The sequence below is a fragment of the Myxocyprinus asiaticus genome, chromosome 3 (assembly GCF_019703515.2).
Source record: "Myxocyprinus asiaticus isolate MX2 ecotype Aquarium Trade chromosome 3, UBuf_Myxa_2, whole genome shotgun sequence".
Taxonomy (NCBI): Eukaryota; Metazoa; Chordata; class Actinopteri; order Cypriniformes; family Catostomidae; genus Myxocyprinus; species Myxocyprinus asiaticus.
The window spans coordinates 58512531-58629091 of NC_059346.1; the positions used below are offsets into that span (position 1 = coordinate 58512531).

General features: G+C 38.6%; 5 protein-coding genes across 5 annotated transcripts in view; 2 read left to right on the forward strand and 3 right to left on the reverse strand.

Annotated features, from left to right (window-relative positions):
* Window positions 1-3540, forward strand: part of LOC127426759 (S-adenosylmethionine synthase-like) — a 12477-nt gene extending 8937 nt beyond the window's left edge. Inside the window, exons 8-9 of the mRNA XM_051673777.1 lie at window positions 706-839; window positions 2596-3540. Coding sequence (XP_051529737.1) covers window positions 706-839; window positions 2596-2698 — 237 coding nt within the window. The 3' untranslated portion in view covers window positions 2699-3540. The remainder of the gene's footprint in view (window positions 1-705; window positions 840-2595) is intronic.
* Window positions 3541-11062: 7522 nt separating this feature from the next.
* Window positions 11063-20534, reverse strand: LOC127421588 (UPF0561 protein C2orf68 homolog). The gene is made up of 4 exons (XM_051664728.1): window positions 20290-20534; window positions 19445-19560; window positions 18421-18566; window positions 11063-13519 (listed from the first exon to the last, which is right to left on the reverse strand). The coding sequence occupies exons 1-4, from the start codon at window positions 20397-20399 to the stop codon at window positions 13397-13399; spliced, it is 495 nt and encodes a 164-aa protein (XP_051520688.1). The 5' UTR covers window positions 20400-20534; the 3' UTR covers window positions 11063-13396.
* Window positions 20535-20677: 143 nt separating this feature from the next.
* Window positions 20678-49614, forward strand: LOC127421572 (U4/U6.U5 tri-snRNP-associated protein 2-like). The gene is made up of 13 exons (XM_051664705.1): window positions 20678-20876; window positions 23142-23223; window positions 23310-23404; window positions 23838-23974; window positions 24206-24358; window positions 27203-27428; window positions 29288-29362; window positions 29508-29575; window positions 45877-46065; window positions 46527-46669; window positions 46859-46994; window positions 47095-47181; window positions 49275-49614. Exons 1-13 carry the CDS (start codon window positions 20825-20827, stop codon window positions 49326-49328), a joined length of 1497 nt encoding a protein of 498 aa, XP_051520665.1. The 5' UTR covers window positions 20678-20824; the 3' UTR covers window positions 49329-49614.
* Window positions 49615-49672: 58 nt separating this feature from the next.
* Window positions 49673-63458, reverse strand: LOC127421580 (prosaposin-like). Its single transcript, XM_051664716.1, has 10 exons — window positions 63236-63458; window positions 62873-62937; window positions 62029-62103; window positions 58343-58459; window positions 57846-57986; window positions 56317-56397; window positions 55972-56155; window positions 53533-53675; window positions 50538-50615; window positions 49673-50377 (listed from the first exon to the last, which is right to left on the reverse strand). The coding sequence occupies exons 1-10, from the start codon at window positions 63294-63296 to the stop codon at window positions 50348-50350; spliced, it is 975 nt and encodes a 324-aa protein (XP_051520676.1). The 5' UTR covers window positions 63297-63458; the 3' UTR covers window positions 49673-50347.
* A 19412-nt stretch (window positions 63459-82870) lies between these two features.
* On the reverse strand, window positions 82871-107313 carry LOC127419081 (ankyrin-1-like). The gene is made up of 5 exons (XM_051660177.1): window positions 106860-107313; window positions 102357-102440; window positions 95413-95556; window positions 92958-93055; window positions 82871-85703 (listed from the first exon to the last, which is right to left on the reverse strand). The coding sequence occupies exons 1-4, from the start codon at window positions 107076-107078 to the stop codon at window positions 92981-92983; spliced, it is 522 nt and encodes a 173-aa protein (XP_051516137.1). The 5' UTR covers window positions 107079-107313; the 3' UTR covers window positions 82871-85703; window positions 92958-92980.
* Window positions 107314-116561: the final 9248 nt, after the last annotated feature.

Below are 116561 nucleotides of genomic sequence, written 5' to 3' on the forward strand. Positions count from 1 at the left end.
GACTTTAAAATGACGTTGAATAGTGCAGAAGTGTGCGGTTTGGGACGCACCGAAAATTATAATGTCTATACATGCCTTTCAGTTGTTAAAGCAAACAGATGTACATATGAACATAATTCATGTTTTAAATGTATTCTACATAAAAAAAAAATATTATTTAGAAATATGTGTAACTCAAGTAATTCTCTTTAATTTGAAAGTCAGTAAGTTTAATGTGATTACAATAATTACAAATGTAATGCATTGCACTACTTTTTTCTTGTTTTTCAAAAAAGTAAGTAGATTAACTAATTTCTTTGTAATCAGATTACACCCAACAATGCTACCGGAGGAATTGGCACAAAATATAAACGGAAATGGAAGTTTTATTTGGTCACATAACTTGTTACAGCAAAGTCACATGACTTATTTTGACGCACATTTAGGAATTTATTCAGTAAACGTGTTTCCATCGTAGTTTATGCGCATGACAAGCAAGCGTATACATTTTGTATACGCATTTTGGAGACTTTATTTGCACCTTGTTATGCCTTGATATCGCAAAATTTGCACAAATATATGTGGATGGATACCAAGCTATTGTTATGCATAGTTATTCATTATTTATATTTAGTTATAATATAAATAAAATGATTTTTAATAACGTTATAAATTAGTGAGGTGTGGTATGCATGACATACGCTGTTTGCCTTCATCGTGGTACAGGTTTCATATGCCATTGGAGTGGCCCATCCTCTTTCCATTTCCATCTTCCACTATGGCACATCCCAAAAGAGTGAGCAGGAACTGCTTAAGATTGTCAAGAAGAATTTTGATCTTCGTCCAGGAGTCATTGTGAGGTAACATCTACTCTCTCCTCACTCTTTTTGTAGTGCTGCTATTGTGATTGAAGCATTTCTTATTTCTTCCAGCTTTATCTTCCAACTTTTCACATAGTGAATTGAGCCATTCCTGCTTCTTCTGCTTTTGTCTGCGCTTCCCTATTATTTTGGGGGTTTTGCATCGCTCTGATTCTTTCAGACAGAAGATAATAGCACAAGCAAACTCATTTAAGATTGTAAATTTAAGCTACTAGATACTCTGCTTTGAGAGTAATGTCTCAGAGTCCCATACGCTATTATAAACACCTAACCATGGCATCCCTGTGGTCAAGCAACTTCTAGTGATCGGTTCTGTCTAAACCCGAGTCAGATGCTTACCTAGGTGGGCATTTTTAGGCATCGAAGGCATGCAAACGCAACGAAAAACCTGTTCCAAACAGTAGGCAGCCTTATAAATTATGCTTCCTTATAAGAAACAGAGGCAGTTTTTGGCCAGAATTCAAGGCACCATTGCATGTTTTCATGATGGTGACGTTTTTTTCCAAAACGGTCGATGGATGTCAATTTTTAAATAAAACTATATTTTATTCAGTACTGAAAAGAATCAGTCGAAAATAGCTCAAAATAAATAGTTTCACTCGATAATTGTCAGTATCATTAAGTTTTTACCTTATTAGAGTATCGAGTCCAAACAGTAGTGGAGTTTTCAACATGCACAGTTCATGACATGTAGATTTGATCATCAGCACCATATGCACGGACTGTCCGCATGCAGCCCAGTATTTCTAGACACATGGGTAGTCCACTGACGCTAAGGCCTGGCGTTAACTGTACTATAGTGAATCACAAAGCAGCGTAATGCGCATCCATCAAATGCGTTGCACGGGCTGCCGGTCAAAAGGTACACTTCTAGAGTGCTTGGGCACGCGGAAAAACAAAGTATACCCTAGCCTTTAGTCTTTTTTTCTTTTGGAATGGAACGGAATGGAATTGGAATGCCCAATTCCCAATACGCTCTAAGTCCTCATGGTGGTGTAGTGACTCAATCCGGGTGTCGGAGGACGAATCTCAGTTGCCTCCGCATCTGATGCAGACCATCAATCCGTGCATCTTATCACGTGGCTTGTTGAGCGCATTGCCGCGGAGATATAGCACGTGTGCAGGCTTCACGCTATTCTACGTGGCATCCATGCACAACTCACCACACGCCCCACTGAGAGCGAGAACCACATTATAGCAACCCCAAGGAGGTTACCCCATGTGACTCTACCCTCCCTAGCAAGGGGGCTAATTTTGGTTGCTTAGGAGACCTGGCAGGACTCACTCGTGACTCCAGGGGTGGTAGTCGGCGTATTTACTCGCTGAACTACCTAGGCCCCCTAGCCTTTAGTCTTAACGGAGATGCTGCTTATGCTAAGGTTCCATTTCGGTTGCTGCCTTGGAAGATAGCTGCCTGTGTAGAAAATAGGCTACATATAAGTGAGGCAGCTCACTGGTGTTCAGAACAGGGCCATCATGTTTGCTTTGAGCGTTTCACTATTGGGGTACAACAAATTCACAAAGTAGCTAGCTAGTGTTTGCTATTAGACTTGCTTTCTATTTCACGCTGCAGTTTCCTTCTTCAGGGTGAGTGTCACGGTAAGTCACTGCAAGTCACTGCTTTATCTTCTCTGGCTGCTTTGTGTAACCGCATGCTTGAAGTATCGTTTACATGCTTTAATGAATGCAGTCTTTTATTTTGGTGAGTCCGTAACCCATAGCCACTGTGTTTTAGGGAGCTGGAGCTGAAGAAGCCCATATATCAGAAGACCGCGTCTTACGGCCACTTTGGCCGCGACTCTTTCCCCTGGGAATTGCCCAAAAAGCTGCACTACTAAACCGTATTTCAAGCTTTTCCTCTCTAGGCCTGTTAGCGTATACTACAGAGATGCCTACATGGCTGACGGGGAGAAGTATTATTCTGGTAAATGAGTCCTGCTGGTTTAGGTGCCAATCCTATTTAAGTAGTCACCCTCACATTATTCATTATCCTGCCATATTTCATCATCCATTTACACACTCTATTTTCAAATTTCAATGATTTTTGTTTTTCAAAGGTAATTATGGTTCATTAGCATTAGGGCAAAGCAAATGTAATACTTGGATTAATATTTTTTTTTTTCAAATGTAGAAATTGTGAACTGGTTGACCAGTATTAACTAAGGCACCTAGTTTTACACAGTTATATCCAGCACTTCAACACTATTGTAGCATTCCCTATCACTTTTTGTACTTTTAAACAATGTGCATTATTTATTTGTGCTGTCAAATATGCATATGTGTCAATCTGTAATTGGTAGGTCAACTGTTGGGAAGAACAGTTACTCTGTATGTTGCTGTATAATTTATTGACAAGTTACTTTTCTTCTCTAGTATACTGTGGTTCCAAAGTGTCATACAGAAAAACTTTGGGGACCAGCCACAAGGAAGTAACTGATTGTCGCAGTGCCTGGGTATGCAGTGCCATCTATTGTGGCCAATAATATTGCATTCATAGATGCTTATTGTCTTTTTTTTCTTTCACTGTCTTTGTCTCTTTCCTCTTCCTCCCTTGAACAGAGAGAATGCAAATTTTGGCTGGTGTTGTACAGAGAAACTAGCCTTGTTTACATGCGCTCTCTCGTTCTCTCTACCTTGATTTTTCTTTAATTTATTTTTAACAATAAAATGTTTTCCAGTATGTCTTTGGATGTCATTGTGTCTTTTTTTCTCATATTAGTACGTAATGATCTTTTATTTGCCTTCAGGAATTACATTTGAAGGCCGTATAATCAAACATTATTTTCTAAAATAATAGATTCAAACAAATAGTCACAAGAGTAATGTTATAACAGTATTGAGACTCAAATGTGTATTATATACAATGGAGTGAGATAACAATTGAACAGGTTTGGGAACTCCTTGTGGTTCAAATGTTTTCTGAATTAATTGTATTTATTTATTTTTGCATTATGTGCTCTGAATGCTCTATAACTGGGTCTGAAAATTCCTCTTCATGAACATTTATCACTGCAAATGGTAATTATGATCAATACAAAATCTACAATAATACTATTGATTATAAAAATTATTACATATTATTGACTCATATTTGACATTAAAATGAAGTGCATTCCAGTGCGATGGTCAACTTTTATATTTTCTTACTTTCAATAGGTAATTTTCAGTGCATAATTTGTTGGGGTTCGACTTGCACATAGTTAGCCAAAAGCAAGGGTGCCGTTAGAATTTGTGGGCCCCCTGACAACTTTGTATTGTAGTCTGGGCCCTCTATCTTATCGCAGTCTGTAACAACATTCCTTTTTCAAAAACATTATTAATAAATTTAAACATAATCAGACTTGCATATTCATTAAGATGCACACAAATTCTTGTTCGTACAGTTTATTAAAACTAAAAATAAGAGGGCTATATGTAATAAATTAACCTAAATATATATTTCAGTTTGTTATTTTAATTAAAGGGATAGTTCACCCAAAAATGAAATGTATTCATTTTATATTTATTCTCATCATTTACTCACCCTCATGCCATCCCAGATGTGTTTGACTTTCTTTCTTCTCCAGAACACAGATGAAGATTTTATAAGAATATCCCAGCTTTGTAAGTCCTTACAATGCAAGTGAATGGTGGCCAGAACTTTGAAGGCTCTAAAAGCATAGGAAGGCAGCATAAAAGTAATCCATAAGACTCCAGTGGTTAAATCTATATCTTCAGAAGTGATATGAGGGATGTGGGTGAGAAACAGATCAAAATTTAAGTTCTTTTTTACTCAAAATCTCCATTTTCACTTTTATATCTGAAAGCAACATGTGGTGCCTTTCACATTTGAAAGTGAAAGTGGAGATTTAGAGGAAAAAAAGGACTCATTTTGATCTGTTTCTCACCCACTCCAATCAAAATGCTTCTGAAGATATGGATTTAGCCACTGGAGACATATGGATTACTTTTATGCCGCCTTCATATGCTTTTAGGGCCTTCAAAGTTTTGGCCACCATTCACTTGCATTTTATGGACCTACAGAGCTGAAATATTCTTCTTAAATTTCATTTGTTTTCAGAAGAAGAAAGAAAGTCATACACATCTGGGATGGCATGAGGGTGAGTAAATGATGAATTTAAATTTTTGGGTGAACTATCCCTTTAAGGTATTTTAAGGTACTAAAAGCAGACATGTTAAATAGATTTTTTGACTCTGGTCTACAGAAAATAGCTTTAAAAAATAAAATAAAATAAAAAACATTAGAAACATTCACTGGAGACAAAAAGTGTATTAAACTCTCCATGTACTGCATGTACTTTTTGCATTAAGACACCTGACCTATAGTTTGTGCTGTCTATGCACACTGTTGAGTTTTATCTGTAGGCTATGACATCATCATCTGTTAGCAGTCCAGCTAAACTGAATTGTTTATACATGTCCACATTTCTGGAGATGATATGTATGATATAGACAATTTTTTCCCCAAACGCACTTAATTCATTTATCTAATTTTCTCAGATTTTAATAGATTTTAATATATTTATATTATCCAATTGTTTAATATAAGGGTTAATAATATTAACTGAATTATACACTATTGCTAGATGATTTAATATTTTCTTTTAACTCAATGTGAATCAAATAGTTGACACATACATGCAGCACTGAAACCTCAGATTCATATCTCGCTCTTTAGTACTACAGTTTACAGTTTCACTGTTCCAGTGTGCCACCATAAAGAGCATGCATACTCAAGTTACGTCTACTTTGCTTAATTTGCAAACTCAAATATCAATCACTGGACATACTCCACTGCCAAAAGAACACACCCCCGGTGTGTATCAATTGCATATATTTTTGTCTTGCATCAAATGAATGACTTGTACAGTAGTAAAATCTGCTGACTGAGGTGTGGTGCTATATTTCCCATGTTATCACTTTTACAACATGTACACCGGCGGCCAAAAGTTTGGAATAATGTATAGATTTTGCTGTTTTGGAAGGAAATTGGAACTTTAATTCACCAAAGTGGCATTCAACTGATCACAAAGTATAGTCAGGACATTAATAATGTGAAAAATTTCTATTACAATTAGAAAAAAGTCATTTTTGATCAAATTTAGACAGGCCACATTTCCAGCAGCCATCACTCCAACACCTCATCCTTGAGTAATCATGCTAAATTGCTAATTTGGTACTAGAAAATCACTTGCCATTATATCAAATACTGTTGAAAGCTATTTGGTTCGTTAAATGAAGCTTAACATTGTCTTTGTGTTTGTTTTTGAGTTGCCACAGTATGCAATAGACTGGAATGTCTTAAGGTCAATATTAGGTCAAAAATGGCAACAAAAAAAAAACAAAAACAAAAAAACCGCGTCCTCTAGAAACTCATCAGTCAATCATTGTTTTGAGGAATGAAGGCTATTCATTGCTTGAAATTGCCAAAAAACTGAAGATTTCATACAAAGCTGTACACTACAGTCTTCAAAGACAAAGGACAACTGGCTCAAACAAGGACAGAAAGAGATGTGGAAGGACAGATGTACAACTAAACAAGAGGATAAGTACATCAGAGTCTCTACTTTGAGAAATAGACGCCTCACATGTCCTCAGCTGACAGCTTCATTAAATTCTACCCGCTCAACACCAGTTTCATGTACAACAGTAAAGAGAAGACTCAGGGGTACAGGCCTTATGGGAAGAATTGCAAAGAAAAAGACACTTTTGAAACAGAAAAACAAAAAGAAAATTTGGACAGCAGATAATTGGAAAAGAGTGTTATGGATCTTAACCCCATTGAGCTTTTGTGGGATCAGCTAGACTGTAAGGTGCGTGAGAAGTGCCCGACAAGACAGCCACATCTATAGCAAGTGCTACAGGAAGCGTGGGCTGAAATGTCACCTGAGTATCTGGACAAACTGACAGCTAGAATGCCAAGGATCTGCAAAGCTGTCATTGCTGCACGTGGAGGATTTTTTGATGAGAAATCTTTGAAGTAGTTTAAGAAATTCTGAACATTTTTTTTCAAATTGTAATAGTAATTTTTCACGTTATTAATGTCCTGACTATACATTGTGATCAGTTGAATCACTTTGGTGAATAAAAGCACAAATTTCTTTCCATTAGAGCAAAATCTGTATATTATTCCAAACTTTTGGCCGCCAGTGTTAGTGTCAACAAAATTAAAGGTAAGATCATAAACTGCAACACGAAATTTTCATCACCACTTCCAATTTTGCCACTTTCAGTTTTTTAAGTTATATAATTTCCCTGCGTTATCGCTTGTTCCAGTGACAACCTGTAGAACTTTGCGAATGGAAAAAACCTGCTGACCTCCATAATAACTCCATTTGGATGGTTCACACACTGGCCATTATTGCATCATTCACACAGTTATCAGAGTGTCTGAAGCCACATGACAGAGGAACTGGATAAGAGCTTACAGAACCAATCATTCACAGCATTATAACTTTTTATTACTTAAGTTCTCTGATGACAATTCTAAAAATACACAACCTTTTACAATCAACAAGCAACTGCCTCTGATTTCCTGTGACCATAAAATGCAACTTGCATATATTGCAGAAACCTTGCTCGCAAATTTCCCATTACTTTTCTGAGCCAGTTTTGCAATTATTTTTAACCAACTAGTCCCAAAGTCAATTTAGTGGATGTATAAAGTATCTCCTAGTTCTGTGATTCTCAACCAGGGGGCCAGGACACAATTTCAAGGGAGACAAAACCTCCTTTTGGAGACATTTTGGGATATGCTCATTTGGACAAATGACCCATACATAACTTACAAATTTTATTTGTTTTTAATTCTAATAATGCAAAAATCTTTCTGTTAGGGTTAGGTTTAGGGTTTGGGCTAGGGTTAGTTTATAGTAATATTTAGCTTTATATAAAACAATAGAAATCTATGGTATTTCCTCATTTAGATAGTTGATCAAACGTGTGTGTGTGTGTGTGACTGAGAAGTATCCCAAAAGATAATAAATCAAAGTTAATAAAATCAATTAAAATCAATATGCTAAACCCTCTCCTGATTTTGTTCCTTTCACATGTTTGACTCACTAGTTCTGTGAAAGGATTAGTATGGGAATATAATGTGTTCTGCAAACTGCCGTAAGACAAGACTAGACTAGACAAGACAAGCTGATTAGCTGTTTCCAAATACAAATGACCTTCTTAGCGCCTCAGACTCAACAAATTTAAAATAAACGTAATTAAAATGCCAAACTGTCCTGGTTCAAACAAGGACAGTATAGTTGCTGATGGCTGACTGTTACACCATGAACTTTTTTCTTTCTTCCATTTGACAGGAGAGTAGAAAGACAAGAAGGTAGGTGGGGGATACGGAATTTCAGAAAATAAATAAATAAATCAACAAACATTATTGGTTCAACAGAATGGCCAATAAAAAGAACAGACTTTGGTTCAGACATTTACTGTTAAAGGATTCCATCTTGTAAGATGCTTCACGCTGTTTGGCTCCATTTTGAATAGGTTAAAAATAGGGGTAAAATGGGGTAAAATAGCGGAGTTACTTTTTGCACTAGGTGTAGTGTGTAAAGACGGTCTTGAAGAGTTTTTATCAAATGGACATCCCGGGTTTGATTCTCCCTTTAATATTTCCTTTAATACTACTTATAATAATAAATAAAAATGAATATAAGGTAATTTTTTGGACATGGTGGGGAGTTTATTAATCATGCTTTTACTATAGTAAGACTTTAGTAACCATGCTTTTTGGCCATAATTTTAATGCAGTTATCCATGGTGTTACTACAGTAATATGGTGTTAGTTAATATAGTAACCATTTTTAATTTTGTGGAGGGGGTGTTTACCATCTAATGTTGCTGGAAATGCCCCATATGTTGAGTGTATAATGACATGTTTATGGGTTATTCATACTGCAAAATTACATGCATTATTAAAAACTTACAGCAGTTAGCAATTCTGAATGTGCAACAGCCCTGTTTAGAAATTTTCTGAAAAACTATGAAAACCAAAGTAGAAAACTGTAAGGCATCCAAGTAATGCATCAATGCAAAAGGAATTTTCAGGAATGTTCACTATGTAGACTCAACAGCTTATGGGCTTCCACATGCTTTTTGGTTTCCGCCTCGACCATAACATGGAGCGATGGGGTGTATGAGTAATACAGTGAGATAGACAAGTTCATATAAGAGCATTGAAGCATAGGTCAGGATGCCATCATAGCACTGCATGACATGGATACTATTAGTTGCATGAAGTGTGCAGGACAGAGAAGTAGACACACAGTGATGAAAAACTGTGGGAAAAAACAACAATTTTACACTCACTATTGAGTTCTCCAGACTCATGATTACTGTCCTAGTTGTCTCTTTTTTTAAGAAATTAATATATATATATATTAACTATTTATATTTGCCTACAAAACTAGTTTCAAGCATTTAAGCATAAGCCTTTGGCGTAATAAAAAGTGTAACTTGAGTAACATAAATTCAGTCAAATTTGTCCAAACCTTTGACTGGTAGTGTACAGGAGATAAGTCATTCATTTAAAAATCATGCTCCCTTACACTTAAATAAAGGACTATTTTATAGTACTATTATTTACAAAAACAAAAAAAAAAAAAAAAAAAATTCAAAACTACATGACATAGTCTTTTATGCCTGCAGAATATGCCACTTAAATAGAGCGTGAACCCACCACATCACATACAGTATTTGTATCACGTTACAAATAAACCCGTCAAAATTCTAACATAGACACACGTGCAAGGGTGTGTGCATATTTAGCCTCCCAGTTCTATTTGGTGTCTGAGCATCCAATCAGGATGCGGTTAGATGGGTAAGGTCTGTGGGTGGAGCTTGGATTCATGGGAACATGAACATTTGTCTTCTCTCACACTGGGGCTCACGAGGGGGCGAGCACACTCGCTAGATAGAGGGGGGATTTTGAATCCAATGGCATACCCTCATTGCATTGAAGGACCTCTTTAGCCTGGGGAAATGGCCCCTGCAATGGAGCACTGTTATGTAATCTGCACTGAAGACATTCAAATGAAGTGCCTCTGCGTCATCATACCATTAGAAGCACAGTATACACACTGGTGTGACTGTAAACAGCTTACACTTGCTAATTATTATCAGTGTTGGGTGTAATCTAATGACAAAGTAACTTGTTACTGTAATGCAGTTACTTGTTAGTAAAGTGTAGTGTAATACATTACATTTTAAATTCTTTTAATCAGATTACAGATTACACTTTCAATCAAATGAATTACTTTTATGTACATTACTTAGGTTAAACACATTTTAAAAATAATATTGTGTAGAATACTATGAAAAATGTTAGAAAGTAACTTAAAAGTAATTAGTAATGTGATTACTTTGCAGTGAATTTATTAGTAGTTATCTGATCACAATTTTAGAGTAGTATTTAGGCAAGTGGTTGTCTCTTCATCAGACCGGGAGGGGAGTGTCAGAAGTTTCTGAGGGGGGCACAAGGAAAATCTAAGGGGCAATGCCCCCCAAGCCCCCTCACACTCCAGGCCATACTGTTGTTCGTTTTTTTACTGATTTTAAATAAAAAAATTGGTATTATTTGATTGCTTTAAACAAACATTGCAATTCTGCTATGCTGGGTGTCTGTGGGTTAACTAACTTGCTGGTAAATCACTTTACAGATCTAAAAGTTAATGTCAAAACCTGAGAAATATCATGGCTATTTTTCTCAGATGTTCCATTCTTAAAGTGTTAGTTCACAATTCTCTCATAATTTGCTCACCATCATGCCATCCCAGATGTGTTTGACTTTCTCTCTTCTGCAAAACACAAATGAAGATTTTTAGAAGAATATTTCAGCTCAGTTGGTCCATACAATGCAAGTGAATGGTGGCCGGAACTTTGAAGCTCCAAAAATTACATAAAGTCAGCATAAACATAATCCATCATACTCCAATGGTTTAATCAATGTCTTCTGAAGCAATCCAATTGGTTTTTGTTGAGAACAGACCAAAATGTAACTCCTTTTTCACTGTACATCTTGACAGAAGTCTCCTTGCCGATCATTATTTCAGGCTCGATTAAACTTCAAACACTAGGTGTTGTAATCGAGCTTGAAATAATGATCATGGCTAGAGACTGCAATGGCAAGATGTACAGTGAAAAATGAGTTACATTTTGGTCTGTCCTCACCCAAAACCAACTGGATTGATTTAGAAGACATGGATTAAACCACTGGAGTCATACTTTTATGCTGACTTTCTCTCTTTTTTTGAGCTTCAAAGGCTTGATCACAATTTACTTTTCAGTCTGCTGAGTAACATCAGAACTAGTGATGCCCGATTCACGAATAAATAATTCTATTAAGTCGGTTCTTTTCAGTGAATTGGCCAAACAGGTTAGCAAAAAGGTCTGAATCGATTGGCTATTTAGTCCTTTTATTTCTGACTGCTATTTCGCTGAATAATTTGCAGCAGCTTCTCACTCGTTAAAACAGCATCAGGATATTACAGAAAATGGAAAACAAACTAATCGTTGGATGAAGTGGATATTTACCTACAATCAACAAAAGACTGCTTTTTTGAGAGGTAACTTCCATTGGTGCTGTGTCTTGTTAATAAGGGGCTGTTCACACCAAACGTGTTATTGTGTCCACCCATGCTATTTCTCAGTTGTTTTTCTATGTAAACATGCTAAACGGAGGTCTTTGACCATTGCATTATGTATCGCTGTGTTTTTGGCGTCTCATTTAGGAGCACCATAATTTTTTTTTTAAGTTCTTTTGCCAAGTTAAAAAGATGTCTCGAGACACCCGTGTTATACTCTTTTCCCTGATAGCACACGTACAACACCCAGATGGCTATTTGATGTGTGTGTTTACATCTGGAAGACGACTATTTTACATTGTTTGCTCTTCTGCAATACATCTATAAGATGTATGTCAATAAGTATGTCTCGGATGTCAATGAGACATTTAGCAAATGTCTTTGAGATGTTTATGATTTAGAATGATTGTAAATCTGAACTTTTTAAGATGTTTAGCAGATGTTAGATGCTTTCCAGATGAAAAGATGTAAAACAGACATCTCGGAGACGTACGTGTGCTATCTGGAAACAGATTGTTGTGCTCTATTGCTCCTCCTCTGCCATCTCCTGTTTGCTGACTAGTGTTTGAAAATCATTAAGTTGTTATTGTATACCAGTTTTCTGTCACAACATTTTGCTTGATTATTTGTTTTACTTGTTTTATGTTTTGGAGGGCTTGTGCTATTGCTTCATACAGATGAACAATTGGATTGGATTCACTGATGGCTATCAGACATCAAAAGAGTTGCGTTGATCAGTTGAGAAATTACGATCATTTAGCTGAAGTCCATTTAACATCTGTATATTGAATTAGCACTGTTAAGGCTTCTGGAATGTGTAATAGTTTAGTGACCTAGGAAATAAACACAGTCCGAACTGGTCACATCTCTGAGCAGAGTCGATTCTCCTGAGGAGACAATATGATTCCGAATGCCTCAGAATTGAAGAATCACTTTTTTTTTTTGGAATCGACTCCCAGCCCTAGTGGTTAGGGAAAAGTAGCCAACAAGTGCCAACAAGTGAAAGATGTACTTGATTCTACACGTGTACTCCTTCAACACTCTTTAAAAAAAATTCCCCATACTTCCATTTGTGCCATTTCATAGTTTTGACGAATGAAACAGAAGCTTCTAAAAAACTAAATAATTTATGGACATGATGGTGTAAATGTAGCACATACTGTCTGTATGAGAGAATGAACAATTCATACTGTAATCTGAACCAAAACAAAATATTGATTTACAGCACTGTAGTACAAATTCAAAACTCTAAATGTCTAATAAAAAAGATGAAAAAAACAAACAAAAAGACCATACAGTTTGAACAATGAGTTCTCACTTTGGAAGAGCAACATCAGCACCAACAGAGAACAACAAAAATTATTCACGAGCCTTGAAATATAAACACATTATTACCATTTCTTCGGTCATGAAAATATTTGCGATCACAGAAGAAAAAAGAAATCCAAATGAATGGGTAAAAAGATCAGAGCAATGAGGTCCTGATTAGCGTCTGAACTTCAACCATTTCCAGTAGCATCTAGACACATTTAGTCCAGTACTAACCATCACCTCAGATGTAAAAAGGACAATGCTGTAAAGTTGGCGTCTCTGCGTACAATGCTCTATGCACCAGAGACACACTTTTAACGTTTGTCTAAAGTGAAAAGTGACAAATGTATCTCTATTTCCAGGTCCTCGTTTCTCATTTTTCAATGTTTTCCATATTTATTGCTTAACAGTTTCTCTACTTTTTTCTCGAGTTTAGAGTCCGCTCTCTTTTATGAAATACAACTGCATGTTAGGCTACATGGCATGTCAAGACATCTTCAAATGCTGCACGCTTGGTGCTGTCATACAGAAGTGTATTTGCAGTTCAGTCTCAATTCTGGCTCAACAGTGTCTCAGTGCCTTTTAGGGTCTTGCCCTTTAATCTCCACTCTCATTCAAAACAGCACCCTCTGTATCTCAGCATTTGTCACACCGCTTGCCCATTTCATATCCCACACGTGCCAACAGCGCCGCCCTCATGGCTGAGTCCAGGACATTCTTCTCTGCCACTCGTTCCACAATATCTTCTGGCTTATCCTCCTGGTTGGAATGAAAATAAAAAGAATATTTTTTATTTTTTTGGGGATTTTTTCCCCCTTTTTCACCCAATTTGGAATGCCCAATTCCCAGTGCGCCTTTAAGTCCTCGTGGTCGCGTAGTGATTCACCTCAATCCGGGTGGTGGAGGATGAATCCCAGTTGCCTCCGCGTCTGAGACCATCAACCCGCGCATCTTATCACGTGGCTTGTTGAGCGCGTTGCCACGGAGATATAGCGCGTGTGGAGGCTTCACGCCATCCACCGTGGCATCCGTGCTCAACTCACCACGCCCCACCGAGAATGAACCACATTATAGCAACCACGAGGAGGTTACCCCATGTGACTCTACCCTCCCTAGCAACCGGGCCAATTTGGTTGCATAGGAGACATGGTTGGAATCACTCAGCACGCCCTAGGATTCAAACTAGCGAACTCCAGGGGTGATAGCCAGAGTCTTTTACCACTGAGCTACCCAGGCCCCATAAAAATAATATATATATATTTTTTACTATGTTTCTACTAGGGCTGGGTAAAAATAGCATTATGAACGAACCTGATAGCAATTTTTTAAATCCCAAGATCGATCTATTACTCTATGCGCAACCCTCTACAATTCAAATAAATCACTCACAGCGTGCTATGCAACTAGATATGCCCGTGATTAGCCACTGGTAATAGCGCCAGTAAAGATAATAGCATCTTTTACCTATCAAACGCACTGTAAAAATAACCCGTTATTCTTATCCCGTGCGAACTGGCATGTTGGTAAAAAGCCAGTGAATCTGCACTGTCCAGCCTGTGAACCCTTTATCTCATTGTTTCTAAAGTTCACCAAGTGTCTGAAGTGGATGTTGGTCACTGAGAAGACACCAACTGGCTGTTGCGTTTGAACTGATGCATGAGAAACAAACAAACATGACTTCTTTTGATTAGGAAAATTAGAAAAGGACACAAGTACTAATTTTGTGATTTGAACAGAGTAAATGAGAAAAATGGGGTTGAGCCCCATGTTTCACAACTTATTTATTTGGAGGGACAGATCAAATTAAATAATGTGAAAAGATTGTCTATATTTTTAATTCAAGAGTGTACTGTAGGATTACTGGCTTGCTAATGTAACCAGTTCTGTTGTATTTTGCCAGATATTCAAGTCATTTTATTCTAATAATCCCAGATACAGCATATGCACATGTTCAATACTTACTTCATAATTAGTCAGCACAGCTAAATAGCATACATTTTCTGATGGGTCAGTTATGCGTGACAGCAGTGTGAAAATGCAGTCGACACTCTCATCTCTGTGATTTATCCAGACATCGCTTATCCGATGTCTGGATAAATCACAGACGTCTGTGGTAGCCTAATAAAATTATTTTACTTTACAGACGTATGTCCGGGAAACTAATCTGTGTTTTGAACTCTGCGCTCTCAACTCATTGTAGTCTGTTGTTGGAATCGGCCCCTGTCACCATCAGCTCTCGAATCACACCGAGTTTAAACGCTGCCTCATTTCTGATAATCCACTCTGTTTACAATCTTGGACATAATACAGTCGACAACACCAGATATTTGTCAGTGTACAAGCACACGCATATTAAAGGTGCACTCAGTAACTTTTTGTTAGTGTTATCTTGTACTTACAGTGACACCTAGTGGTGTGGATGCAGCATCATTCAAAGTCAAAATTTTTCAGTTACAGATGCCATTGTAGAAATTCACTATTTCACAATCAGCCATAATTAATTTAATCCAAGAGTGAAAGTGTTCAATAACAAGAAGGTTACTGAAATTAAGTGAGTAGTATTCAGCTGGTCATGTGATTCTAAAATGGCAGCCCCCATGAGGGCACCCCTGCCCCATGCAGAATAAAACAGCTTTTATAAGGTCACTGATATGCCTAGAGTCCTCATCTCATGTGAGTGCTCATGATTTTATACATATGTTTCAAAATTACAATTGATTTCATTAGGAGTAAAACTTTTTTAATGGTGAAAAAATTACTGAGTGCTCCTTTAATGTGGCCACGAGAGAAATGTAGCGTATTCTGGTGGGAGCGGAAAGTGAGCGCCTCGTAAGTGGCTGGAGCAGGGCTGAGCGCAGTCTTGTAAAACGTGCTCCTCGCTCCAGTGAAATTCTGATCAATCCGCTCCCGCTCCGCTCACATGCTCTGTTCACCATGGGTTCCCTCTGGATTTTCCTATGGGTTTTTATAATGGGGTTTTTGAGCTTATGAGAAAATAAGATCTATGATAAACATTACTTGACGATACATGGACGGTTTTTTCTACAGCAAAAAATTACACACATTCGTACCTCAAACATGTATTTTGAAGCCGCAGTGTGTGTTTTTATTTTAAATTATGTAATTCAATATGGCTTCAAAATGAACATGGCAAATGCCGAATTCTCTTCTGGGTTTTTGGAGTACAAGCTGAACAGCTCTATTGGCAAATGGAAAAATAAAATCCAAAGTAAATGAAAAAGAAAAGCCATTGGCAAATGGATGAAGAAAAGCAATTGCCAAATGGCCTTTTCAAACACTATTTAAAAGTTGCATTTAAAAATGACTTATTAATATGCTATTTTATTGTTACATTTAATTGCATTTTAAACATGAAATAAATACCTGATTTATAAATGCACAATTTTATGTTAAATATCATTTTTATTTTCAAATTAATTGATTGATCATTTATTTCTTCATTCTTTTTTAATTGCCACTCCACAGCTTCCATAAGATCCTTTCACTGCGTGTTTTTTTAATCCACTTTCTGCTCTTTACAGTCAGTTGTTGGTCAAAAACAACAACAACAAAATATTTAATTCTAATCACATACAGCACGAATGCGGTAAAGAAGTCAATCAACTGCCGCTATTCTTAAAGAGACAGTACCTTTTTAGCAGGTGTTCTACAAATCAATGTACATACTTGTAAATATTACAACTTATGCATGTAAACAATAAACATGTAACAAAATATACATATGAAATTTCAAGACATCCAATTTGAATACATGAATTTGTACATTAAAAAAAAAAACTCAAATGTGAACCTATACTGTATCTTACAAACGAGTACTGATGTACTGCACAGAAGTTTTCGTACATTTTTTCATTTATAATGTGATGCTCTGTTGTGCAGAAATTTATTTGACAAAAATAAGACCAATGTTGTGTTTTAGATTATTCTGTGAGGTTATTTACTAAAGCACTTCATTTAAAAATAATTATTTTGTTGAAAACTAATTGTTAATACATTCACTTGTTTTATTTTCATTTGATTAAGTTTGGATTAATTTGATTAGACATAATTTTAAAGGTGAATTAAACTTTAAAACAAGGAATTACGATTTTTTGTGTGTGTGTGTGTGTGTGTGTGTGGAAAAACTTGGAATTTGGGGGAAAACAAATTGTAGAATTTGTACTTACATTTAAAGTACCTGCATTTAATAACATCTGTAGTTACACTGATAACCTTATCCCTAAACCTAACCCTACCCCAACCCTTACTCAAAACCCTAACCCTAATCCTAAACCTACCCATAAAGCAGCAGCAAATGTGAATCTTGTAAGAATTCTGCAGAACAACATGTAGATACACAATAAATATATTGTTATTATATATGTTATTACATAGTAGTTACAAACACCTAATATAAAGAGGGACAAGACATTTAGTTGTGCTTAACATCCCAAGAAACCTCCGAAAAACACCTACATTAAACACGTGAAAAACTCCAGCAACTTTTCTCGCTTCTAGCTCCCGCGTTCTGTCCAGAAACGATCCTCCCTATGCTCTATTTCCTTCAAAAGACAATTTCCATCCAATGTGAGAGCTTCAGAGTCCTGAAAGTTGATAACGGTCATTCAGAACTCACTGTTTTTATCAGAAATTATATTAGGAAGGACCCTACAGCATGGATTGCGCTCCCTACGAAGTGCTCTGCAAAGGCATCTTCAGCACAGGTGAGAACACAGCCACGTGTGCTGAACAGATGTAGGGGAAGAGTTGTTGCTGTTCTAGAAAGTATTTGATTGGACTAATTTTTCAGGCTCTATGTGACGTTATGATTTTGCCTGGAAGACTGTAGATTTTTAAATATCTTCTGAAAAACAATTGTCAATGTTAAAAAGTACACTAGCATATAAATGAACTTAAAGCTAATAGATATGGACTAAAACCAGCAAAACTTTAATGTTGATTTCATGATGTCTTTAATTACATGGGAAGTCATGCCAAGTGCAGATTTGACATAATAAAGGATAAGATTTGTTTCGGTCAAGAAAGACTCGGTGCGTTCCATTTGGAAGTGATTATCCCTATGGCCTATTTCCTTACATGAATTAACCAAGAGTTTTGAAGGGTTGAAAAGTGTGGGGCTCAAAAATAACAGCAATTTGGAACTCAATTTGTACAATTATATTTATATGAATTTGTCTTTGAAACAACCCTGCATCTTGGCTACCATGATTGTTCCCCCTTCGAAGTGCCCTCTGGAGGCATCATTTAAGCATGCAGTGTCAGTGTTTTAAATGAATCGGTTGACTGAATGAATCACTGAATCACTCTTAACACATTCACTTGACGCCATCTGTTGGTGTCGATACAGAAATCCGATATATGGCCCAAATATAACATGCATATAAAAAAGATTTGCATATTGCCATTTAGCAGAATTCTGTATGTCCTAATGATCTTCTCACTCTTTTTACATGATACAGTAAGAGTTACAGATACAGTTTTGTGCTTCCCACAGTTTTGTGAGCAAACGCAACAGATTCTCGGGGGTACACAAATGTTTTGCATGAGCCGCAAAAAACATAAAAAAAATTTCCCATCCCTACAAATTTTTTTCCCACCACAATTTTCCCATAGGAGCTCCTTCATTCCTAAATACAAACCTTGTGAACAATGAATGATGTTATATGCCCGTTGTCAGCTTGATAGTCGAGCCAGAATAACTCTGTTCCAGGGTTCTCCTGATCTGTGCCGGAGCTGCTCTCATTCCAGTCTTCTATTTCTGCATTCACACCAGGCTCAGATCCATCTGAAAGCAAGCAAGTGCCCATATATGAGCACAGCAGCACATCAAACAAACTCCTACAAACAAACTCCAATAAATCCTGAACATGTTGAAAGTACTTTATTCATTTGTTTATTTTTAATTGATTAAAAAGCCCATTTTCCTTCTTGCTTCATAATATCCACTGTAACTATCAGCATTATTATTGCTTATTTATTTGGCTATTTATTATTTAGCTTCCTGTTTCTTGTTTACATGTTATTTTTTAATATAGGTTTAATTTCTGTTTTAAATTTACTTCCGTGAAGTTGACATGGATGTTCTAAAGATGCACCAAGTATTTTTTTTGTTTAACCCTTGAACGGTCTCAACGATCAAGTCCCACTGTTGATCTCACCGGGTCAAATTGACCCGGCTCTTAAATCACAGCTCAACAGTCACAATTTGCACATTTTCTACCCAATGACTTTTTTTTATCTTTAAATATAATGCAGGAAATACTATTTTAGAAGAGCATTAAGTGTACAGAGATCCTTATATTTATAGCTGTTACTGTGATAAAGTGAGTTGTATTCAGCTGGTCATGTGATCTCAACATGGCAGCACCCACAAGGCGACCTGCTCCATGTAATATAAAACAACTTTTATTAAGTTACGGACTGGAGTCTTTGTCTCATGTGAGTGTACAATATTTGAAACATCTGTCTAAATTAATATTAATTTCTTTGTGTAAACTTTTTAATGGGGTGGGGATTACAAAGTGCACCTTTAAATACTCTAGACTAGCATTAGTACATTAGGGGGGGTCAGCAATAGCATATCCAATAAACTGACACCAGCTCCATTTGACCTCTCTATATAGTAAAATATTGAATTAAGCTCTTTCTACCTATGTAACTTACTCCGCTGGCGTGGGTGGTACACCTGACGGTCAGGTCTTCTCGGGCGGCGAGGGGTGGTCGTCTGTCTACGCCTCTGCTTTTCCTTGGCCTGTTTTACCTCTTTGTCATAATCGTCCCTTTAGAAAGTTTAAACAAATAAAATCACAAAGTAACTATTGAATAATCAACAACAATATGTTTTGGGTATATGAATAGAAAACACGGTCCCAACAGCGTAGGGGTGGGGGGGGGGGTTGTACTTGCTTGTTTTGATTATTGGGTTACCTCACCCACCATCCCCTCTGGAATCTACGCCCTTGCACAGTCCAGTGGACCAGCAGCCCTATCAGGCATGCTTAAGGATTCCTTTAGGAATTTTCTATCATAATTTGGAAGCAATTCTACAGGATTCCAACATAGCACAAAACAACTAGTTATTTTAAAACACACAGATTGCAATAGGATTTTACCAATAAAATAAAATTACTCTGTAGGTGTAGCACCTCAAAAGAAATTCTAACCTCCTATACAGTAGCTCCCCCTGTGATATCCTTTAACTGTCCAGCAAGATATTATAATTATATAAGTAGACTTCTGATACAGATTACACGATATGACTCTAAGAATCAAAGAATAATGAAAAATATCCCGTGGGACTTTCAGACTGTCTCGTTAAGATTCTTTAGGAACTGATTTAAATCATGAAAGAATTCACTCATTCCTTTTTTGACTGTGTATAGTAATTGTTTCAACATAAATTAGGGCGCTATTTCACACAAAACGTAACGTACTAAGTAACTACGCGTTGTAGTGCACGCGACAGAGTCTGCACGAGACTGAAAACTGAGCAGGTGAAAGTGCGAGACCTGGCGATCTGATTCCTCCTGATGTGGTGCAGAAACCCGTGACTCATGTCCAAACGACCGCCAGGCTTATATTTCACACCCTCTCCCTCTGCATCACGCAAAACCTCCATGGTTCCACTCTGTAGGCGAAAGAATGATCAAAATAAATTCATTTTAGCGCGTGGACATAAACATTCTCTCGTCACTGGTGCCCATGAAAAGCCGGACGCCCAAAACGCTGATCATACGAAACCACTCCCAGAGTTTGTTTTCGCAAGCTAGAAAAACGCCCTTCGTGAATTTTAACATCTTTAACATTCTTCTTGTGTTGTTAGGGGGGATTCGTCATATTGCCGACACTCGGTATGAAAATTCGGAGACAGTGAAATGTAAAACATCAATTGTTTGTTTGTGCATTCAGCTCTGTACTGGTTCCCGGGCTATTTTACGCTTGGCCACCATTGGTTTTGAACCGGAAGTGAAGGCGTATGAGAATTGCAGCATTCATTCAATGCGCTGAATTCAGTTTAAGTTATTAAAACACCAAGCAGCTAAAATGATCGTAGGAGTGAAACGAGAGAGGGATATCGATGAAGACGAAGAGGAAGGTAAGTTTGAAGCGTTTATGAGTTACTTAGCAGTGATCCAGAGAAACACGATGCAAAGCTTCAGACATCTGTGTGTGTTTACTGAAGTACATTTAAAGGTGCACTCAGTAATTCTTTCCTCATCAAAAAAGTTGTACTCCTTAAGAAATCATTTGTACTTTTGAAACATAGGTATAAATTCATGAGCACCCACATAAGATGAAGAATCCAGTTAAATCAGTAACCGTATAAAAGCTGTTTAAATCTACATGGAAGAGGGTCCACTTATGGGGGCTGCCATGTTGTGATCACATGACCAATTGAAGACTACTCGCTTAATCACAGTAACTGCCTTGTTATTGAACACTTATGAATTGCATTACTTATGGCTCACTCTCTGTGAATAGTGAATTTCTACAATGGCACCTGCAACTGAAAACGAGCCATGCTGCATCCACGCCCCTACGTGTCATTGTAAGTCCAAGACGATATACATCAAAAATGACTGAATGCACTTTTAAAGCATCTATAGCTAAGGCTTTTAACCAAACACAAAACTACTACGCTTCATAAAGAGACAGTAACACCAGAAGTATTCCAATACAAAGCTCCTAAATTGACAATAAACAAAGTGTAGAGGGGGCCTGGGTAGCTCAGCGAGTATTGACGCTGACTACCACCCCTGGAGTTGTGAGTTTGGATCCAGGGTGTGCTGAGTGACTCCAGCCAGGTCTCATAAGCAACCAAATTGGCCCAGTTGCTAGGCAGGGTAGAGTCACATGGGGTAACCTCCTCGTGGTCGCTATAATGTGGTTTGCTCTCAGTGGGGCGCGTGGTGAGTTGTGCCTGGATGCCGCGGAGAATAGGATGAAGCCTTCACACGCGCTATGTCTCTGTGGTAACATGCTCAACAAGCCACGTGATAAAATGCGTGGATTTACGGTCTCAGACGTGGAGGCAATTGAGATTCGTCCTCTGCCACCCGGATTGAGGCGAGCCACTACGCCATTATGAGGACCTAGAGCGCATTGGGAAAGTGAATGTTTATAGTGTCGACATGTTTGTGTGACATCATGCCCCTGCATCTCGGCGAAATCGGAGTTGAGAATTTCTCACGAATTTCTGACTTCAAGATGTATTCCATTGCACTTTTCCTAGTAGAAAGTTGTAAAATCCGACTATCCGAGTTGAATGGAACGCAGCATTACTTCTCAAAACTTGATCCGACACTGAATGCTCAAGCAGCCTAATTTACACTTAGAAAACTCCTGATGTTGCTATAACAATACAAAAAGCACTTACCATTTTACTTGAAGTGAAAATCAGTCCTCCTTTCCTATTTAATAAATTAAGCAATCACACAGTCATGCAGAACATCTTGTGTTTTTAAATCCATAAGGATCTCTTTCTCAGTGGCGATAGCGGCAGTAATGACAGTCGACTCGTCAGCAAGATCTGGTGCTTTTCACTTTTCAATTACGTACATCACTTAAAGCGTGATTGTGTCACTCAAGGCCAGCTAGAAGGCCTCGACCGGGACATATCCTAAAGATCACACCCACCAAGAACAAATAAATAAATCTGATTGGCTGATTATGCTGACAATCTGACTTTAGTTGCCTATTCATTGTGACATATATGATATGTCTGTAACCACATACATGGATATAATAAAAAAATGATGCGTGGAAAAGAAATGGTCAGCATTCTGAGTGAGTTTGATTCGTACATTGATAGATCGTTCATCTCTTCCCTGCAGAATGTGCATTTTTTGGAACAAGAAAACTGATTTCTTGTCAAATTAGATTGAAATCATAGTTTTACTATGATTAGGCCTAATCTGTGATAATATTTTCAAAAGATATGGCCAGACATGCAGTCCACCAATAACGTTAGAGCGACAGCAGTTGGAACACCCAATGGCGACTTCATGCCGCATAGACTAGCGACATCAAGCGATAAAGTCGCTGCATGTGTGTACGGGGCTTTTCTTGTTTGCCTGTGTATTTGCTGTCTCAAATGGTATATAGTCCTGTGTAGCATATTATAAACTCACGTAGAAGATGACAGAAAGGTGTAATGCAGAGGCACGCATTTTCTTTAATGTCATATATTGTTTGAAGTTGCCAAATCCAAAGACATCACGTAATGAATCGGAGGTCTATTGTAGAACTGAATGAATATATATGCTAAGTTTAATTAAATATTTTAAAGCGCACGTTTTCTTGTCCTGTTTTGTGCATGATAACGTTTTGATAATGTCCTCGTGTATTTGCTTCATTTCAGAGGTGCTGGTGAAAATTGGCCGTTCTCAGGGTTTTGAAGATCTAAGAAGCCGCCATTGTCCATACCTGGACACAATCAACAGGTTAATTATTATTATTGAGACTGTCTTTCTTATTGTAACTTTAGATTGTTCTTGTGCTGTAAAAATTGCACTTCTCATTTCTTTAGGAGTGTTTTGGATTTCGACTTTGAGAAGCTGTGTTCAATCTCTCTCTCCCACATTAACGTCTACGCCTGTCTGATCTGTGGGAAATATTTCCAAGGCAAGTTTGGCAGAACCAGTTTGTTTAACCTTGTTTGTGATGCAAGATTTAAGATAAGACAAATTATGTTGTCAAGAATGCAATTGAATCAAATGACTCGCATCCATTTCGGACTATATCAAAGGTTTTGTTTACACTTCACTCAATTCTGGTTTGTTTTTCAGTTCTGATCTGGTATGTTCGCACTGTCATACTGCAAGTGATGTAACCCAGACAGTGTAGTCAATATCTCTACATCGGTTGCCATGGTAATGACTTAAGTGTCAGTAGATCGCCAAGAGAATTTCTACCACAACAAATGATCGGATATTATTAAACAAAAACAGATGTGGTTTAATGTTTAAAGGTTCGGATGTGTAAAAATCGTGACGTGAAATTTTAAGCATGCTACTTATGTAATGTTTTAATTTGTTTGTTTTTGTCTGTTTTTCAGGTCGAGGTCAGAAATCTCATGCGTACATCCACAGTGTTCAGTTCACACACCATGTTTTCCTGAATCTTCACACACTCAAGTTCTACTGCTTGCCAGACAATTATGAGATCATTGACTCCTCATTGGAGGACATTACGGTGAGCTCAGAGATCCTCTGATATGAGTGTTCTTTAATCAGTTCATAGGTCATATGTCAGTAATCAGTAAACTGTTATTGTTAATGTTCTTGAAGTGTAACTTCTTACCCAAATAATTTTGTCTGTTATTAAAGTGAAAAGTGCAATGACTTTTCTTCTTAGCAAAGAATGTTAGTATTTTTCCGGGTTTATGCATCTCTGACTTTTTCCTCATGCCTTTCTTTGTTTTAGTATGTGCTGAAACCCACTTTCACCAAACAGCACATCTCTGGATTGGATAAGCAGGGAAAATTGTACAGAGCCTACGATGGCACAACATATCTGCCTGGAATTGTGGGTCTCAATAATATCAAGGCCAATGACTATGCTAATGTGGTACTGCAGGTAAGATGTACAGTCATTGTTATAATTTGAATTTCTTTAAAATGTGCAACTAGTTAGACACCTTATCTAAACTGAATAGAAAGGCAAAATTGATAAAATGATCCTCTTGCTTTGGCTAAAATAAATAAAGGACAAAAACTTTCAACCCATATATATATATATATATATATATATATATATATATATATATATATATATATATATATATATATATAATACAGTTGAATTCAGAAGTTTACATACACCTTAGCCAAATACATTTAAACTCGTTTTTCACAAGTCCTGACATTTAATAGTAGAAAACATTGGCTGTCTTAGGTCAGTTAGGATCACTACTTTATTTTAAGAATGTGAAATGTCAGAATAATAGTAGACAGAGAATGAATTATTTTAGCTTTTATTTCTTTCATCACATCCCCAGTGGGTCAAAAGTTTACATACACTTTGTCAGTATTTGGTAGCATTGCCTTTAAATGGTTTAGCTTGGGTCATACCTTTTGGGTAGCCTTCCACAAGCTTCTCATAATAAGTTGCTGGAATTTTGGCCCATTCCTCCAGACAGAACTGGTGTAACTGAGTCAGGTTTGTAGGCCTCCTTGCTCGCATGCGATTTTTCAGTTCTACCCACAAATTTTCTATTTGATTGATGTCAGGGCGTTGTGTTGGCCACTCCAATACCTTGACTTTGTTGGACTTAAGCTATTTTGCCACAATGTTGAAGGTATTCTTGGGGTCATTGTGCATTTGGAAGATCATTTGCAATTGAGCTTTAACTTCCTGGTTGATGTATTGAGATGTTGCTTCAATATATCCACATAATTTTCCTTCCTCATGATGCCATCTGTTTTTTGAAGTGCACCAGTCCCTCCTGCAGCAAAGCTTTCCCACAACATGATGCTGCCACCCCCATGCTTCACGGTTGGGATGGTGTTATTCGGCCTCACCCTTTTTCCTCCAAACATAACGATGGTCATTATGGCCAAACAGTTTAATTTTTGTTTCATCTGACAAGAGGACATTTCTCCAAAAAGTAAGATTTTTGTCCCCTTGTGCACTTGCAAACTGTGGTCTGGCTTTTTTATGGCGGTTTTGGAGCAGTGGCTTCTTCCTTGCTGAGCAGCCTTTCAGGTTATGTCGATATAGGACTTGTTTTACTGTTGATATAGATACTTGTCTACCTGTTTCTTCCAGCATCTTCACAAGGTCCTTTGCTGTTGTTCTGGGATTGATTTGCACTTTTCGCACCAAACTATGTTCATCTCTAGGAGACAGAATGCGTCTCCTTCCTGAGCGGTATGATGGCTGCGTGGTCCCATGGTGTTTATACTTGCGTACTATTATTAGTACAGATGAACGTGATACCTTAAGGCATTTGGAAATTGCTCCCAAAGATGAACCAGACTTGTGGAGGTCCACAATTTGTTTTCTGAGGTCTTGGCTGATTTCTTTTGATTTTCCCATGATGTCAAGCAAAGAGGCACTGAGTTTGAAGGTAGGCCTTAAAATACATCCACAGGTACACCTCCAATTCAGTACACCTCCTATCAGAAGCTAATTGGCTAATTGTCTAAAGGCTTGACATCATTTTCTGGAATTTTCTAAGCTGCTTAAAGGCACAGTTAACTTAGTGTATGTAAACTTCTGACCCACTGAAATTGTGATATAGGCAAATAAGTAGATGAAGTCCTAAAAAACTTGCTAAAACTATAGTTTGCTAATATTAAATCTGTGTAGTGGTTAAAAATGAGTTTTAATGACTTCAACCTAAGTGTATGTAAACTTCTGACTTCAACTGTGTGTGTGTGTGTATAATATATATATATATAATTACCCAATTCTGTTTTTTTTTAAAAAAACAAAAAAAATTTTTACATTATCTTTTAGTTATTTTTTAAAGTTTTTGTTTAATGTGTATTTTTTACATTAATATTTATATTTAAAAATTAATTAAATGTATTTTAGTTTAAGGTTTATTGTTAGAGAATACTTTTTTATTTTGTTAATTTTTTACATTTGTATTTTTTTTAGTTTAATTTGTAACTATTATTTTATATGTATTTTAGTCTAAGGTTTATTGCTCGAAAATAACAGTCCAATTTTTTAAGATTTAAAACAATTGGCATAAATTAAACAAAAAGTTTTATAAAATAAACTGTGTAGACATCATAAAACATAAGCAGAAGCTGTGAGGCATATACATACTCTGCAGTGTTTTTACTTTAAAGGTAATGGTTTCTTTTAAAGCTAAAGTGTAATTTCTGCGCCCAATAGTGTCACCAACAGAACTGAAAAAATAAACATTGTTTTCAAACAGCTTTTTTTGAACATTCCGCAGGCTGCCGTTTTCAAGGGAATCGACTGATGAATGTCTTTCTTACTTACAGTTGTCTCTCCATTTAAGATGGGATGAGATAAATATTTTACCATTGAAAATGTTTCATACTAGATTTAATCCAGAACAAATTATTAATTTCACATCCAGTTTTGGTCATTGATTCATGCTTGTGCTTTATTACTGACATCTCATAGCATGTGGTATTTTATTTTTCTGTTATTTTTATTTTTTGTATTTATATATTACAAAATTAATTTATATGTATTTTAGTTTTATTAAGGTTTATTTAGGTTTATTTTTAGAAAATAAAGCCTAACTTTAAAGATTTCAAACAATTGGCAGAAGTAAAAAAAAAAAAAAGATAAAATAAACCCTAAAAAAACATAATCAGAGACTGTGAGGCATGTACATACTCTGCAATATCTTTAAAAAATATGTTTTTACTTTGATTGATGCTAATGCTTGAATGTCTTCTCATACCATGTTGTCTTTTTTTTTTTTTTTCGAAGGCTTTGTCAAATGTGCCACCTCTACGAAACTATTTTCTTGAGGAGGAGAACTACCGAGGAATTCGTCGGCCCCCAGGTGACATCATGTTCCTGCTGGTGCAACGCTTTGGGGAGCTCATGCGAAAGCTTTGGAACCCGCGCAACTTCAAAGCTCATGTTTCGCCACATGAAATGTTGCAGGCTGTTGTGTTGTGCAGTAAAAAGAACTTTCAGATCACCAAGCAAGGTATAACATATCAGGCTCATCCTTGCCAAAGCAGGATTTCATAAGGTTTCTGAAAATGAGTTTGGCTATGTTCAGAATGGAATACTAGTTTAATGCATAGTGTATACTGAGTACTGTGCAGTATTTACTGTATACTGTCCAGTGCTGGGCGGATTACTTGTGAATTGTAATCAGGTACTGATTACAAATTACATGACAAAAAAATGCAATCAGTAACATAATCTCATAGATTACAGTTTGGGTTAATCTAATCCGATTACTTTCAACCTAATTCCATTTTATTTTATGTTACATGCATTTGAGTAGGATAATAATTTTAACATAAATGTACAAAGAGGAAGAAAATGTATTCCCTTCTTTATTACTAACAAAGAAAGTCTCATAAAAAGAGCTCCTTATGATGTTTTTAAAAAGTGCATTAAACGTTACATGAATGAAATAAACATTAAATCTAACAGCAATGACAGTGCATGGCCAAAGTTTATAATTCAAAACACTGAGACATCAAGTTCATTTTAAGTGCATAAAACAATAGCAACATTACGAACATTAATGACCATAAAATCAACATAAAACGATCATAAAAGGAACGAATGACCATATAATCAACAGCAACGATGTTACCTAGGTCAAAGCTTTCATCTAAAAACACTGAAACACTTTTAACCCTTTCTGCTTACTGATAGTCCATCACATATTCCAAAACTGAGGTGCAAGATATTATCATTTGAACAGCAAGAATATTCTAAAAGAGCAGAATATTTTAAAACAGAAGAGTTTCACTGAGTCGCACAAGGAACAATTGTGTCAAGTTTCATGCAGTTGACTCCACTGCATCAGCAGCAACAGTGGAGCGATGGGCTTTTTCCATATTGCTTCACATTTTGCTGTTGAACTATTGTGAACCCTGTGGGCAGGAACTTTAGAGATGTCATCAACTAAATCCTTTGAAGCAATTAAGTTCAATGTGTGAGCTGCACATCATTGGTGAAGTAGTATGAAATAATATAAATGAAAAAAAAAACATCTAGTTTATTTTAAGTGCATAAAACAGTAAAACATTATATGAACAAGCATGAATGAACCTGAAATCAACAGCAATGACATTGTGAGGTCAAAACAAACCGATCAAAACTCTGACACATGTACATTTAACACTTACTACTTAGTAACAGTCTATCACCTTTTCCTTAGATGAGGTGCATATCTTACTGTTGTAACGTAAAAGGAGCACATGCACAAAAGGTTCATCTGTGAGACTGTTGCGCTTCAGGGTAAGATAATGATATTGATATGAAAATGATCAATAAATTATAAACAATGTACTGCCATTGCCTTGTTAATATATAATCATGTAATCTATAAAAAAGTAACTGTAGTCCGAATAAAAGTATTTTAAAATGTAATTTAATCCAATTACAAATACTTGAGTTTGTAATCTGATTACATAATCCAGATTACATGTAATCTGTTACAACCCAGCACTGATACTGTCTACTGATTTTTTGGGTTGTATGTGAAATGGTATGCAACAATAAATATATGCTACATTATAATGAGATCATGTGAAAATTGAATGTTTAATTTAGCAAATGGTGTCCAGTTTATCATCTCGGAAAAAAATACATCATGGGATTTGGTATCCCAAGCAAGTGCGCTTTGGTATACTGTGAATTTTTGACAAATGTCCACGTGCATTCTGTAAGCATACAGAAAATCTGCGCAGTATACATACTGCATGTTGAAGAACACACTCCATGCCATTTCGACACCCACTCTTTGTGTCATTTTCTCATAGCAGGAGAGTGATAGAGATCTTGTGCTTTATAACCTGATGTTATGTGCTCTTTGGCCTCTAGGGGATGCTGTAGACTTTCTCTCCTGGTTCCTGAATGCATTGCATGGTGCCCTTGGTGGTACAAAGAAGAAATCATGTGAGTTTCCTTTGTAGATTTGGAGTAGGCATGTGTGTTTGTGATATTTGAATTCTGATAGGTCAGCTATATTCTACAAGATTGCAGGGTGAAATCAGCTGTTAATATTTGAAAAGTACTCAGAGTTGATTTTTCTCCTCTGCAGCAATTCTCACAAAGGTGTTTCAGGGTTCCATGCAAATTTTCTCAAAGAAACTTCCCCATCCAGATTTGGTAAGTGACTGTACTGTTAATTACCTTCACTAAGTGACTAAGTTGGACTTACTAATGTGTATTAATGCTTTCGCATAAAGCATTAATTGGTATCTGACCAATCTTTAAAGTGTCATGAAACCCCCCTAGTTCAATGGCAATTATTCAAACCTTAGACAGAAAAAAGACTAGCGGAATAGGCGGGAACATATGTAAATATGGAGACGGTTATGGGGGGTCAAAAGGGGGTCAAGAGCAACTTCCTCAACAGAGATGACTAAACAACACATTATGAGTGGAGACAAAAATACAAGAGTTTTGGGGCACTTTGCTGTATATCACTGACAAAAGTGTAAAGAGTGAAAACGATAGAACAGTTTGCAAATCTGCAACAAAATTTTTTTTATGTTTTGTTTAAACATTCGAGAATGAGTGTGTTAAACTTGGTCTTCCCAGCCTATTCAAAATTGCTTATAAATCTTTCATTATGCGCTATTAGAACCAAATATTGGATTAGATCTTTTTGTCAACTTGTTTGGAACTTATTGATCGTAGGTCTCATTGACCTGAGTTTATGCGCCTAATTTTTGATTGAATCATTTTGGCAATATTAAATGAAAGATAAAAACATTCTGTATTATTTATCGCACTACTGTGCTTTAATGTTTAATCAGGAATTTAAAAAAACTTTTATTTTGTACAAAATGGCACAAAGTCACACTTGTGGTGTTCCCGGTCAAAAATGACCGGCCATTGAAAATGAATGGGGAAGATCAAAAATAAGAGAACAATTTTGTGTTCAGGAGCATGTTCGTCCACTTAATGGGCGCATATGTGCATGTGTGCTTGCAAACGTAAAGGGCTCAGACCTGTGCACGCACACATACATACACACACACACACACATGCGCGGACACACATGCGCACGTACACACACAAACTCTTGAGTATTACATGCTTTCTTTTACACAGAGATGAACTTTATCCTACACTGAACTGCATCCAACATCCATCCAACATCCATCCAACATCATCACACACACACACACACACACACTTGAGTAGTACATGCTTTCTTTTTAGGATTTTAATCCTACCCTGCATCAAACATCCATTTATCCATCCAACGTTATCACAGGCACAAACACACACACACACCTGAACTTTCTTTGCCCCACAGTGACCCCTCTCCAATAGAATCTTTCTTTCATGATCTTTCTTTCATCACACCTTTCAGACAAAATGTTATGATAATGTGTTTTGGAATTTTCATGCTCTCACAAAGAAGCAGATCAATAGCCGCTTTTCCACTATCGGGCCGGTGCGAGCCAGGGCTATCAACTGGCCAGCCGGGGCCAATAGCTGGTGCCAACGTCACACACCTCACCCATTTCACAAGCAAAAGGGGAGCTCAAGCTGAGGTATCATGTTATCTAGTTATCTAGAATATCGAGTTTATATCGAACATTAGCTAGCTAACAAGATAAATTAGGGATAGCAACTCATCGACTGTAACTGCCATGATGTCCCGAGTGGTCTCTCCACTAACAGGGGGACGATGTCCCAGCACACTGTCTATGAAAGTTCACAGAACTATGGAAAGTAATTTCTTTGGACACCGCTTTGTCCATTGTACATTTCAGCGGATTTGGACTGTATCCGCATTTTATTATTTAGTTTTTTCCCGAACCTGTACCATTGTGCGCTAGATACATACAGTGCATTCAGAAAGTATTCAGATCCCTTCAAGTCAAGTAATTTTTATTTGTATAGCACCTTTCACAACACACATCGTTTCAAAGCAGCTTTACAGAAAATCATGCATTAACAGAAAATGAAACTGTAATATCTATGTCTTAGAGTCATCATCGTGTAGTTTGATAAAATACGATTGTGAATTGTGTTTAAAAATAAGTAATTAAATAATAATTGTATTTAGAACCCCAGTGAGCAAGCCGAAAGCGACTGTGGCAAGGAACATAAAACTCCATAAGATGTTGGTTAATGGAGAAAAATAACCTTGGGAGAAACCAGGCTCACTGTGGGGCCAGTTCCCATCTGGCTAACATCATGAATATAATGCCAATGTTACTTATGTATAGTGCAAGTCATGGTTTAAAATGATTAAACTAAGTTAGTGTTAAGGGTCAGTGTTTAAACAAAGATTTTTTTAAGAACTGTAAGATTAATGACTAATGTCTTTGAAGTCCATCCTGGATTAACTGCAGAAGTTCACATAGATGCATTGTCCTTGCTCGTTGGCTGATGAAGGGTTTTGTTGGCAATTAATTGATAGTCTATGTATTCCATTATATGAGTGTAGTCCATCATGAGACTGAGGTGATGCAGGCAGAGATTAGTGAGGTGCATCGCAGTTGAACCCGGCCGGTAATTTCGGTGAGGTCATTTCTAAATCCAGGGTTCAGGCAATGGCATATGATTTATCCCATGTCTTATGCTTGGAGTTGGCATCAGTTCATCCTCTGAAATCTATCGTAATAGACTGAAGTGATGTTTGGCTGGCACCGGCTGCTATTAGAATCAGAATCGGCTTTATTGCCAGGTATGCTTGCACATACATGGAATTTTTCTTGGTGACAGGAGCTTCCAGTGCACAACAATACAATACAGCAACAAGACAGACATGATAATAAAACATTATAAAATAAATAAATAAAAATTGAATAGAAAATAAAGTATATATAGAATACACAATAAGAGTATATATATATATATATATATATATATATATATATATATATATATATATATACATACAAACATAGTGCAAATTTAAATACAAATCTGTTATATACAGTACTGTGCAAAAGTTTTAGGCACTTGTGAAAAATGTTGCATATTGAGGATGTCTTCAAAAATGATGACATAAATAGTTTTCATTTATCACTTAATGTCATACAAAGTCCAGTAAACGGGAAAAAAAGCTAAATCCATATTCGGTGTGACCACCTTCGCCTTTAAACAGCACCAATTCTCCTAGGTACACCTGGACACAGTTTTTCTTGGTTGTTGGCAGATAGGATATACCAAGCTTCTTGGAGAATTTGCCACAGTTCTTCTATCTATTTAGGCTGTCTCAATTGCTTCTGTCTCTTTATATAATCTCAGACTGACACAATGTTCAGTGGGGGGCTTTGTTGGGGCCATGACATCTGTTGCAGGGCTCCCTGTTCTTCTATTCTAACCTTTTCTATTTGCAAAATAATTTTGGGAGTCTAACATTTATATTTCCCATTGACACACTAAAGCTGAAGATATAAATAACCATCTTTTTTTTTTTTTTTTCTCCCAATTTGGAATGTCCAATTCCCAATTTTTGCACTAAGTCCTCATGGTAGCATAGTGACTTCAATCTGGGTGGCGGAGGACGAATCTCAGCTGCCTCCATGTCTGAGACCGTCAGCCTGTGCATCTTATCACGTGGCTCGTTGAGTGTGTTACCACGGAGACATAGCATGTGTTGAGGCCCACGCCATCCACCGTGGCATCTTACGCACAACTCACCATGCGCCCCACCGAGAGCGAACCACATTATAGCGATCATGAGGAGGTTACCCCATGTGACCCTACCCTCCCTAGCAACCGGGCCAATTTGGTTGCTTAGTAGACCTGGCTGGAGTCACTCAGCACGCCCTGGGATTCGAACTCGCAAATTCCAGGGGTGGTAGCCAGTGTCTTTACCACTTAGCTACCCAGGCCCCCTATAAATAACCATCTTAAGACAAATGCTTTTGTGAAACATCTTATGTGCCTAAGACTTTTGCACAGTACTGTACAGTGCAAGGGAATGTAATGGCAGAAGAGGTAGGATGTGTTGGATAAATATAAAAAGACTAAACTGTGTATTGCACATAATTATTGCTCAATGGGGAAGTTTTATCTGTTCATGAGATGGATAGCCTGAGGGGAAAAAACTGTTCCTGTGCCTGACGGTTCTGGTGCTCAGAGCTTAGAAGCGTCGGCCAGAAGGCAACAGTTCAAAAAGGTAGTGGGCTGGGTGAGTGGGGTCCAGAGTGATTTTTCCAGCCTTTTTCCTCACTCTGGAAGTGTACAGTTCTTGAAGGGAGGGCAGGGGGCAACCAGTAATCCTCTCAGCAGTCCGAACTGTCCTTTGTAGTCTTCTGATATCCGATTTCATAGCGGAACCAAACCAGACAGTTATTGAAGTGCAGAGGACAGACTCAATGACTGCTGAGTAGAACTGTATCAGCAGTGCCTGTGGCAGGTTGAACTTCCTCAACTGGTGAAGGAATTACAACCTCTGCTGGGCCTTTTTCACAATGGAGTCAGTGTGGGTCTCCCACTTCAGGTCCTGTGAGATGGTAGTGCCCAGGAACCTGAATGACTCCACTGCTGCCATAGTGCTGTTTAGAATGGTGAGGGGGGTCAGTGTTGGGGTGTTCCTCCTAAAGTCCACAATCATCTCCACCGTTTTGAACATGTTCAGCTCCAGGATTGTTTTGACTGCACCAGACAGCCAGCTGTTCAACCACCCTTCTGTATGTAGACTCATCGTCATCTTGGATGAGGCCGATGACAGTGCTGTCATCTGCAAACTTCAGGAGCTTGACAGAGGGGTCCTTGGCAATGCAGTCATTTGTGTACAGGGAGAAGAGTAGTGGGGAGAGCACACATCCCTGGGGGGCACCAGTGCTGATTGTACAGGTGCTGGAAGTGAATTTTCCCTGTCTCACAAGCTGCTGCCTGTCCGTCAGAAAGCTTGTAATCCACTGACAGATAGACATGGGAACAGTGAGTTGGTGTAATTTAGTCTGGAGAATAGCTGTGATGATGGTGTTGAAAGCCAAACTGAAGTCCACAAAAAGGATCCTTGCATATGTCCCTGGTCTGTCCAGATGTTGCAGGATATGATGCAATCCCATGTTCCCATGTGCATCCTCCACAGACCTGTTTGCTCAATAAGCAAATTGTAGGGGATCTAGAAAGGGTCCAGTGATGTCTCTCAAATGATTTCATGACCACAGACGTCAGGGCGACGGGTCTGTAATCATGAAGTCCTCTGATTTTTGGTTTCTTTGGGACAGGACTGATGATTGAGCATTTGAAGCAGCATGGGACATCACACTGCTCCAGTGATCTATTGAAGATCAGTGTGAAGATGGGGACCAGCTGGTTAGCACAGGATCTAAGGCACACGGGTGAAACGCCATCTGGGCCCTGTGCTTTACTTGTCTTTTTTTTTTTTTTCGGAAGACATGGCACACCTCTTCTACATGGATCTTAAGTGCAGGTTGAGTAGCAGGAGGGGGGTTGCAGGAGGTGTTGTTGTTTGTGTGAAGTGAAGGTCAGAGTGGGTGTGGGGTGTGAGATTGGGCCTTTCAGATCTACAGTAGAACACATTCAAGTTGTCAGCCAGTTGTTGGTTCCCTACAGTGTTGGGGTTAGGAGTCTGCTGATGACACTGATGCAGGGTCGTTAGCTGAAAACTTGTTTTTCAGCTTCTCAGAGTATCTTTTTTTAGCCACTCTGGTTTCCTTATTCAGTGTGTTCCTGGCCTGATTGTACAAGACTTTATCCCCACCTCTGTAAGCATCCTCTTTGGCCTGACGAAGCTGCCTGAGTTCTGCTGTAAACCATGGTTTGTTGTTGTTGAATGTTAAATAAGTCCTAATAGGAATGCATATATCCTCAGAGAAACTGATATATGATGTAACAATATCTGTTAGCTCGTCCAGATTGGTGTCTGCAGCCTCAAAAACACTCCAATCAGTGCAGTCAAAGCAGGCTTTTAGTTCCATCTCTGCTTCATTGGGCCATCTCTTTACAGTCTTTACTACAGGCTTAGCAGATTTTAGTTTCTGTCTGTAGGTTGGAAGAAGCTGAAACAGACAGTGATCAGTCCCAAAGCTGCTCTAAGGACAGAGTGATATGCATCCTTTATTGTTGTGTAGCAATGATCCAGAATATTTCTGTCTCTGGTTGGGCATGTAATGTGCTGTTTGTTTTTGGGCAGTTCACATGTGAGGTTTGCTTTGTTAAAATCCCCAAGAATAATAATAACTGAGTCCAGGTATTGTTGTTCCTTGTCTGTGATTTGATCAGCCAGCTGTTGCAGCGCGGTGCTCATGCATGCGTGTGGCGGGATATAAACACTCACCAGAATAAACGAGAAAAACTCTCACGCCGAATAGAAAGGCTTACAGTTAATAAAGAGCACTTCCAAATTAGGACAGCACATATTCTTTAACGTTGTTACATCTGTACACCAATCTTCACTGATGTAAAAGCATGTTCCACCGCCTCTGTTTTCCCCGTTAAATCCGCGATGCAATCCACTCTGAATAGCTGGAAGCCCAGCATATGTAATGTGCTGTCTGGAATGGCTTCACTCAGCCTGGTTTCTGTGAAGCACAAGGCAGCAGAGGTTGAAAAGTCCTTGTTTGTACGGGTGAGGAGATGTAGTTTGTCTGTTTTGTTAGGAAGAGAGTGGAGATTTGCTAGATGAATACTTGGCAGGGCTATTCAAAAGCCGCGCCGATGGAGCTTGACCAGTGCGCCTGCTCATCTCCCTTGCCTGCATCTCTTGAACAGCACAGCTGTGCCTCCAACTAAAATGTCCACCAAAGCGTCCGAATAGTCAAAAACTGGGAAAAGATTGTCTGGTATATGCTGCCGAATGTTCAGCAGTTCGTCCCTGGTAAAACTGATTGGAAAAAGATTACTAAACACAGGACATACAAACAAAAACAACGAAAGAATAGGAGCGCTCCACACCGAGGTGGCCATACACGCCGCCATCTTGATGTCACTCAGAGACACGTAGCAGTGGATTCCAACATGAAACAGGAATGGAGCTGGATCCAGCCGGTCCTGGTGACCTCAGGATAGGAGTCCCGAAGTTGAGACAGGGAAACAAATAGATTAATATTAGCAATACATTTACATTTATGCATTTGGCAGACATTTTTATCCAAAGTGACTTACAGTGCCCTTACAGGGACTGTCCCCCTGGAGCAACCTGGAGTTAAGTGCCTTGCTCAAGGACACAATGGTGGTGGCTGTGGGGATTGAACCAACAACCTTCCGCTTACCAGTTCAGTGCTTTAGTCCACTACACCACAATGCCTAGCATTAAATTTATGATCAGTGTTTCTGGTTCCGGCAGACCTAACTAAAGCAGCCTAATTGTGAGTTGAAGGATAAATTAGGTGTATGCCTGGCTAAATAGATGAGTCTGTAGTCTAGACTTAAACTGAGTGTGTCTGCATCTCGAACAGTGTTAGGGAGACTATTCTATAGTTTAGGAGACAAATATGAAAAGGATCTACCACCTTTTGTGGATTATGATATTCTAGGAACTATTAAAATGCCAGAAATTTGCGATCTTAATGAACGTGATGGAATATAGCGTGGTAGAAGGTCACTTAAGTACTGCGGAGCTAGACCATTCAAAGCTTTGTTTGTACGTTGTTAAAATAATTTTAAAATTAATACGAAATTTAACAGGTAGCCAATGTAACGATGATAAAATTGGGCTAATATGATCATATTTCTTGGTTCTAGTCAACTGTCATGTGTATTCTGTTGGTTCATGTTTTTCATGTCTTTTATTTTTAAAATCTAGTTCCTGTTTCATATCATGTGATTTCATGTTTCCCTCCGTGTTCATGTGTCTTGTTTTCATTGGTTGATTGTCTAGTTATCTAATCAGTTCTGTCTTTTCATTGGTTAACATGTTTGTCTTGTTACCCTTGTTCATGTATTTAAGCCTCATGTTTTCCTTTGTCCATGTCATGTATTGATGTTTGTATGTAACTTTGGTTGAGAGTTCAAGTTTATGTCAAGTCTAGTTTATGTTTATGCTTTATTTACTTTTGTAGTTAAGGTTTATGGATATCACGATTTGAATAAATTTGCACTTGGGTTCTTTACTTCATTGTCATCGTCTTTGTCATTGCCAGTGCCAGTAACAACGTTACAGAATACCTGACCGCAATATGAACCCAGCAATCCAACTCTTATGCCTACGTCAGGGGAATCGTCCCCTGGAGGATTACGTGGAGGACTTTTGCGCTCTGGCATATCAGATGGACTTTGAGGGCAACCTCATTAAAGACATTTTTCATTTTGGACTGATTGAGTCTATCTCTTTGCTGATGCCAGGCGGTCAGAGTACCCATAGCCTGGCTCAATATATCGACCTCACCCTGCAGATTATTGGTTCCACGTTCACTGTGGGGGAGGCGGATGCCGAGCCAGAGTTCCACGGCATGGCCGCCGAGCCAGAGTTCCACGGCATGGCCGCCGAGCCAGAGTTCCACGGCATGGCCGCCGAGCCAGAGTTCCACGGCATGGCCGCCGAGCCAGAGTTCCACGGCATGGCCGCCGAGCCAGAGTTCCACGGCATGGCCGCCGAGCCAGAGTTCCACGGCATGGCCGCCGAGCCAGAGTTCCACGGCATGGCCGCCGAGCTAGCGCCCCGGATCCTCAGCCTGCTTCATGCCATATCACAGCCACGCCTGAGCCTGCTCCATGCCACGTCACAACCACGCCTGAGTCTGTTCCACACCATGTCATAGCCACATCTGATCTATTGGACCTGGAGATGGTTCCCACCCTTGTACCCACCCTATGAATGTTTCCTCAGGATCAGACAAGGGGAACTTCCGACCCTCCGAATTCACTTAGACCCTCTGAGACCTGGATTCCACCTTGGTTCTCCGAGCCCTCAGTTTCACCTTGGCTCTATGTCCTTGTGTATTCTGTTGGTTCATGTTTTTCATGTCTTTTATTTTGAAAATCTAGTTCCTGTTTCATGTCATGTGGTTCCCTTGTCATGTGATTTCATGTTTCCCTCCATGTTCATGTGTCTTGTTTTCATTGGTTGATTGTCTAGTTATCTTGTTATCAGTTCTGTCTTTTCATTGGTTAACTTGTTTGTCTTGTTACCCTTGTTCATGTATTTAAGCCTCATGTTTTCCTTTGTCCATTGTCAGGTATAGATGTTTGTATGTAACTCTGGTTGAGAGTTCAAGTTTATGTCAAGTCTAGTTTATGTCAAAGTCAAGTTTATGTCAAGTCAAGTTCATGTTTATGTTTTATTTATGTTTGTAGTTAAGGTTTACGGATATCACGATTTTAATACATTTTCACTTGGGTTCTTTACTTCATCATCATCATCTTTGTCATTGCCAGTGCCTTCAACAACGTTACATCAGCACTCTGGCTGCTGCATTTTGAACCAATTGAAGTTTATTTATTGATCTTGCTGGACATCCTCCCAGTAATACATAACAATAATCTAGTCTTGAGGTCATGAACGCATGAATTTGTTTTTGGCATCAGCAACAGAGAGCATGTGTCGTAATTTTGCAATATTTCTTAGGTGGAAGAATGCTGTTCTACAGATATTGGTAATTTGATTTTCAGGACAGATTGGTATCAAATATAACACCTAAGTTCTTCGCTGTTGAAGACAATGTAACAGTACATTCATCAAGAGTCAAATTATATTTTAGCGGCTTGTTTTTAGAGGTTTTTGGTCCAATAATTAGTACCTCTGTTTTGTCTCTAGCCTATTCAAGAGAATGTCATGATCTATCGTGTCGAATGCAGCATTAAGATCTAAAAGCACTAGAAGTGAAATGCTGCCGCGATCAGATGATAAAAGCAAGTCATTTGTAACTCTAATAAGTGCAGTCTCTACTGTGATGGGGCCTAAATCCTGACTGAAATTGTTCATATATACTATTTCTCTGTAGAAATGAACATAGTTGGGAGGATACAACCTTTTCTAGTATTTTCGACATAAACGGGAGATTTGAAATCGGTCTATAATTAGCCAGTTCTCCAGGATCAAGTTGTGGCTTCTTAAGCGGTTTGATAACTGCCATTTTTAAGTTTCTTGGTACATGTCCTAAGGATAGCGAGGAGTTAATAATATTAAGAAGAGGTTCTGAGATTACAGGGAATACCACTTTTAAGAGCTTAGTTGGTATTGGATCTAACATACGTTGTGACTTTTGATGTTTATGTAAGTTTTGTTAGCTCTTCATGACCTATGATAGCGAAGGATTGAAGTTGCACGTGAGGAAAATTATGAGACACTGTTTTCTGAGGTACTGTGACAGATGATTGCATAATTCCAATTTTATTTCTGATTTTTTCAATTTTATCAGTAAAGAAATTCATGAAGTCATTACTCTTGTGCTGCGACGGAATATCTGGTTCAGTTGAGGCTTTATTCCTAACCAATTTAGCCACAGTACTGAATAAACACTTAGGATTTTTGTGGTTATTTTCTATGAGTTTGCTAAAATATGCTGACCTGGCAGCTTTTAGTGCCTGTCTGTAGCTACAGACACTATCCTTTCATGCACTGCGAAATACCTCTAATTTTGTATTCTTCCACTTGCGCTCCATTTTCAGAGCTGCTCTCTTGAGAGCATGAGTGTGATCATTGTACCATGGTGCAGGGCTTTTTTCTTTAATTTTCTTTAATGGAAGGGGTGTGACTATCAAGAGTGCTAGAGAAGACTGTATTTATTTTTTCTGTTATTTCATCAAGTTCTTCTAGGCTTTGGGGCTTACTGAGTGTATGAGATAGATCTGGAAGATTATTAGTGAAGGTATCTTTAGTGGTCGAAAGAATAGTTCTACCTGAACTATAGCATGGTCTAGATTGAGTAACATTAGCTGATCTCAGCATACAAGAGACCAGGTAATGATCTGAGATGTCATCACTCTGCGGGAGAATTTCTATAGTATCAACATCAACTCCATATGACGGAATTAAATCTTGTAAATGATTATGGTGATGAGTTGGTCCTGTCACATTCTGTCTGACTCCAAGAGAGTTGAGAATATCGATAAATGGCTAATCCCAATGTGTCATTTTCAATATCTATGTGAATGTTGAAGTCACCAACAATTAAAGCTCTATCTACAGTAACTACAAGATCTGATAAAAAATGTGCAAATTCACCAAGGAAATCAGAATAAGGCCTGGGTGATCTATATACTGTAGCAAGGGCATGAGAAGACAGTGATTTGTTATTTATATCTGACGGTGTCACATTAAGCATTATTAGTTTAAAAGACTTAAACTTATATCCTGTCCTCTGAGTAACACCAAAAACTTCACTGTAAATTGTAGCAACACCTCCTCCTAGGCTCATGTTTATAACAATAACCTGGGGTGGTTATCCAAACTATGATCTGTAATAATTTCATTAACAATTAGTGCTTTGGTAGAAAGAGATATAAAGTTTAGTAGGCCTACCTTCATATGATTATCTTGATTTTTTTTGTTTTATTCAAGTTTGACCTTTTTCAAATTATTTCAATGATTTGTTGAGAGTTTTGTGTTTGGTTGTTCGGGGAACAGACACAGTCTCTATGTGATATATAAGTGATACAGTCTCTATGTGTTGTAGTTTATGTGACCTGTGTGACATCTCAAGGCAGCTAGCAGACATTCGGATTATCCACTTTGTCTGCTTCCTGACCTGGGCCCCAGTTAGTCAAATACTCTCATTATTAAGACTATGAGCCGAATTACTAGAGAGGAGAGCAGCACCTTCCCTGGAGGGATGGATTTCGTCTCTCTTTAGCAGGTCAGGTTTACCCCAAAAACTCTTCCAATTGTCTATAATTCCTATGCTATTCTCCAGACACCACTCCGACATCCAGCCATTCAGTGACACTAATCTACTTATAAACCTCTTCACCACGACGAGCAGGGAGGGGGCCAGAGCATATTACAGTGTCTGACATCGTTTTTGCAAGTTCACACACCTCTTTAACATAATATCTAGTGATCTCCGACTGGTGAAGCCGGACATCATTAGTGCCGACATGAATAACAATTTGAGAAAATCTACATTTAGCATTAGCCAGCACTTGTAAATTTGATCTGATGTCAGATGCTCTGGCACCCGAAATGCATTTAACAGTAGTGGCTGGAGTCTTTATTTCCACGTTCCTTACAATTGAATCACCAATTATTAGGGCTCTTTCAACATGATTCTCAGTGAGTGCATCACTGAGTGGGTATAATCGATTGGAAACCCTAACAGGAATGGGAGAGTGGTGTCGCTTTGCGAGTATGCCGCCATCACCCAAACGCCCTGCTGTGGGGGCTCTAGAACCGGAAGCAAAGTGTGTGTGTTGCTTGCTGTTCTACCTGCGTCTGAAACAGTATCTACCGGCTTCTCTTTCTCACTGACCTCCACTAGCGTTCGGATACGTGTCTCTAACTCCATTAACCTTCTCCGTCAGCCTGACTAATTCCTTACATTTATCACATGTGAATCCCTCACTGCTGACGAAAGAAGCTATTGTAAACATGTGACATGCAATGCAGGAAGAAATAACATGAGCGGATGCCATGACTTACCTCAATTGATTGTTGTTGTTGTTGGTTGTTCCTAAGCGGTGAGGGTTTGAGATCGATGTGAATCCCTCACGCAATTGTTTGTCGTTATGGTTGTTCTTGATAAGCGGTGCTTTGAGATCGATGCAATAATCCGTGTAACACAGAGGAGAAAAACGAATGCGCTCTGTAGAATACGGGCAGTTTAATCACGATAAATTAGAAAGAAGATGCTCACGGAAAATGCACGCAGTCGAATCATTAAGAGAATAATGTAGTGGAAAATCCAATGCGTGCTGAAAAATGGCAGATGTTAAGGATTAAAAGCTGAAAACAGATAGATAAGCGATGCTATAAAAAAAAAAAAGAAAAAAAAAAGCAAGCAGGCTACAATCACAGACTCTAGCTAGGTAAAATACCCACAGATGAATCTGTAGAAAAGCGGAAAAACCTGAAACATGTTAAAATGACAAAGGATGAAACGATGAACATATGAGAATAAGAATAAGCAATGCTAAGCAGGCTACAAACACTCGTGCAGCGTGCCACATTTTGTTATGTTGCTGCCTTATGCTAAAATGCTTTAAATTATTTATTTATTTTTTTCACTTTAATCTACACTCCATACCCCATAATGCCAAAGCAAAAACCAGATTTTTGAAAACTTTGCAAACTTTGTAACCCAGGTGCATCCCATTTCTCTGGATCATCTTTGTGTTGTTTCTACACTTTGACTGGAGTCCACCTGTGGCAAATTCAATTGATTGGACATGTGGAGTGTAAATTGATGTGAAAAAATAAACAATTTAAAGCATTTTAGCATAAGAATGCAACATAACAAAATAAAAAATGAAGGGTTCTGAATACTTTCTGAATGCACTGTATCCTGACAAGTTCGGCGAAACTCCGCCTTTGACATTGTACCAGCCTCCCTGGTTGGCCTTGTTTGACACAAGGGTAATCAGCAGGCCCAGGCCGTTGGCCCCAAGAAAGCCCTGAGGAGGCAAGATGAAGCCCCAGTAGTGACAGTTGGACTGCAACTGACCCTAGCACACATTAGCACACCCTCATTTGGCCCGATAGTGGAAACGCAGCTAATGTTACTAATATACAGAAGCTTTCCCACAGCTAAGGTATATAAATCCACATAGGGCCTTGCTCATCATTCTCTTTGTGGCAGCCCAATGGCCAAGCAGTTATCTGTGCATGAGGCTCTTGATCACACCCTTGATCATGACACTAGACCGCTTGACCTGGTTCATTTCCTGGTTTCATTTTTTTTTGTGATCTTCCCCATTCATTTTCAATGGCCAGTCATTTTTTACCAGGAACACCACAAGTGTGATTTCTGGTATTTTTTTACTAAATAAAAGTGCTTAAACCTCCATTAAACATTCAAGCACACTAGTGTGATATATAGTACAGCATGTTTTCATTTTTTAATATTGCCAAAATGATCCACAAATATTTATTTATTTATTTATTTATTTTTAACTCAACAATTAGGTGCATAGGCTCAGGTCAATGAGGCCTACGATCATACAGAAATACAAAACTTGTTCTAATTGAAAGAAATCGAGTTTACAAAAAGATCTAATAAAATTTTTGGTGATAATTTAGCATAATGAGAGATTTATAAACAATTTTTAATAGGCCGGTCATTTTTGACCGGGAAGACCAAATTAAGTAATACATTTCAAGACAGCACAAGAGTTAAATGTGAAGAAAAAAAATTATAATAAAGAATGAGTGTGTTTCAAAGTTTTGACCAGTAGTGTACATGTGTTTGAATATGAAAACATTTCTGACACGCTGCACAGTGAGTGTACACATACAAATGGGTATAAAAATGAATTAAACAACAAATAAACATGCAAATACAAATCCGAGTATACGTGATGTAACATGAGTCGTGACATTCAGATGTTGTGTGGAGCGATAGAGACTGTTTGAGCATCTCACTCGCGGTGTCAATCAAACATGTACGCTCTCCAGGTGCTCTCAGTATCTCATCAGTTACTCATCCCAGCACTACAGATCTTTTCACAATCCAGGTTTTGGAACACAGAAGTAAACATTTGCAGGGTAAACTTCGACAGCGGTGATTGGGAGATCACAGCAAATATTATTTTCACTTACCCATTTGCTACAAGACCAAAAGAAAAAAATCCACTATTACGTTTGAATGACTTTCCAGAAGAGGGAAAAAATAGAGAGCGGTGGATTAAGATGAGAGAAGATTCCAAATTTACTGTCTCTCTCTCAGCTGCTGTAATATAAACCCCCTCATGGCTGTGATAGTTTGTTTTATAAAACTAATTCCAGGGTAATATAACACAAAGCATAATGTTATAAATTTACACTCAATATTTAAAACAATTATAATATAAAACATATAACTTGCGAAAGTGTGGCAAAGGGCACTTTAAAATAAATCGGGATTTGGTATCGCAATCTTAGTGTTAAAAGATCAGTGATTGGTATCGGCCTCAAATTTCCTGATCGGTGTTCTCATCATAATCTCTCTGTTGCTTGATTTCACCCCACTGCGCTTTTTTCTACACTGTCCCACAAGGACCTTGAAGTGCTTGAATTTAGCTTTTAGAAATTTAAGTTTAAATTTAAGTTTAAAAAAAGACATTTAAATAATGATGATGACAAACAAATTATTAAAAAATAAAATATACACTTTCACATAATTTTTCAGGACAGGTTCTGTTCAGTTCTATTGCTTGTTCTGCACCCGAGCCAGCCCACTATTTTTGAAGGCTTATTTGTTGTGATCTTTTCTTATAGAGAAAGTTATATGATAAACTCTTATTTAAACTTTCAGCATATTTATTGTGTATTAAAGAACTTTATTTTGATGAGAATTTATAATGTGCATTTTTCTCAAACATATTTTAGAAAAATAAACACAATTTTCTCTCATACTTCGTCATTTAAGTGTTGTTATATCGAATCGTGAACCTCATATCGTATATTGAACCAAATCGTGAAATACCCATATCGTTCCATGACTAAGTCCAGTCGGGAGTGTTAACATAACTCTTGTGTGATAAAACCGCTTACCAGTACTAACCTTTTCTGTGTAAAGTTATCCAGTATTTCAACTCCATGATGGCGTAACGCCGGTAAACCGTGTAGGTGTAAATCCCGGATACTTTCACACAATGTAAAGAATAAATAAAAGAAGAGAGAGAGAGCTGACATGACTTTGAGTTTTCGGTTTTCATCATTGTCTTCTGTCTTTTGAACAAGCCGTCGCGTTATCCGCTTCATTATCAGACACACAGAGGACGCAATATGGTGCTCCATGTAAATAACAAGCCTTCCATTGTACACAGCTGCTCCATGTCTGCAGCCAAAAAACACTCGTGCCGGTCCGCTTATGGACTGTGGTCCATTCTGAAGAGTAAATTCAATCTCATCTTGGTGTTTAGTGTAAAAGTCCGCTCTCATGTCAAGTATTGTTGAAGTCTTGTGCCTGCTGAACAGCTGTTACGTCCAGGAGTTTGAGTTCTCCGCTGGTGCTGTAATGCCAGCTCATGCATGAGGCAGTGCTGTGATTGGATGGAAGCGTTCATTCTCATGAATAATGTGTAGGAACGCTCAGGATCTACTGACGTGCATGTGTACTGTTCCTACCAATCGTAACTTTTTTGTGACCTTTGTTCAGAACGAAATTGCTCAATAAAACCAAAAAATAACCACTTTCCCCTTAACAGTAAACTTAATGAGTGCATTTCTTTCAATGTGCAACCTGCACATATCTGGTAACATCTCAAAAAATTTGTTTTGGGGTTTCATGACCCTTTAAAAAGAATTCAGTGTTAACATGAGTAAGTGTTAATTGTTATATATATATATATATATATATATATGTTAAACATATTTAATTTAATCTCATACATTTTTGTTTACTTTGGCAATCCTAGTAAATAAAGTACATCCTTGTTTCCCACAGCCTGCAGAGGAGAAAGAAGCCCTTCTTGTGAAGGAGGAGTACCAGGAAGAGATGTCAGAGTCCACCTTTCTGTACCTGACCCTGGACCTGCCCACAGCTCCTCTCTACAAAGATGAGAAAGAGCAGCTGATCATTCCTCAGGTTCCTCTCTTCAACATCCTGGGCAAATTCAACGGAAACACTGAGAAGGTGAGCACTAACGTTCTGCAAATTTGTTTGGTTTGAATACTTACATTTTGACCAGAACAGATGTTTTTCTGAATTGCAAAGTGTTTTTTTTTTTCATTCAAATTTGATGTTTTTGCATGAGACAAAGATGCTTCAATCAAACATAAATCAACCCAACCACTCCCAGAGTTGATTTATGTTTTGATTGAAGCATCTTTGTCTCATGCAAAAACATCAAATTTGAATGAAAAACTAATTCACATATGAATGGTATTTGACTAATGGATTAAGCTGAAAGCAATGGAGTGTTTACAATTGACATTTTCTGTTTATGCAATGCACCTAAACCAGTTAAGATGTCATTTTTATGAAGAAGATTAAAAGACTGGAAAGACTTCTTCTCCGGCATACCTAATTTGGATTTCCAATTTGTTATTGTTTGTATTGTCTAAATGTAAGTAATTACTCTGTTTTTGCCACAGGAATACAAGACATACAAAGAGAACTTTCTAAAAAGGTTCCAGCTCACCAAGCTACCCCCATATCTTATTTTCTGCATCAAACGATTCACAAAGAACAACTTCTTTGTTGAAAAGAACCCAACTATTGTCAACTTTCCCATCACGTACGTTTCATTTCCTGTTTGATGTTTCTGTATTTTGTTCGCAAGAACAATATGCACAGGATAAATTGCGATGAAGTTCTTTTAGGCATGCTCACCAAGTCTTTGTATGAAACAATTTAGCAATATTTGTATTCTCTGTAATGTAATGAAATTCTATTGTAATGTAATGAAAACATTGATCTGCAATAGGAATGTTGATTTGCGCGAGTACCTCACAGAAGAGGCGCAAGCTACTGAGAAGATCACAACTTATGACCTGGTGGCAAATGTAGTTCACGATGGCAAGCCATCTGAAGGTTCATATAGAATTCATGTTCTGCATCATGTAAGTGGGTTACCAACATTTATTCAGTCGTAGGCGGCAGCATCATTATTGGAGTGGTTGGCACAATATTATTAGTTAATAATGTGTTGATGTTTGACAGGGCACAGGGAAGTGGTATGAACTTCAGGACCTGCAGGTGATTGATATCCTTCCGCAGATGATCACACTTTCAGAAGCATACATACAGGTTTGCAACTTGTTCTTTCATTGTCATTTAACATTGTCAATCAACACCTGATCGAGTTGATGTTAAAACATAAATCCACATGAAATTGCACAGTAGTTTGAGGATTAAAATTGAGAACCTAAATTTGCCTCATAGTTTAGCATTTTGTAATGTTGTTCATGTAGCAGCAATTGCAATAACACCCATTCTAAATACAATTATTGTTTAATTATTTGATTTCTATACACAATTTACAGTCATATTTAATCAAACCACACATTGATCACTCTAAGACTTTATAGATATTACAGTTTCATTTTTTGTTAATGCATGATTTCCTGTAAAGCTGCTTTGAAATTATGTGTGTTGTGAAAGTGATAAAAATGACTTGACATATACTGGCGGCCAGAAGTTTGGAAAAATGTACAGATTTTGTTGTTTCAGAAGAAAATTGGTACTTTAATTCACCAAAGTGGCATTCAACTGATCACAAAGTATAGTCAGGACATTACTGATGTAAAAAACAGCACCATCACTGTTTGAAAAATGTCATTTTTGATCAAATCTAGACAACTGTTTGGCCAACTTTCACAGTTGAAAGCTATTTGGTTCGTTAAATGAAGCTTAACATTGTCTTTGTGTTTGTTTTTGAGTTGCCACAGTATGCAATAGACTGGCATGTCTTAAGGTCAATATTAGGTCAAAAATGGCAAAAAAGAAACAGCTTTCTCTAGAAACTCATCAGTCAATCATTGTTTTGAGGAATGAAGGCTATACAATGCTTGAAATTGCCAAAAACTGAAGATTTCATACAAAGGTGTACACTACAGTCTTCAAAGACAAAGGACAACTGGCTCTAACAAGGACAGAAAGAGATGTGGAAGGCCAGATGTACAAATAAACAAGAGGATAAGTACATCAGAGTCTCTAGTTTGAGAAATAGATGTCTCACATGTCCTCAGCTGACAGCTTCATTAAATTCTACCTGCTCAACAACAGTTTCATGTACAACAGTAAAGAGAAGACTCAGGGGTGCAGGCCTTATGGGAAGAATTGCAAAGAAAAAGCCACTTTTGAAACAGAAAAACAAAAAGAAAAGGTTAGAGTGGGCAAAGAAACACAGACATTGGACAACAGATAATTGGAGAAGAGTGTTATGGATCTTAACCCCATTGAGCTTTTGTGGGATCAGCTAGACTGTAAGGTGTGTGAGAAGTGCCCAACAAGAAAGCCACGTCTATGTCAAGTGCTACAGGAAGTGTGGGGTGAAATGTCACCTGAGTATCTGGACAAACTGACAGCTAGAATGCCAAGGATCTGCAAAGCTGTCATTGCTGCACGTGGAGGATTTTTTGATGAGAACTCTTTGAAGTAGTTTAAGAAGTTCTGAATTATTATTATTATTATTTTTTTTTTAATTGTAATAGTAATTTTTCGCATTATTAATGTCCTGACTATACATTGTGATCAGTTGAATGCCACTTTGGTGAATAAAAGTACCAATTTCTTTCCATAAGAGCAAAATCTGTACATTATTCCAAACTTTTGGCCGCCAGTGTAATTTACCTGCCTCGCAGAATACAGCAAGAAAATGCAAAACCTTACATTTAAACTCCATTATGATGAATAAATTAGTGATAGACCAATGTTAATGCATCTAATTAATTGTCTAAATATCTGGCCATTTTAAAAGTATTGTCTAATAACCACACCCTCTTGGTATATTTACAGTAGTAGTTTCTTCTTGTGTCAGTTCTCAAATCTACCTACAGCTTTGTCAATGGCTAATGCTCATTTAACATATGTAGTAAATATTGTATAAAATTGCTCTCATTAAATATTGTATATGTGCACTACATCAGCCATTAGCCAGTTCTCTCTCTAGATCTTAGGTCGGCCAATGAAAAACCTTGTGGATCAATGTGGCTTTAAAAATGGCTCATGTCAGTTGATTGTGGATGCATAGTTTTGAAAGTATGTGGGGTAGTAGTACAATACTGTAGGCATTGCTAAATACATTTTCCAAAAATAATGCATATTTGAGCTGTTTAACTGGTGTAACTCTTGGCTGAAGCATCAGTATGCAGCCTTTACCAAAATATTTCATTTTGCAGATTTGGAAGAGACAAGATAAAGAAGATGGTGCAGAAAGCCATACAGGGGAATAAGAGACAAAAAACGTCAGCATCGCATTATGTAGGATGTATCGCTCCTGTATTGGATTCAGTTTTGATCTCTTGAGTACTCTGCACTAGATTAAAGTGATGGAGTGAATACGTTGCAATGAGAAAAGATTTGTTTAAGTTCGGCTGTTTTTGTAATATGAAACTTTTTATTAAACCTTTCATGACTACATACTGTGTGTCAATAATTCAGCTCTCCAGAAAGCTAGGATTGAGATTAATACGCCAGTCTCCAAGATTACAAATAAAAACATTTGTTATTGTGTTGTTTCTGAGAGTTGCCCTGCATTTCTTTGCTTCATTGCATTTTAAAGAAACGAGAATAAGAGTTGTTGTTGAAATTTATTTTAGGATTTATTGTTTGAGGTTTTGAGCAACACCTTTGATAACACATTTTCATGTGGAGAACAAGGTCTTCCACCTTGTACAGCATTACCACACAAACAATAGTAAAAATTCAAAGGCAATTTTTTTTTTTTTTTTTTTAATGATATACAGTATTAGTGATTGTGATTAATTTCGGCTTTATTAGCAGAGATCAGAGTTTTTCTGATGACAAGCATAATGTTGCACTGTTAAAATCTTAAATCGTCTTAATCATCTTAAATCATATGCTATTTTCCCTTAATTATTCACATAAATGGCATATAGAAAATATGAATCTGTGTAACTAAACAATTAACCAACTTGACAAAAGAAAAATGAAGTAACCGTGTCACTTAATGTTACAAGTAAGATATGCTATGAGCATGTTTTAAATGCATAGCAATACGATGATAATCATTAAAAACATTTGACATGAAAGAACATTTGTATGCTTACATTAAAAACTGATAGGTGTGTAAAGATCATTTTAAGGCTAATTAAAAGTCATCAAAGCTTAAGTAGGACGTCTTAAAATGTCCCTTGCTTTTATACCATTAAAGTGGAAGTACAAGGTTTGATCAGGTGAACTGAAGAAAAGTCATTGCTTCTGAGCTGAAATCTTATTGAATCAGTTGATTTCAGTTGTGTCCCCTGCAGAGGTAGTCCTCCTGTTAACAAAACACACAAAACGTTTCTGTCAAGAATCGCTTGGGAATGTCTCCAATCCTCCCAGATAACAAGCTGTTCATATTTACTGTAAGTCATTGAGGTAGATTGTAAAATGGACTGTAATTAAGATCAGTGTTAATTTTGGGCAAGTCATATTACCTTGCATGCAGTAATAGCTGGTAGTTTTGCTTCATTCTTCAGCACCCTGAGGCCATGAAGCTGCACAAACCTTTCACACTAGGATAGAAAGTGGAGACAATAGATTTATAAGTGTAATGTACCATTGTTGTAAAAAACAGGGGAAGTGCTTCGTACAAAAGGTTAACGAAGTCTTCAAAGGTGCTCTCGGTAACTTTTGTCTTTGTGTCATCTTGAACTTACACTGACACCTAGTGGCTTGGATGCAACATCATTTAAAATCAATAGTTTTCAGTTTCAGATGCCATTGTAGAAATTTAGTATTCACAGTCAGCCATGATTACTTTAATCAATGAGTGAAAGTGTCAAATAACAGGACGGTTAATGAGATTAAGCGAGTAGTATTCGGCTGGTCATGTGATTCTAACATGGCAGCCCCCATGTGTGGACCCTCTCCATGTAGAACAAAACAGCTTATATAAGGTTACTGATATGACTGGAGTCTTCATTTTAATGTGTGTGGTCATGATTTCCTACATATATTGCAAAATTAAAATTCATGTCTTTAGGAGTTAAACGTTTTTAATGAGGAAAAAATTACTGAATGCACCTTTAAGTGTTTTTCAGTAAGAATCTGGGAGGTTTCACTATTTGCTTTAGTGCTGTAAATGAAAGCTGATTATAAGTGGTGCTTGTTAATGCCAAGGCAATACTAAGTGTTACCAGAAAGTGTCCAATTTTTTATTTTATTTTTTTAAATAAGGTGCCAAATGCAAGAATGGAACTTATACAAGAATAGCGCATAACCTATCCCACACAGTTTGTGCTACAGATATGATACCTCAAATCATGCAGCTTGTTGTGGCGAGGTGTGCTAATACTTTGTGAAAAAAATCGGACTTTTGCCTGGCAGACGGGTGGTGAAATCTTTGTAATTTACATTAAAGGAGAGACCCGAGTCATATTTAGGTACCGGAATCTCAGAGATTTCACAGTGGGCTCTTCAAACTTGGACCAGTACATAACCACCTAATAACACCTTAGCAACACCCTGGCAACAATCTAGAATACTTTAGCATAGTGATGGCGAGTTCTGCAAGGACTACTCACAATTTCTTCAGAAAATTTGCAAATATGGAAATAGATAGATTTGATTGATTTTTATCCCAGACCCAGACTTTCAATATTAGGTATGAAAATCCATTGTAAAAATACAAATGATTTCATGTTTAAAGCTAACATAATCTAAACAAAGAGTGAAATAAACATAAACCATTACCCTATTTATTGTGTGAAATTATTTCTATATATTTAAAAAAAAAAAATACATGACTGTCCCACAGTTGTCGTTTCATTTCCACCACATCAAACACTTTTGTCCTTTATTTATTTTTTCAAAAGTTAGTGTACTTGTCGAAAAAAGTGTCAGTGTACGTCTGAAATTAATGTGAGACAAGTGATGTTTGAAAAAAACTAAAAATGTAAATATCACTTGTGAGCAGAATATTTTTTTATAAGGTGTGATTTCCATTCAAGCTATAATTTTTGACAAATTATGCAAAATGTGTGAAAATATTATTTAACTGTGCATGTGTATTTAGGATACATTAAATGTTAGGTATGAAATTAGCCTTAGCAAGACAAAAGAAACTGGCTATTTTACTGTATAAAAAAAAAAAATGTAATGTCATATCCATCACCGTTATTTCCAACACAGAATTCTATTAAACACAATACACAATTTGAGACATGCTTTTAAGAAAAATTATGTAAATCTGCTGTGGTGCTTGTACATACACGGTTGTACATTTTTAGTTGACGTATTAAAAGAAAAATAGTGGTAGTGTGAAAAATATTTAATATATACTGTATATATATATTTAGACACCGATCAGCCATAACATTAAAACCACCTGCCTAATATCATGTAGGTCCCCCTCGTGCCGCCAAAACAGCTCTGACCCGTTGAGGCATGGACTCCACAGGACAGCTGGCACCAAGACATTAGCAGCAGATCCTTTAAGTCCTGTAAGTTGAGAGGTGAGGACTCCATGGATCGGACTTGTGGTCCAGCACATCCCATAGATGCTCAATCGGATTGAGATCTGGGGAATTTGGAGGCCAAGTCAACACCTTGAACTCTTTGTCATGTTCCTCAAACCATTCCTGAGCAATTTTTGCAGTGCGCATTATCCTGCTGAAAGAGGCCACTGCCATCAGGGAATACCGTTGCCATGAAGGGGTGTACGTGGTCTGTAACAATCTTTAGGTAGGTTGTACATGTCAAAGTAACATCCACATGAATGCCAGGACCCAAGGTTTCTCAACAGAACATTTCCCAGAGCAGAGACAGCCATCCACATGATATAAAAGAAAACATGATTCATCAGACCATGCCACCTTTTTCCATTGTTCCATGGTCCAGTTCTGATGCTCACATACCCATTGTAGGTGCTTTCGGCAGTGAACAGGGGTCAGCAAGGGCACTCTGACCGGTCTGCAGCTACACAGCCCCATACGCAGCAAGCTGCGATGCACCGTGTGCTCTGACAGCTTTCTGTCATGGCATTAAGTTTTTCAGCAATTTGTGCTACAGTAGCTTTTCTGTGGGATCGGATGAGATGGGCTAGCCTTCGCTCCCCACGCGCGTCAATGAGTTTTGGGCACCCATGACCCTGTCGCCGGTTCACCAGTTGTCCTTCCTTGGACCACTTTTGGTAGGTACTAACCACTGCATACCGGGAACACCCCACAAGACCTGCCGTTTTGGAGATGCTCTGACTCAGTTGTCTAGCCATCACAAGATCCTTACGCTTGACCATTTTTCCTGCTTCCAACACATGAAATTCAAGAACTGACCGTTCACTTGCTGCCCAACATATCCCACCCCTTGACAGGTGCCATTGTAACGAGATAATAAATGGTATTCACTTCACCTGTCAGTGGTTTTAATGTTGTTGCTGATCAGTGTGTGTGTGTATATATATATATATGTATGATGTGTTGTGCTCTTTACTTGAGGAATAGCATTCGGGTGAAAGTGGCATATCTTCTGAAGCTTAGCAGAGGTCTGGATCTCAGTGAAGTTGTGGCCCAAACGAAACTGAGACAGAACTGCTAGCTTCTTACAGGAATCACAGTCTGTGTGCACAGTGGACACTGGAGAAGACACAAATAATTCATATTTAGCATTATTACTAATTTACAGCAGAAAGAATTATTCTTCAATCACGGCTGGTTTGAGGATTTGCTAACACAGTGGGTCTAAAACTTTTTATGTCAAGCAACAAGTCTGACCAAATCAGAGCATCCAGCCCCACAAGGTTATTATTAAAGGATGATAAAAGATTTTAAAGATTTTTATTTCTATTTTATTTTCAATTTGTCATTCCAATTTAGTTTCATTTTTATAAGTTTAAGTACATCAATCCAAAAACATCAATGCAATTCTGGATCCATCTCGTGGGAGCTAGACACCGTACTGGTGTCATGCCGATTTTTCACCCCCAAGAATGGTTATGTTTAGGGGTAGGTGCAGATGTGACCAATGACTCCCTACTATGGTTAGGGTAACAGGTGGGTGTAGGGGTGGGCTTTAGGTACAGGGAACAGTTAGGTTGCGGGGAGTAAAGGCCCCAGCACACTTATGGAGAAGTTCTCTGTTCTTCGTTCAGAGGTAAAATGAACTTTGAAACAGCTGAGCAACAACATACTATTTGCGAACATTCAGACGCCAGCCACTCTGCAGGGGGAGGCCTTTTAGAGGTATATTGAAATATGAGAACGCTCAGGACTACATGTAAAACATCAACCAATGTGACATTAAAATGTTTTATTCAGGAGATAACATGTTTTTTGTCTTGTTTATATTCTAAATGCATAGTGCTAATGCACTAACACATAATATGCGACAATTACACTGTTGTAATTTATGATGACAAAGATACTACTGCAAAGAAGGGTGTATAAAAGAGTGTTAATGGACAGAATACAGACAAAAGAATGATGATAGGCATATCTTACTTTGGGCAGATGTGTGAATCGCTGTAGACAGACATGAGTCTGGGCACTAAAGAGTATTTGAGTGGATTTTATTCCTTTTGTACACTAATTAAACAAAAAAATGAATGACGTGTTCTTGGAAAATGTCTCTACGAGATTGATCGTACTGATGAAGGTAAATTTGCACCAGCTCGCTTATAACTGCATGCTAGTGTGTTCATGTTGACTGATCTTAACTGACTGAACAGGCCTTAGCTATTGGCCTCAAAGTAGGTTGAGCTCCAGGTCACACCTACCGAATGTTTTTAGTAGCTTTCTTTAGTAAGAAGTTTTCCTAGCTGTTACGAACCAAAGAAACGAACTCAAAAACACCTTCTTGTGGACAGATTTTGTTCTAAATGATGTCACATCCATTTGTTCTTCGATTTCGTAAGAAGTATGCAGGGGCCTTAAGAATCTGGGGGGAGTCAGATTTCGGCAAATCAATGGCACCTTAAGAGCTGCCATAACGCAAGAATCACTGCTGGTAATGTGACTTAATGTTTTTTGCTTTTTTTTTAGTGTTGATTAGTTTCAGTATTTTTATTTTTAGTATTTTAGAGCTGTCAAAGCTAATGCATTAATTGACATAATTAAAATATATCTAACAGTGGTAATTTCTCAGGGCTATCTAGATACTGTATATCACGGAGCACATTTACATGCACACCAATACATTGATTACTCCCAAATATCAGCTTATTTAAAAAATCTCAACAAAGCAAGAAATCTGCATTTACATGACATTTGACAACGTGCGCACATTTGATGAGCCGGTAAGAATTGCGGTAAAGGTGTTTACGTGCAACGTGAAATCGGGGTAATGGGCAAAGATCTAGGTGTGTTGGCTGGGTTATTCTTAAGTGGTTTATGACCTTACCCCCATTAATGACAGTCGTTAATTGCATTTACATGACCACACACGTTGTCGGCTTATTAAGCATAATCGTGTAAGAACGTTCATGTAAACGTGTTCCACAATCTAATGGCATTTTCATTCTTATTAATGGGGGCTTGTAAAGGTTTAAAATTCTCAACAACAAAAAAACATATATATGGAATAACATCATCAGGATTTGCACAAATATGTGGAGTCCATGCCAGCTCGAGTGCATGCTGTCATTAAAAGGGGCACATAGCAAATATTTAGAAATTCTAAAATTCATGTGAATTTTTTTCAACATTTAACTGAAATTGTTATGTTGATAATGTAATTTGTTATGAAAAAATCTATATTAGAAAAATGCAAAAGAGAAGCATTTTCCCATATGAACTCACCGTATATATATATATATATATATATATATATATATATATATATATATATATATGTAACAGAGTTGTGTACAAAAGTTTGAGAACCTCTGTTCTACGTGACAAGTGTGTGCTCGCCTCTGCTAATCAGGCTACTTACATAGTATTGGTGTCTCTGGGAAGACACACAGCCCCAGCACAGTACAGATAGTATGTGGAGGGGCGGAGGACAATAGAAGTTCAATGATCTTCTTTCCATACGTTTCTATAAAGCTGTCACACATGTCCTTATATTGTGCAGGCAAATAGTCGCAGATTTTCTCCAGAAGCTTCACTATGACTTCCTGAAACGGGTCCGACCAAAAAAATCAGGAGCATTTTATTTTTTAAAGTCCTGCAAGTCAATACAATTTCAAAGCATTCATTTCTATTTGCTATTCCATTTTAAACTAATTTATACTTGATTAAATATGAAACTGATATCCAACAGATGTGTATGCCTTACTTCAGTTCTTTCTTTTGGCAACATGCTCTCCAGTGTCTTTATTAGGAACAGACAGAAGGTACAGATAGGATTGACACGAACCTAGGAAACAGGAAACAGTGTAACTTTTGATAACTGTCATATTAAATATTAGTTTATCCACTAACTGAATTTAACATAGCTTATAGTTGCAATATAGTTGTCAAATGTTCCATTTTCCAGCAGAAATCCAATTATTTTGCTTTATTTTATGACTAGAACCATCAGAATAGAAGCATGGTCTCAAGGTGACTGATTTTGCCAAGTTACAGGACATTTGACTGGATCATCATCTTTGTTGGTCCTGAAACACCATTCCTGTCAGACACATGTCCTAACCCTGGCCGTAACCCCAATCCCAAAACCCAGAGGGAATTGATTAGTTGATAAAAATGTTGTTCAAACACCAATCCTAGCCTTAAAAGTTTAGTTCATCCAAAAATGCAAATTCTCTCATCATCACATTATTTCTTCTGCAGAACACAAAGATGTTTTAAAAAATATCTCAGCTCTGTAGATCCATACAATGCGAGTGAATGGGGTCCAAAAATGTAAAGCTCCAAAAAGCACATAAAGGCAGCATAAAATTAAGTTATAAGACATAATTGGTTTAATCCATGTCTTCTGAAGGAATCCAGTTTTTTTTCTTTTTGTTGAGAACAGGCCAAAATATAACTCCTCTTTTACAGTACATATTGACATTTGCTGTCTCCTTGGCGGTCATGATTTCAAACTCGATTACACTTCCTAGAGCCATCTAGCGCTCTGCGAATGCGTCAAGCACTAGGAAGTGTAATCGAGCTTGAAATCATGATCATGGCTAGAGATTGCAATGGCAAGATGTAAAGGGAAAAGGGAGTTACATTTTGGTCTGTTCTCACCCAAAACCTATAAGATTGCTTCAGAAGACATTGGAGTCTTATGGATTACTTTTCTACTGTGCTTTTTAGGGGCTTTAAAGGACCCCATTCACTTGCATTGTATGGACCTACAGAGCTGACATATTCTTCTAAAAATCTTTGTCTGGGTTCTGCAGAAGAAAGAAAGTCAAACACATCTGGGATGGCATGAGGGTGAGTAAATAATGAGAGAATTTTCATTTTTGGGTGAACTATTCCTTTAAGGCTAACCTTAAAATCTGATTGGTTGATCAAATGTTGTTTTAGGACCATCGAGGTACACATCCGCCAAAACCACAGTGCCAAAATCATTAGAATAAAGTAAAAAGTAAATACAAGTTAAAAAATTTTAAAAATCAGCTAGATGAAACCCTTAATGCACCACTTCAAGCAACATGTGAACCTTAATGTACACTGAAACTTGTTACATAATGTTCTAATAATAATCTTACATATCAAAGATGTGGACTAAAAATCTGTAACTTGGACTCAAGGTAGATTTAGGTCACAATCCAGACATAATTCTTCACCGTGCAAAGCAATACTTCAGACAATGTCTGGGTAACGAGTACATTAATGACTTCTTGGATCTTTTGTATGTCTAATGCTTACCTCTTGACTAGTTCCTCTTAAGGGATTTGCATAAAGGAAACCGGACTCATTCAGACCAACACTCAGCACTGATGTGGCTTTTCTGTCTGTCGGGATGCTGCATAGTCCCAACAGTGAACATATGTCACCTTCTTTGTGATTCTGTGGTGAAGGTACAAAAAAAAAAAAATGCAATAATATAATGGCTGTGCAATATTATTCAACAACAAATTATTACATATTGCTCATGTTATTGGTCACGTAATATATTATTATTATTTTTATTTATAAAATGCATTTTTGTTCAAGCATTTTGATTAAGGAAACAAATGAATCACGACACATTAGGATGCATTTCTAGGGGGTTTAGTCCACCAATTAAAAATAGTACCACTGTACATAGTACCATTCTGAAACATTTTCAATATATTAAATAAATAAAATGTTGACGTTGTGGCTGTGCATTAAGAAACAACCATTGTCAGTAAGTGTAAGATTTTAAACAGAGAGATACTCACTGCCAGTTCACTGAGATACTGTATGGCCAAATGTAGATATTTATTTGATCCATCCGTGCACCAAAACATATTGGGGAGTTCATGACAAAATTTGCTGAGAGCTTCTTCAACAAGATTCTGTGAAGAGGGGATAGCTTAAGAAATAGACACTCAATCATGAATACAACAGAAGATCATGAGCTAAAAACATTTAAAAATAAAAATTTTTTTTTATTGTAAATGCAGTCAGCGTTGGGTAGAATTGGGCTTCATGTAATCTGTATTATGTAATCTGATTACAAAATAAAGTACTTGCAATTAGGTTACAATACATTTTAAAATGTGCGTAATCAGATTAGTTACTTTTTATGGATTTCACTACATATAGATTACATTACCTATTAGTATTGATTTTTGAGGAGTAGCCAAACACTTTCATTGTTTAATGAAAGTGTGTAAAGGAGTGTCAACTTAATACACTTAGGGTGGGTTGCACAAACCAGGATTAATCTTAAATTTAGATTAAATCAAGGTTTATCAGATAAGTCTGTTGCACCCAACTTTAAACCTTGTTTAAAAATAATCAGGGTTACATTTTAATACATCGATTTGATCCTGATTTAAATTTGACAGTAAATCTGAGTTAACTTTAATTCTGTAGCTCCAATATTTAAATCTCAGTAAGGGATTAACTTTAAATTTGCAGCTGAGGTGGTTTAAATAAAAAACGGACCAACAATTAAACATGAATGACTTGGTAAACGAACAGTGGATGTGCCGTCAGCCTTCTGAGAGACGTTTATCATATTATTTATGTCTATTATGATCCGAAATCTTGGGCTGCTTGCCGCGATGCACGCTTTTAAATTCGGTGTGTGAGTTGGGCGGCGCGATTATGGAATTATATGTGTGCCACAATTCTGCGCGCACAAAATTATATTTTGAGTACGCAACATATTTTAAGAGCACAAAAATGTTCTGTGTGTGCAAAATAATACTTTGAGCATTTAAGATTTTATTTTGAGAACACAAAAATGTTCTGCATGTGCAAGAGGAAATTTTGAGCGCACAAAATGTTATTTTGCACGCGCGTGAACTCAGTTTTGTAAAGCAATGTATCTTCTTTCAAAGATGAATTCACTTTGAGCAGGCAAAAATCTATTTTGCACTTGAATAAAGTTTATTTGAATGTGAATTTGCACAGAATTCTGAAATGTATGTAACTCCACTGTTTTTTGTGTGTGCTAGATCTCACTCGCTCTTCTCCTATTTTTTTTAACAGCCTTGTATATTATAAATATTATGAATATTATAAATATTGCCTAAATTAACATTCTATTCTTGATAATAAATTAGAAAAGCTGTTTATGTTTGTATTTCAAAGCTGTGGGGTCTCTTGAAATGTTCAGTATGCTGTTTTTATGACGTTTATGCATTCTACCACAATCCTGGCAACACTGATTAATGGAAGAAATGGAAGAAAAGGAAAAGAGGCTAAATATGTCTCCTATCATAGTTTGTGGTAAATTAAATGTACAGTATATTGAACCTCAATTGTTTGAGACTGCAAAAAGTTTTAAAAAATAGAAAGAAATCCCTAGCATTGCATGATCCCAGGCAACTATATTTTGAAAAACTTACATTACAGTAAGTTAAGCCTTACAGCATTCCTGATATGTCTATAATCCATAGGATATATATATTTTGTAATGATAACTGCATACAGTATATAAAGTGTGCACTGAACTTGGAACATTGTGCCTGTTGGCTCTTCTGCAATGTTTACACTGAGATGTTCATGGCTGCTGTAGCTATCTGAACTGTCCAATTGAAGAGTGCTTGTAAGCAGCTTCTAATAGCCAATCCTGATGTAGGAGGCGGGACTTGTTGGAATACAGTTGGAAAAGCAAACGAGCAGTCTAAAGTTCCATGCACATACAGAGGGCATACGAGGAGAGATAACGAGTGAGATCTTGCACAAGCAATAAAAATGTATTAATCTTTGCAAGAAGATACATTGCTTTACAAAACTGAGTTCAAGCACAAACAAAATAACTTTCTGTGTGTTCAAAATATCATCTAGTGCGTGCAAAATATGTTTGTGCGCTCAAAAATATCATCTTGTGCATGCAAAAAAAAAATGTGTGCGCTCAAAATATCAACTTGCGTGCACAGAACATTTTTGTGTGCTCAAAATATAATTTTGCATGCTCAAAATCAGGGGCGTAGATTCCAGGGGGGATGGGGGAGCGACAGGAGGGTGTTATCCCCCCCCCCCCCCCCCCCCCCATTATTTAGTCCATGATCAATGGAAATATGTAAATGCTTCACGCTGCAACCCCCCAATGTTCAAGCCAAATCTACGCCCTTGCTACAAAATCTACAATTTTGCGTGCGCAGAATTTTATACAACTCCATACGCGATTACCAGCTGCCCCATTCTTTACATGCGGGGACACGGGACAGAGACAGGTCTCTCGAGGAGAAGCGAGAAGAGAGCGTTATTCGGCATTTAACGATAGCGGTAATAAGCCACAAGTGATCTTTACTGCTCCCCTCCTCTCTACTCGTTTCAGTCAGCAGCATGGGCTGTTCATTTCTGGTTACACTTTTTCTTAGTTAGTACACGCTGCTGCGACATTATCTTCATCTGCTTGATCAGCCCTGTGTACTAACAATCTACAGCTAAATTCAGAATCCATCATGGCGGACAAAATTAATCGCAGGTGAACGTTTTAATCACGGGTTTAAAGTTTAATCTCTGATTTGTTAAACCATATATAAAATTAAGTGGTGCAACACAATTCAAATTAAAATAAAATTTAGATCAACAAACCTTGGATTAGCTCTAAACTCCGCTTAATTTAATCGTTATTGGTGCAACCCACCCTTAAAATTAGATTTTCATCAAAACAAGCAATAAGTAATCCAAAAATGATCTAAAAAGTGTCATCTAAAAAAAATTACATAACTGATTACAAATTTGGTTGTGTAATCAGTACCAGATTACATTTCAGAAGTAATCTATCAGATACTGAGTGCAGTTTATACATAAATAAAAATAACATGATCTAAAATAAAAAACTACAGTAAACTTTTCTTTTACTTGTAGTACACTAATTATAGTCATTTACATTAATATGTGTAGTATTTTATTTTTTAGTATACCACACAGTACAGCACCAATCCTCAGGCAAAAACTTGTGAGCGTTCTAGTCAAAACTTCTCTCTATGATGTATCAAATGTGTTTTTAAAGTATAGTTTGATGAAATTAGTAGTTTAATACTTCAAGTGTAGAAAATGGAAACACATCACACTGAACTTTGAACAATAAGGAACAAATGTGAGCCAGAAACCATAGATACCTCACATGGCTCAGCTGCCATGAGAAAGTAAAACTAGATCTGTACTTGCAATTGCAAGTTTCACTTCCCTAAAGCTATTAGTACAATGACCATCCCATAGCATCCTTTGGTATTTACCCTTTATTTGATAATTTTTTTTTTATGTGCGAGAGGTCAGATATACAGAAAATGTTTAAACATTTAATACTGTTGACACTACGGATCTTTGATTACCAACAGTTCAATTAGTTACAATGGATTTCAGTGACATCTACTTCAGAGTATACATCACACACACACACACACTCACACACACACACACACACACACACACACACACACACACACACACACAAATGTACCTGTGAGTCTTGATTGGAGAGCATTTCCCTCAACAACTGTACAATCCTGTTGCAATCACTGCACATGTTGTTCATCTAAATAATGACAATGGCAGTGGAATATTTGCAATGAAGTTGCATTATGCTTGATCATGATCTCTTTTGGTCATACATTCTGGTATAAATGTAACGAAAAAGTTATTTTATTAGATGCATTCTGTAATAATGCTTCAGTGTAATAATCTTCATGAAACATGCACAATCAAAAGAATGCTAGAATGTATCAGGTTCTAAAATAAAACCGCAAACTCTCACAACCTCTTTTTAGGATTTGTAATTTACATGACATACACATACACTTTATTAGAAAGAAGGAAGTGTAAAAATAACCAGGTTCTCAGATCTTCTTTTCAGTTCACAGATGTTAGTGCATTTATTATTTGTAAAAATGTGCCAAACCTCTGCTCATCTAGACATTTCTATTCATAAGACTTTTGTATGATCAGTTCTGCTAATGAATGGATCATTATCTAAATGCCCCAAATAGCTAGGTATGTTGTCACATTATACGGGGTAAGTTGTCAAAACCTGCCATTAAATAAATAGCCTGGCTGATGTTTTTCAGATAAATTAAAAAAGTTCATCAATTATGAAGCACAAAAAGCTAAATATAAAAGGTAACACAAAAATATCAAATGCTTTGACCAAAATACATTGTAATTATTAACTGTGTAAGATAACAACAAATAAAACAGAATCCGATATTTATGAAAAAACACTACATAACATTTTACCATAACTTCTTGCACATGCATAGATTACATTGTAAATGCAGCATGTTATTTGTCAACCATTCATCACTCACCTGTAGAGGGCTGGATGTTTGCTGTGTGTAGCGGTGAAGATCGAGATCTACACTTCTGGCCCATCCTATAGAGAAACCAGGAATGGTATTTAACGCTAATTAATCCTCTCTGCACTGTACGACCATATTAGTTAACTTACCAGGAAACCGATTGGAAAATGAAAGAGCTGATTTGAGCATTTTAAACATTTTAAAACGTAACTTTTCATTAATTTTAGTACACTTGGAGAAGGCTACAGAGAATAATGTTTAGGCTATTATAAGTGCAGGCTTCATATTTTAATAGTGGAATTTGATTGCATATATGGTCAAGCAAAATATATAAAACAGGTCCAGCCTCGGTTAACATTTTAATTTTCTTACCTGAAGACAGAGTAGAAGTGAACACTAAAAGAGATACGATGGCAAACTCCATTGTCTGCATTGTAGAAATGCTTTAGTGGAATGATTTGATCTGGAGTAAAGAGTGTTCTTCCACTGCAGTCAATATATCTTAAAACTAATGCAGATCAGGGTGTCGTCTGTTCATATGGTAAACCACTCAAGAATCTTTCCGGTCTGATATTCACTTGCGTTTTTGATTCGTATTATTGTACTTTGAGGAAGTAGGCTAACTTTAACCACTGGCCAGCAACAGTCATCCTTTAAAGCATTTTTCTTTTAATCCAATCCAGTTTACATTTTATTTCGGTCAATCTTTCTTACAGCTTTTTTTCCAATAGTTTTGAAATTGAACTGTTATTTGTCTGTAGATCTATACTGTACTAAATATGTCTAATCTATCACTCTCTAGTAGAAGAGTAGAAAAGCTAATATATTAACACATAGCTAGCTAATAACAATAATAAAAAAATAATATGCAGATGAGCAGATGAAAGCTTCTATAGGGAGGAAATTACTATGAAAGTTGCTTAAATTCCCTCCCAAATCGGTCTTGCAAGGTGTACATTAGTAAATATACAATAGCTAATATGGTGCATGCATGAGGCTATACAGAATATATGGGGCCTATATTTATTGCATTATTCTGTATTATTGTATAATAGAAGTATACAAACGTCAACAGATTTCTAAAGCTTCAAACAGCATCTTTGTTACATTTACAGTTATTCATTTAGCAGATGCTTTTATCCAAAGCGACTTACAAATTAGGAATACAACAGAAGCGATTCATCCTAAGGAGGCAGTAATAAGTGCTGTAATACAAAGTTGCAGATTTCTCAGAGAAGCGCCAGTAGAGAGGAAGGTGAGGGACAGAGGTGAAAGAATGTTTTTCTTTTCTTAGAAGAAAGAAGACAGTTATTGCATTAGTAGGACTGGGACAAGTGCTCCCGAAAGAGATACGTCTTTAGATGTTTCCTGAAGGTGGCCAGAGAATCAGCTGCTCGGGTGGGTTTTGGCAGGTCATTCCTCCAGCGAGGAACGGTTGAACAGTTGAAAAATGTCTGAGAGAGTTATTTTGTGCCTTTGTGAGATGGCACCACGAGGCGCTGCTGGTGATCGTAAACTTCTGGAAGGCACATAAACTCAAAGAAGCTGTGATGCCCATTGCTGTGAGAGTTGAAAGGAGGATCTGGTGGTTGACAATGTCGAAAGCAGCAGACAGGTCCAGTAGAATGAGGACAGATGATTTGGATGCTGCTCTCGCCAGCCTCAGAGCATTGTTATGGTAATGTTTACGTAACCTTTAAAAACAGCCTGATCTCACAGAAAAAGACATACATCTGTAACTTTCATGTTTCGTGAAACACTTAATTGCTAATTTACATTATAATGCCATTATGATGATTGATATTAAAAATAGCCTACTAGTTATTCTTACTCATATGTACCCTATCCATTATATTTGAAGGTTTTAATACAGTTTTCTTCAAAACAGTATTCTTAATTGAGCAAAGAGTCTGGAGAGATTTAATTCCAATAAGTTTAGGAAGTTATCAGTGACACTGAATTTATAAATATAAAGTTATTCTGATATCAAATGTAATTCAAAGGCCTATGTACCTTGCGAAAATGCACATACTGTACTTATGTTTCAGGCAACCTAAACGTTCTTCATGCAATAACAACTAAAGCTGGTTTATCCAATGTCAAAATGCTATTACTGGATAATCTGAGTACATTTGGTTACATCAATGAAAACATTTTTAAGGGTCAAGTAGAAATAGCTCCTTTAAAGAAACAACTGCAAATCTAGATCTATCTATCTATATCATTTCCTATATATAGGAAGTTTATATATAGTGACCTTTAGTGACCCAGGACCTCATTCCACCACCTCTACCTTATCCATTTTTGTAGTTATGCCTCACCTCTTTAGTATTCCTCAATCTTTGGTGTAACAATATATATAGGCTAACAACCCTATACAATATATATATATATATATATATATATATATATATATATATATATTTATATATATAACATTGAAATTGGTACTTTAATTCACCAAAGTGGCATTCAACTGATCACAAAGTATAGTCAGGACATTACTGATGTAAAAAACAGCACCATTACTATTTGAAAAAAGTAATTTTTGATCAAATCTAGACAGGCCCCATTTCCAGCAGCCATCACTCCAACACCTTATCCTTGAGTAATTATGCTAAATTGCTAATTTGGTACTAGAAAATCACAAATTTTTGTGTTTGCTTTTGAGTTGCCACAGTATGCAATAGACTGGCATATCTTAAGGTCAATATTAGGTCAAAAATGGCAAAAAAGAAAAAGCTTTCTCTAGAAACTCATCAGTCAATCATTGTTTTGAGGAATGAAGGCTATACAATGCTTGAAATTGCAGAAAAACTGAAGATTTCATACAAAGGTGTACACTACAGTCTTAAAAGACAAAGGACAACTGGCACTAACAAGGACAGAAAGAGATGTGGAAGGCCAGATGTACAACTAAACAAGAGGATAAGTACATCAGAGTCAACACCAGTTTCTTGTACAACATTAAAGAGAATACTCAGAGGTGCAGGCCTTATGGGAAGAATTGCAAAGTAAAGCCACTTTTGTAACTGAAAAACAAAAAGAAAAGTTTAGAGTGGGCAAAGAAACGGACATTGGACAACAGATAATTGGAAAAGAGTGTTATGGATCTTAACCCCATTGAGCTTTTGTGGGATCAGCTAGACTGTAAGGTGCGTGAGAAGTGCCCGACAAGAGAGTCACATCTATGGCAAGTGTTACAGGAAGCGTGGGGTGAAATGTCACCTGAGTATCTGGATAAACTGACAGCCAGAATGCCAAGGATTTGCAAAGCTGTCATTGTTGCACGTGGAGGATTTTTGATGAGAACTATTTGAAGTAGTTTTCTTCAAATTGTAATAGTAATTTTTAACATTATTAATGTCCTGACTATACATTGTGATCAGCTGAATGCCACTTTGGTGAATAAAAGTACCAATTTCTTTCCATAAGTGCAAAATCTGTACATTATTCCAAAATTTTGGCCGCCAGTGTGAATCTATACAGTATATATATATATATATATATATATATATATATATATATATATATATATATATATATATATATATGTATATGTGTGTGTGTGTGTGTGTGTGTGTGTGTGTGTGTATATATATGTGTGTGTGTGTGTGTATGCTGTATATATATATACACACACACACACACACACACACACACACACACACACACACACACACACACACACACAGTTGTGACAGAAATGTTGTCAGCACATACTGTATGCACATTAGGGAACAAAAGCAATCGATTATGAAAACTAAACGTTCAAAGAAAATGTTTGCTTTTATTCACTGTTTACAAAGCTTTATTTCCAAAAAGAAAATTAAATTTAAATGTAATGTAAACATGATATTTTTCTATGACCATTGTTCCCTGTCTCACTTACTCGACGTTGTGTCGATGTAGTGACACTAGGGGTTCGATCTTGAGAGCCCCAATCATCATTGCTTAAAATAGAAAAGGCCAATGAAAATTGGCGAGTGGAATTTGCATACCACTCTCCGCCCCGGACATAAGGGTATAAAAGGAGATAGCGTGCATCACACATTCAGATTTTTTCTTCGGAGCTAAATGCTTGTGTGTTCGTCCTCTCACCTATTGCTACGCTGCTAGATTTTTTACGGTCACCCTCGCACAGTCGAGTGTGGTGCTTTCCCTGGGCGCTTTGACAGCCTGAGTCTGCGGGTGCTAAAAGAGTATATTCAAAAGAGTATATTTTCTCTAAAAGAGCTTGTGCAAACGTTTGATGTCTTTTTAAAGATGTCCTTCCTAATTTGTGCTACTGGATGTGGCCGTTATCTCTCCCCTCCGGATACCCATGAAATCTGCCTCAAGTGTCTGGGGCGCCAGTACGCCGAGGTGGCTTTCGTGGAAGGGTTGTGTTATCATTGCGAGAACATGCCCATGAGAACATTGCAGTCGCGGCTCACTTCCTTCTTCATGAATCAAGGAGCCACCGCGGCTGCTCCCCAACCTGGTCCTGGGCTGACGAGCACCACAGGCGATCTGGATGTGGACATGGGAGTGTTTCCGCTGGCTCAGCCCCTGCGGACCTCCCATCCCCAGCACGCTTGTTCTGTCCGGACGAGCTGTTGAGCGATGCAGGCGGTCTGCCTCAGGGTGGGTTTAATGTGTCGTTCGCTGCTCACGATGAGGATTAGCTTTCGGTTGTGGCATCGGAGGGTGGGCTTCTGCTATCAGAAGCGATCAAATCTTCTGAGCTCCCGCCAATGGACGGTAGAGCACAGGATGAGGTGGATGGCAGCCATGCTTGCCCAGATGGCTGCGAACATCGGGCTGAAGTGGAACTTCACTGGGCTCGGAGCACGACTCACGGCCACGCCCCGCCCTGCCCCAGTACCTTTCTTCCCGGAAGTGCATGATGAGCTATCAAAGTCATGGAAGGCACCTTTTACTGCCCATACACGCTTCGCGGCTTGTCCACTCTGACTACCCTTGACGTCGGAGCGGCTAAGGGATAGGTCGAGCTTCCCCAGGTAGAGTGCCCCGTAGCAGTCATTTATGCCTGCAGGGCGCAGCCACCTGGCAGGACTGACCAAGGCTCCCTTCCAAGGCCTGTAAGTTCTCTTCTTCTTTAATGATGAAGGCTTACAAGGCCACGGGTCAGGCCGCTTCCACCCTGCACGCCATGGCCATCCTGCAGGTCCATCAGGCCAATGCGCTGAAAGATCTGCACGAGGGTAGGACCGACCCAGGGCTGATCCAGGAACTGCGTGTGACAAAGGTCACGGCGTGTGCCCTGGGCCGGACAATGTCCACTTTTGTGGTCCAAGAGCGGCACCTGTGGCTCAACCTTGTGGAGATGTGTGACGCCGAGCAAGGGCGGCTTTTTGGTGACACCGTCGAGGATTTTGCCCATCAGTTCTTGACAGTGAGGAATCAGACCAAGGCGATTAAAAACCAGGCCACTGAGGTCCCGCACCCCGTCTGCTTCTCGTCAGAGCCGTTCCCCTGCGGTGCCGGCCCCAGCTCCTGTACCATCAGAGCCCGCACGCCGGCCTCAGAGAAAAAGATCCACCTGCGGGAAGTCCGCTCCATCTGCCCGTCAGCTGGCCCCCAAGGGATAAGACAACTACTCCTGACTGGTCTGACCCGGGGCATCTCTCCAGCCCCACCATCACCCTTGGGCCAGTGCATGGTGAGTATTACATCGCCGAGTGCCCTCTGGGTCTCGGCACCCACATGGTCAATAAAAGAGCAGTTTCCTCATTCCCTGGGCCAGCGCACTCGCAAAACCAGGTGCTGGAAGTCTTTCCAGTCAATCAGGTGAATGCAAGTACCTCCCATTCCCTCGTTCTCTGTCGAGAGACAGCCGGTGAACAGGTAAGTGTGCTGGTCTCTGGGGCCGCTCGCCCACCCCAGACACCGGCCTGCTCTGCCTTGCTGCGAACCACCCTTCCCGGGCACGGTAAGTCCAGTCATCCCCCTGGTGCCACTGTCGCGGAGGCTGGAGGCCTGGTTAGCGCTCTCCAGCCCCTCACGGTGGCTCATCAAGATGATTCACCTTGGCTACGTGATCCAGTTCACCAGATGCCCGCCCCGGTTCAGTGGCATCCTCTCCACTACAGTGCAGGGTGAGGGTGCCTTCGTCCCCGTAGCCAAATTGTGCAAGGGCTTCTATAGCTCTTATTTTATCGTGCCCAAGAGAGGGGGAGGGTCATGCCTAATCTTGGACCTGCGTGCCATGAACAAGGCCTTACACTGACTTCTGTTCAGGATGTTAATGAAGAAGTGCATCCTGGAGTCAGTACGATATCAGGATTGGTTCACGGCCATCGACCTGAAGAACGTGTACATTCACGTATCAATCCTTCCTCAACACAGACCCTTTCTTCGGTTTGCTTTTGAGGGATGAGCAAATACAAGATCCTCCCCTTCAGTCTGTCCCTGTCTCCTCATGTCTTTACCAAGGTCGCAGAGGCTTCCCTGGCCCCGCTGAGGGAGCAGGGCTTACACATTCTCAATTATCTCGATGACTGGCTAATACTAGCTCACTTGTGAGATCTATTGTGTGCACACAGGGAACTTGTGCTTCAGCACCTCGACTGACTCAGGCTTCAGGTCAACTGGGAGAAGAGCAAGCTCTCCCCTGTGCAGAGCATCTCTTTTCTTGGTATGGTGTTGGACTCGGTCACTCTCAAAGCACATCTTATGACTGAACATGCACAAGACCTTCATGCTCAAGATTTTGAAGCTCAAGACCTTCAGGCAGAAGGTAGCGGTGCCAGTGAAACAATTTCAGAGTCTCCTGGGGCATATGGCATCCTTGGCGGCATTTCTCCCCCTCAGGTTGATGCATATGAGACCACTTCAGCACTGGCTACAGACTCGAGTCCCGAGGTGGGCATGGCACCATGACACCCGGTGTGTGACCATCACGCCACAGTGCCGTCAGACTTTCAGCCCTTGGTCGGACCTGCCGTTTCAATGGGCAGGTGTTCCCCTAGAGCAGGTCTCAAGGTGCGTCGTGGTCACGACAGACGCCTCGAACTCAGGCTGGGGCACCATGTGCAACGGACTCCAACTCCGACTCGGCTACGCAATTCAGTTCGCCAGGTGCCCGCCCAGGTTCAGCGGTATCCACTTCACCTTGGTGAAAGACGAAAACGTTGCTACCTTGCGCGTGGAGATTGCTACCCTCCTACGAAAGGGCGCAATAGAACCTGTCCCTCCAGCTGAGATGAAGAAGGGGTTTTTCAGCCCCTACTTCATTGTACCGAAAAAAGGCAGTGGGTTGCGGCCAATCTTGGACCTGCGAGTACTGAACTGGGCCTTACACAGACTCCCATTCAAGATGCTGATGCAAAAATGCATTCTGGCGAGTGTCTGGCATCAAGATTGGTTTGTGGCAGCAGACCTGAAGGACACATACTTCCACGTCTCGATCCTTCCTCGACACAGACCCTTCCTGCGGTTTGCATTCGAGGGTCAGGCGTATCAGTACAAAGTCCTCCCTTTCGGCTTGTCCCTGTCTCCTCATGTCTTCACGAAGGTCACAGAGGCAGCCCTTGCCCCATTAAGGGAAGTGAGCATTCGCATTCTCAACTATCTCGATGACTGGCTAATCCTAGCTCACTCTCGGGACATGTTGTGCGCACACAGGGACTTGGTGCTCTCACACCTTAGCCGACTAGGGCTTTGGGTCAACTGGGAAAAGAGCAAGCTCCTCCCGGTTCAGAGCATCTCTTTCCTCGGTTTGGAGTTAGACTCAGTCTCTTTGACAGCACGCCTCACGAACGAGCACGCCCAGTCAGTGCTGGCCTGTTTGAAGGCATTCAAACAGAAAACAATGGTTCCACTGAAACTTTTTCAGAGGCTCCTGGGGCATATGGCATCCTCAGGAGGTAGCCACCCCGCTCGGGTTGATGCATATGAGACCGCTTCAGCACTGGCTTCAGACTCGAGTCCCGAGATGGGCATGGAGCTGCAGGACACATCACGTCGGTCTGTTGCTGTCTTTTCAGCCCTTGGACTGACCTCTCATTTCTATGGGCAGGTGTTCTTCTAGAACTGGTCTCCAGGTGCGTCGTGGTCATGACAGACGCATCCAGAATGGGCTGGGGCGCTGTATGCAATGGGCACGCAGCCGCCGGCCTGTGGACGGACCCGCAACTGCATTGGCACATCAACTGCCTCGAGTTGTTAGCAATTCTGCTCGCTCTGCAGAGGTTTTGGCCATTGATCCAAGGCAAGCACTTGTTAGTTCGGACAGACAACACGGCAACAGTAGCATATGTCAACCGCCAAGGTGGTCTGCGCTCTCGTTGTATGTCACAACTCGCCCGCCGTCTCCTCCTCTGGAGTCAGCAGCACTTCAAGTCGCTGTGAGCCACTCACATCCCGGGCAACCTCAACACTACAGCGGACGCACTGTCATGGCAGGTTACCCTCAGGGGAGAGTGGAGACTCCACCCTCAGGTGGTCCAGCTGATTTGGAGTTGATTTGGACAGGCACAGGTGCACCTGTTCACCTCCCAAGAATCCTCCCACTGCCCGCTCTGGTACGCCCTGACCGAGGCCCCCCTCGGCATAGACACGCTGGCACACAGCTGGCCCCCTGGCCTGCGCAAAGATGCGTTTCTCCCAGTGAGCCTTCTTGCACAGACCCCCCCTGGTGAATTCCCCTGAGGAAGGACCTTCTTTCTCAGGGATGGGGCACAATTTGGCACCCACGACCAGACCTCTGGAATCTCCATGTCTGGCCCCTGGACGGGACACGGAAGACCGAAGCGGTCTACCACCCACGGTGGTAGACACGATCACTCAGGCTAGGGCCCCCACTATGAGGCACCTGTATGCCTTTAAGTGGCGTCTGTTCGCTAAGTGGTGTTCTTCTCGACGAGAAGACCCCCAGAGATGTGCAGTCGGATCAGTGCTTTCCTTCCTGCAGGAGAGGTTGGAAGGGAGGCTGTCCCCTTCCACCTTGAAGGTGTACGTTGCTGCCATAGCAGCACACCATGACGCAGTCGACGGTAAGTCCTTAGGGAAGCATGACCTGATCATCAGGTTCCTGAAAGGCACCAGGAGGCTGAATCCCTCCAGACCGTGCCTCATTCCCTTATGGGACCTCTCTGTAGTTCTTCAGGGTCTACAGAGGGCCCCCTTTTAGCCTTTGCAGTCAGCTGAGCTTAAGGCACTCTCCTTGAAGACTGCCCTCCTGACTGCGCTCACTTCCATCAAGAGGTTTGGAGACCTGCAAGCGTTCTCTGTCAGCGAAACATGCCTGGAGTTCGGTCCGGGCTACTCTCATGTGATCCTGAGACCCCAACTGGGCTATGTGCCCAAGGTTCCCACCACCCCTTTTAGGGACCAGGTGGTGAACCTGCAAGCACTGCTCCAGGAGGAGGCAGACCCAGCCCTGTCATTGCTGTGTCTGGTACGCGCTTTATGCATCTCTGTGGATCGCACACAGAGCTTTAGGATCTCTGAGCAGCTCTTTGTCTGCTTTGGTGCACAGTGGAAAGGAAGCGCTGTCTTCAAGCAGAGGATCGCCCACTGGCTCATTGACGCCACAGCTATGGCACATCACGCCCAGGAAATACCGCCCCCTGTAGGGCTACGAGCCCATTCTACCAGGGATGTAGCGGCCTCCTGGGCCCTGGCCAGGGGTGCCTCTCTAACAGACATTTTCAGAGCAGCAGGCTGGGCAACACCCAACACCTTGCAAGGTTCTACAACCTCCGGATGGAACTGGTTTCATCCCAGGTAGTGGCACGCAATACAAGTGGATAAGCCCGGGATTGCCGGCCGGGTGTATCGCTTGCACACAGCACCTTCCACCTCTTTTGAGCTGAAGACATGCGCCATTAATTCCCAGTAGTGTTCACAAACTATGTTCCCTGGTTGACTTCCTCCGAGCCCTGTGGCAGTCGAGTTTTTGGAGAGACTCGCTGCCAGCCCAGTACACGTGCTAACTAAGAGTCCTGTTCTGGGGTAGGTGCTCCGCATGTGGCGGTTCCCTGTAAGGCAAACCCCATGCGATGTATATTTTCCGCTAATTCGTTTCCCTGTTGGCAAACTGCATCTTCCTTGGGCAGACCCCTCTGCCCCAGTCTCCATGTTTGTAGTAACTCCTCCCCTGTTGGGTAGGATCTACCTTGAAGACTCTTCACATGGTCAGCAAGACCATGTGATGTATTTTTCCACTTAAATATTCCCCCTCTCTTTGGGCGAGGTGTAGTCTCCACGGTGTCCTCCCCTTGGGAGGACACCGTTCGACTAGACCTGGCGGCCCAGTCAGATAATCCCCCTCCTTTTTTAGGGAGTGGAAAAAAGAAGGGGAAAAGAGGCCACGACTGGGTTAACCTGTCTCTATCTTTTGGGTAGTCGACTTGTCCCCAAAGGGCTGTTCGACACTCATAACTATGTTGGAGGAGGTTACGTGTCGACCTGGTGTGCTGGCTACGAGGCACACAGTGGTCTGCCCATCACACACCGCCAGTTCATGTAACACAGTTCAGCCAGTTGTGGCGTTTCGTATAGGGACCCCTAGTGTCACTACATCGATACAACGTCGAGTGAGTGACAGATAGGGAACATCATGGTTACTTGTGTAACCTCCATTCCCTGATGGAGGGAACGAGACATTGTGTCCCTCCTGCCACAACGCTGAACTACCCGCTGAAATGGCCGGACCTTGTCTCTGCTCCTCAGCATAAAACCTGAATGAGTGGTTTCATACCAGCTCCTTTTATACCCGTATGTCCGGGGGAGTTGCATACAAATACCAATCGCCAATTTCATTGGCCTTTTATCAAAGACCAGAGGTGTCTCGGGCTCCCAAGAGTGACCCCTAGTGTCACTACATTGACACAATGTCTCGTTCCCTCCATCAGGGAACGGAGGTTACACAAGTAACCATTACGTTATGCAAAAACAACAACAACAACAACAACGTTTTATTTAATTGTGAAAATCTTAATCCATACACCATGGTATTAAGCCTATTTGAGCCTTTTTAAGTATTTGAGTAGACTATTTAATTTAAATAAATAATTGTTTCCGGACAGGATTAGGCCTATTTTCATTACTGCAATGCAAATATAATGAGAATTATCATTGAAAATTGAATAAGAAATACAAACAAGGGCAAAACTTCAAATTTAATGTAATGGGGATTGGGAGGGAGAATGTGCTTAAATGGCATAAAATAACACATAAAAATATCAATTATCTTAAAGGGATAGTTCACCCAAAAAATAAAAATTCTCTCATCATTTACTCACTTTCATGCCATTCCAGATGTGTATGACTTTCTTTCTTCTGCAGAACACAAATGAAGATTTTTAGAAGAATAGTTCAGCTCTGTAGGTCCATACAATGCAAGTGAATGGTGACCAGAACTCTGAAGGTCAAACAAGCACATAAAGGCAGCATAAAAGTAATCCATATGACTCCAGTGATTAAATCCGTCTTCAGAAGTGATATTATAGGTGTGGCTGAGAAACAGATCAATATTGAAGTTTTTTTTTTTTTTTTACTATAATTTCTCCTCCCTGCCCAGTAAAACAAAATACTTTACTTTTATAGTAAAAAAACGACTTAAATATTAATCTCTTTCTCACCCACAACTATCATCTTGCTTCTAAAGATATTAATTTAACCACTGGAGTCTTGTGGATTACTTTTATGCTGCCTTTAAATTCTTTTTGGACCTTCAAAGTTCTGGCCACCATTTACTTGCATTGTATGGACCTACAGAGCTGAAATATTCTTATAAAATCTTCATCTGTATTCTGCAGATAAAAGAAAGTAATAGAGTGGCATGAGGGTGTGTAAATTATGAGAGAATTTAAATTTTGGGGTGAACGATCCCTTTATTCATTTTCTGCAAAATCTCAGTAAAAAAACAAAAACAAAATAGGCCTATATCTTTATATTTTGGGGTGAAACATGACTCTTTGCTTTTGTTTACCAGAGTTTGCTGAAATTTTACCATCCAGTGCTTTACCTCTCAGTCGTGTGTGCCAACGCGCATCAGCTCTCTCTCCATGCTGTACTATGCACTCCATATTTCAATATATTCCTTAATACTTTCCTGTGTTTTGGGGGTGTGAAGACCACTGAAATGCTTTCGAAAGAACATTAATATTAAATATTTTTTATTTTTTTTTAAATATTTTTTATTTTTTGCATTTGATTATTTTTAACAAGTGTGTAATTTTGCTTAATGTACAAAGGCTATGCTATGGGTATAGTAGTCCTACATGTTTAAGGAAACGTAATATGCGTTGTGATAAAATGTGACAATTTCAGTGTTTTTATCCCCTTATTAGCAGGCTTGATAAAGTTTTATATGAAATATACAATTAACTTTATAAATAAAGCACAGCATTATTTCAGTATAAGTGTGATGTTTGTGTTATTGATGTTAATTTCAACTTGAACAGTAAGTAATTTTAAATCCCCTTTTTTACTTAAGTAATTAGATTGCTTTACACTTGCAATTTCCATGTATATTATTTGTATGTGAGTTTATTCATATGGTGCTTTAAACTTTGCTATAAAAAAGTTCTTCATTTGGTAAAATTGACATTTCTACTTAATGGCATTACATAAATGAATGTGCACAAGTCTGCATAATATTATGTTTAACAAATCAAAACTTGACATTACTTGACCATTCCTGTACACATTATGGGCTTATCCTCCATGTTTTCAGTCTGTTAATGAAGGGCCTGCCTGGTATCCTCAATGGATGGCACTTATTGCCAGGGCCCTTTTGGCTAATGAAAGCCAAACACACATACACACATCCTTAAATTCTGGGTGGGGGCTTGGATAACAGGTGTACTAAAGGTGTTAAGAAGGAAAGTATTTGAAGGGTGGGTGGTATCTGGAGGTGTCTGGATCATCACATTGTATAGAGATGTTATTATAAGAGTTGGGTGGTCTGGAAGCTAGACCTTTTTCACACTCCGGGTTTTGGAATGTGGAAGTAAACGTTTGCAGGGTAAACTTGGACAGCAGTGAAGGGGAGACCACAGCAAATATTATTTTCACTTACCCATTTGCTCCAAGACCAAAAGAAAAAATCCACTATTACATTTGAATGACTTTCCAGAAGAGGGGGAAAAAAAAATAGAGAGCATTGGATTAAGACAGTCAGATGGGAGAAGATGCCAAATATACTGTCACTCTCTCAGCAACTATAATAGAAACCCCCTCACAGCTGTGGTAATTCATTTTTTTTTTTTTTTTTTTTTTAACTAATTCCAGGGTAATATAACACAAAGCATAACGTTATATATTTACACTCAATAAAAAATTGCGACATTTACACTGATAAATAAGGTGGAAACGCATCATCACCTACTGTGAAAAAGGTTGTTAGGACCAACTGTGTATCATGGGCAGCCCAGATGTGAGCCTGTTAACCTGAGTTGACTGTAATTTTCAAGTAACGAACCATTTGTTAGCTATCACTTCAAAGAGTTATCAAGATTATTTTAAATAAAACTGACAATTGACTAGTCAAAGATTTGCACCCAATCGAAACTGATGGCTTAGTGGGCTAAAGCACATAACTAGTAATCAGAAGGTTGCTGGTTTGATCCCCACAGCCACCACCATTGTGTCCTTGAGCAAGGCACTTAACTCCAGGTTGCTCCAGGGGAATTGTCCCTGTAATAAGTGCACTGTAAGTCGCTTTGGATAAAAGTGTCTGCCAAATGTGTAAATGTAAGTAAGGAATATGTAAATTAATAACAGAAAATAACTTCTGTTAGGCAAGCAAGTTAAGTGAGTTATTAATTAAGAGTTAGCAAGGTTATTCTAAATAAAATGAACAATTGTGGCCAATGGAAAAGTGATGCATTTGGCTCATTTAATCTGTTTTAATGCTAATAATTTGAGATATAAGTAAATTAATTCGGAAAAAAACCTTTTGCTTTGCAAGCATCTTTAGTGAATTTCATAGCACATGGTAAGCTAAAAGTAAAGAACTGTATATTTAAAATTTTAAAGGAATTATTAGATTTGGTGGTCAGTGAGTGTAAGATTTTACTTAATATACATGGAGTAGAGTTTTAGGGATTTAATATGCATTTTAATAATCCACTTATGAGCAGGTTTATGCAAGAACCCAGGAGCACTGGAACAATCTGAAATGTCCGAAGGCAAATTGAGGCATTGGTCTTTGAAAAGTACCATATCCTGCATTTACACTATATTTTTTTTATTTTTTCAGAAGGATCCAACCTTAGAAATGAGTGTCCTACATTTATTTAAAGGGATATTTCACCCAAAAATGAAAATTCTCTCATCATTTACTCAACCTCATGCCATCCCAGATGTGTATGACTTTCTTTCTTCAGAAAAACACAAACAAAGATTTTTAAAAAAATATCTCAGCTCTGTAGGTCCTTTCAATCAAGTGAATGGTGATCATACCTTTGTAGCTCCAACAGGGGCAGACTGGGACTAAAAAGTGGCCCTGAACTTTCTGGCCCACACCACAACGGCTCATTGATTTCATTTTCCGGCTTAATTTCACATTTTTGTGTTGAAAAAAAATACATTTCTTTTCACTGCTAGTCATGACAACGGGCCCCATCAGTGCATAACTTTAAAACATATATAACCACTGTAAATTTATGAGTGCATTTTTTTAGGGAAAGCACTAAAAATAAGCACTTTATAGCTCAGACAAATAATTTTTCCCCCAAAATACAGATGTTAGGTAAAAATGTACATGAAAGTACAAGGAAAGTGTGTATTTTAGGTGCAGAGACAAGTCAGCATTTTTAAAAAGTTTTTAAAGATCTTAATCACCTTTCAGCATTTTTCTAGAAGTGCAAATAAACTATTTTCTTAGTTAATATGAGGTTGAGGAAACAACAACAATAATAAATTATATATGTATATAGCTATACAAGATCATAAAATGTTTAAAATAGTTAGATGAATAAAAGTGTCACACAGCAGGACACTGATGACAATGCTTAAAATGTAATTTCAATGACACACACCTATGTGTAAATGTTTATTTAAAAAAATAAACAATGTTGGCCAGAATATGGACATATATAAATATAAACAAATATAAATATATGTAAAACAAAATAAACATACCTCTTAAAGTGTAGATCTTTGCAGATATTTTGCAGATTAATTTCTCATATTTTCACTCTATTTCTTTATATCTGCAGTGTTTTAATTCCTTCCCCAGTTTATTCTTGACAAAAGTGAAACGCCCTATGCTTTGACAAGCGCTGTTTCTGCTATCCTTTAAACAAAGTAAGCCTCAAAGACTCAAATAGCCACAAAGTAATATTGTTCATGACTAATTTCTGCATTTTTATCAGGTGTGAGCATTATTCAGCAAGCCGCACTTCAGCTCCCAATAATGCTTTGCAGTATTAATCAATTATGCAAATGACCATGCACTGCTCATAGCTTTACTGTTTGCTGATTTTATTTACGCTGCTGTTATTGTATTTGTTGTAACTTGCAGTTATTTGTGATTTTGTGATTATTCAGAGCTCATCTTATACTTAATATGTTGTTTTTGGTTATCACCATTATTGTGATTTGTATGTCAAATAATTATCTCTAGAGAAAATGCACATTGATATGTATGCAATTTCAAAATAAAAGCCATTGTATTGGCTTACCTTGTAGAATTGATTGAATTTTCACTTTGTTAAGGGGTCTGTATGAGTGTGTTGGAGCCAAGGGTGGCTGCTTTTCTGGACTGTAGGATGGGCTGGTACTTGTGCAGCAGTGGTCCGACGCAAATTACCCAGCAGCCCACTGGGAAAATGCCTGGTGCTCCTGATGGCCAGTCTGCCCATGAGCTCCAAAAATCACATAAAGGAAACATAAAAGTAATCCATACGACTCCAGTGGTTAAAACTATGTCTTGAGAAGTGATATAATAGGTATAGGTATTTCGTTTAATAACCTTTACTAAGTGTACCTCAAAGAAAATAATAAAGTAAAAAGCAAAAAGAGGAAGAAGAAAAAGGTTACAGGACCCTTTAAACAAAAGGATGACAACAAAGCCATTTGTGAGTTTTAATTTATTTATTAATTCTGTAAATGTATTTTCAGCTGGTGTACAGGGTAGAATATTTCTATATATTTATATAGACATTTAAAATCTTGTCTGATTCAAAGACCTATAGTAGCAATAAAAATAAACACATAAAATGAAAGAAACTTTAAAGTACAAGGGTTCTTTATTCCCACAGGCTCCCTGAAGTCTGTTTTGCTAAGATGCTATAAGTACATCCATAACATTTAAGTATTCTCATATTCCCAAATCACAGGTCATAATTTCCCATTTGCAAGTGCAAAGCATTCTAATTATACATATATATATATATATATATATATATATACACTCTGACAATAACATACATATATACACACATATATATACATACATATACATATATATATATATATATATATATATATATATATATATATATATATATATATATATATATATATATATATATATATATATATATATATATATACATACATATATATATATATATATATATATATATATATATATATATATATATATATATATATATATATATATATTAAACTATGTATTAAAAACATGTTTTCTGTGCAAGTGTGCAGTTTCCATTCCTTTTCATAAGTATTATACTATTGCATTATTATTACATTTAAATCATTCATGTAGTAAATAGGAGTATAAATATTCTCACATTTTTGCAAGAGGTTGGTATTTAACCATTGCTTAAACATCAAACAACTGCATTGCTAATTTGACGTTTCCTTGATGCTGTGAATGGACTGGCCCACCTGTGCAGCCACTGTGATCTGTGTTTTAGTTTTGTTCAGACAGGGTTTAAAGGAAGAATATTCTAGTGTGAAAACATTTAGTTTTTCTTTGAAATGACAATTCTAGTTGCTAAACTTTTCAAAGTTTTAGAAAACCCATACAATGCTAATCACTTAAAATGTCAAAAAAAAAAAAAGAGAGCAGCAGCACATAGTCTGTACAGGGTAGCCTATGAAAAAGAAATAAACCAAAATTTGGTATAATCAGTAATGTGCATGGAAGACATATAATTATTGTTTCCTTTATCAATTATTTTAATCTTTATATTAAAAGATAAATAGTTAACATTTTAATTGGTTCCAGTTATGCGAGCCTCAAGTGTTTTATACAAGAGACCAGTGACCATGTACATTTGAATTAAACTGCTAATGCATAATGTAAAGTGCTACAATACAGTCCTGTATTTATATCATGCTCTTATGTTATTATCAGAATCTTATCCTGTTTGTTTAAGTGGCTGTATCTGCATGCATCATGTAATTTTTGCATAAATCTCAGATGATTGATTTGAGGTTTTCAGGAATTTCATTATGCTTTAGTTTTGTTTTCCTTCTCAAACATCTTTTGAACATGATTTTGGGGTAAGTATTTGTGGTGTATTCAGACGTAGCACGAAAGGAGGTGTAAATATGTTTGATTGACATGTTTGGACTGTTTGGTTTGTGTGGAGACCAGTCACATAATGATATGCTTGAATTCTACGACTTTGATTACTGGCCAAAATCAAAGCAGAATGTTCAAAACATAATAATGTCACAATATATGAGAGCCTTGAATTGTTTAAACATCTTTTGTTCAGTTAACACTAAAAACCACCACCCATGAAAGTACTACGCTTGGTTTCCTAGCTATTATACATTTGGTAAATGGGGTGTCTGAGGAATGCTACATGGGCAGCAATCACTGTTTGCATAATAAGATATAGTCAGAGGAATACTACAGTTTTAAAATGTGCCTAATCCTATAACAAGAAACAGCAATTTTACTAATTGGCTGTTGTTACAAAACTCATGCAGAAAGATAAAGTGATCTTGAGCGGTCAGTTTGCTGGAAGACTTACTGTAAGTGCAGACTCAGAAAATCGACATCATAGTTTAAAAGTATGTGTGTGTTCTTGGAGTCAGTTATGTTCTGTTTTGTTGCGGGACAGTAGAACAGTCTGATCACAGTGCTCAGTGGCTACGTGTTTTAGGTGAAGGAACTTGTGGTTTTCACGTCTTTCTGTCAGGTATGTGTTCTCCATGTGCTGAGTGTCCACAAAATTATTGGACACCTAATCTTGCTAGAGAAAATAAAGTTGAAACAAAACGATTGGCAATACAATATAACAAAATGAATATAATGAGAAGTATAATATGAATTGTGTTATGTCTTCTCTAATAACAATATATAATTTTCTCCCTGATTATTGGCATCCTTGGTAATGATGAACAAAAAAGCAATGAGAAATGTTTTTACCAATGTTCTTTCATTTTTAGAAAAATCTAACTGTTCGGTAAATTAAAATGATTCAAAGAATCGGTGTCACAATTATCGGCACGGCACCCCAAGAAAGGATTTGTAAACACAATCTAACTGACATATATTTCCATTTATATAGTAACTCTACATATACATTTAGTTTTAGCTTCTTACCAAAGCGGTTTACAATATGCATGGTTTTACAACACTAACACTTTTGGAAGATTTGATGATATTTTTATACAAAATGTGGTAACACTTTACAATAAGGTTTTACAAACACCTTTACAAACAATTTACTTACTACATTAGTTAACATTAGCTAAAAATAAACAATTTACAGCACGTATCAATCTTGGTGAAAGGTGCACTCAGTAATCTTTTCCTCATTAAAAACGTTTAACTCCTAAAGACATGAATTGCAATTTTGCAATATATGTTGGAAATCTTGACAAATTAAAATGAAGACTCCAGTCATATCAGTAACCTTATAAAAGCTGTTTTATTCTACATGGAGAGGGTCCGCACATGGGGGCTGCCATGTTAGAATCACATGACCAGCTGAATACTACTCGCTTAATCTCAGTAACCGTCCTGTTATTGGACACTTTCACTCGTTGATTAAAGTAATCATGGCTGACTGTGAATACTAAATTTCTACAATGGCATCTGAAACTGAAAACTATTGATTTTAAATGATTCTGCATCCAAGCCACTAGGTGTCAGTGTAAGTCCAAGATGACACAAAGACAAAAGTTACTGAGAGCATGTTATTTCTAACATATATTAACACATTTTTTAAATTAAACGTTTAATACACTAATATTAATTAATGTAATTTTAACAAACATGAACTAACTATGAATAATTGTGTTATAAATTAACATTAATCAGCGTTAGTAAATGCTTTAAAAAAAACATTGTTTATCGTTAGTTCATGATACCTAATGCATTTATTCATTTTAACAAACAAAACCTTATTGTAAAGTGTTAACCAAAAATGTTAAATCGAAAATTCACTAGGCGTAAATACATGATGATGCACAAGTCAAACACCAGGGGCTATTAGTGCTTATACGCTGATCGTGACACATTTTTGGTAAACATTTTTGTATTATTATTTGTATTTATGCCATTCTTATCATTGAGTTACAGTAAGTTAATACTTACAACAATAACTATATATATATATATATATATATGGTGGCCTTAACTACTATGTACCAACATTAAATACATACAGACTGTGTATTTACTGTTTAACTACAGGTTGTTCTGCAAAATTTCCACATTTGCTGGCACTAATGTTGAGGTACAGGTAAGTTTAGGAGTAAGGGTAGGATTAAGGATTAGGACTAGGGGTTAGAGTTAGGTTTTGGGGTAAGGGTTGGGTTAGGGGTAAAGTTAACAGTGTAACTACAAATGTAATTAAATGCAAGTACTTTAAATGTAAATACAATGTAACAACACGTATGTACATATTAAGTACATTGCATCAAATGTTTAACTACATAGTAGTTAAGGCCACCTAATATAAAGTGGGTCCTATATATATATATATATATATATATATATATATATATATATATATATATATATATACTTACACACACACACACACACACACACACACACACACACATAGTTGAAGTCAGAAGTTTTCATACACTTAGGCTGAAGTCATTAAAACTAATTTTTTAACCACTCCACAGATTTCATATTAGCAAACTATAGTTTTGGCAAGTCATTTAGGACATCTACTTTGTGCATGACACAAGTCATTTTTCCAACAATTGTTTACAGACAGATTGTTTCACTTTTAATTGACTATATCACAATTCCAGTGGGTCAGAAGTTTACATACACTAAGTTAACTGTGCCTTTAAGCAGCTTGGAAAATTCCAGAAAATGATGTCAAGCCTTTAGACAATTAGCCAATTAGCTTCTGATAGGAGGTGTACTGAATTGGAGGTGTACCTGTGGATGTATTTTAAGGCCTACCTTCAAACTCAGTGCCTCTTTGCTTGATATCATGGGAAAATCAAAAGAAATCAGCCAAGACCTCAGAAAAAAATTTGTGGACATCCACAAGTCTGGTTCATCCTTGGGAGCAATTTCCAAACACCTGAAGGTACCACGTTCATCTGTACAAACAATAGTACGCAAGTATATACACCATGTGACCACGCAGCCATCATACCGCTCAGGAAGGAAATGCATTCTGTCTCCTAGAGATGAACGTAGTTTGGTGCAAAAAGTGAAAATCAATCCCAGAACAACAGCAAAGGACCTTGTGAAGATGCTGGAGGAAACAGGTAGACAAGTATCTATATCCACAGTAAAAACGAATCCTGTATCAACGTAACCTGAAATGCTGCTCAGCAAGGAAGAAGCTACTGCTCCAAAATCGCCATAAAAAGCCGGACTACAGTTTGCAAGTGCACATGGGGACAAAGATCTTACTTTTTGGAGAAATTTCCTCTGGTCTGATGAAACAAAAATGGAACTTTTTGGCCATAATGACCATCGTTATATTATGAGCAAAAACGGTGAGGGTTGCAAGCTGAAGAACACCATCCCAACCGTGAAGTATGGGGATGGCAGCATCATGTTGTGGGGGGACTTGCTGCAGGAGGGACTGGTGCACTTCACAAAATAAATGGCATCATGAGGAAGGAAAATTATGTGGATATATCGAAGCAACATCTCAAGACATCAGCCATGAAGTTAAAGCTCGGTTGCAAATGGGTTTTCCAAATGGACCATGACCCCAAGCATACCTCCAAAGTTGTGGCAAAATGGGTTAAGAACAACAAAGTCAAGGTACTGGAGTGGCCATCACAAAGCCTGACCTCAATCTGATAGAACATTTGTGGGCAGAACTGAAAAAGCATGTGCGAGCAAGGAGGCCTACAAAACTGACTCAGTTACACCAGTCCTGTCTGGAGGAATGGGCCAAAATTCCAGAAACTTATTGTAAGAAGCTTGTAGAAGGCTACCCAAAACGTTTGACCCAAGTTAAACAATTTAAAGGCAATGCTAACAAATACTGACAAATTGTTTGTAATCTTCTGATTCTCTCTACTATTATTCTGACATTTCACATTCTTAAAATTAAGTAGTGATCCTAACTGACCTAAGACAGAATGTTTTCTAAGATTAAAAGTCAGGAATTGTGAAACACTGAGTTTAAATGTATTTGGCTAAGGTGTGTATGTAAACTCCTGACTTCAACTGTGTGTGTGTGTATATATATATATATTTGTCTTTGCATAATTTTACTTCATTGAAATGCTATACTTATTAATATTGTTAGATTGAGACAACAAATAAACATTTTCATTGCTTTTTTGATCACAGTGATCTACAGAAAAGTCCTCTCCCATTAATTTGTACCTCCATACCTGAATAATCTGCTACATGACAGTTTATAGTAACATGTATGTCATTTTGAATGGCGCTAACATGGTAATGGGGGACAATGTTAATATAATCTTACTGTGCTTCTCTGTGCATATCAAGTTATTAAAAGGAAGCCCAAGATTCATATGACACAGAGGTATGTTATGAATATAGAACAAAATAGGTTCCTGATATACTGAAAATGATATGTACACATGTGTACATATATAACCCCACAGTGATGTTGAAGTATGTCCAATATACTGTATCCCCATTTTTAAACTGCGCATATTGTAACCCTTGAGCCTAGTATACCTCAGGACAGAATATTACAGCTCATTTCTAAAAAGAGCATTTGCTACACAATAAAACCTTTACAATACACAAGACATGTAAGATTGAACTGAACAAGATTTCTGGAGCAAGTATTGAAACAGCAGCATATCATCGCATTGGTCGTTCAGTTTTTTTGGCTGTGAACAGAATACGCACACACACAGAGTACATTCACATCATATTTGAGTGCATATTATGTATAATATCAGTACAAGAGGGACACACAGCTCCCTATGTGAAATCACAGAAGAAGTGTGTTCTGGACTCTGTTCTGTGTTCAGTTGGAAGACTAAATTTAGGTCAGAACTGTTGCTGGATTTGAATAAAATTAGCTTTTGTTTTCCCAAAACAAGGATGTTTAGGTTACACAGCATTCCAGAGCTTAAGCGTATACTCGTCTCTTTGGCCAAAGTCCTTCCACCCTCCATGTTTAGAGCCCTTGCAGTATGACACTATTTTCTCACCTCACTTTTTATCAGCCTGGATTCTCATAAATGCTTGCATTCAGTGCTGTATGTAAAGGCAGGCCATGCGACAGCACTTTCACATGCTGATATTGAGATTACAGGAAGCACTTCTCAAATGCTTGCTTTTTTTCATTGTTTGGTTTCGTTTTATAAGAAATCATGCCTCTAGCTTCTAGCGTTTGTTTTGCTTGTTTTAAAAAAGTCCTAAAATCTGTTTTCATAGTTTATATCCATTGCCTATTGCCAGCGCTCTAGTTCTTTTGTCTTCTTTATTTGACACCCATCATGTGTCACTGAGGGATGGTTTGCGTGGCAAGTCCTAGGTTGGAGAAACAGAAAGGAAGGTTACAATGCTGAACAGTGTAAACATTCAATCATAGCATTTAGATTTAAGACCAGAATTGTTTTGTACGCAGCTGGAAAACAACTTAAGGTGGTCAGGGTGGTTTTGGAACATGCAGCTGGTTTGTTGCTGGTCAAAGGTGGTCTACCAGTTCTAATCAGTTTGACTAATAAGATGGTCTATTAGGTCAAAACCAGGTCTACCAACTGGTAGTTCAGCTGATCAACTATCTAGACTAAATTGGACTAGCTAATTACCCGTGTTGGGGAAGCTAGTTTAAAATTGTAGCTTCCCAACTCTCTGCCTAACTTAAAGTAGTAAAACTACATTCAAGATACTCTTTTGAATAAGTAGTTAACTACACTACAATAAGAAACTAACAAAAAGTAGCTAACTACTGTACACTGAGGCTATTTGAAGAATATATATGGTTTTTATGATATTTAGCAATTGGATGATATTATTTAATTCAATAATAAAACCTGATCATTATATATTTAATTAGGATGACATTCCCATATGAAAATCAACCGTGGTTTTACTACAGTATAGTATTGTAGCAAAACCATAGTAACCACAAAATTAACCATGGTTACTGCTGTCAAAAGTCTCGGTTACAAATATAACCGTGGTTCCCTGAAAGAAGGGAACTAGACTCTCTCTGAAGGTCAAATAATATCACAAACCCCTTATGCACATGTCATCGAAGGCACATACACTCATTGAGCACATTATTAGAAAGACTATGGTCCTAATAAAGTGCCTCTTCTGCTGTTGTAGCCTATCCACTTCAAGCTTCAACGTGTTGTGCATTCAGAGATGCTATTCTGCTCGCTACAGTTGTACAGAGTGGTTATCTGATGAGTTACCGTAACTGTTCTGTCAGCTGAACCAGTCTGGCCATTCTCCATTGACCTCTCTCATCAACAAGGTGTTTTTGTCTGCAGAGCTGCCACTCACTGGATGTTTTTTGTTTTTGGCACCATCCTGAGTAAACTCTAGAGACTGTTGTGTGTGAAAATCCCAGAAGATCAGCAGTTACAGAAATACTCAAACCAGTCCGTCTGGCACCAACAATCATGCCATGGTTGAAATCACTGAGAGAATTTTTAATTTTTTTTTAATGTGAACATTAACTGAAGCTCCTGACCTGTATCTGCATGATTTTATGCATTGCATGGCTACCACATGATTGGCTTATTAGATAATCGCATGAATAAGTAGATGCACAGGTGTTCCTAATAAAGTGCTCCGTGAGTGTAAACCGGAGCACAACACCATTTCATCAGAATTTTCCAACTGAAGGGAGGAGCCATCTCTCTGTCCCTAAACAGCGAGAAATCAGTAGTGCGGGAAAGCTACGCAGAGTAGCTGATGCTATGGAAGTTGTATACTATAAAGGCATGCTACTGATTCAGGCACACCAGAACAATGATCACTGGATGATGGGCAGTGAAAAACATAAGAAAATAACTTCACATCAGCTCAGTGGAGCTTGAGAATCAGAGCTTGTGTCAATAAGAATCAGAGGAGACACTGCATCATCTCCGGGGAGGCAAACAGGTCCACCACGGCTTCCCTGAATACCTCCCAAATCCTCTGTCTGAGGATGAAGTCTCCATTCCCTAGTGTTAATCCCTGATGCGAGAGCATGTCTTCCCTGCCATTCAGACAACCAGTGATGTGCCCTGCATGTATAGACAGGAGATGTTTCTCGCTTCAGTTGAGAACAAGACACACCAGAGCCAACATTGACATGAATGCCATCCCCCTTGGCGATTTATGTACGCTACAGCCTCAGTACTGTCTGTATGGACTAGAAAGCGAAAACCTTGAATGTCTGCCTGAAAGACTTCTAGAGTCAAAAGGACTGTAAGCAGCTAAAGGCAATTTATGTGCCACAGGAGCCGAAAGCCGAATGACCATCGCACAAGTCACCCCAGCCTGAGCTGGACGCATCCATTGTGATAACTTTGCATCTGACCACTTGGCCCAGCGCAACATCCTTCTGATAGACTGAAGGTGTTCTCTAAATTGAATTGCCACATGTAACAAGGCACTCTCGAGATCACCCAGCACTGGAGAGGCCTCATGTGTACCAATCCCAGAGGGGTGACAGCAGGGCGTGTCGGCCATCAACCCCAGCATCTGGAAGGCTACTCTCAGCTTGAACTTCATCAAGCATTGGAGATGAGACTGAATGCGGATGTCGGTCAAACAAGCCAACATGGTCACCAAGTTGAGTTTATTCCCAAGAAGGAAACCTGCCGACTTACTCTACCCAATTGACTATGAGGCCCATATGCTCCAAGTGCATAAGCAACAGATCCCTGTGCTTGCACAGCAACTTCTCTGACTGTGCTAACAGGAGCCAATCATCGAGGTAGTTCAATATGTGGACACCGCTCAGCCTCAGTGGGGCCAGTGCCATATTGACACATTTGGTAACACTACAGTGCTACTAGTTACTAGAAAAGCTACACTTTTGTTAAATTAGCTGAACTGTCACGTTACTAAAAAATTTTGTTAAGTTAATAGCATCGCTACTTTTAGCTATCTTCTCCCCAACACTGCTCATGACCATAAATGACCAGCTAAAAACCATGTGAAACCAGTTACTGCCTTAAGCAAGGTATTAAACAAAATTATTATATTTCAATAAGACTGTATTAAAGTTATAAAGTTGTTCTGTCAAAATTGCACTCTGTCATATATCTGAAATAAAATAACAAAATTACAGCATGCTTTTCTGACAGGTCTGAGTGACAAAACCAATCATGAGATACATTTTCAAGAGTTATTAAAGAAGGAGAGGGTACAAAAAAGCTTATTGGAAACTTCTAGATATTAGTTGGAAATGGACAGGATGTCAGAGACATTTAGGAGATAATGCAGTAAGATGAAATGTAAATTGAACACCCCATAACAAAGAGGACACACCTTCACACTAAATTAGTAGATGTATTTCTATGCTTTTATAATATAGCTCTGTAGGAAAAAACAGGTTTTGTAGCTGGTTTGTTCCTGGTCCAAGGTGGTCTACTAGCACCAAGATGGTCAACCAGGTCAAACTCAGACCCACCAATTGGCAGTCCAGCTGATCAACCCTCTAGATCAACTTGGACCAGCTAATGATCATACATGACAAGCTTGGACCAGCTAGAAACCAACTAATACCAAAAACTGGTATTAGCTGAGTTTTTTTTTTTTTTTTTTTTCAAACAGTCCAATCAGCTAAATTTTTTAAGGCCCATAGTGCTTTTGTTGTCCAAATAGACTAGACACCAGCATTATCTGCAAACAACATATTTGTCAGACAGTCTGAACATATTTAACCACTTTACCAAAGTGACCTGCTGGCTTACATGAAAGCTGTACACAAAGATGAGGTACTGTACATTGCTTTAAGTTTTGAATACCAGCTACCTTTTTTAAACAAGCTTTACTTAGAGTGAATTATTCGAAACTAAGCAGGTTACTTCTGTATTTCTGGAACAGAACTACAAAGTTGGATATCTTGGCCAACAAACTGTATTAAAGGCTACACAGAAGAGGACTAATAACTTTTATTTAACTGCAGTGTGAATGTTTTCTGAGTGCTTAATCCTCCTCTGTACACACAGAATTTGGTAATTTACGGGAGTGACAACCGCATTGTACAACAATGATCACTGATACAAGTAGTTTTGTGTTTGTTTATGCCATTCTATTTGTGTATGTACAGCTGATCTTGATATAGCCAAAATTAGTGTTTTCAGTAATTATAAATGACAATTCAAAACTGTTTTACCAGGGTGTAGCTTACCTTTAAAAGTAACCCAGTTTACACATATGATATGTTATTCATGCTTTAACTGTGTTATTTTATGCATATTAATCTGTGCACTCACGGTGTGGGCAATGTAGCCTTAGTTTTGATTGATTTTTCTGGGTTTGTTGCGTTGACGTAGTTAAACTTTGTTCGATTTCTTTGTCCTGTGTTGTTGTTGGGCTAGGTAAAACTGACAGACAGTGTGTCCTATCACTTTTTCTAGCATCTTCTTATACATAATACATACTGTATATCAGGCAAAGATGATTAAAATGAAAACTGATATTCTAGATTTAAATGGTTTAAACTAGAGATGTCGAAATTAACGCATTATCACATTTGATACATTTAAAATGTTAAACGCATTCACTTTCTTTTTAACACTATCTACATACTTACTTATCTTCATATTAGATTCTGGCATTTATTCAGCTCCATGTGAGTTCTGAACACCAGTTAGAATAGAGCGGAACCTGCGATGTGCCCGGGTTCTCTTTTCATGTGATGTTCAAATCTGCGCTGATCATGTGAATGCTACTTCACTATAGCTGTAGAAAAGTGAAGAGCCAAGATTAATATGGTGGAGGATAAGGGTTTAAAAGGTTTAATGCGCATTCCAATATACTTAACCTATGGGGCTAGTTCTTTTATAAATTAGTCAACCTTAGACTTTTGAAAACATTTAATGTTACTTAAATTGGTGCTTTTTGTGCATTGAATCATGCATTGATATTTATACTTTAGAATACTTTGTTTGGAAAATGTTAATTAAACAAGAAAATTTAAGCACTTTTAAAATCTGATTAACTATGGAAAATGATGCGATTAATCGCAATTAAATATTTTAATTGACTAACAACACTAGTTTAAACACCAAAATGTTTCTCATGTTTTCAAACTAGTCTTAGAAGCACCATGCATAGCATATGCAACCACGTCATTATGTTAATGTACTCAGAAATATTAAATGATGATACCGATACCAATTATGAGTATTTAACCCCTAGTATCGGTCCAATATGAGTACTACCAAGTAGTATCGGAGCATCTCTAGTTGCTATGGTTATTATTCTGTCAACCATCGCGAGTGGTATTGGTTTGGCCAGTCTTAGGCTTATCTGATTGGCTGGCTATAAGCAACACAGGTTTTTTAATCAGTCTGCCAAAAAACAGTCAAGTTTACAAGGTACCAGGTTGATAAAACAAGCACTTTTGAGTAAATAATTACTTTATTTTGCTAATCTTGCAAGGTTAGTGAAATCAAATTTTTGAAATATATTTAAAGTTTTGTTTGAGGCACTTTGTAGCATTGCATACAAGATATCCACAAGCAGAACTGTGTATTCTGTTTTGTTTTCTCAGTTTATGTCTGTAAAAAATAGTATGCACATATTTTCTGTCCTGTACTTACTGTAGACTCTGTACACATTTCTGTAAAATTTTAATGAATTTATTCCACGCCACTCTATTATTGTAGTTTATACCACAGGTCTGTTGAATTCTTGATTCTGATTGGTTGACAGATGTTCAAAGGTGTGCATTTATTATCCAGTAAAAGTACGGCTATGATTTAGTTCCAGGTCTTGATCGCATAACAGTTCCATATAATTTTGCCAAATTACTTCTGTTATTTCAAAGAGCCGTACAGGTTACCACAACAAAATAACACAGGCTAAATTAATCTGATAAGAACAAAAAACAATGTCTATAATATCCTAATTTATTTCAGTTTCAGCTGAAAAGTGCCCTTGCTCTCTCTCTCACTCTCTTTTGCTCTCGTCTCATCCACACACACTCACACACGCTGACACACAGGCATACGCACACACACATAGAGACTCGAGTCACGCCCAACAAACAGAGCCAACAACACCGCCGCGACTTGATCAATACAACAGTTTCTATATAATCCGAAACAACGTTTAATATCTGTGGAAAGCACTCTTGCGCTCCCCCTCTCTCATCCACACTCTCACACACGGACACACTCACACACATTTTTTTTCCACACACATACACATACTCACAAGCCTTAATAAACAGTTAATAAACAACTTAATAAAACAGTTGTGTAGCAACAGTAAAGCTATATATAAGAACGGCAATACTTAAACTTACATCTGTTTCTGCCGACGAGTGCCGCAAACACATGTAATCCAACACGCAATCTCTCTGTTTTCTTTCTTCCTCTCACTTTCACTCATGCATACACACACACGCGCGCACACAAATGCTCGCAAACTAGCAATGGAGGCTCGGGCTGTATCAAAACAAGACACTGAATCCGTGGTGGAAGAAAATAACTCCAGTGGTTATTTATTCCATATTTATTAAAGCAATACAAATGCAATATGTCAATAACCTGTAATACGCTTCCCTTATCTTGTTCCAAACCCCAGTGTTTTCTTGCTTCTGTGGTAGTTATTTTACTATTAAAATCAAATATATACAGTTTATGGTTAGGTTTATTTTTGGCGTTAGGTGTTAAAATTTGGGAAAAATGTTAATATCATTGTTTGTTGGTTTGTTTATTGTTCTCTATGGGAGTAAAAGTCTTACATTTTTGACATAAGTTTGGGTTGGACAAAATGATCACTTCCTGTCTAGGTGGTGGTACTTGGCCATAATAAGCTGCAATACGGACCAAACCTTTTACTGTTTAGTCAAAGTAGTCTGGCAAAACGAGACTTGGATTTGGCTGGTTAGCTTCAGCAGTGAGCCCCTGCTGGTAGATGCCATGATTACACCATTATAGGGGCAAAAGGCCTTTTGCCTTTCTCCATTAACAGCCTTTCAAAAGTAGCTCCATATTCAGACTAATTTTTTTTTTGTTTTTGTTTTTTTGTGAGCAACATACAAACTGCAAATATTAAATTATACAATAGATGTTTTACCAGTGCTCATTTGTTGCAGGGCCATTAAAAGCGGGAAACGGAGTTACATTTTTCCATATTTGCCTCTTTTGGCATCGTAGCTCATGCATCGGCAGGACAGTCACTAGTGAAGGGCTTGGGAACAAGGAGGTCTTTAATACAGTTAGAATTCCCATTCATTTCAACTGAGATTGAGCTGTCAGAAAATGTTTCCAGAATGAAGTGTCCATAAGCAAAGATAACAGAATTCCAATTGTGTACTTCCAGGGGTCCTGCATCAGCAGAGCATCTGCCATTGAGATTAATGGTAATGCAATACTATTATAGACCTCCTTGGTACCCATACAGAATGCAGTTGTCACTCCCAAATTTCAGTGTGTACTTAGCATAATAGGGCTTAACTATTAATTAAACGTATCTTTCATTTCTGAATACAATACTCAATTCACAAACCTAAATCTAGAATACTGACTTTTACAAAAAGCACTCTGAATGGTGTTGAATCCCGTTGGTTATCAAGCACAAAGTGCAGCAAATGTCCTGTACCTGCAGGGAGGAGTGAGTCACACTCACTGCTTTACTCTCCGCAGACTTGCACATTTCACTATTTGAGCACCTCCTCTCTTCACATCCACAACATCCATCTACAGTGGAGAGCAGGTGGGGCGGGAGAGGAAAGTGGCATACAGGAGTGCAGAGGGGGGTGGGGGTGGGTGAACGAGTTGAAAGAAGAGGGTTATGGTACAGATGGAGAGGGAAAAGTGAGAATTAGGTGATTTACAGAAAAGAGACCAAGGTGAAATAAACAGAGCATGCAGGAACACAAAGAACAGAAGACAGCATGGAGAAAAGCAGGTGAGAATGGAAGAGAGATATGATTCAGGGCAAAAATGGAATGGGATAGATAAAGTGAGGAAAGGATGGAGAGAGAAAAGCGAATAGCATCAAAAAAAGTCCAAGAACAGTATAAAACACAGAAGGACAGGCACGTTCACAGTCTGGGCAAAGAGAAGTTTAATTTAAGTAGAGCGTATACAGGGTGACATGAACTGATACAATAATGAACATCATGTGAAGATATCAATGAGGGTCAACAAGGATCAATCAATGCCCATAAAGAGGAATCGCATATGAACCCATATGGTAATGTTATTAATTCAAAAAGACGTATACAATTTTGGTAACACTTTATATTAATGGTCACTTTGTTAAGGGTTTAAAATGTGGTTCATTCATGACTAACAAGTCATTTACAAACACATTATAAATCATTTATATGTATTTATAACAACATGAATAAAAAGGGTGACTGTCAATGCTTGCCAAATAGTGAGCATTTTAATTTACATGTTATAAATGGGTAATAAATACACTTATTAACACTTACATTAATAAAAAACATAAAATGCCCTAATTCATGATTTGTGTCTAAATAAAGCAAAAAAAATTATTATTATAGTAAGATTGCTTTTGTTAAGGGTTTATTATGTGGTTCATTAATGACTAATAAGTAATTTACAAACGCATAATAAATCACTGATATGCAGTTATAACAACATGAATAAAAAGGGTGACTGTCATACAATACTTTCCAAATAGTGAGCATTTTAACTTGTCTGTTATACTGTAAATGCTTAATAAAAACACTTAATCATACTTGCATGAATCAAAAACAAAATGCCATACAGTAAGTGTTGTTTAGCTTTTATAACATGTACAATGGCATACTGTTTGGCAGATACTGCTTGAAAGTCACACTTTTTATGCATGTTATCAGTGATATCACTGATGATCACTGATCAGTAACTTGTAATGCATTTGTAAATGTATTATTAGTCATTAATGAACTCCTTTATAAATGCTTACAAAGGGAACATTCATGTAAAATTTACCAAAATGTCTTATTAGACATCTACAAGACAGTACACGTATGGTGGTAGGCTATGCTATTCCGAACATAGCTATTTTAACTGTCGCTAGTTTGATTTAGTGAATGAAACCACCTCAGGGCTACTGCTGTAATTAGTAGTTTTCTTTAACGTTTTTATTTGGTGCATTCATTTTGTTGTGTGGGCACAATCGTTCAGATCCTTACATTGTTATTCATGGTTCTGATTAATTCCTCTTTTTGGAACAGAAAGAAAATTAGGAAATGAAAAAAAAAACAAAAAAAAAACAACCAGAAGGTTTAATGATATGCTTGGGTGAAATTGAGTAAAACACTATTAAGTCTCCCACTTTTTCTTCTTGCTCAAAGAAACGTAAAATAACACTAATTCCAACATCTTTACTCTCTGAATCAAGTCCTGGCAAAGCATGCTGGAAACATCAAATTCCCTGTCAACAAAAAGTATTAATGTAGTCCCAACACAAATGGATTAAGTAAACTTCCATAAAAAAAAATGTATACTGAATGCAATTAAATTAAGCTGTGACAAAACATTCAAGAATTGTGTTGCATTAGCTCATTTTAATTAAGTAAATTTAACAAGCAGCAAAAATATTTTTCGCACTGTTGTTGAACATACTTAATTGGTTTACATTCACTATAAATAATTTAATCTAATAGAGTGCATATTTGAGAGAATTACATTAACTGAAAGCAAAGAAAAGGGTTTAGAAGAGAAACACAATTTTGTTGTGTAGATCATAAATAATATGATTTAGTAAATCGGACAACCTGTGTTTTTCTGTTTTTTAATTCTTTTTATGAGTTTCGTGAAAAATAAATTTTTGCAAATGCATTGTAATCATTCTTATGTGATTCACATGTTTTCTTATAACCATGTTAAAACCACATTAATTCATATTTTATCTTTGTTTGTTTTTTTTGTTGTTGTTTTTTTATGTTTGTCTGATTACACTTGTGGTGTTTTTCTGGTCAACTCTGACTTAACTGAGCATCTAGCACTTTGCATACATTCTTTTGAACCATATCCTGCAGTCCTGGTGTATACCGAACGACCCAGTTGAGCCAAGTCCAGCTAACTCAAAAGCCCACCTTGCTGTCACGGCCCAGGATGGCATAGCTCATGTACTGCTCTCCATCAACGTCTGGCTCAGTGATATCCTGTGGCAGCCCTTCAATGATGAGCTCCTGACCCCCTTCCTCCCCCTTTCCTCTCCGGACCACCTTTCTCACAGTCTATGTCACCCATGTGCATGGACACGGTGAGATCGTGGAGAAATGGTGGATAATCAGAGAGTTCATGAGAAGGAATGAAGGAGAAGAAATAAAAATGTATAATCAGGGTGATACAAAAGGTGAACAAGGGGAAAACGTGTTAACAGCAATGACGTAGAAAACAACAGAAAAGAGGAGGAAAAGAAGCATGTAACTTTAAGTCACACTTAAAGTTAACAGGAAACAGCATTCGCAACTCATTGACAGAATACTCAAAAAGTAAAAAATGCAGGGAGGGACTTGATTGGATTGTGAAAAGTCAAATTCACCATGTGCAACATCACCATGTATCCCGATGGTAATGTTTCTTTTTCAAAACTATTGTTATTTGCTCTTTTTGCCTGAACTCATTACAGTTATTCTGAATGGTGTCAGCCTGAACTCATTACAGTTACATGACTGTGGTGACATCTTTGCAAAACAAAAATTATGTAGTTCATTACACGTATCACGGCAGTTTCGAGGTGAAATGTCCACTGTGTGCCATTAAAAGCGAGTGAAATGTTTTCCCAAACAGAATGTTGTCCCAAAGAAATCCAACCTCCCAACCCTAAACCTTTTAAACCTAAACCTAACCAGTAGTGTCATAAAACCAAAAGGGAGATGAAAAACAATTGCTGAAACAACCAAGCAATTTTGTAGTGCATGTAAGACACTTTCAGCTCAAGTGTCAATGCGCATGCTCCATCATGTTGTTAGTGCAACTCTCTATCAGTTGAGCTACTGCACAATTCGGTCACATTTGAACAAGCTTGTAAATGTAATAGTTTATGTAATGCAAATGTTAAAACGTATCGCCTTACAAGTCATGCGCTATAGTAATGGTGTTTTGATGTAATAAGATAGCACTGTGTGAGGAACAGAGCAAAAAAAAAAAAAAAGTGTTTATGAATTTTTATTCTGCCATTTTACTCATGTTAAAGTGAATTAAACCATTGTTGTAGCATCTCTAGTGATTGTTTCAACAAGAAACTGCCACTATACGTACAACGAGCCACGTAAAAATCAATTTGCAAAAATGTAGGTTTAGTAACGTGATTCTATGAGACAAGGTTGCAAAACAATGTCTGAATAGCTATGCGGCTGTTGGTTAACATATTGGAGTTTGAGCAGCCTAGGTGACGTCAGCCCAAAAGGAGTTTCATGAAAGATTGCGAGGACAAACATTTTTCCCAAACATGTGCACTGGTGAATTGTTCACAATTAGATCAGGAAAAAGTATTAAGAAAGTAAATAGGGTCAACTTTTATGCGGCGCCATGTGTACAGTAACTTGACTAATTTCATGGACTAAATTAATTACAGTATGACACAAAATGCAGCAGTTACACTTTACTGCATTTCGTACACAGAAAAACAAGAGCAGTTGCATTTAGTCAACAGAAATGTAAAGTCAGCACTTTGTTACGTGATGTCAATTAGAGGAATTGCACTTCGTGAAATACTAGGGTTGTAAACCATCCCATTTTCCCTTATTGTGGCTGAAATAAAGATGTGCTGTATGGGATGCCTATTGTCCCATATTTTAGAGGCAACGGCAAAATGCTAGAGAGGAACCCCAGTTCTGTAGTGAAGTGCTCGAAATGTTCTAGTGTCTATAGTTACAAAATGGGTTGTACAAAAATATTAAATACATCTCATTCACAGAATTAGCATTTCTAGATATGCGGGGTGCACTTTCTCCAAGAAAGGTGTTTTCTGTTATTTCTGTTATACACATGTCACCTAATAAACTTTGGCCCCATGTTGACTATAATCGCTGTTCCAAAACTCAGTGAACTGCCTTGCTGTCTACTGTCTACTATTGCAGCATCCTAAACTAATTGGAACCTCACAAGTGAATGCTTTACATAGACAGCAACTCTGTTAATGGCCACTCTTGTGCAGCCAGCAAATAGCACTCCTTATGAGAAAAGCATGAGACAATTGACTAACCTCACAGCTTATTCCAACTGAGTACAACTTTTCAGTCAAAACTTTTTCAGCCATCTTGGTTCTGTAAGTATTTTTCCCATTGATTTCTTTCATAGAGATTTCATTAAATTCTTCATAAAAGAGTTTAAAGCCATAAACCAAACTAGCCAGCTTTGAGGTGAGTCACACCATTAAAAACTTTGATTTGAAGTTAAATAAATAAATAAATGATATATATATATATATATATATATATATATATATATATATATATATATATATATATTGAAAATTTGACAAACAAGACTGTGTACTTATATTTTTCATGAAGGAATGAACTACAATCCCATGAAGCATTGCAAATGATGTAATCAGATTTAAAACTGTTTGATTTAAAGTTATTGATTAAAAGTAAGAAACAATGTATTTTGATTCTATTGCAAAATATTCAGATATTTGTAAATATATGTGACTGGATGGTCTCTGCAGAGTGAATTGGTGGAACTTTTTTTAGGGTTACGGTTAGTGTAGTTCTTTACTAGACGTTCCGCTATTAAACAATTTCTGAAAAATGCAGTTAAATTAACACGGACTGATGACTTCTACCGACGCATATGCTATTGTTTAACAACCTCAGAGCTCACGATAGGTCTGTCTTTATAAATTTGAAAGTTATCATTAAAAATCAATTCACATATAGAAAAAATGAATGGGATTTTTACTTACAGAACCTGACTGTTGCACTAGAGTTTAAAGTTAGAATGTTGCTAGGGGGCCTGGGTAGCTCAGCGAGTATTGACCCTGGCTACCACCCCTGGAGTCGCAAGTTCAAATCCAGGGCATGCTGAGTGACTCCAGCCAGGTCTCCTAAGCAACCAAATTGGCCCGGTTGCTAGGGAGGGTAGAGTCACATGGGGTAACCTCCTTGTGGTAGCTATAATGTGTGGTTCTCGCTCTCGGTGGGGCACATGGTGAGTTGTGCATGGATGTTGTGGAGGATAGCGCAGGCCTCCATACGCGCTACATCTCTGCAGTAACACGCTCAACAAGCCACGTGATAAGATGCACGGATTGATGGTCTCAGATGCGGAGGCAACTGAGATTCGTCCTCCGCCATCCAGATTGAGGCGAGTCACTACGCCACCACGAGGACTTAGAGCACATTGTAATTGGGGAGGAAAAAAGTTAGCATGTTGCTAAGCTAACGATCTGATACTCTAATCTAATAAGCAATGAAGAAGTCTGGTACACACATATATTGCTCAAAATTGTCCATTATATATACACTTACCGACCACTTTATTGCCGCTCTCTGGTTGCTTTTTGTTTTTCGCACCATTCTCTATACACTCTAGAGACTGTTGCATGTGAAAATCCCAGGAGATCAGCAGTTACAGAAATACTCAAACCAGCCCGTCTGGCACCAACAATTATGCCACGGTTGAAGTAACTGAGATACATTTTTTTCCCCATTCTGATGGTTGACGTGAAAATTAACTGAAGCTCCTGACTCATATCTGCATGATTTTATACATTACACTGCTGCCACATGATTGGCTGATTAGATAATCACATGAATATGTAGATTACAGGTGTACCTAATGAAGTGGCCGGTGAGTGTATATCCAGTATATATATATATATATATATATATATATATATATTTATATATATACATACACACAATTGAAGTCAGAAGATTACTTACACCTTAGCCAAATACATTTAAACTCAGTTTTTCACAATTCCTGACATTTAATCGTAGAAAACATTCCCTGTCTTAGGTCAGTTAGGATCACTACTTTATTTTAAGAATGTGAAATGTCAGAATAATAGTAGAGAGAGAATGATTTATTTCAGCTTTTATTTCTTTCATCACATTCCCAGTGGGTCAGAAGTTTACATACACTTTGTTAGTATTTGGTAGCATTGCCTTTAAATTGTTTAACTTGGGTCACACGTTTTGGGTAGCCTTCCACAAGCTTCTCACAATAAGTTGCTGGAATTTTGGCCCATTCCTCCAAACAGAACTGGTGTAACTGAGTCAGGTTTGTAGGCCTCTTTGCTCGCACATGCTTTTTCAGATCTCCCCACAAATCTTCTATCGGATTGAGGTCAGGGCTTTGTGATGGCCACTCCAATACCTTGACTTTGCTGTCCTTAAGCCATTTTGCCACAACTTTGGAGGTATGCTTGGGGTCATTGTCCATTTGGAAGACCCATTTGTGACAGAGCTTTAACTTCCTGGCTGATGTCTTAAGATTTTGCTTCAATATATCCACATAATTTTCCTTCCTCATGATGCCATCTGTTTTGTGAAGTGCACCAGTCCCTCCTGCAGCAAAGCACCCCCACAACATAATGCTGCCACCCCCATGCTTCACAGCTGGGATGGTGATCTTCGGCTTGCAAGCCTCACCCTTTTTTCTTCAAACATAACGATGGTCATTATGACCAAACAGTTCAATTATTGTTTCATCAGACCAGAGGACATTTCTCCAAAAAGTAAGATCTTTGTCACCATATGCATTTGCAAACTGTAGTCTGGCTTTTTATGGCAGTTTTGAAACAGTGGCTTCTTCCTTGCTGAGCAGCCTTTCAGTTTATGTCGATATAGAACTCGTTTTACTGTGGATATAGATACTTGTCTACCTGTTTCCTCCAGCATCTTCACAAGGTCCTTTGCTGTTGTTCTGGGATTGATTTGCACTTTTCGCACCAAACTAACTTCATCTCTAGGAGACTAATTGCATCTCCTTCCTGAGCGGTATGATGGCTTCATGGTCCCATGGTGGTTATACTTGAGGGCTACAGTTGTTTTTTTTTTGTTGTTTTTTTTTTATACAAATGAACGTGGTACCTTAAGGCATTTGGAAATTGCTCCCAAGGATGAACCAGACTTGTGGAGGTCCACAATTTTTTTTTCTGAGGTCTTGGCTGATTTCTTTTGATTTTCCCATGATGCCAAGCAAAGAGGCACTGAGTTTGAAGGTAGTCCATAAAATACATCCAGAGGTACACCTCCAGTTGACTCCAATTAGCCTATCAGAAGCTACTTGGCTAATTGCCTAAAAGCTTGACATCATTTTCTGGAATTTTCCAAGCTGCTTAAAGGCACAGTTAACTTAGTGTATGTAAACGTCTGACCCACTGGAATTGTGATATAGTCAAATAAATGTGAAACAATCTGTCTGTAAACAATTGTTTGAAAAATTACTCATGTCATGCACAAAGTAGATGTCCTAAATGACTAGCCAACACTATAGTTTGCTAATATGAAATCTGTGGAGTGGTTAAAAATTAGTTTTAATGACTTCAGCCTAAGTGTATGTAAACTTCTGACTTCAACTGTATATATATATATATATATATATATATATATATATATATATATATATATATATATATATATATATATATATATTACAATTTGAAAAAAGTGTTCAGAACTTCTTAAACCACTTCAAAGAGTTCTCATCAAAAAATCCTCCATGTGCAGCAATGACAGCTTTGCAAATCCTTTCCATTCTAACTGTCAGTTTGTCCAGATAGCTTCCTGTAGCACTTGCCATATATATGGCCGTCTTGTCGAGCACTTCTCACGCACCTTACAGTTTAGATGATCCCACAAATGCTCAGTGGGGTTAAGATCCATAACACTCTTTTCCATTTATCTGTTGTCCAGTGTCTGTGTTTCTTTAACCACTCTAACCTTTTGTTTTTCTGTTTCAAAATTGGCTTTTTCTTTACAATTCTTCCCATAAGGCCTGCACCCCTGAGTCTTCTTTTTACTGTTGTACATGAAACTGGTGTTGAGCGGGTAGAATTCAATGAAGCTGTCAGCTGAGGACACGTGAGCCATCAATTTCTCAAACTAGAGACTCTGATGTACTTATCCTCTTGTTTAGTTGCACATCTGGCCTTCCACATCTCTTTCTGTCCTTGTTAGGGCCAGTTGTCCTTTGTCTTTGAAAACTGTAGTGTACACCTTTGTTGAAATCTTCAGTTTTTTGGCAATTTCTAGAGAAACTGGCAGGAGAAAAGACCTGAGCAACTTTGACAAGAGCCAAATTGTTATGGTCAGATGACTGGGTCAGAGCATCTCTGAAACAGCAAAGCTTGTGGGGTGCTTCTGGTCAGCAGTGGTGAGTACCTACCGACAGTGGTCCGAGGAGGGACAAACCACAAACTGGCAACTGGGTTCATTGATGCATGAGGGCAACGAAGCCTATCCCGTCTGGTCTGAACCGACAGAAGATCAACTGTGGCACAAGTCCACGGCGGCTCCACCTCGCAACTTACAGGACTTGAAGGATCTGCTGCTAATGTCTTGGTGCCAGATACCACAGGAGACTTTCAAGGGTCTTATACAGTCCATGCCTTGGTGGGCTGGCACTGTTTTGGCGGCACGCGGAGGACCAACAGCATATTAGGCAGGTGGTCATAATATTTTGGCTCATCAGTGTATATATCTATATCTATCTATCCATCCATCCATCCATCCATCTACAGTATCTATCTATCTATCTATCTATCTATCTATCTATCTTTCTATATATATATATATATATATATATATATATATATTGTTTATCTTTTCCTTGATTGCCAACTATTTGGAACAGCCTTCATGTCGGGAGCATGCATATGATACCTTTAAATCCTGTCTAGGCAGGCAGCCTACCAAATTTTGGAACAGACTCCTACCCAGTCAAGTTTTGTATAATATGAACCATGAATTACATTTATTTCGTAAAGCTAAACAAAAAGAAAATTGGAATACATATCTATTTCGAGGTAATGTGGCAGGTGACTTTGCTTGCATTAAAGCAGGATGAGAGAGCTGACCTTTTTAGTGACGATGTTGCCATGCTCGTCTGTAAATTGCTCCTCGCTCACTTGCTCTCCTGGAAGATTATCTGCCTCATCACCCTGAGTGAAATATGACAAAAGCAACGTAAAGAGGCACTCTTTCATTTGACGTCTTCACAATTATCTTTGTCTTGACTATAGTTATTTAATAAAGGCTGACTACTATATATATATATATATATATATATATATATATATATATATATATATTTATATATACATACAGTACTGTGCAAAAGTCTTAGGCACATAAGATGTTTCACAAAAGCATTTGTCTTAAGATGGTTATTTATATCTTCAGCTTTAGTTTATCAATAGGAAATATAAATGTTAGACTCCCAAACATTACTTTTGCTAACACAAAAGATTAGAATAGAAGAACAGGGAGCCCTGCAACAGATGTCATGGCCCTCACAAAGGCCCCCACTGAACATCATGTCTGTCTGAGATTACATATAGAGACAGAAGCAATTGAGACAAAATAGAAAGAAGAACTGTGGCGAATTCTCCAAGAAGCTTGGAACATCCTATCTGCCAACAACCAAGAAAAACTGTGTCCAGGTGTACCTAGGAGAATTGGTGCTGTTTTAAAGGCAAAGGTGGTCACACCGAATATTGATTTAGCTTTTTTATGTATACTGGACTTTGTATGATATTAAGTGATAAATGAAAACTATTTATTTCATTATTTTTGAAGACATCCTCACTATGCAACATTTTTCACAAGTGCCTAAAGTTTTTGCACAGTACTGTATATATATATATATATATATATATATATATATATATATATATATATATAAACAGATAGGCCTCGTGCCTGTGGCCGAATCACAGCAGTGCTGATGTAGGGCCATATCGCACTCTTGCTCGTGTGATATTGCTTTATATATATATATATATATATATATATATATATATATATATATATATACAGTATGTTTGTGTATATATGTGGACACAACTGTTCTTGTGTAAAATTTCTTTCAAAAGATTTTATATAAAAATTAGAATTTTAATAGAATGACAACAGAAGGTGAAGAGGAAGAAGAAGAAGAAGAAGGATAGATTTTGGTTTACTGGACAGCAGCACATTATAAGAGCAAAAAGCTAATTCAGAGGATTTTCAAGGATTTTTAGTCTTGGCGCTCCATCTAGTGGGAAAAATCGGTAATACATCCTTGATTTACCATGCATAAATGAGAGATTTTGGTTTGCTGGACAATTAAATCAGGAAAAACTGAAGTTGAGGAAAAACTTAAACAGATTTCATACAGGAGCAAAAACTCAGAGGATTTAATTGCATTTTTTTAACTTGCTTCTCCATCTAGTGGACAAAATCAGTAGTACATCCTTCACCTGTCAATTACAATTGAAATAAATAATATTTTTATTTGCTGTTGAAAAGAGGAAATTTAGCACATGTCTTCAGACTATCCTGGTGTCTATATGTTTTAAGTTTTATCATATTTGGACCTTGTGCACACAAATAAAGGCATTGTAGTAGTTACAGTTCAAACCCCATGAATTCATTGGCTTATATATTCGAAACAACTGGACAAATAAAAAATCCAAAAACTATTTTTTCAGGATGGTCCCTAGATGATACGTGCATAATTTCAAGCAAATTGGACAAACGGCCTAGGAGGAGTTTGCAAAAGTAGGTTTTTCAGAAAATCCAAAATGGCGGAACATTTTCTGGGGTGGAAATTAAATCGGAGATATATGTTTTCTTCATCTTGACCCAAGGAATCAGAGGAAATAAAGAATTTTGATTCTAGCCCTTATGGTTGCGAAGATATGAGCCAAAACGTAAAGGTTCCTATTATAGCACCACATAGAGCCATATGGAGATATATGTATGTGCCTGAGTAGTGGGGGATTTGGGACCATCCTGACAAGTTTGGTGTCTCTACTTACGGTTTTAGGGCAGAAAAATAATAATAATAATAATAATAATAAGAATATAGCTGCAAGCAGCAATCATCGGGGGCCAAGCAGGCATGGACCTTTTTCACAGTGCAATATACAGCTCTGGAAAAAATTAAGAGATGGTTTTTGGCAGGTATCTTACAATCTCCTCAATGGGTTGTACTGTTGTTTAAAGTGTTTTCGATCATTATGCGGACAAAAAATAAAAAAAATGCATCTTTCAAAAGTAAGTAGACAACAAACTCCACAAAGCACAAGCTGTGAATATTAGATGTGATATAAGACCTTTATATTGCTCCATTCAGCACATGCAGTTGAAGAGACTTTAAGTCTATCATGTATTATACCGATATGTTTGTTTTTTTGCTTGTTAACCAATTCGCCTAATTCTTCTTTTAGAAAGAATGGCAGCTACTCCAGAGTATATTCCAAAAGTATATTGTTAAGTAAAGACTGTGCATGTTTGGTTTTTTATTTTGAAACTGAAAGTGCGGCGGTAGTGTGTGACAGCTTACAATGTTCCGCATATGTAATGTTTATGCTGTGTTTCATTCAACTCGGATGTGGGATATTCCTACTTGATATCTCCAACCATAAATGCATTCCATTGCCAGATGCTCGGAAGATTACGAGTAAGGAAACAAAACTGTAATGCTCCCGTTAGCTTAGCAGGTGTTTGACTGTCACCAGAGATGTCTCCTAGCAAACCAATTCATAAATAATTTGCAACGCTAGCATTTGTGCTACAGGTGTACAATTATTAAAAGAGAGTATAATTTACCATGTTCTGAACACATGCTACTCTGCTAACGTTTGTTAAACACGCTTTAATATCATGCAATGTAGGAACTTTGACTAATTTATCGATATTATTCAATACAAGTGAATGTTTCTCACTAATTTTGTATATCTTCCTGGGTGCTGACATGATTATGTGACATGATTGCACCTGCATCTCAGCGAAATCGGAGTAGGAAGTTGGAAAATCCGACTTTCTGAGTTGAATGGAACACAGCATAAGATGCACGTAAATCTGGGAGAGGGGCTCTGAACACCAGCATGCGAGAGAGCGCTTGCCATCTCAGAAACATCGCAAAGACAGCACAAAATAAATTGCAGCCTCATTTCGTTGACCTCAAACATAACTTCTGAATATATTTCATTTCATGAACTTCGGAAATTTGGCAAATAAGTAGGGATGTCCCGATACCATTTTTTGGAGAACGAGTACAAGTACCGATACTTCCTTTACAGTACTCGCCGATACCGATTTTTCTAATGTTACTGTAAAAAAAATAAAATAAATATAAAATCAGAAATACATTTTATATAAAAATAATAACTGTAAAGAAAACCAAGAGAAATGAACTGTTCATTTTACTGGTTTCATGTATATGTAGTTGTCAAAAACATCTTCAGCATGTCCACATCCACAATGTGCATTAGGCAAAGAAAGTGTGATGTAGCGTCTTTTTTCTTCAGAATCAAATTACATGCTCATGTTCTACTATAAAAAGAGAAGCCTCATTTTTTCAGGCAATAGGAATTAGTATTGTTCCAATAATTTACTGTAATAAACCTTTTGATCTTTGGTTTCATGAAAAAATTATCTAAACGAAATGAACCGGTTATAAAGCAGTTATTAAACAGCATTTAAAAATAAAGTTTTTACTCCAGAACAATTGAGAGGGCCTTCATTCCTGTTTTCTGTTACATTCTGCTAACATTTTTATTCTTTTCACTTTTCATTTTCACTCCTTGAACCGTTTTTAGTCCCTGGTTACAGTACATCAGCTCACTTTGATTTGGTAGACCAAAGTGTTTCAAATATGAATCATATTAAAAAATTTTTTTATAAATAATAATAAAGGATTATTCTGCACTACTCATGCCAATGTTTCTTTTTTTCTTCTTTTTTTTTTTTTTAAGAATTTCTGCTTTTAATAAGACTTTTATTATTTTTTTACTGTCTCCGGATGGTTACACCATTTGACATTTTTTACGTTAAGCCCCAGAAAAAAAAAAAAAATCAAAATGATTTTGAACTCAGTATTTGAATATAAATAAATAATGAATATAAATTAATTATAGAAGGGGTGTATTCAAGTAACTGTGTTGTGTGAATAGTATTTTTAAGGTATTTTTGAATAATTTAATAGACAGGACAACAAATGAGTGTCACGTCATTGACCCCTGATCGTCACCAAAATTCATATACTTTTCCACTCTGCACTATGCACGGTGTGGTCAATAAAAGCATGAAAAAGTAATTGTGTTATTTAAGTATACTGTGTTTGTCTGTTGTTTGACTTCAATTTGTATGACCAATTTATGCAGAGGTCCAGGTAAATCCAAAGAGTTCACATACTTTTTCCTGCAACTGTAGTCTTACAGGTCACTGTCACTTCTAGGTCAAACTAAACTGAAACCAACCCCCAAGTCCTACTGTAATCCCCTACAACCAGCACATTCACATAATGTCTTCTATTACTACATAAACCTCTCTCCCCTCTTTTTTCTTTTCTTTCTGTTTTCTCCATTAAATACCTTCAGAATAACCCTGCGCCGCACCACTCGTGTGGTGACATTTTCCTCTTCATCGGCCATGCCTTCATCCTCACCCAGCTCACGATCCAGTTGAGCATGAACATAGGCCAGCACAGATCGGACAGAGCTGCTGGCAATATGCAGGACGTTTTGGCAACTGATCACCAGGAAGGCCAACAGCACGAAGCTGAAGAGCAACTCGGTCACCATTGCCCACATAATGTCACGATTGTGTATGAAAAGCACACGGACACTAACACGTGCAGGGTAAGGTCCTTAGGAAAGTTGGGAAAGATGTTATCTTCCCCTAGTCTCGGTCTACCACTCTTTCCACAGGTTTCATTCGAAGAAAGGAGACAATTCCTAATCCGAGCCTATTACTTCCTCTCCCTCTTTCATTTCTTCCCCCGGTCAGCTGTGTTGGGAATGTGGTTGGCTTTAGCTTCTTTTTTTGACTGTACTCTCTCTCTCTCTCTCTTGCAAGTGTCCGATTGCACATGTGATCTGGACGCCTTAAATACCCGCAATGTGAAGACAAATCTCTTGTTCTGGCTCACAGTTTGTGAACGTACACTAGCAGCTGCTGACATTTCAACAATAGTGTGTTCATAAAAATGTCCTCTTGGGGTTACATGTAGGATAAGACTTACACAAGGCAAAAGTTTGCATGACCTATAAATAGAATGGAACCTACATTTTTTAAGATAAAGAGTGTAATTCCTGTGCCACATGGAATTGCACAAATAATGACTGATGACTGATTTTAAACAGGTTTCCCCAAACATTCCAGCCATCTTCCAATAGTTGGTAACACAGATAGTTCCTCCCCAAAACCACGCCATTGTCTGAGCAAATGTCGCTGTGTTGGGCTAGTTTGGTTGCTCAGACAAATACAGAAATGTTTGATAGCACCACAGAGCCACAGTGTTTACATTTTTTTGGGAAACAAACTAAAAAATGGCTTCCCTATAGCTGGCTCTGCAGAATGTATGCTAGTCTAATCTGGTCTTTTCAGAAGGTATTAATTAAACACCAAACATTCCCTCTCAAAATGTGTTCCCTCACAAAATCTTTCACATGCAAATGTCACAAGTCTATTAAATTAAATTATCTTAATTTAAAGATGTAAGTATGTTGTGTTAATGACAGTCTTGTGTCTTTGAAAGAGCACTGTAGTTTATGACCTTGCTGTCAGTGCATTCCAAATCCATATATAATGCAACCCACCACCACCACCACCAATGGCCAGAAGACAGGATCTATATTTAGAAACCAATGGGATGTGTCCATCTAGGGGTTGGGTGTGTTTATGTGAGTGTGTGCCACCACAAGCTACTATAAGAATTTGTGACTTGCTGTCAGGAAAATACTACAATGATGCACATATTTATACACACCATCTCACTTAAAACCTTATATATAAGTACTTGCATAATATTATATAATATAGATAGATATATAGATAGATAAATAGAAAATTAATCTTTTGTCACTGGTGTTATCATCACTGGTGTTGCAACGCTTTATTCATTTGTGGAACAAAATAAAATAATGAACAACGGTCAAGTTTTCCCTTATGAATAAAAGTATTGGCAAGATGTTAAAATGTTTTACCCTCAGCTTTTATGGGCAAAAACTGAACTAAACCAATTTGAAAATTTCAATATTTTGTACAACCCCAATTCCATAAAAGTTGGGACAGTATGAAAAATGCTAATAAAAACAAAAAGGAGTGATTTGTAAATTATATTCACCCTTTGCTATATTGAAAGGTCTACAACTACACATTATATAATGTTTTACCCTGTGAATTTCATGTTTTTTCTTTTTTTAATGAACAGTAATTTAACATCAGATGATTGCAACATGCTCCAAAAAAGTTGGGACAGTTGAATGTTTACCACTGTGAAGCATCACCATTTCTTCTAATAACACTTATGAAGCATTTGGGCACTGAAGACACAAGTTTGTTAAGTTTAGAAAGTGGAATTATCCCCCATTCATCCATTATGTAGGACTTTAGCTGCACAATTGTACGGGGTCTTTGTTGCCGGATGGTGTTCTTAATAATGCGCCACACATTCTCAGTTGGAGACAGGTCAGGACTGCAGGCAGGCCAGTCTAGCACCTACACTCTCTGCTTACACAGCCATGCACTTGTAATCTGGGCAGTATGTGGTTTGAAGTTGTCTTGCTGGAAAATGCAGGGACGTCCCTGGAAAAGACGGTGCTGGATGGCAGTATATGTTGCTCCAAAATTGTTATATATCTGTCTGCATTCATGGTGTTCTCACAGATGTGCGAGTTACCAATGCCATGGGCACTGACACACCCCTGGCCCATACAGACACTGGCTTTTGGACCTGATGCTAATAACAGCTTAGATAGTCCTTTTCCTTTTTGGCCTGGATAACACGATGACTCTTTTTCAAAAACTTTTGGAAATGTGGACTCTTTGGACAAAAAAACACAGTTCCACTGTTCTACTTTTCATCTAAGATGAGACCGAGCCCAGAGAAGTCGGCAGCGCTTCTGGACAGTGTTGATGTAGGGCTTCTGCTTTGCATAGTAAAGTCTTAACTTGCATCTGTGGATGCAGCGGCAAGTGGTGTTGACTAACAAAGGTTCCCCATCTGTCACTCATTCGACTTTGTGTCGATGTAGTGACACTAGGGGTCACTCTTGGGAGCCCCAAACACCTCTGCTTTTTTGAAAAAAGGCCTATGAGAATTGGTGAGTGGAATTTGCATGCCACTCCCCCAGACATAAGGGTATAAAAGGAGCTGGTATGCAACCACTCATTCAGATTTTCTCTTCGGAGTCGAGCGATTGTATTCAGTGCACTGAATTCAATTCCCTCCAAAGACGCACCTCAAAACTGCTGGATTTATGGTGCATTTCAGCGTCTTCTCACCCTCTGCACCCCTGGAGTGCAGAGAACGCCCCTGGGTGCTTCAACAAAGCGAAAATAAGAGAGTATATTCTAAAAGAGTATATTTTCTTTCACAAAAAGAGCGGCACACACACGGAACATCTTTTTAAAGATGCCTTTCCGTTTGTGTGTTATTCCTGGTTGCGGTCGTTATCTCTCCGCTTCTGACAGCCACGATTGCTGTCTTGCGTGTCTGGGCACTGCCCACGTGGAGACATCGTTCGTGGATGAGTCATGTCCTCATTGCGAGAACATGACCATGGTAATGTTGCGGTCGCGTCGATTAGCACTGGGGGCGATTTGGGGACATCAATGGGACCACCTCCACCGGGTATCCCCCCACGGACCTCCCATTCCCCAGCACACTCGCTTTCCCCGGTCGGGCTCTCGCAAGAGACCACCGGCTCGTCTCAGTGCGAGTTCGACTTCTCATTCAGAGCTCGATAAGACGATGAGTTATCGAGTGCAGCATCAGAGAGTGGGCTCGTCCAGTCTGATGCAGAGGCTTCGGCTGGGCTTCCTCCTCTGGGAACGGTCGCCCAGTCTCACGCCGACGCGAAAATGACGGACATGCTTTCCCAGGTGGCCGCGAGCGTCGGGCTAGAGTGGAACCCTCCACTCTCCCCTGAACCCTCGTGGCTCGACAATTGGTCCATGGGCTCGGGGCGCCACCTACGGCCCCGCCCCCCGTTCCTTTCTTCCCGGAAGTGCATGGGGAGCTGACAAGTCTTTCAGCTCGCCCGCTCTCACTACCCTCGATGGTGGAGCGGCCAGGGGTTATTCGGTGATTCCCCAGGTGGATAAGGTGCTCGCGGTTCACTTGTGTCCGCAGAGCGCCGCCACCTGGGGCGGGGGCGAAGATCCCATCCAGGGCCTGTAGGTTTACATCGTCCCTAATGACTGTGGCCTGCGGTGCTGCTGGACAAGCTGCCTCCGCCCTGCACGCCATGGCTCTCCTGCAAGTACACCAAGTCAAGGAACTGCACGAGTAGCAACCTACTGGCCCACCCAGACGTGGTTCTCGGATCTCACGCTCCTTGCGACAGCCCCCCCGACGAATTCCCCTGAGGAAGGACCTTCTTTCTCAGGGACGGTGCACCATCTGGCACCCGCGACCAGACCTCTGGAATCTCCACGTCTGGCCCCTGGATGGGATGCTGAAGACCTAAGTGGCCTACCACCCATGGTGGTAGACACGATCACTCAATCTAGGGCTCCCTCTACGAGGCGCCTGTATGCCTTGAAGTGGTGTCTGTTCGCTAATTGGTGTTCTTCCTGACGCAAAGACCCCCAGAGATGCGCAGTCAGATCGGTGCTTTCCTTCCTGCAGGAGAGGATGGAGGGGCGGCTGTCCCCCTCCACCTTGAAGGTGTATGTAGCCGCTATTTCGGCTCATCATGATGCAGTAGATGGTAAGTACTTGGGGAAGCACGACTTGATCATCAGGTTCCTGAGAGGCGCTAGGAGGTTGAATCCCTCCTGGCCACAACTCGTCCCCTCGTGGGACCTCTCTGTAGTCCTTCGGGGTCTACAAGGAGCTCCCTTTGAGCCCTTGAAGTCAGCTGAGCTTAAGGCACTCTCTTTGAAGACTGCCCTCCTGACTGCGCTCACTTCCATCAAAAGGGTAGCGGACCTACAGGTGTCCTCTGTCAGCGAATTGTGCCTGGAATTCGGTCCGGGTTACTCTCACGTGATCCTGAGACCCCGACCAGGCTATGTGCCCAAGGTTACCACAACCCCTTTTAGGGATCAGGTGGTGAACCTGCAAGCGCTGCACCAGGAGGAGGCAGACCCAGCCTTGGCGTTGCTGTGTCCGGTGCGAGCTTTATGCATCTATTTGGATCACACGCAGAGCTTTAGAAGCTCCGAGCAGCTCTTTGTCTGCTTTGGTGGACAGCAGAAAGGAAGCGCTGTCTCCAAACAGAGGATCGCCCACTGGGTCATTGATGCCATCACGATGGCATATCAGGCTCAGGACGTACCACCCCCTGCGGGGTTATGAGCCTACTCTACCAGGAGTGTGGCGGCCTCCTGGGCCCTGGTCAGTGGCGCCTCTTTGGCAGACATCTGCAGAGCAGCGGGCTGGACAACACCCAACACATTTGCGAGGTTCTACAATCTCCGGGTTGAGCTGGTCTCGTCCCATGTATTGGCAGGCACGAGCAAGTAAGTTCCGGGACAGCTGGCCAGGTGTACCGCTTGCGCATAGCACCTTTCCCCTCCCTTGAGATGAAGACGTGCACTCTTGTCTCCCAGTCATGTTCACAGACTGTGATCCCTGGATGACTTTCCTCCTTTGCGGAGAAACTTGCTGACTGGCCCAGTACGTGCACTAATGAGCCCCTGTACTGAGGTAGGTGCTCCATATGTGCTGGTTCCCCAAAGGCGACCTCATGTGATACTTTCTGCAAAATCAGTTCCCTGTTGGCAAACTGCGTCTTTCTTGGGCAGAGGCCCCTCTCTCCCTGGTCGCCATGCTCTGTAGAAACTCCTCCCCCTTCGGGTAGGACCTACCATGGGACCTCTCCACATGACATACTTCCGACAAGACTCGGTAAGACCATGTGACGTATTCCACTCAAAATTCCCCCCCCCCTTTTTGGGCGGGGTGTGGTCTCCGCGGTGTCTTCCCCTTCGGAGGGACACCCCCCGACACAGACACTTATGGCTCCCAGTCAGTTAACAAATTCCACTCTTTTTGGGGAGAAAAGAGAAGGAAAGAGGCCTCGGTTGGGCTAGCCTGTCCCTATAGTTGGGCAGTCGACTTGTTCCTGATGGACCGTTCGACGCTCATAAGAGCGTTGGGGGAGGTTACGTGATGGCCTGGTGTGCTGGCTATGAGGCACACAGCGGTCTGCCTGTCACACACCACCAGTTCACGTAACACAGTTCAGATAGTTGTGGCGTTTTGTATAGGGACCCCTAGTGTCATTACATCGACACAACGCCGAGTGAGTGACATATAGGGAATGTCCTGGTTACTTTCGTAACCTCCGTTCCCTGATGGAGGGAACGAGACATTGTGTCCTTCTTCCCACAATGCTGAACTACCCGCTGAAATGGCCAGGACCTGGTCTCGGCTCCTCAGCACAAAACCTGAATGAGTGGTTGCATACCAGCTCCTTTTATACCCATATGTCCAGGGGAGTGGCATGCAAATTCCACTCGCCAATTCTCATTGGCCTTTTTTCAAAAAAGTGTTTGGGGCTCCCAAAAGTGACCCCTAGTGTCACTACATCGACACAACGTCTCGTTCCCTCCATCAGGGAATGGAGGTTACGAAAGTAACCAGGACGTTTACTAAAGTTATCCCAAGCCCATGTTCATGATATCCATTACAGATGAATAATGTTTTTAAGACAGTGATGTCTGAGGGATCAGAGTTCAAGTGCATTCAGAAGTGGTTTTTGTCTTGCCCTTTACCCACCGAGATTTGACCAGATTCCTTGAATCTTTTAACTATAAATAGGGTGAAATGCTCAAAATCCTTCCAGTTTGTATTTGGGGAACATTGTTCTCAAAGTGCTGGATTATTTGCTGAAGCATCTGTTGGCAAATTGACAAGTCTTGAGTGAACCTTGCTCTTGAAGGACTAGGCTGTTTTTGGAGGCTCCTTATACAGTATACAGTGCTATGACCCAATTGCCTCACCTGTTTAACATCTTTTTCACATCACCTTTTTATTTCAACTCGTCAAATTGTTATTAGTCTTAAATTGCCCCTATCTCAACTTTTTTGGAGCATTTTGCAATCATCTGATTTGAAATTACTGTACATTTAAAAAAATAAACTAAAGTTCACAAGGTAAAACATTATATTATGTGTAGTTGTGGTGCTTTCAATATAGCAAAGGGTGAATATAATTTACAAATCACTCCTTTTTGTTTTTATATGCATTTTTCATAATATCCCAACTTGTTCGGAATTGGGGTTGTAAATCAGAAAGTAAAAAATGACTAAAAATGGTTTGTTCAAATTCCAAAGCCTATGTATGAGCGATAGTAATATTTGAAGCCTAAATTAAAGCCTTAGCAATTTCACATTTGGTGATACAGTAAGATAAAAGTAACATAATCCAGAGAATACTGAGCACATATAAATGTATCAAGTCTTTTATCCAAGTAACTACAAGTATGAGCCAGATGATATTTGCAGAGACTGTCTTCCACTGTTCATTTACATACTGCCTAATTTCACTAGACATCCTTATGAGGTCACAAGTACAGTTAACAGTGAAGTCACCATACCCAACCTCATCCTTATCAATGCAAGCAATGGCAATAACAAACAGTGTTTGTTGGACAAATGAAAAACACATAAAACAGGAAGAAATTATATCAAACTGTCAACTATCTTCCCAATTCTTACCTGCCCTCTTATACGCATGTCCTCCCAACCTCGAATGTTAGCTGTTCTGTGTGGGAAGCCTAGTCCTTTCTCAAAAGGCTGTGTTCCCTGATAATGCCCGTGGATAATCTCAGAATGCCCTATGTCCCGCACTGGTTCAATTAGGGCTTCCTGGCCTAGGCAAGATGGTTTAGAATCACAATCCACCACAGCTCGCACTGATGACATCATAGATTCAATGGCCTGACTAGGAAGGGAGCACGATAGAGACCCCACCCTGTTCTGAGTTGGTTCTGGTGCTGAGTGCCAACCAGGAGCCCCCTGATCTTGTAGGTATGACAGGAAGGACCCACCACTTAACCTGAGGAATAAAACAGAAAATTAGAAGCGGTAATGACCCAGTAAGATATAATGAGTATGAGTAGAAGTAGCCTTCTTATTTAACCCTTTTCCACCAAAACAGCGATGGTTCTCGAGCCGAGCCTATGGTCTGCTGGTTCACGGCCAGGGCAATCTGGAGCCCATCGCAAACTGGCTGCACTTTGCCACTGACATGAAAACCGAGTGGTGACGTACTGTAACGTGTCCACACTGTAGTGTCTAAGTGACTACCTTACCTGGCTGCCCACAAACAATCTTCCTCATGAAGTGAGTGGTCCCATCACTGAAGAAAACAATGCAGATTCTAAGAGTGTTAGGAAAGCTAACAAAGTTGTGTAATAACTCACTGAGATCAGCAACAGAGGACACTGGTGATTCTGTGTTAATCTCAAGTCTGACTGACTAAATTCAATGTCCCGGTTAGTAAGCTGACTGGTCGGTATCCAAGACATCGCTGCCCTTTCCACTGTTGCTTTTGTTTAGGTCCTTCTTAGGTCCCTGTGTAAGTTTATTTCAATTTGTTTATGATTTGGTCAATAGTCCGAATGAAGCCGGCATGCATCATTTCTTGCTGTATCTGCTTGTAGTCTTTTTTTTCCATAAGCGATCTCTCTATTTGATCTTGGATCTCTGTAGAAGACCATATTGCAAGTAAAGTGCTCGTTTCCTCCGCATTTCTCGAATGCTTTTTTGTCTGACATTTTTGTGCTTTTTATTGTTGTTATAGAGTGTAAAAGGACTCCTTGCTGCACTTTACCTAGTGGTGAAACGTTACTGCGCCCTCCACCCCCTGACGTAATTGGTTCCTGTGTAAAGAGACCAATAAGCTTTTGGGGCCGGTGCGAAACCCAGGAACCCACCATTGAACCATGTCAGTGGAAAAGGGCAATCTTTGGCACCGTATAAAACTTACTAAAAATTTGGTAAGTGAAAATTAGTCAGCTAATGCAGGCTATGCAGGCCTTCATGCACATAAAGAGCTCATGTGTTGATATATTTTCTATGGAGCTGAGGTGGGACATATCGAAAGGCTCGAAAGGTCTCTTTCCTTTTATAGAAAATATCCTTTATTTTGTGTAAGGTCCAGCACAACCACTCTTGACAGCTTGTACAATGGAGGAGAGCTGAGAAGAAACTTTCAGAATGAATTTATTTGCAACTACATTTCAGCCACTTCCATCGCAGTCAATTGATGACTGGGTATGCAAACAAAGCACAAGCATTAGTGCAACCAAAAACACACTTACAAAGCCAGTGCTAAAATTGTTGGAGCCCAGGACAAAATATTTATGAGTGGGCCCCCTTTCCCCCAGGCCCAAAGAGTTGGCTATACTATTGAGGACCTTGGTGGCGCACTCCTTACCCCAAGGCTCGGGACAATGTTACCAGCTGTCCCCACCGGCAACAGCTCTGCATACAAAAATGTTTGTCTGACATTTTTGTGCTTTTTATTGTTGTTTTGTGCTTTTTATTGTTCATTTGTGCATACAGATGAACCATGGTATTTATAATTTAGGGCGACAGGACGTTCTCATTCTAAAGAGCTATTTTTAATAAAAATTATGTTGTACAAAAGAAGTCAATATTTTGGGTCCATTTTACAGTAGGTGAAAGACAGTAAGTTGTAAATGTGTATATCAGAAAAAAGGAAGGAAACTTTAAGGAATACACTTGTGGATAAATGGCCACAAAACTCCAATTTGGATTTCATGGGGTCTAAGATTTTAAAATGATTACCAGAAGATTCTTCCTGAAGCAGGGGTAGCTGACCCTGCTTCTGGAGGGCTACAAGTTTTGTTCCAGCTCTTCTCCAAGATAACTGTAATGTAAAGTTCAAGTAATCATGAACACCTTGATTAGCTGGTTCAAGTGGGTTTGATTAGGGTTGGAGCTAAACTGTGCAGGAAGGTAGTTCTGCAAAAGCACGGTTAGCCACCACTGTCCACAGTAATGTGTATCAGTTGAGTCTGTATTAGTCTACAAAGAGATTCAGTGACTAATGGGCAACTCACCTGTCATCACCATTATCTGCCCGTCTTCTT

Coding starts and splice junctions, on each gene's coding strand:
- LOC127421588 (XM_051664728.1), bottom strand. CDS start 20,399: ATGGAGGTTTTGCGTGATGCAGAGGGAGAGGGTGTGAAATATAAGCCT. Junction 18,567..19,444: donor GTACCACCCACGCCAGCGGA/GTAAGTTACATA, acceptor GCTTGCTTTCAG/ATGGATCTGAGCCTGGTGTG. Junction 13,520..18,420: donor CATCATTCATTGTTCACAAG/GTTTGTATTTAG, acceptor CATTCCAACCAG/GAGGATAAGCCAGAAGATAT.
- LOC127421572 (XM_051664705.1), top strand. CDS start 20,825: ATGATCGTAGGAGTGAAACGAGAGAGGGATATCGATGAAGACGAAGAG. Junction 20,877..23,141: donor CGATGAAGACGAAGAGGAAG/GTAAGTTTGAAG, acceptor GCTTCATTTCAG/AGGTGCTGGTGAAAATTGGC. Junction 29,363..29,507: donor TGGTACAAAGAAGAAATCAT/GTGAGTTTCCTT, acceptor TCTCCTCTGCAG/CAATTCTCACAAAGGTGTTT.
- LOC127421580 (XM_051664716.1), bottom strand. CDS start 63,296: ATGCAGACAATGGAGTTTGCCATCGTATCTCTTTTAGTGTTCACTTCT. Junction 56,398..57,845: donor TAAGAGGAACTAGTCAAGAG/GTAAGCATTAGA, acceptor CCTGTTTCCTAG/GTTCGTGTCAATCCTATCTG. Junction 50,616..53,532: donor ACCCGAATGCTATTCCTCAA/GTAAAGAGCACA, acceptor TTTCTATCCTAG/TGTGAAAGGTTTGTGCAGCT.
- LOC127419081 (XM_051660177.1), bottom strand. CDS start 107,078: ATGTGGGCAATGGTGACCGAGTTGCTCTTCAGCTTCGTGCTGTTGGCC. Junction 102,441..106,859: donor GGCGCAGGGTTATTCTGAAG/GTATTTAATGGA, acceptor TATTTCACTCAG/GGTGATGAGGCAGATAATCT. Junction 93,056..95,412: donor TCCTGGGCCGTGACAGCAAG/GTGGGCTTTTGA, acceptor TCTCCACTGTAG/ATGGATGTTGTGGATGTGAA.